The sequence below is a fragment of the Melospiza georgiana genome, chromosome 1 (genome assembly GCF_028018845.1).
Source record: "Melospiza georgiana isolate bMelGeo1 chromosome 1, bMelGeo1.pri, whole genome shotgun sequence".
NCBI classification, from domain to species: domain Eukaryota; kingdom Metazoa; phylum Chordata; class Aves; order Passeriformes; family Passerellidae; genus Melospiza; species Melospiza georgiana.
Genome location: NC_080430.1, coordinates 135122251 through 135266429, shown reverse-complemented (window position 1 = coordinate 135266429; position 144179 = coordinate 135122251). Strand labels below are relative to the sequence as shown.

The following is a 144179-nucleotide window of genomic DNA, read 5'->3' as shown; positions in this document are numbered from 1 at the left end:
ATTTAATCCCAGCCCTGCAGATGACCCTGCTCACATCAAGGTTATGCCTTTCCCCAAACCTCATGTGTCACTTCCTTCCTTCTCTCTCTTTTAAGTATTCTCGGTATGTCCAGTTTACTTTAAAATATCCAGACAGAAAACATGCATAGACCACTGGAAAGTTAAAGATGTGTACTTTTTCTTAAGTTCACTGTTGTTTAAAAATTAATGCTTTTAAAATTCATTGCTGAAATTGCTAGCAAGGGGAAATGTATTTTAAACTTAAAACAAGTGTAAAGTTTTCAAATAAGTGAGATTTCAAGGGAATGACAGCTTGGTCTGTGTAGGCAGAAAACTGTACTTTTTACATAACTTAAATTTGACTCAAAATAAGAAAAATTCTTGAACTCCTAGATTTGTATGCATCACTTTTTGGTGATCTAGTAGTTCATATTAGTGAGCTCATATTAGTAGCTCATATGAGTGAAAAACTGCGTATACACTATGCATTATTTGACTATGCCATAAAGCAGTAAATCAGGAGTAATAAACATAACCAAACTAAAATTAGCCAAAAAATCCAAGTTACTTAGCATAACTCAAGCATCTGGTTTCATCTCATTTCCTATCTATTATTTTAACACTGAAACCATCCACTTGGAAAGAAAATTATTTAGCCTGCAGAATATGGAGAATACAAACCACAATGATTTACAGCATCATTTTAATATTGAACTGGCCTGAATACTCTGCTGAATCGTATTTCCAACAGAAGGGTTATGCCAGGAAGGAAATAATTTTAACTTGGTAATTCTCTGGTGTGTTGTTTAGATCCAATACTACTCTATATCATCTGCTGACTACTGCTAGTGACTTCCCAAAGCTGTGAACAAGCAGAGCACAACAGCTCTCCCCACTTTAGGAGGGTCACAGCACAGCAGAACCTTCATCTGCACTTGGACCTTGGGCTCCAGGAGGGACTTTGCTCTCCCTGCTGGACAGGTCTAAGCCCCTTCAATAATACAGGTTAACAAATAAAATAGCAAAGGTTCAGCGGTTCAGTTTCTCATTCTTAACAAGAAAATGGTTAAAGGATTTCTTAAAAAGAAATTACAAGTTGCTACAGTTCTTATGGATAGAGATTACAGCTCTGGAGATGAATGCTCCATTCACACAGTTTTATATACAGCAATTTAAAATATTTGGTGTGGATGTTACAGCCCAAAACTGAATGGATTAAATTTTACTTAATAAACAAACTTGGTATTTGGTGACCTACTAATTGCAGCCAGATGATTCTGTCAAAATTAAGCAAATGCATTGGAAGGGTACAGGATCAGGACTGCAGACAGGGTGGGCTATAAGAAAGTGTCAGACCCAAACATGTGCTTAGATAGTCACTTGTATTAAAGAATATACAAATTACTGATAACATTTGAAGTATTTCACAATCCAGTTTGCTTTGTTTTGGCTTCGCCCAGTTAGCAGATACAACTGAGGCATAACACAGCCAAAACGAGATCCTTCAGACAAAGTACTCAGGAAGAAAGGAGGGTCTGAAATTGTCATCAGCACAATACTCAAACAAACCACCATATATGTTCTTTGCTTTTTTCCTTCAAGATGATCAGATACCAAATGAATGTACCAATCTGCACCTGAAAATAGAAAGAAAAGCAAGACTAACCCTCTTCCAGACTCAAGTTTAAACTAACTTTCAGTGCCACTCCATAATACAGTCCCTTTCCAGGTCTGAGGCTACATGCTGCTCTGCCCAAAACCTGCAACCTATCTTGTGTGCATGGACTTAACATCCTGTATGGATTTGCCAGATGCATGGTACAAACACCAACCACACCGAGAAAGAATTTTAATCTGTCTACTTCTTTTTTTCCAATATGATTACTTATATTAAGTAGTTTAGGAAGACCTGGCAAGAGTTTTCCTCAACTCTTGCTATGTTTTAAAGTTGATCACTTTAAAGCAGAAACACATCATGCCTGTTGAGTTCTCCACAGATTTTGCTATGCGGCACCTTGGTGATTCTAACACTAGGATACAGTTTTGAAGGACAAGAGAGCAACTCTTAACACAACGCCAATGAGCAAGGCACCTCAAAAATCTGCCTGTGTCCCTCTGCATGCACAGAAGAGCAGGCAGAGAGGGTTGTTTTTACTGTTGTTAAAAGAGAGAGAAACCACGGCTTGTTCCCAGGAAAGAAGGCAACCTCTACCAGCAGGAGCAGCCACTGTGCCCAAAGACATCCTTCCAGCACCTGTCTTCCTTCCACACAGCCCAGGCAGGGACTCACCGCGAAGACGGCGTTCTGCAGCCCGAAGGGGATCAGCGTCAGCCGCGACAGAAACACCACCTTGAGGCCGCTGCCGCCCTCCACGACACGGACGATGGCACTGAGCGTCCCGCTGCCCTGGATCCTGGCCCGTGCCCAGCGGGCCAACAGCCGCCTGCAGGCCACGTGGGCCACAAAGGTGCCGACGAGGACGCCGAACACCATCAGCCCCATGCCCAGCACGAAGCCGTAGAGGTAGCCGGCGGCCACGTTGAGCAGGATGTAGCCCCAGCCGCACGGGAAGGACACGACGATGAAGCCCACGGTGAAGAGCAGCACGCCGGCCAGGCTGTCCAGGCTCTCGGCCCAGAGCAGCAGGTCCCGCAGGTACTGGCGCACCAGGGCCAGCGAGGCGAAGCAGACGGCGGCCAGGACGCACAGGCTGAAGCAGCTCTTGCACCAGCAGGTGCCCAGGAGGCAGCAGGAGCAGCGCCAGCCGCGGGCCTCGGCCAGCCCATGCCCGCCGCCGCCCGGCTCGGGCAACTGGCAGAGCAGCAGCTCCGCGGGCGGCAGCCCGTCCTGGTCCGCGCAGGGCCCCAGCAGCAGCCCGCCGGCCCCCGCCGCCTCCGCCGGGACGAAGCCGATCGTGTCTCCGCTGCCGCCGCCTCCCGCTGCCGTCCCGGCGGCTCGGGACAGCCAGCGGCCCAGGTCCTGCCGGGCGCCCTGCGCCGCCGCCTGCTTCACGGCCCGGGAGAGGAGCTGCAGCGCCGCGGCCCCCGCGCCCAGCATCCCCCCGCCCCGCCGCCCGGCTCCAGCGCCGCCAAGCCGCGCAGCCCCTTTGCTCCCCGCCTCCCCACGCAGCCTGCGGGCAGGGGCGGCCGTTCCCTCATCGCCCCGCCATGGCCCGGCTGCCGAGCCCGGCCAAGGGCCGGGCGGGGGCGGGGAAGCGGCGGCGGGGAGGGCGGGGAGGAGGGGGCCGCGCTTCACCGCCGCCCGGCGGGCGGAGGGGCCGGAGAGGCCTCCGCGCCGCCTCCCGCCTCGGCCGCGCCGCCGGGGCTACGGCGTTAGACGGCGGCGGGGCCGCTCTCTCCGTCCCGGCAGCGGCAGCAGCGGCCCTGGCGGAGCGCGAGTCCCGGGGGGCGGCGGCGGCGGCAGCACCGCGGCTCCATCTCCCCGCGCTGGGCTCCCGCTCCGCTCCGGGAAGCGCCTTCTCGGAACGGCGGTGCCGATGTGGCAAGCCCGGGAGGGAGGAGGCCAGGCGAAGCTCCGGCGGCGGCAGCGCCCGGCCCCGCTGCGGGGCTCGGCCGCGGCGCCAAGGCTCCGCCTCCCGCCCCGCCCCGGGAGCGCCCCGCCGGCCGGGTGTGCCCCAGCGGGGCCCCGCCGCCCGCCTCGCCCGAGCCGCCCCGGGCCGCACACCCCCTCGGCCCCGGTGCCAGCCGCCCGCATTCCCGGCACAGCCGTGACCCGTGGGGTTTGGAGAGAGCTGTGCTGGAAAGCGGGCTGTTTTCCATCAGGGGAGCGCAAGGTTCAAGCATCACTGACTCTACTGGTACTCTTGCGCTCCCTTGACACGTCTCCCTCTCTTACGTGAGGGCTTTGTACCGCAAACACCCCGGCTTGCCCGTCTCTATCAGGGGAACGAGCCTTCCCCGACCAGCACCGGGCTTTGAGCCCGTGCGCCCGGGCTCCGCGGCACCTCCGCGCCAGGTCAGCGTGGCTCACACGCCCCAATGCTCGGACCCACTTTGGCACGGTTTGGGGTTGAGTTTTGAGGCATTGCCAGAAAGAAAGAAACAGCCTGGACATGGAGTGAGGGCTCCATTTAGAGGGGTGTTTTCTCGGGAGCCTCGCTGAGGCTCGATGGCTTCGTAGGTCGCTTTTGCTCTGGTGTTACTAATGGCAAGGTGCCGAAAGGGTTTGTTTTCTCTACAATGCTTATATATATACAACGTGTTCCAGGGGAGTTATACTCCCCTGCTGGGAAATTTGCAAGCGTGTATTAAATGAGAATACGTGTAGGTTGTAAGGTTAAAGGGTGAGTGGAAACAAACAAACATATCAAAATTAAGAACATATCTTTAAGTACTGCAATTATGCACTTGTAAAATGCAATGGTAGAAACAATATAATCTGGGCAAACCAGCAAATCAGCCTAAGAAAATGACAGATGTCTTTGAGAGCCAACAGCAGAATAAAACCTCTGTACAGCAGGGAAATTGCAGGTAAATGTCTCCAGCATAACCTGCTTTCTTTGCTGTTACCTGTATCTGAGTGAGAGCATTTGATTTTGTCTTCACTCTTTGCTTGCATGCAAACACAGGCAGGGCATACATCCGGAATTGTAATAATAAAATAATGTCAACAAAACCCTGCACTAGAGCTTGTAAAGGATGATGGGCGTGCTTGTACATTCAGTAAGGCATTTCAGCAAACAGGGCAGCCGGAAGGTCAGTAGAACAGGAAGACAAAATACTAATTTCTGGTTTTATACTAAGAGCACATATGTCTTTCATGTGGATTCAGCTTGTATATATTTTTGTTCAATATATTATACTTTCATAAAACAGGAAAAAGTCTATGTGGAAGTGTCTAACAGAGTTACAGCTTTTCACTGCCTTTCCCTTGCTGTATTTAAAGTGCCGAACCTTGTACTCTGAGCTGGAATGAATTTCTGGCTGTCACTCTAGAAGCTACAGGGTTCTGTATTTATAATTGTAGCAAATGTACTTGAAAAGTGACCACAAGAGAGTATGAAGAACATAATGGTCTATCTAAGTGACAGTTTTGATATTACACTCTAACCTATAAAAAAAAAGTTAACTGGTTAGTGGATATGCTTTTCCAGTCCCTAGGAATATACAGGCTGAATCTCCTTGACCTTATCCATCACCTGGGCTCCCAAAAATAGCTAATCCTGGCATCCTTCTGTTCCCTGGAGCAATAGCTCAGGAAGGAAAGGCAACAAACAGTCTGATTTTGAGTGACACAGACCATGGTCATGGAGCATCTTTGGATAAACATCCAAGTGAGGCCACAGGAATTCATCAAGACTTGGGTGGAGCTGGTAGCTGCTCCCGCATGCACAGAGGATACAGCTACAGAGATGAGAGGCAGTGTCAGCTGGCTCCTCTGAGCCTTCCCGGCACGCTCTTACCATCTGAAGAGAAAAGCAGCATCCTCACACACCCTTGAAAATGTGCCAAATTGGCACATTGCTAGACAAAATGCCGGACAAAATGGTCTGCCTTTCAGACTTACTAGTCAGTGAATCATAGGATATTCCTGTACCATGGATGATGCAGTTGCAATGATACAACAAGCAAGGCAAGATCTCTAGGGAAAAGCAGTTATCTTTCCAATCACTACACTTAAAAAACTAGGCAAGCTCTTGAGCACACAGTTCCTGGACAAACACTTTGTTCTCCAAAAAAAGATAGGGCTTTTTGTTTGTTTTTCCTTTTTCCCCAAGTAGATGGTTGATTTAGTGAATAATTTGCAGCAAATGCTGTCTAACCCGTTCTTCTAAAAAGCACAGCTGTTACTTTTGGAAATTATTTGAAGTAATCAGAATAAGAATTATAGGTTTAGTTCATATGCATTTAAATTATTGCATTACGTCAACTAATACTGCTCCTATACTTCCTTAGATGGATCTAATTACTTCGATTTTCATTATCTCATCTATCATGTGAGCTGTTTTCTTACCCATCTTAATATTTAATTTTGGTCTTTCTCAATGAATACATGAAAAACCTGAGAGGCACAGGGTAACAGCTGGAGTAGTGTTCTGCTTCAAGAAAAGGTGTTTCTGTAGAAAGATGCTCTCACAATTATATAGATGGTAGGGGATATTAAAGAATTTTTGCCATAGAAGAGTTTTTTCCAGGCCTGCAGTGTAGGCTGAGGATATTTCCTTGTCCTGGCACAAGCAACTGAGAAATGCTATTTTGTGTTTTGAAACGATGATTCTTCTGTCTCAATTTTATTTGAAGGGCTATTATCATGCAAACACACCCAACTAAACATGTGAGTCAATTTGAAAGGAAAGGCATGACTCATTTAGGTCCATGCAACTGGTCCACAGTGAATAGGGATGCTGAAGATCGGAAGTAGGATACAGTAAACCACAAATCAGGACCTAAATTAATTCTGAAGTTCCTGAAAACTTGCCATAGTTATTTCTGAATTGCTCTTTGGGAGGGAGAAGCAGGACTTTTTTGAGAAAATGATATTAAGAACCGTAATGCCAGTGTACTTCTAAATGTCTGTTAGTCTGCCAGCATTATTGTGAAGATCCTTTGGTGGGAAGTGCAGCCTTGACTAATCTATGTTTATCTATCTATGTCAGGACTAATGTTTCTTAGGCCGCAGCAGGCTCATTCATAGTGCCTCCATCTGGCCTGCAGTCTTCCTTGCTATAGATTCCTTTACATCCACTTGAAGGAAGGGGGATATAAACTCAGGCAGGGAATACACTTTTTGCTGTTAAACAGAGGATGAGTTGCAAAGATGTGAGGGACAGTATTAGCAAGGAGCAAGCAATGACCAGAGAAATTATTCTGGTAGACCAAGGTAGGTCTGCAAACCATAGCTTGGGCCCCACTGATTTGGATTGTTGTGTTTCAAATACATGTGCATTCACAGTTTTGTCAAAGTGAATGACAGTTGTGCTGAAGGAAAACAAGGTATCATGTAGCATTTTATGACTGCTTGAATTCCCTGTGAAAGGTGATAGCTCTGAAGTTACTGCATCAGAACAGGAGATGTAAGAAGAGAAAGGGCACTATTTGCAACTTGGGATCATCTAATAGTATAATTTTTTGGACCAATATCTATCAAGATAGATAAATTTTGTGTTACTTTCACCAGGAGCTACCTAGTTTAGAAAAAATCTTTATATAAAATATACAAACATAAAAAATTAAAGAGCATAAACCTTATTTATCCCTGAAAGAGATTTTAAGTCCTGGGGTGAGAATCCAGATTGTGTTATTTTGCAGCATGATATATTAGGTGTCTACAGAAACTTTATTACTTGATATATAATCCAAATTTCCCACCTAAGTGTCATATAATCATGTTAAAAACACTGAAGGATTTGTTATACTATCATAAACTCATATAATTCAGAAAATGAATCTGTTTATTTTCAGACATGCTTCTACTTAAGAAATATGGTTTATACAATGATTTTACAAGAAACATTTCAAGCCAATTTGATTTCAACTCTAAGGCATGAATAAAAATTAAATACAGTAAGCAATGTGCTGAAATATTTCATTGAAGAGAAAATTCTGAGGCATCACTGTAATATGACTTGCTATGTAAATAGTGACACATCAAAAACAAGTCCATTTCAGTGGAAGTGAGGATTTTTGATATTCATTAGAGTGTCCTAGACCAGAAAGAAGAAATGAGAAGCCTTTTCATATACATAAGGCAAAAACACAGCTGCATACTTGATCTATCTACAGTTGCCTTCACCTGTTGCAGCAATGGAAAAACTAAGCTAATTAATCTGAAAGACTCACAAGGAATTCTTCCTTGGACAAGGACGTCCTTTGGTTGGGAGAAAAAACTTCTGCCAGGTTTTCATTCCCTGAAATTACTGCTTTATTGCCCAAAAATTGCCTTAGTCAGGGGCTATTGGTGTAATGCAGAATAGTCTGAAGTTTGGAAGTTGCAAAATTCCTCTTGAGAATTAGACTAACATTGGTTGCCCTAGGAAATGGCATGCTATGGAAAAAGTCCAAGTATTAAATTAATTGTGTCCTCCTTAATTGCATAGTGCAATCATTAGATGCACCTCAAAATGTTAGCCAAGTAATTACTTACTTCTACCAGGACCACAAACTAGGAATCCTCATTTTCATGCAAGAGAATGCTTGAGGCAGTTCTTGAGAGCACTAAGATCTAGAAAGCGTATTTTCAAAAGGAATTTTGGGTATCATGAAACAAAATGCAGTGAGAAAAGCATATCTGAGAAACAGGAAATTCTCTTGGTCAAGTCGTTTATTGAGGCTGTTTACACCCAGATTCTCCTCCACTTTGAAGTGACTAAAAGAGGAACTGTAGCTAAATATATACCATGCTCAGGGCACTTTTAATGGGAGGGCTGTAAGTAAATGGAAATGCTAGCACATCCTTAATGTCATGTTTTCATCCGTTCCCACACATCTGTGTCTTTTAATATAGTTTGATATTCAACAAGTTATCATATTCCCTTTGATACATCTGCAATCCCATATGTAAAAGATATATCTATCTCTTTCATATATTTGCTTTTAAGGTATATTTCACTAAGTTGCAAAGCACAGAAAAGTAGCCTGCATTTTCACTTTTTCCTCAGCAAGGGTACCGTCCTAGCAGGTTATGGATTGGAGGTCAGTTTCACCTAATATTTTTGGTTCAGTGATTTTGCAAAAGTATTTAGCATGAAAGGATAACCCAAGGTGCAGAGACTGTTTTAATAACACGGTAACATTTGACTGAGTTTTATTACTAAGCTTTATTAAGCAGCTTTAAGGTTAGCTTCAAGTCAGCTCTGAAGCAGACAATCAAGTTTGTTGCTTGGAAAAACAAATGTATTTAAGTTTGAGGGTATAAATCAGGCTATCAGTTACAGCAGTCTTAGATCAGAAGAAAAAAAAAAAGCTTATGGATTAATTTCTTTGTGTTTTCTTGGTTTATAATTGGTTTTTACTGAGCAAAGCTTTATTTAAGAAACCACAGTATGGTACTGGCAGACATTGAACATAGCAGGGGTTTATGCCTTTGTAGAAGCATGAGGATTTAAAAAAAATCTCAGCTTCCAAAATCAAAGGCAGAGCTCATCTGAGTGTTTCTCTATATCAGGCACTGTTTATATCACTTTGCATGTTTATAATCCTTGTTGTAGCATATCTACTAAATTATTTATCATTCATAGTTTCAAGCTAGGCTAACTGATGAGTTACAAACATCCTCTGAGAGAGCATTCACATTTTTTATTAAACACTGGTGAAAACATGATTTTAAGCCTAATTTGCCTCCCATTCTGACTCTTATGACCCTAGCCCCAGGCAAAAGAGCATTTTAACTAGAAGCCCCCAAAATCAGAGTTCAGTAGACAGCCTGGCTCTTCTCTACTGTGTACTTTAAAGGAGATGTAGATTATGACTGGGCTTGGCAAAGTCTCTTCTTAGTGGTCTCACCTCCTGAACTGGAAGCTCCACTTCTTTTCTGTTTTTTCTTGGCTCTGGTGTCTGCACCCCTACTCCAGCAGCTGAGATTGGAGACACAATGTAGTTGCAATAACAGCCATCCATTAAATTTGCAGCAAAGATTTTGCCCAAGGCTTGGAGTGTCCTGTCTTTCTTTTGAAGCATTCAGTAGTCCTCAGCAGGCTTGGTGGGCACACAGGAATGTGTAAGAGGGGCTCAGTATCAAGCATCTGGGGAGAGAGATGTAGAATACAAATAAATGAATGATCAGATGAGATGGAGAGGGCTGAAAGGACTGAAAGGATGTTAGTCTTGATAGGGAATTACATGAAAAAGGGCTGTGTGTTCTTTTTGGTCCTGTTCCTCCTCTCCTCCAGTCACAAGAGATGCTGTAAACATAAAAATGCTTTCTAGTCATACTTGAGGGGAGTTATACAGAAGAAGGATGAGAAACAGGGTAGAGGAACTAGGTCTGTGCATGAAGGAGCCTGCTCCCTCTGACCCCAAATCTGTTCCATCCATGGAATCTGTGCACCCTTTCCTGCACTCGAGGGCAGCTTTTCCATAACAGGAAGAAGGAACCTGTGATGCTGGAAGAGACAGCCTTGCACACAGTAATTAAGATTAGGGTGTTTGCTAAATATAAGGCCTGTGTAGAGAGCAGATCTCTATTATAGGGCACACAGCTTAGGCAAGTAGGAGTCCAGGTGCATGGTATTTTGGACTTTTGAAAACAAATATTTCCAAATGGTACCTCTTAGTGGGTTCAACAGAGACAAAAATAGCTGTGTTGAAAAATATTTAGATGTGTTGAAACTATTTATTGACTTTGAGACTAAAAATGCTCATATATTGATACCCAAAAGCACGTGTTTAAACTGAAGTTATTTAGTAAACCTGGTTCAAATGATATCATTAGATAACATCAGAAGGAGGTTTCCAAACTTGATCTTTCAAAGACTTAGCAGCACACAGGTGTTAGTCATGTAAGTAGATATATTGGTCTGCCCTCTTTGATGGTACTGTCGTCAAAACTGTTCTCTCTACAGCCAATAAACTCCAAAGGAATGTTGTAAATAGTTGCATACAACATTATTAAACACAGAGGAAAGGTAGACATGTCACTGGTAGACATTTTCAGGCAAAGACATTCACAAAACCTGAAGGCATACAGATATTTCCATGGATAAGCTCTATAGCTCATCCCTTCTTCAGTTCTTTACCTGGATTTAGAGTTCGTTTCTGAATGTGTTTGTTTGGAGGTTTGAGCCACCTATACCATTGCTTCTTAATCTTTATTATAACAATTTCAAGTTTACCAGCTTTCACTGGGCACAATATTTTTTTTCAACTGTCTGGCTCTTGTGTACTTTCCATTCTCAAAACACTGTATAAGCATTTTATGTTGGATATATTGCCTCCAGCTGTCCCTTGAAGCACTTAAAATTTCCTTTATAAAATATGTGTACTGTAAATCAAGCATGTAGTCCCTCTGAATTAATCTGTTCTAGAGTGCTTTCCAAGTCATCAGGCAAAACAGACAGTCTGCAAACCCAGGTGTTGCTTTAGAAAATAAACACATCAGCAGCATATCAAAGCTCAGGAAGAAGTTCTCAGCCTCAAAATGGAGTCATTCCCCATTATTGCTCCCACAGTAACAGAAATGTTGATGTGAACCATTGTGTTGTGCTCCTCATTCCCTGATATGCAGCCCCAATTCACACACCAAGTTGAGGTATTTCAGTTTTTTATTCTGGTTTGCACAGTGTAGGGAGATAAACCAAAAAGGCTGGCTCCCTTATTATCAAGACTTTTATTTTTTATTTTTGCATTTTAACAAAGCAAGGCATCAGCACTCACTGGTTACAGAATACCTATTTATTTTACTAATTAGTACTCAAATTCCTATTAGTTGTATCTCTTGCTCCTCATGCTAATTAGTCTGCATGTGCAGTTCTCCCTCCAGTTGAGTCTGGGATCTGCTTTAAGTAGGTGGTCAATGAGTCAATGGTCACAATCTGTCACAGCCAGAATTGCCTTTCCCCCAGTTACTGCTGAGTTCTGCTGACTTCTCTCCTGGTGGCTCTCATCCAGACAGCCCATTCATCTTGGGATTGTCTTCCTTTTTTCTTAAAACAAAAGATTAGCCAAGCATACAACATTCGCAATGCAATTGCTTAATCATAACTGTCCAGCTAGAGCTACTGGGAAACAACCAAAAAACAAATTGCAAAGTTTGATTCAAATCTTGAGCCACTCAAATCTTGGGGGGCTTGATATCATTTGTAGAATGATATCTCTGACTTGACCAGAGAATTTCTTCTTCATTGAAAGAGCACAATAAAAGCTTTCTACAACATTGAATTAGTTTGTAAAACATCTGAACAATGTTTGCTTTCTTCACACTTCTTGTGATCACAAATAAAAGGGTTAAATACAGGAAACAAGTACCAAAACTGGGATAAAAAACAGATATTTCTTTTCCTATTATACATATTTCTACTTTTATGGGTACTTTTTTTTTTAATCTTAAAAGATGTAAAGATGATTTTTTAAAGTAAGTTTGTGCAACAGGAAGAGTTCCCAAAATTTTCTTCCTATTTTTCACAATGTTATTAGCATATTCTGAAATCACTCTTTCAATGTTGTTTGTGTTCCTTCATGAAACATTTTTTTATATATAAACACCTTATACTGCTCTATGTTTAGAAAGCTGTTAGATTTGTCATTCTGTATGATCCCAGTGGTAACACTTACCATTCTTTATTCTGTTTCCAGTCAATAACAGTGGGAGGTTCAGCCCTGTTTCCCTTCCTCCTCTGCCTTCTTCCTGGCATTCTGCCTATGGCCACGGAGTAGCAGGTGTGTATTTTCAAGCAGTTACACCAGTTGCTTCAGGCATGCAGATCTCTTCAAATTACCTTCTTCATGCCCCTCATCAGCTGTTGCTGCTTTATCACTTTACTGTCAGATGGGCAGCAAGCACCAGTACTAATCCAGGACCAGCTGAGAGGCTATTCTGTTCCTAGAGCAGCACCATCATGATATTTCTTACTGGAAACTGGATAACTGAATAAGATTTTTTTTTTTTAAATTTAGTTTAATTCTTCATTATGTGTGTTACTGATATTTGTCAAATAATAGAGGAATCATTTAAGAGCGAAGGAAATATTGAAGAGCTATTATGCACAATTTTTAATGAATTTTGAATCAAACTTCACATCACTCCAGCAAAAATTTGCCTTAATGTGAAGTATTCCTAATTTTCTTCTTTAGGCATCAAGATCTTCCAGATTAGTCTCACATCTATCAAGACATACAAAACTATTGAAAAGTTTTGCTATGAAATTCATGCATTTTAAAGTGTAAATTCTACCTCATCCCCTATACAGTGCACAAAAAATTCCATAAAATAATTATTTTACTAGAAATAAAAAGACAAAAATCATTTGGAGTTGACTGTATGTGATACTTAATAACTTGAGCAAGTAGTTACAGTGCATGATGCTAATGTTATCCTTCAGTACAGAAAGCAACCAAGTGCACCCAATATATGGACTTTGATGATAGTCTCTGACACACTATATGCTCTGTAGGAATTAACATGGCTGGAGTAAGACTCTGGCATGACCATGGCACCTCTGTATGACCCTTTCCATTCCACAATGACTTATTGCAATTGTAAGAAAAAGGATATAGTGCCTGTGAAGCTACAGACTTTTTCTGTATCACATACCTTGATCTAAGGTGCCAGAAGAGAACTGCTGGATTCTAGGAGAAGCCTTTATGGCCCCACAAAATCAGATGTTAGGAATTTCCTTCATCTAGATCTAGAAAGATCTCCTCAAAGGATAGACATGCACACCAGTAATGACAGAGGCATAAATTACCTCCAGTCTGAATCCATGGACAAACTGCCCCTGCTGTCCCTAAGGAGCACTGACATGCAATGTGCAGAGATCCCAAACTGTGAAGGCTTGGTTCAATATAGGTAACTGTCCTGATTTTAGCTGGGATGGAATTAATTTATTTTCAGAAGCTGTTACAGTGCTGTGTTTTGGATTTGGAATGAGAATGGTGTTGACAACACAGTTTTGATTCTTGCTAAATTATGTTTATCTAAGTCAAGGACTTTGATTTAGTTAATGGGGTTTTGGTTTGGGATTTCGTGGTTTGTTTGTTTAGTGGGGTGTTTGTTTGTTTGGTGGTTTTTTGGGGGCGAGGAGGTGTTTAGTGTTGGTTTGTGAGGGGTTTTTTTTGGTTGGTTGGGTTGGGATTTTTTGGGTTTTGGGTATTTTTTGTCTTATGCTCTGCCAGAGACAAGGTATACAAAAGAAAATGGGAAGGAGCATAGCCAGGTGACTTGAACTGACCAAAGGGATATTCCACACCAGAGAACATCATGCCCAGTATATGAACTGGGGGAGTTACACAGAAGGGGGGACCAGTCAGGGTTCAGGAAGGGGGATCTGACATCACTGAAGGGTGAGCAATTGTACTGTGCATCATTTGTTCTTCCCTTTTTATTGTCATGATTACTATAATTTACCACTATTACTGTGTTTTTCTTTGGTTTTGATTATTAAACTGTTTTTATTGCAACCTGCAAGCTTTACTTTGATTCTCCTCCCCATTCCACTGGGCTGACGGGAGAGAAGGGGCTTCAAGTGAGCGGCTGCGTGGTGCCTAATTTCCAGATGGGTTTAAACTATGAGCAATGTAATTTAATTGGCTAATTCCAGGGAAAACTGTGTTACAAATACAAACTACTTTCTCACTTATGCATGGTTATTATGCTAACAGAGGTTGACAAGTGTAAAAAAGAATCACATCTTTCTTATTTGAATCCATAGCATTAAAAAGTTATTTGGGGTTTTCATGTTTTTGTGGTTGATTTATTTTGCAGTAGCTATGTTCTCTTTCTTTCTTTTTCTTTCTTTTTCTCTTTCTTTCTTTCTTTCTTTCTTTCTTTCTTTCTTTCTTTCTTTCTTTCTTTCTTTCTTTCTTTCTTTCTTTCTTTCTTTCTTTCTTTCTTTCTTTCTTTCTTTCTTTCTTTCTTTCTTTCTTTCTTTCTTTCTTTCTTTCTTTCTTTCTTTCTTTCTTTCTTTCTTTCTTTCTTTCTTTCTTTCTTTCTTTCTTTCTTTCTTTCTCTCTTTCTCTCTTTCTCTCTTTCTCTCTTTCTCTCTTTCTCTCTTTCTCTCTTTCTCTCTCTCTCTCTCTCTCTTTCTCTCTCTCTCTCTCTCTCTTTCTCTTTCTCTCTCTCTTTCTCTCTTTCTCTCTCTCTCTCTCTTTCTCTCTTTCTTTCTTTCTTTCTTTCTTTCTTTCTTTCTTTCTTTCTTTCTTTCTTTCTTTCTTTCTTTCTTTCTTTCTTTCTTTCTTTCTTTCTTTCTTTCTTTCTTTCTTTCTTTCTTTCTCTTTCATCTCATTAAGAGTCTAATGAAGCAGTTCTTTAAAGAAATCAGAAAACTGGCAAGAAAACTGCATGTGAGGTGTTGAGTTTCTGTTGAGAGCAAAGATTGTGTATCTTGGGTCTCTGTAACAGCTTTAGTCTTTATGATTTCACCCTATTGTTTCCTAGTTTCCCCTTTCTTTAAAAGTTGTCATGCACTTTAAGTTTTCAGCCCTTCAGATGCCTCATGTTACTTCATTGGTCACTACTCCTCCACTCCTCCATTTGCTGGGCAGAAGGCAGATTACACTTCTTAGGCAATACCTTTGAAGATTGCTTCAGAATTAAGACATCTGATGAAAAAATTAGTTTGTTGTGATAAAGTCAATCCAGTAGGGACTGACCTTAACCCAGGACACTTCTCAAGAGATACGAGGAAGCTTTGTGTAAACTTACCCTTTAGAGACACACCAAATTGAGGAACAGTTAATTGCACTGACATTTGGAATCCACAAAGCATTTTTTTTATTGTCTTGATTTTTTAATACCACTTTACTTATTTAAGTTTAAGCAGCCCTTTCCCGTCTTTGTTGTTATTACTTTATTTCAGAAATTATAAATTGAGTCTATTCAAGGTAATGGAGTTGCTCAGGCAGGATTTTCCTTTGGCAAGTCCATGATGACTACTCCCATATATGTTCTTCATGTTCTCAGAAGACTTTACTTGCAATGTGTATCTTTCAGATAGCATACAGAAAATATTTAATCAGAATATATTTTTACTTTGAATACATTTCTTCCTCATTTCTCTGCTACAAATTTCTCAAAATATATTTTCTGGCTCAGTACATATACCATGATCATCATGTTTGTGGACAGCAAACACAAACAGGGCTGGATCCAACCCTTATCTAGATCTGGGGACTGTATTGTGTGTGGGGCTTCATACACTGTGTCTGAATCCATGTGCATGCTGGAAGAGCCTAAAGAAGGATGGACTAGGAGAAGGTTAAGGGCCATGTTACCTGTCTCCCCTCCCTGCCTCTTCTTCAGGTTATTGTCCCATCATTAGGAATTATTTCTCTAAACAGGTAACAAACTGGAGGAGGGAGATTAATAAAATTCTATACCACAAGTAGTTACATAGCTGAAAACTTGATCTGATTCAATAGGACATTACAGTAGCTGTAGAAGAAATTATCCTCTTTGGCATCAGAGATTTTGCATATGCAGAATAGGAGACACAGAAGCAGTCAGGCTTACTTAGCCTTCAGTGTAATAGAAGGCTGCTTCAACAGAGGTGATAAAGTAGTTGTAACTCTTCTGCATCCAATTACAAGGTTTCTAATTATGCAGAATTATTTAGGATTTCCTCAAGGAGTTCATTTTAGAGAGTACCAGACATTGTCTCTGAAGACCTCTTCTAACCTGTCGCACTTAAAAGCATTCCAGCTTCTCAGATGTGCTGCTCAAGGGAGCTCTTTCTATTTTATTGGTATTCACTAGAGAAAAATATGCAACAGCCAAGTCATAAAAAGGTTGGGGTTTATTACTTAACATTACAGCAATTTGCTGTTTCTAACCTCGTTGGGAAATTGCAGGGAGGTGAAGATGAGTGGATGAGCTGATTCACTGGGGAGTATGATTGATTGATGGTGGGAAATAATGACAAGTCCCAAGGAAGCACACAGGAGAGAGAAACTTCAGCAAAAGGAGAGCTTTAAAGAGAAGTGTTCTATTTTTCCTTTTTTTTTTTTTTTTTTTTTTTTTTTTTTTTAACAAAAGCCCCCAGTATGCTTTGATGTGCAAAATTTTGATGAGGTTATTTTCAGAGCACAGGAAGCTCTCCTTTCTTTGGGAATGTGAAAAGGCTGTGCTTGCCACCCCTGGAAACAGCTGTGGGATTCACAGCTCACCCAGAACTCCTAAGAAAGTAGATTCACATATTTAGCCTGTATTTCCTTTTGTTAACATAAAACCAGCTGGTTCGAAGTAGTTTGTTAAGATGAGTCTGGAGTAGGTCACCTGTGGCTGGTGGTGGATGTACAGCACATTTGAGTGGATGCTGAACTGGTCCTCTTCATCTCAGCATTTAGTTCAGAACAAAGTACATGTAAAAAGCCCCAGAATATTTCCCCATGTTTCCTGCCCTCCCACAGACTGTAACCATCTCTGTGGTCTGGAAACAAAGTTGAAGAGGGAAGCTGTGATTTCAAAGCAACACAACAGGAGGGAAATGATCAGTGTGGTCACAGGGTCTGCCGTGCCTGCTGTCCTGGGGGAGAGTGATGGAATTGCTCTGCTGGTGGCAAATACTTGCAGATGCAGCACAGGGATCTGCAAGAGATCTCCACTGTGTCTGCAACAGCATCTCTGCCCTTAGCATGAGGGCAAAAGAAGAGAAAATTGGTCAGCTGGGGGGAAAAACTACACAGCCAAGAGATTTCTTCTTTCTCAGAGCTCAAGCAAGAGGAAACCATAGCAAGAGAATAGGGGAAGAGAGAGGAGGGGAGGAGAACCACACTGAGGCAAGGCAAGCAGCCTGTCTCTAACACATCTTTGCTTTTAGGGGAACTCAGGACATGGGTAAATTTTTTGGCTCTTCCTCATTGTTGGCATATATGGCCACTACAGCATTAAGTCCTCTGCTTTAAGATACAGATTATCACATAAACATGATCCTCTGTTTTCAGATTTTTTGGAATTAAACTTAAACATACACTGTACTAGCATGGGTAATATTGCTACCACAGTGGTTATTTTTTATTTCCTATATTTCTGCAGCAGCATAATTCAAAATTAAAAGAATGAACATGACTTTAAGACAGAAGAAGCCCCTGTAAAGGAAATAATCTTATCAGGCTTCTGAACTGAAGCAGTTCTGTTTCTGCAGAACTGAAACAGTCCTGTTTAAGTGCAGAGGAGACCAAAACTAGTATGTGCAAGAGAGTCTGTACGGCTTATGCAGCTTCAGGAAAGGGGAGCTGCCACAAAGGGATTATTCCTGGTGCTTACTTCAGACATCACTTTTCAACCTAGGTAACCAAAAAAAACTATAAAAAAAAATTAAAGAAAATAAAGACTGTATCATTATTAAAATTTTAATTAAGGAATGAGAAAGGTTAAAAATAAAACAGAAAAATCTTCTTTTTTTACTTCCTGAGCATTTATTAGGCAGCCAACACAGGCCAGCTTCTGGAAAAACACTTGTTTAACAATTGAACAAAAATCAAAAGATATATTTGAAGGACATCTCTTTGGCAGCTCTCTTCAGCATGCAGTAAGGCTCCTTTAAAAATGTTACAAGCCAGTCAATCTAAAGATGCCACGTATCTTTTAAGAGAGATTCAAAGTGAAACTAATCTGCTTAGGGCCATAATGACTCCGTAATAATGTATATTGTCTGTCCTTGTCTCATGTTCAGAATACCAGCATGACAATCAGATTTTCCTAGAGAGCATATTATTAATCTTTGCCCTTTATAATAAACTATTGGTTTTATCTATATGATATACAAAATGAGCCCAGGATCCTGTCAAATACTCATCCTTTATGGAACTCTCACTGCCCAGCGACATGGGAGTGGGAGTCTCTTCTGAGACCACTGAAAATATGTCCATTGTGATTTCCCTTAGCTCAGGAAAAGGAAAATGCAAATAACTCCAGAGAAAGAAGTGCAAATTGCACAGACTACAGTAGCCTGCATGGGCCCAGCTCTGTGCTGGTTTCAGGCAGGCAGTTGGATGGATGCACACACTGCAGCAGGTGAGACTCCCTCCCACTTGGCTCTGCGGGTGCAGCTCCGTCAGTTCCTGAATTAGGCCAGGTTCCCTCTTGGGAAACTCTCAGGAATTAGCAACTCTAATTGCATTACCCAGAGAGATTTTGGCCAAGAGTGAGACCTTGATGAAAACTATCTATCTTTTGCCCATCTCCAGGTATTTCTTAGCAAGTTTATCCCCTTTAAGTGGATATAATTTAGCAAAATTATAGCTCTTTATAACCTGTATAGCTTTAAACAGCCAGCTTGAGGCCCAGGGACTCAAGGAAAAGGCAATAGGAATACTTAGAGCTGAAGAGCCTAAGAGAAAGAGCAGTGCAAATACAGCCATCCAATAAAATAAGTGCTTGTGTTTTATCTAGATTCTCTTGCCATTTATACTTAAAATAATCTGATTAGTTCAGGTTATTCAGCACTTGGAATGTTCCCTTTGCTGCTTGCCAAAAATAAATTACTAAGCTTTATTCTTTCTGCTAGAGGGCATTGGAAAGGGAAGCCATGGAGAAAAATACAAGAGAGTGGGCTTTTCTCTATTGAGAAATACTCAGAATACTCAGCATGTATTTATAATGTGTTTATAATTTCTAAGTACACCTGAAGCCTACAAGAGATCAGAATTTTGAGACCACAAACAGGAGAGAATTCAGGAGCTGCTTAGTCAGAAATGATGGGAAGAACGTGTCTCACAAGAGTGCCACAAGGTAAGGATTGCTGCACCCTGCTCATAACCTTAGCAAAGGAGAAAATGAATATTTCTGTAATTTTGCCCCTGATTAAGTATGAAGTCCTGAGGGAAACAGAGTGTCTTAATGCTGTTTCCCTGCTCACAGAGGATATTTCTATGCATAATTCTGTTCACATTCACTGCTATGCCAACAAATGTGCATCAAATTCCTTTCCACTGATGTTTTTTTTCAGAACCTCTGCCAAACCATCCAATCCATGGGGGTTTTTTTCAGCGCTGATGTACAGTTTGAGAGACTATAAACTTTAGTTCCTGCAAGATACACACAAAAGGGAAGTAAAGAGAGGAATAAAAATCTCTTGCCTGCTTTGATGGCAAAATTGTCTGTACAACAAGGAAGTATAAATTCTTTTGTTCTTTTCTTTTAAGTTTGTACAGCTGCCAACCTCATCCTCTGCTAAATTTCAGTATTTCAAAAATGCAGTGACTTAACTCCAAGGGGTTTTGCTGATGAATTGAAATCCCATCCCTCTAGTTTTGAAGCTAACTTTTCCAAACCAGCACATGCAGCCATTTTTGTAGCTGGGTGTAGAGGTTATCCCAGTTATTCCAACCTCAGACCCTTTCTTCTGTATGCAAAGATCTTTCTTCATACTCACTTCCTTACCCAATCAAGAACCACTTTCATCCTTCAAACTAAAGATGGAGCTGTTAATGAGTACTAGTTAGATTAATCTTCTTCTAGTATCTTCTAAGTAGACAAAGGACTTGTCAGTGGAACCTGGGGAAAGGAAGGGGGAAGGAAGAAGAGGAAAAGAGAAGAAAGAGTTTATTAGGGAAACCCACTTCATAAGTACCAAGGATACCTCTGATTCCTATTTCTAAAGTACAAAACCAAAGCAAAAACTTGCATTTAGACCTATAAGTTTGAAACCACTACAGCTACCAAACAATTTGGCTAGCTTGGGACAATTTCATAGGCAGCACTCTCCATTATGCTGTTGTTTCCTCATGTGAGTTACATTCTCAGTAAAGTGAGCAGAAGGAAAGGATCACTGAGTTAAAGAGAGAGACAATCTCCAATAAGAACTCAGTTCCCATTATTACTGTTAATTGATATATGGTGAAAATTAATAAACAGTTACCATCTTGATAATTAAAAGGTAATTGTCTAAACCTGTGGCTGTAGTGTAAATGGAGATGTGCTAACACAACTGAAATTTGTGCAAGTATCATCAGCAACTAATCACACCCTTCTTCTCTATAGGCTTGCTTGAATTTGCTTATTTTGGAAACAAAGCAAAGCTTTAACCTCATTTGTTAAAACTGTATAGGCAGCAGAACTAGCCAGTGTTTTACTCTGTCCCATGACCTGCTAGTAAAGTTCCCAGAATCAGCAGATTTCCAGGTGCAGAAGGTTTGACTGGTGGCAATATACCTGATGGCAGTGACTCATGGGATGTAAGATTAATAATGAAGTACCTAGCTCTGATGTGTGTCCCAGTAATGTATTCCAGTGGTACATATTTAGCATTTTACACCAGCATTTCTGTGAGGTGGCCTGAAGGTCACCAGCATTAAACATGGTGACACAGTCAGGTTCAATCAGCATTTACAATAATATAGGTCTACGCTGACATCAGTATTAAGACATCAGCAAGAGTAAGGGAGAGATCAAGAGCACTTGGCTTTTCTTCTGGAAAGACACAGAAGAAAAACATGGCACTACCTTTCCCACAAAATTTTACATGTGCAGAGGTGATGGGAGCACGTAGGTACTAATTCATAATCCTTGGAATTAATTTCTAAATTTTCCTATCATATCCACTGAGACTCTCAAATTACTTTTGTTATAACATCACTCCAGTTATAATATGTAGGGAAGTTCTGACTCCTTGAAAATTGTGCTCATTCTGAATGAGAAGAAAATCAACTTTTTATAGTTTCTTAAAAGACAGTTTCTAGAAGAGATGCTGTTTCAGGAAATTTGAAATGCATTACCCTAAGATAATTACCTAGTAAAGAGGTTTCAGTTTCAATCATGAAAAAATTTATTCTGAAAAGGATACAAATTAATCACACTGACATTGTTAAAATGCTTTTCAATTCTTTTCATCGTAGAAATTCATGAAAAGCAGTGCATTTTTCAGGTAGTTTAGTTTTTAATGAAGCTTCATTTCCCAAAGGAGAAATTAAAATAAATTTCTTACCTTTTTAAATTTCTTACCTTTTTAATTTTATCCTTTGTTTTCTATACTCTGTTCATCTGACACGATTGTACAAATGCTGGACAGACTCTTGCACCACTACCACTACCACTACCACTACCACTACCACTACCACTACCACTACCACAGTTTCCAGGCATGAGTCTCTTACTCCATCTGTCAGTACAAAAGTGAATTACAAGACAGGCATTACAGCTTAATGTATTTTACAGATGGAAAGTTGCCTAAGGGTTAAACATTGATATCAAACTATACTGGTAAGTGCTATAAACCTACAGCACACCCCAGCTTTAATCTAGTTTTTCATATTGGATGTGAGTGCTGGCTAAATGAGGCCCTTCTGCTTTTAAAGAGGTGATCAGAGTGAAATGGGTAGATTAAGAAAAGAAGCTTATCTAAAAAAATTGAGAGGGAGGAGTAAGGCCTGAAGTTGAAAAATACATAGACAGTATCTCAATTAACAAGAAAAAGCTTTCCAAAGAATGGATGTACTTGAAGCATGGTAAAAAAATTAATTGGTTCTCTTGAGGTTAATAGGGAATTAGAGGGAGGATGGAGTCGCATTGCAGACCTGTTGTGTAATTTCCCTGCCTGCTTTTACAATTGAAGTGGATGGAGATTTGCTTTAGCTGGAAGCCCATTTTCACGAACTCAAAGAAAAGAACTAAAAAATAATGCTCAGCTTGCAAGACAGGCAGGACACAGCAGGGCCAAAGGGAGCTGAAGCAAAAGATTTGGGTAGGAAACTGTCAGAGGTAACTACTGACAAATATTTGTCAGGCTGGTTTTGGTTGATTCTAAAAGCAACAAACGTTCTGAAGGACGGAAAAAAATGTAAAACAAATACCAATACGAGAATCAAGGCTTATTTGCCAGAGATTAGCACGCTTTTATTACTGAGCACACATATGAAAATCTGACCTTTGGCAAGGAGGTGTAATTAGACAGTGTGCACACTGCAGGCAGCGTGGCTTTCCCCCAAAGGACAGCACGAGAAGCAGCAGGGGCTGAGGTGCTCCGGGGTTATAATGAGGAGACCTGCACATTCTGGGCAGATGTCACCTGTGCAGCAAATATTGCCCATGTGGGAGGAGAAGAGGGTGCACACACTCTGTACAGCTCAGGAACCTCACCAGGTCAGTGAGACAAGATCTGACTACAACCTCTCTAGGTCCTCGGTCTTCTGCAGATGTACTTTTGCCCCTTCTCCAGATAGTACAGAGTTGGCTGAAGAGTTATTCCCAGGCTGCAGGAGGCTGTGGTAATGTTCCTTTACTAAGGGCTGCTTTAGTGTCTTTGACAAGTCTTACACATAACTTGCTTCCTTTTCAAGTGAGATCCATCTGATAAATACTTCTGTTTACTGTTTAACTGCCTTGGTTCCTCATTGTTGGCAACACAAAGCAAGTAAGGCTGGTAAATCTTAGCTGTTAATTAAGGCTATGCTGAGTCAAGGACTCTGTCATAAATACCCACTTTATTGCCACGTGCAAGAAGCTAGGAGAGAAGTGCAGACTGTTTGAGTGTGAGCTGCAAATCAGGGAGGGATAATTTACACAACTCATCCACCAGCTATCCTTAAATTCAGCACTGATTTTGCTCTAGTGCATGCCACCTCCCAGGACAGGCTCCCCATTTGTGTCTGCTGAGCAGGGAGGCAGGATAGCCAGGACCAGGACAGACCATCCAGTGCTTTGCAAGGTGCAAAGCAAGAAGGTTTGTGGGAAGGAAGCTGGCATGGGAATAACATGACTGTAGAGGCAACTGCAGAGAAAGACTACTCTGGACCAAGACCCTGGGGCTATGAAGATCTTGTCTCTTAGAGATAAAAGAGACCTCAGCTGGGTTCCTGTGAATATTTACAAAAATAATAATAGAAGGGGAAAATTACATCTGCTACACATCTCCATAAATGTTATTCTATCTACAAAGGTTTCAGACTTTAAATCCTCGCTCAGTCAAGAAACTGGAATTGCCTAAGAATAATCATATTGACAAATCAAAGACAAATGGGGAATTTATGGAATCTGCTGTATTTTTAATTTTTTATGCATTGTATCCACCACAGGATTTCATCTCAAACTCATCAAAATTAAAGCTACCTCCTTGTAATCTCTTCTGAAAATAAATCACTTTCTACCTTAAGAAACAGAATCAAGAGCTAACAGCTTTGAGTTGTTAAAGATGCTGCAGTTAAACACAGAGTGCTATTCAGCAGACAGGAGTGTTCAACAGACCGTGCCAGCTTCTGCAAACACTGCCCATGTCTCTCTCTCTCTCTCTAAGCACTTTCCCTGCTTTAATTTGTGGCTTGTAGGAATTGATAGCCCATTAGTAGGTATCTTTGGGCATCATCCTGTTAATAGCTTCCATGGTTTAATCAAATACACAACAAATGCTACTAACCCTTGTTAATTCCCAAATTCTCATCCATGAGAAAGGCTTAGTGTGGGCAATGCTCTTTGTGCAGATGGAGTTTGTACATGCATGCATTTTATTTCCACTGCTCTCATTTAACCTGTTCACCCCCTTTGAATTTTAGGAATTGAAATACAAAATGGAGGGAAAGAAGATAAGATGGGGGCCAGATGTGACTGGTAAACCTCTTTCCATGCACTGCAGCTTTCTAAATACTAGACAAAATTGCTGAATATCATGCAGACGGAAATAGGAGACTAGCTTTGCACAGCTTTAAATCTCTAGTTTTAATGACTTGTTAGGCAAATTTCAGAATTTCTGAAGTGTTCCATTTCAGAAACTCACTGGCAATGACAATGCAAATAAACCAAGGAAGAATGTTATTGAAGAATGTTATAAAAACCACCTTGATGCTGTTTCATCATATGACAATTTTGATTTTTATCTAAATGTGATACGCTCAAAGTGAGTTAAAATTAATATAAGCATCATGTTTATTCTCCAAAATATAAATAATATAAACTCTGTTTTCTAAAAAGAGTCACATATATTTTCTGTCCCTTTTACATGTTAAGGTAGAATATTTGTCAATGTCATTTTTATGTTTTAAAACTTCTGTCAAATCATTATTCACAAACATCTTTGATAATTTATTTTTTAGTTCTGAGCAAATACTTTAATGTGGAAAGTTGGAAAGATTATTCAAATATTATTACTCTATTCAACTAATTCTGGTTTAGAGCCATCAGAAGGCATGTTTGCTGAAAATATACTGTTCTAGCACTTTAATTCAGAGAGACTGGAGAAAATGGCCTAAAGCTTTTGGTTATATAGTATTAGGCTGTAGTGTAAAAAATAAAATCTAAAATGAAGGAGGAGTGTTTGTCTCCTGGCAGATCTGTGTTCAAAGGGGAAATCAGAGTGTGCTGGCAGCTTGGTTCATTTTGCTAAAAGGTGAAAACCGTTAGGATTTTGTGTGCTTTTTACAGCAAAATTGCACCAGATAAGAAGAGAAAAATAGCAGATCCATGAAAGTTAAGACAAGAGTCAGGTACTGAAAATTAAAACGTTAGAGCCCCATGCTGTTCTGACTCCATAGCAGGGCCCTTGGTGTGCAGAGCACTTGTCCCCATGGCCAGAGGACAGCCCATGGCTGTGCCCAAGCCACCCAGCTGGGCAGGGGAGAGCTCTAGGTCTGGACCCTTTGCAGGAGCTATTCCTGTCCTGACTTCTCCAGAGAAGCAGCATTTCTGAAGGCTGCAGCTTGTGCTGCACCTGATCTGTAGATTAATGAAGTTCAGCAATCTCAGCTGTTGATCTCCCGCTTTTCAGGAACATGATATGTATACTTATTTACACTTGCATTGCTACTCATGAATGTATAAGCAACTGTGAAGGGAACAAAAATAAAAATAAAAAATGAGACTCATGGGAACTCTGAATTCTGATTAGAAACACTGCACATCTCTTATAATTTTGGCTCACAGAAGTTAATAGAAAATGACATCAAAGGCAGTTTGTGTCTACCAATGGTAGATCACGCCAGACCAAGCTTCTTTGATGTGCTGAGAGATATGAATAGGAAATGCAGATCTCATCTATCTGAACTCCAGGAAAACATTTAATGTGCTGTCACTTGGGACCATATCTGCTAGATAAATGGTAAAGGAGCTCACAAAAAAAATGAAAAATGCATGAAGTTTGGAACAAGACAGATGACAAACTGATTCTATTGAAAATCTTCTGTATGCTGGAAGGAGGTTAGTAGTAGAGACTCTTGTGGGTTTGGGGTGGGTTAGTCATTTTCTGTACCAGCACTTATGCTGTTACTCCCCCCTGAACCCGATATGTTCCCGAGGGATTTTCCTGCCAGGTGCTCCAGGGCTGCACAGCAAATGAACACAGTGCTGCCCTGGAACCTGAGCTGCATTACCCAGCCAGTGTTACAAGGCAGTTCCCTTCCTCCTTCCAGGGCAAATCCTCTCCTGGGCTGCAGGTGTATGCCCCAGGGAGGGCTTCAGTACCAAGCAAGTGCAGGGAAGGGGATGCCTCCCACTTCCCTTCAGCACGGACACTTTCAGAAGAGTTTTCAGGGCTGAACAAACACCACAAAATCTTCTGGACTCAAGTCCAATTGAAAGCACTGCCAAGTCATCTGCGAACTCATTAAGAAGGCAAGTTCCTGTGCTGAGCAGAAACAGGCAATAAACACAGAAAGACAGTTTTCATCTACTTTGTTACTTTAATTGATATTGGCATGAGGTGACAAAGCAGAAGGCTGCAATATCATTCAGGAGGATCTAGGGAACTTTAGGGCATGGAATCAAAATAGTGTGGTGATCTTTCATCAAATATGTTGTAAGATCCTGCCCCTTGGACCTGCAATAAGATTTGTGTTGCAAACTGCAAGTGGACCATTTGAGGAGACGATGAACCAGGAATTTATTTTCAAATAAACAAAAATATTGTCTGAGCTCCTGGAGCAGGTCCAGCAGAGGATGAAGATGATGAGGGGATGGGAGCACCTCACTTATGAGGAAAAGCTGAGAGAGTTGGGCCTGTTCAGCCTTGAGAAGGGACAACTGAGAGGGGACCTCATCAATATCTATCAGTATCTAAAGGGAGGATGTCAAGAGGATGAAGCCAGGCTCTTCTCAGTGGGGCCAAGCCGGGGCACAAGAAGCAACAGGCCAAAAACAATGTACAGGAAGTTCCACCTGAGTATGAAGAAGAATTTCTATACTGTGCAGGTGACCTTTCTGGAACAGATTGCCCAGAGAGGTGGTGGAGTCTCCCTCACTCTCCAAGAACCATCTGGATGCCATCCAGTGTCATGTGCTCTGGGGTGGCCCTACTTGAGCAGGGAGGTTGGACCAGGTGACCAACTGTGGTCCCTTCCAACCTGACCCATTCTGTGATTCTGCACTAATTTTAGCAAAGAGGTCAGGACATATTAATGAAATTTTCCTGGTGAGCCCTTTCTGGAAGGTGGCATAAAAGCCTTGTCCCTTACTTTGAAAAAGAGAAGCAAATAAGTACCAGTGCACAGAAGCAGACATGATGCAGGGGCTAACTGCTTCTTTTAATGAGAGAAACATTAAAAAGTTTAACTTAATTAGCTCAGCAGAATCAAAGCTGAAAGAAGAAACAATTATTCTCTGTAAAGCTATCAAGACCAAACCTCAGGGAAAGAAAAGGACTTTTAGCTGATACAGCAAGACATGGAAATAAAGTGGCCATTAATATATTTAGTCTGGAAAATAGAGAGGAGAACACCTAGCAGGAAGCAGGGTTGTCTCTCAGTAAAGGGGAAAAAAAGCATATGCAATTTTAGAACAGCAGCTACTAAAAATATGGAAGGGCCACCTGGAGCACCACCATCCTGCAGCAGGAAAAAGAAAACATGAGCAGTCAAAAGGCACTTGTTGGTTGCAGCTGGACATACATAAGCCAAAGGGATACCAAATTGCATGGCAGTTGAATAAAACCACTTCATCTCTCAATGGAAGAGACTGCTCTCAAAGCAGTATTCTAATGCTGGGATTAAAAGGCCAGTCTTACATCAGAGCAAGCAATTCCTCAGCTCTGGGGTCATAAGTGAAACTGTAATCATATCTATCTGGCCCTTTTTGGACCCTCCTGCTCCTAAAAGCAAAGAAGGAAAAGACTGGCAAGAAGAGCAGCAAGCCCACAATAAGGAACTTCAGCCAACATTCAGATCCACAGCTGAAGCTGAATTGCAATGGCAGAGGTTGGTTATAAATCCTCTGCACTGGAAAACTAAGGATCTTATAGAAAATCTTATATATACTTTTTCTATGCGTTACTGAAACTCCAGGTAGGAAATAAACACAATTTGAAGATGAAAAGAGCTCTGGACATTACCACAATGACATCCCGGCATGCCTTGCTCTGTGCCTGCCAACCAGCAGCCTGCAGACCTGAAACAGTTTTGGGCATGTGTCTGTCTGTGAAGCATCCTGTCCTTAGCAGAGCAATTGGATCTCTGCTTAGAGGGGTGCCATTTGAGCCATCCTCCCCTTGGCTGTGGCTGAGGACGAGCTGTTGCACTTCTGATTAATTCCCAAAGTAAAAATCATTACAAGTTTTGTGAAGACCACAAGATGGCACAGATGCAGTAGTTATACAGAACTGCACAAGGCAGCCCAGCATGTACAGATTCGAAATAAAAATTAAGATAGAGTATAATATCAATTCAGAGATGGAGTGGAGTAAAAAATGTCCTATTTTGGTGAGAAAACTCTAATTTTTACATGAAGGACAGTGTTCTCTGAGCCAACAACAATGCTGAAATCTTTTATTTACAGTAAACAACTGCCTATATATTTAGACTGAAATAACTGAAAGCAGAATTTACTTTTGAACAAGATAATCACTTTTGTTTGAGATCTAACAGAATCTTGTGATTTTAGATTCTTTTCAGTCAAATAGTACAATCATGATAGAATGGCTTTTGATTATCTATTTTCTTAAGCTTTATTTTATTAAAATTCTTTAATACCAACAAAACCTGTCTGTCCTACAGACAATTCAATTTACAACCATTTTCAATTTTTGTATAGCAAAGGAGTTTGAGAAAAATCCCTAATTAGATGTCACATACAGATGACCTTTTGAAAACAGCCTTTTTATGACACAACCACAAGGCAAGGAATGCACTCCACGATACAATAAAGTAAGTGATATGGGTTTGTAGGTTTCAGATGCGCTGCTCTGAAGGCATGTCACAAGGGACTGGACAGTACAGGAGTACTGTCTGCAGGATGTTTGCTTTTATTGTCCCTTAACTACTGAGGACATTATTTGAGGTAAAGAGAAGCAGACGTGTATCAAAAACTATGCAGGGAGGAGGAATTTCATTACATCTCTGTAATGGATCTTCTAAACAAAAATTATGTGATTGATATTATTCACCAGTGAGTTTTGCCATTTGTCTTGCAGCTGTTAAGCATCCAGCATAGCAGACTGATATTCCTTGGTTAAGATTTCTAGAAACATCTGCAATAAAAATACTTACTTTCTGTCTATGTGCTGCCATGTTTGTCAATAATTTTCACAAATGGCAGGGATTTTGGGAGGGCCCTTTATGGTAGAATGATGGAAATGTAAACATAAAGTCATCTAAATAGTGATATGTATCTATAGATAGATATAGATGATATAGATATGCTCCAGAAATATCTAAATCTAGTCATCTAATCTATATACAAAGAGAAGAAAACTAATAATTTTATTATTCAGTTCTGTAGTAAATCAGAATTCCTGATTAGCATTCAAACGAAAAACTGGTCTTCCAAAATTTGCTACATTAAACTGTTCTCTGATTTGGACAGTGAGGAGACTCACAGAAGCCTGTGGGGTTTTTTTAAGTAAGATATGAAACTTTAATTAACATTTTTTTTATTTGGGTTGATGGCCTTCCTTATGTAAGTAACTAGGAAATGCCTATGACTGTTCTTGCTATGCCTGGAGTAATATTTATAAGAAATATCCTAGTAAGTAAGTGATTTGTAGAATCAGTCTCTGAAAGTTAAAAAAAAACCTCTCTCAGTGAAACACATAGAATGTCCCTGTCATTTATTGTATCCTTTGATGATTGTGTTTTGGCTTTGGTAGAGAATGCACATCCTAAAATCTTGTCTTTGAGTTGGGCTAGCACTGGGGCATTGAACCAGGCCCACAAGTCTGGCACCAGAATAATGGGATTAGTGGGATATGTCTGTCCAAATCACTTACTGTTATGCTCCATCTCAAATCCCATCTGTAAGTAGAAATTCTCTGGGAGTATTTTAAGTAGAATTTCTCCAAATAAGCACAATGTTGAGAAGCAAGCCGAAACTTCAACATTCATACCCAGAAATTATTTCAGTTTCTCATGCAGAGTTGCATTTGGATAGAAATGTCCCCAAAGTTATGCTCTGTTTGGATTAAGGCTTTTGCTTCTGTAAAATAGCAGAAGGGATTCCTTATTTCAAGTAGACAGTTATTAATTCTTATATTAAATATTTAGCTATTAATTATTGTTAAAATCAAGAACAGATAAAATCACATCTCTCCCTCCTGCTTTTACATTTATTTGCATTATTCTCCTTAGCCTAGGACTGAGCACAATAACAGCTGGAGAGCAGACAGTACTTGGCACTGAATTCTCTGGCAATATAAAATTGCTAGAGACTTTTTCTAAAATAGATGGTGACGTGTTTGCTCTTTCTGCAAGAATTCAGCTCCCCCCCAAAGATCCACTGAAAGCAAAACAGAGTCTCATCTACAGTTGTAGCAATATGATCAAAAAACATCAGTCCAAAAGGCCTTGAAGAGCCCTTTGCTTTCCCTGAGGTAGGAAGCAGCAGGAGATGTTCCACTAGGCTGTGAGCACTGCCAGGCTGGGGAGAGGGGCTTGCCTGCATGTTCTGAGCTGTCAGCATGGCTGCAAGAGGTGAAATCACTGAATTGCTGTAAGCCAGGAGGTCATTTCAGAAAGCAGAATTTCAACAATTAACAAGGATTTTCAAACTGAAAAGCAAAGAAAAGAGCTGGAATCGTCTCATGAGGTAGTGTTTCATGGGAGATATATATCTGAGGATTGGCCTGGGAAAGGTAGGGAGGTAGGGAGAAAATTCTTCAGTTCAAAAAACTATTGAAATAATACAGTTTTTCTTTTTAAAAAAATCTCAAATCCAGCTACAGAAACGAGTTTGAGATAATCTTATCAGATCCATGATCTTTTTATTGGATTCGTGTAATTAAAGCCAGTTGAACAGGAAGGACAATGGCCAACACGTAGTTAAATATTTGGGCACCTAAAGCAGAGCTCAGGCTCGGAGGTTTTGCCAAAGTGAAAACCACGACTCCATGTCACAGGTCTCAGACACTCTACCAGATTTCTGTACTGTCTGTTATCAGTGTGTATGTGCTCATTTCTGGCCCAGGAATGAGGCACAAGGCTTTTGGCATTTTTCTCAGTGACAGCCACAGTAACAAAACAAGTTACGTATAGGTTGCCATTTGGCAGGAGGGCACATACATATGGAAGAAACTGTAGTTATTTACACACTCCAACCAGCCTCAAGACTTTGAATAAATTAACCAGACTCCTAAAAGTACTCTGTAGTCAATGGCTCCTTCTCAGCTCTTAAAGACCATGACCCTCAAGACCGGAATTAACTCTTTGTGGGAACCTCATTCCCCATCTTCAGCTGTGTGGGAAACTGTTCTTCCAGGCCTGATGAACAATGAGTGACCAGCTTTGCAATACAAATAATCTTATGATTCTCCCTCTTAGGGGGAACAGAGCAGGGATGGATGGACTGCTCAGGACTATTGCTTATACCTGAGCATGGCAGGTACCCTGAACTGAACTTGTTTGGGTCTGGATTAATATCTGTCAGGTTTAGAAACAGTACTTCCAATTTACTGTCCCCTCCAAGGCTCTCCAAAACCACACACCCATTCCCCTTTGCCCTTCCTCCCTTCCCCTTCCCAATTCACTGGGGTGGCACTGAGAATTGGAAGCACAAAAGGCAAAGGTCATGGGTTAAGGTAAGAACAATTTACTGGAAAAAGAGATGAGATAAGAAAATCAGCAGAAACAGCAACAATACTAATGACAGAGATTATAAGAAAAGAAACTACTCACATGGGGGAAAAAAGCCCCAGTAATAGAATACACTATGTTTTCTCAATATGAAGGAATGCCCTCTCCCTGAAAAAGTGTCACTTTCCCCAGCAATGGCATGAGGTGGCTCAGAAAAACCTCAGTGCCCTAGCCATGCCTCCTCCCAGCTACTGCAAAAAATTAACCCTGTCCTGACCAGAACGAGGACATTATTAAATCATTTTGGCTGCAGACTAACAATAGCAGTTTTCTTCTACCTTTTTTTTTTTTTTTTTTGTGAGAATGTTGCAAATATAAAGAATAAAAGTAAACTGTGCTTTCACATTGTTTTGCTTCTGACCCTTATGCTTTGATCCTCTACTTAATTCTTTTTCTTAGATCTTATGAGTAAATATTTGCCTTATCTATCCAGTCTCACAGCAGGCTTTTTCTCAACATGAGCCACAGTTGCTGCTGGGTGCCCCTTTACCCTCCCTCCTCCCCTTGGCCAGGGGTGCAAACCCTGCCTCAGTAAAGCACCCTGCTGCCTCCACAAGTGGCTGATTGTTTTGAGTCATTCACCTCTAACATATCAGTTTCTGACAATGGCTTTACATTATATTTATTCTCCTGGTGGTTTAGGAAAGAGCTCCAATCCATGCTGCATTCAGGCTCACCTGCTGGTGCTCATGCCTGTTGTCTGCACTGGCTTGCCCCTGAACTGCCCTGTGGCTCCAGTACTGCCTGTGTCTGGTTTTCCTTTGCACCACCACGTGGACATGGGGCCAGAGGGAAAGGAGGAGGGCAGGAAAGCCATGGGAGCAGACTCAGGCCTTGTCCCAGGAGGGATCCCGATGAGGTTCCCAGAGCTGGGAACCCTGAGGTGATTTTCATCTGATGAGCTGTACCTAGCCACACCCTCCTGTAGAGGCGGCTGACCTAATGGTTTTCCAGGCACACCAACATTCCTTCTGAGATTTTGTAGATCCACCCTTGCTGTCACTGGCACAGTTGCCATATGTTATAGAAGAGGACTTACTTTTTAATCATCAGAGTCCTTCCTAGGAACACCGAGCTGCAGAAATACAGGATCCTCCCTTGGGTCAGATGAGTCCATGTGTGATACACAAAGGGAAGGAAAATAAAGGTGGCCTTTTGCTTCCTCTGTTTCTGCCCACAAGCCATGGCAACAAACATACTGAATCTGAATTTTCTCTATTTTTACTTTATGACGAAGAAAAGTTATGAGGGAGCAACGACAGGGGCAGCATTTGAGTACCCAAACCAGAGGCTGGTTTGGGGTTGGCCTACAGAGCACCAGACCAGATGGTTAAACCATGACAAAACAACAGGTTTTGAAAGCTGAGGGGGGACTCTGTATAATACTGACTCAGCCCTTTGGATACGTACCAGTCAGCTCCTGCAGCAAAGAAAAAAGACCATAAAGCAGATCCATTCCCTTAGCCAAGTGCAAATAGTGCTGTTCTTCTGCTGGAAAGGTTATATTTTGACACAAGCATTACAAAGTGTCTTTCCTGTCAGTTAGAGGCCACACACATAGAGAGTGGAATCATGGAGTGGCTCAGTAACTCAATTAGACACTTGGACAGCTTGCATTTCCTCAGTAAAAAGGAAGTTTTGCTGTTTATCTATCTCAGCGCTGATGGCTCTTGCACATCACAGTCCACTGCACAGTAAGTGGAAGGTAGCTCTTGCTGCCAGCTTTAATTTGTTTGTTTTTCCCAGATTAAAGGGCAAAATCATTACACTTTGGCTGACCAATTCATTTCACATGAGCTAGTAAAGTACCTGGTTTCTAAATAAAAGTTTAATGATTTGACACACAGCAAGAAAAAAACAGGCTCATTTAGGTTTTATCCTCAGACACACACAGAACAACTTTTATTTCTCGTAATAGGAGGCGAGCAGCACAGGTCAGTGGCTGCAGAGGGGAGCATGTCACTGAGTGCTGACCTTTGCTAACCTCACCTGGGCAGGTCACAAAGCCATTATCCTCCCAGTGAGGCAGTGCCTGTACTCCCACATCACAGGGCACCACAGCAGCACTCCCCTCTCCTCATGGCTTCTTGCTCAGAGACAGAGGGACATCATTGAATGAATATGAAACTGAGTAAAATTCAGAGCTCTGGTTCTGCTTGTGGTGTTAAAATTGAGGTATTGCTTCAGGTAATTTTAAAGCAGTACAAAAACTATCATCAGTAAGTTTCACATATACTCTACTCACAACTTTCTCATGTAATAAAAGTCCTATGAGACATTTTTGATTCTTATGTTTTCATTTTTACCCTAAAAATATCAAGATGGCACAATATTTTTTCTTACAATTTTGAAGGAAGGTTCCTCTAGACAAACAAAATATTCTTGGTGAATGTTAAAGCTAATCAAAAAGGAAAGATACTGGGTCTTCATCAAAGGTCTTTTTATAGATAGAAATTAGTCCAAAAAGTTAAATTTTTTTATAGATAGAATTCATTTTATATATAGAATTTTTTTATATATAGAATTTTTATAGATAGATTTTTTTTTATAGATAGATACTGGGTCTTCATCAAAGGTCTTTTTATAGATAGATATTAGTGAAAAAGTTAAATATGTAAATTATTAATGTTGTTGCTGTGAAAGTTAAAAAAACCAAGCCGCTCTATAGTCTAAAGAAACTTGCTCTTATTTCTACTCACCCCCCCTGGCTCTTTCTTCTTCTTCTTCTTTTTCTTTCCTCTCCCTGGAAAAAAATATATTCCCATATTACCATCAAAAAATCAGATTAAATAAAAGCTTTTCAGTATTATTAAAAAGCAAAAATAGCCTGAGATGATCTTTCCATCTCTTTTTTAAAGCCATCTTTATGAATTGAGATAAAAATTGCTCACCCTGTGAAATGCCTTGTCTTTCCAATTGGACAGTTCTCTCTTCCATCTCTCAGGTTTTCCTCTGAAATGTTGGAAGGGAGGTGAGAGAAGCAGAAACTTTCAAGTCACACCACGGCCGAGGCTTTTCATCCATGCAAATGTTTTAAAACCAAAACTTCACTCTAGTATTTGTTTAGAAGCATAGTATTGATATAGTAATCACTAGCAGCAGTATATAATCTATCCCACTGCTGTAACACATGATGTAAAATGGCAATGCCGTCTGCCCGTGGTGGGAGCACAGTCACAGCCGCTGTTACAGGATTTCCATGCGAGAACTCCTCCTTGGATTTCCATGCGAGAACTCCTCCTTGTCTCGGATGTGCGGGAGCTGGGGGATCTCCCCTCAGAGCTGCCTTCCCCCCCTGACCCCGGACCCTCCTCCTTGTCTCGGGTGTGCAGGAGCTGGGGGATCTCCCCTCAGAGCTGCCTTCCTTCCCCTGATCCCGGACCCTCCTCCTTGGCTCGGGTGTGCGGGAGCTGGGGGATCTCCCCTCAGAGCTGCCTTCCCCTCCCTGAGCCCGGACCCTCCTCCTCCTCTCTGCCCTGGCCCCGCCGGGCCCGCTCCTGCCCCATCCCCTGCTCCCCGCTTGCTTCCCCGCAGAGCACCGGCGCTACACGTCCCTGCAGCCCCTGGTTTTTGGCCGGGACACTTCGAGGGATATATTATATACAAGCATCATCTTATTATCAAGCCCGAGGCTTTTGTGGAGCGCAGCTGCTGGCGGTGCCCGCAGCGCGGTGTGGAACGCAGAGCCGCCCGTCACCCCTGCGCTGCCTCACCTTACACCTTATCTCTTATAGCCCATCTTCGGAACGGGCTCTCGTGGCTTTCCTGGGAAACATCTCCCCAAAGTGACTGTGCTGATGGGGGAGGCAGCCAAAACGACGGTGCAGACATGTCCTGACAGACCGCAAGTTTCCTTCATGGAGACAACGCAAGTGTCGCCAGAGCCCGCCCTAAGGATGCAACAGGGAGTGTGTGCCCCTCACGGCACGGCCGGCCCTGCTCCTGCTCCTGCCCTCGCTGGGGCGGGCTCCCGGGGCCGGGCGGGCGGCTCGGCCCCCGCAGGGACCCCGGCCCGGCCCCGCAGGGACCCCGGCCCGGCCCCGGGCGAGCTCTGAGGCGGCTGAGGCGGCTGAGGCGGGCGGATGGCGGCGGAGCGGGGAGCGGGCCTGCGCATCTTCCGCGACGTGAGTACGGGCACGGAACCCATCCTTCGCACCGGGCACCTGCGAGTGTTTGGGGAGGGGCACCTGGTTTGTTATGTATTGCCTTTTTCTCTTGCCTTTTTTCCTCTCCATACTTCCCCCCTCCCCGCTTTTATTTCTTATTTTCCTTTTTTTTTTCCCTTTTTTTTTTCCTGACCTGTTATCTTCTCCCTCGGTGGAAGGGGGTGAAGCCCAGTGAGGCTGTGAATCTTCCCCCTTTCCCTTTCCCTTTCCCTTTCCCTTTCCCTTTCCCTTTCCCTTTCCCTTTCCCTTTCCCTTTCCCCTTCCCCTTGTACTTCTAATGGCTGCATGTGTGAGGAGAGCAGGTTAGTCTTTGGGGGTGGCTAGAAGAGGCTCTGTCACCATTCTAAAGGGGTGAAAACAGTCTAAACAGTCACCTTTCTAAATAAGTTACTTCAAATTTTATTGTTTTTATTGGGGTGGGGGGATGGGGGTGCTTTTCACTAAAGTTTCTCACCCTATAAAAGTTTTTGGGTTTTTTTCCCTAACCATGCAGGTTCTTCCCATCCCTTCAGACCCTGATGAATTTGAGGAGCCCAAGGTCAATGTGCAGAGAATCCTGAGCCCCTCAGCCCTTTGAGATGAGCCCAGGGAGGTGTCCTGATGAACATCTGGCCACGCAGCCCCGCGAGGTGCTGTGCTAGGCTGTCACCAAGGGCGTCTTGCAAGGTGCAGCTGTAAAGTTTTCTTGTCCAAATTTGTACAGCACAGAGTATTTCTTTGTTCCAAGGCAAACCGTGGTAAAAGGCAAACTCCCACCCAAAGATCTTCAAAGTATCCCCTGACCTTGGTGAGACCTGCAAATCTTGAGACCAACTCAACCACCAACTCTGATCTGCTTCAGACCAGCTCTAGTATTGGCATTATTCCACAAATCAGCTGGAATGGCATAGCCTGTATTAAAGGACTCTTTATCTAGATGTTTTCTCTAATATGCCCACTTCAACTTCCCCAACCTTTCTCTAGTTTCAAGTGAATAAAATGATAATAATAATAAGTGATAAAATATCATGTCACAGATATTTTAGATTTTGGGGGTGTGTAGGTGTGTGATTACTCCTCAGTGAAGTAGCCCCACCTATATAAACACATTTAAATTAGATCAGGCAGCAAGAGGTTTGTTGTAAGGCTGCACAGAAAGGGCAGCACTGAGGTCCTGATCCCCCTGGGGAATAGAATTGTAGAATGATAAAATGGCATGGTTGGAAGGGATCTTAAAAATCATCCAGTTCTAAAGCCCTGCCATTGGCAGGGACAGCTTCCACTAGACCAGGTTGCTCAGAGCTTCATCCAGCCTGGCCTCAAACTCTGCCAGCCACAACCTCCCTGGGCCACCACTACCAGTGCCTTAGCACCCATACAGTAATGATTGTTTTCCTAACATCTAATCTAAACCTAATCTCTTACAGTTTGAAATCATTCCCCATTGTTCTGTCACTAAATGTTCTTATAAATAATCTCTCTCCAGAGAGAGAGACCTAATGAGAGTGATTTATGATTGCTAAAACAACCTCTTCTGTGGTCTTCTGTCAAACTCCCTCTCAAGTGTCTAAAGGATTTTAATACTTGCTTAAGGTTGGGGCAGGAGGGTTAATTAATTAAAACAAATTATATAAATTTAAAATAATAATTATAAAAATAATAAATACATGAATAATTGATTTAAAATCAATTTTTAAAATTACTTAAGCAGAAAATTTTACCACTCTTGACCTATGGTTATGGGACATTTCTATTTTATTGAAACTCCACTGCTACATCCCTTCAAAAGTCCAATCCTTATACTGAAAATTGAGTGTATCATTTATTTGTATAAAGAGGGAGAGAAAGTGTCAGCTTACTAAGTATATTTCATATTTTATGTGCTGTAAATTTGGTTCGATGCAAAGTTCACCATCAGGGAAGTCCTGGATGTGGGTCACAACTCTGTTGGTTTCCCTGCCAACACCACCCTCCACAAAACAATCATGAAGGTGCTCCAAGAGAGCTGGGCACTTGGATCCATCTTGTCTGGTTTCACTTCTAGGAGCAGAGCAGCCATGGCATGTGCTGGAGAAGCTGTTTAAATGCTACTAACATTTTAATAAACCAGAGAATGTTTCCATTGCTGTCAGCTCTCAAAAATATATGTGCAAAAACATATTTTGAAACACTTCAGTGATATTTGCTGCAGCAACAGAAACTAGGTTTGGAAGATTTGCTTTCTTGCTTTGTCCACACTTGTGGCAGCATTTCCTGGATGATTCTCCATTGCAGTGACACCGAGTCTGATCCCTTTGTGCCACCCTGATTTACCCTTTGCTTCCTCCACCCACACAAACCAGGAGTCTTTCTCACCACCTCAGATGCTCAGCACATCCTCCCAGCCATCATTCTTGCTCTGCTTCTTTAAGCCACTTCTCTCAAACCTGAATCCAGTACCATGCTAGCCATGTGGTACCAGGTTTTGTGCCTGAACATCATCCTTGTAATCCATAAACAAACCGGAAAATAAAGCTGGTTCTTGCTATGGTCTTGGTTGTCAGTGCACACAGCAATGGAGGAGTTAAAAAAAGCTCAGAGGGACGCGTGTTAATAACTTTAAAATTCTATGCAGCTTTGTGAAAATGTGATGTAGAGCCCAAACTATAAATCTGTACTAAGAAGTACATTGTTTGTTATTAACCTATACAAAAGAAAAAATTGACTCTGTTCTTTCTGTCTCTCTTTTTTTAAGATATTAAGAAGAGCAGACAAGAATGGTAAGATTTCTTGCATGTCTTGCCTCTTTCCTTTGGAAAAAAAGAATCCATCATTAATTTAGCATTTTAAGTCATGTTTTAAACATCCTAACAGAAAAAGCAGACATCCCTCATGTCATTTTATGTTTCCTGCAGATTCAGTGCCATGTATTATGTTGTGTTGTGATCTGATCTTTCCTTCTTTAAGGACAGATCTTATGCTTTCACAATTTGACATTTGTGTTTCATTTGCACTTTGGGTACATGTGGATGTTTTCTAGTCACACTGACTCAAGAAGGTCTGAAATACTTGTAAGAAGCTCCATCTTATCTTTTTTTAACCATCATAGGCTACATCCAGAAATCAGCTTGTTTTTTTGTTTTTGTATTTTTTCAGTGTGTCAGTTGGAAGAATAAACCCTTGAATCCAATGCACATATTTATACTACGAAGTCATAAGTTTTTTATTAACAAGAGAAGCATTGAACAGTGTCAAGACCACAGATCAGATAGGTTTAACCCTGACAAGTAATTCCCAGTCCAGTCAATCCTCAGAAAACAGATACTGGGTGCATTCAATAAAGAGAAGGCAAATGGATACCATTGAGAAAATCAGTGATAACTTACAAGGAAGAGTTCTTGGACAGCAAGTGGCTACTGTACAGTTTGGTGGTATAACTGAGCATGTGGAATAACTGTACTGTTGCTGAGAGAGAAATCTCACCTCCACAGCCCACTTCTGTTTGCTATTCCTGCCCCAGCTCATGTGCAGCAACTGGCACGTCCCACAAGACCATGGTAGGCTCCTTCAGAGGGCTCAGGAGCCACAGAATCCATCACTGTGGGAGTTTTTTGGTAGTGTTTTCTTTGTTATCTCCCTCAGTCAGCTAGCTTGCCAGTGGTTTGCATGGGCAGTGATTGTGTAAGGTGAATTCCAAGGTGAGGGCTGGCATGGGAAGAGGAGGAGGACTCCCTGCACCTGCAGTGTGCATCTCTAGCTTTGTTACCTGCCAACCACAGCACAGCTCTGGCATCTCCCTCAGACCTGCTGGTGGGGTTTGGAATAATGAGTGTGCATCTGCCCTGAAGATTGATGAGGGTCAGAGCACGTGGTACAGAGCAGAACTCATCAACACCCTGGAGACCAAAAGAGATCCTGGAGCTTTGTGTCCCTGCCCTGGATTTTGGGCTCGTGCTGTGCCAGCCCTGGTGGATCCACTTTGGTGCTTAGGAGCACTTCAGTCCTCATTTGGGTTTCCCCACAGCTCATAACCATACATTGCTGTGAAAACAGGGGGAACAGCTCCCAGTACTGGGGACAAACCAGAGCAATACAAAACCCAGAGATATTGGTCACTGGTATTCCTACCTGTATACGTTTTTTTACAACATATTACTGGCAGAAAAGTGGCTAAGTTCAGTCACTTCAGTTCTATTAATGTCCATGAACTTAAAATTATTTCAGCTTTTAGGCTTTAATTGTGTTTGCTCAACCATCAGTTGCCCATGGGACTTCCACTTTGTTTATCTAGCAATGCACAGGCTTGTGCCACATTGATAGGGAAATTTGTTTCAAGGCTGTGAAGTTAAGTTCATTTTCAGCAAGGTTATTGGATATGTGACTACTTACTGAAAATGCTCACACTGTTGTCACCATAAATTATTGGTTTTGGTTAATGACTGGTCTACTTACACTTTCAGTGTCTCCTTTCTGTGCTACAGGAAATCGACTATTGGCTTTCAGTAACAAATACTACATTACTGTCCATGACACAGCCTTGTTAAATTCTCTTGTATACTTTTAATAGAACCTCCTCTGCTGTATTCATTCATTTTGTGAGATTAAAATACCCTCAGAGAAAATAACATCAAAAACTTTACTAGATTCTTGTTAGACAGCAAGGAAAAAAATAAATAAAAAAAAAGTGGATGGAGCTGATAAGTAGGAGTATTGTATAAGCATTTTTACTATGAATTCGTGGACTGTGGGACTTCAGGTAAGCCTTCCACCACAAGGAAAGATAAATATTCTTGCAAAGGCAGTATAAAATGAAAGATCAAAAGAGCCAAGACATTCTACTGAACTGCTGGTACTCAAAATTGCTACAATAATTTATGGCATTTGTGGTCAATTAAGAAAGTCCTTTAGCAAACAGCCATGTGAATGAAGTCATACAAATGGCTTCTTTCTTTGCCAGCCCAGGTACATATATCACTCTGTTACTGTCCTATTTTTGGAAATATCAGCTATGCAGAGATTCCATGAGAGGATCAGCTTCATAAACTCTCTCTGTAGTTCTTATTTCATGGCTCTGCTTTTTGTGGAGCTGATCCACATATCTCCCATAAATGAAAAGGTCATATGATTTTTTTTGAAGGGAGAACAAGGCACAGGGAAGGATTTTAAAGAACTATATGGTTCATAATATTGACAGAAGCAACAGAAAATCCTGAGGGGGGAAAAAAGCAATTTCATAAAGGTGAGATGCTGCACATTGACCTTTTTGGAAAGGAGATGTTTCAGGTCTGTATGTTGAAATGAAATTTTGGTAAGGTTTACTTTATAGAACACCACAGACTCAAAGGAAAGCATGTGGATTTCACAGAGAACTAATTTGGGGGGAAAAAATCCAGCTAAAAGGAAAAATCTTCATTTGTTTAATTTCTTTTGCTATTTAAAAACAAAATCAAATTCATTAAATTCCTCACGAAAAATAAAATTTTGTCCCTAGCCTGCAATGGAGGGAGTGAAGAAAAACTGGGAAACTGGAACTGCCAAATGCAATCTTTTCTAATCCCCCCCCAAAAAATTCACTTCCCTCATCTCTCAAGAAACAGTGGTTGCCTCACACACATGTGAATGCAGCACCTGCATGTGCTTGTCTGCATGAGGTGTCTCTCTTATCCCCTGATATGCCAGGAGGGACGTGGGGCACCCCATCAGCCTTGCAGTGAAATGATATCAGTTGTTGGTGAATGTCACCCAGCGGCCTCTTGTGACCATGCAGCTGTGACATGTGCCCAATTAGAATTGCCTCCTGCCAGAATTCCCTCCTCTTAGCACAGGAATGGAATTTCAAATACATATTACATTGCAGAAGTCCAATCACAAACAGTCTGACTGTCAAATAGATGGGGGAAAAAAGGTAATATTGTACTGAGAATGCAACCCTTAATCTTGCAAGAGTAACAAGGGGAAGGCGCCTTGACACTGATGGTTCAACACTGATGGTTCAACACAGACCAAAGTCAAGGAGCACCACAAAATAACTAGAGAAAAGTGCCCTGCCTTTGCTGGCATCATGGTGGGGGTCATTTCTCTTCCCATCCCACTGGGGAAGAGGACCATTGCCTTTGCCTTTCACCAGAGTCTGTCTATCATCTCCAGCTCTGGATCTCCTCTCCTGCTCTGGAAACTTGGCATGCTCTGGCGTTTGAGACTTCTCTTGGCACTTTTCAGTGTCCATCCAGTCAAACCTGCAGGGAGTGACTCCTAGCCCTGTTCCCCAGGGGGAGTAGCTCTCAGCTGTCTCTCTCCTCCACAAAATTCAAATTGGTATTCGATTATGGCCTTAACAAAGGCCATAACTTAACAGCTCCTGCCCCTGAGCTCTTGGATGCCTCTAGGCCCTAAGGAGGGCAACTCTAATATGACAGGTTTGGAAAAGGTGGTTTGTATATAGATGTTTTCATTGATTTGCAGACACAAGTCAGCTGTTAAGAAAAAGCACTGAGTGAAACTATACCTCAAACACTCTTAAAGCTCCTAAGAGGAAGATATTTAAAAACATCATTGGTAATATCTGCCACAGAAGCAGACATTTTCGTAAAAAGCCAAAAAGCCTGAACCATAAGGAACACTGTAAACAGCTTGCTTCAGGCATGACTGTAAACAAATGAAGGAAAATTTTAAAAACTGACTAAACAAACGAAGACTAAAGCTCCATACATTGATGAACCTGAATATCAAACAACCAGCAGACTTGCAGCAGCATCTTATTGATGTCGGAATCACTGCATTTATGTCTGGTTTAATTTTTTTTCTCTGACATTTCAAACAAGCACTCACTGAAAGCTTTTTTCCCCCTAATATATATATATATCTTTTTTAATGTATTTGAACTAGGATCTATAAAATGAAAAATAGTCAGATGAGATAATCTTTGAATTCTGTCATATTCAGTACCCCTGATGTCCATGATACAAAGCAGGCACACCAGGCTTTTATATGTAGAATTCTGAAACTGTATAAAATACTGTGATTATATATGCAGCATATTGATTACAATAATCTGAGGATTTCAGCCCAGCTCTAAAACCATGCTAACATTGGTGTAACAAAAACTGTGGGTCATAAATGAAGGATTCCTTAAAATAAGGCGAGTGCAGCAGTAGCAACCCGTCCCTTTCACTGGTGTCAGTGACCAAAGGGTTTGATTCACAGATCATGGGCTTTTGAGCGACCAACAAGATTTCCAGAAAATAACCAGAACACCTCTGAAGTGCACCTGTATGATCATCAGGAGGAAATCTTGCAATGCCTACTCCAGAGTCAGCTTTGCAGAGACCAGAATAGATGTTTTCCTATTCATTATTTATTGACAGTGCCTTTTCAGAATAAACACTGACTTTTCAGGTGAGTCTTTTACTATCTGTGCTGGCTCATGTGTCTGCAGGTGAGCTCTGGCAAGGTGAAAGCTGCCTCACTGCAGCAGTCTTCAGACTGGGATTTCTCAGTGGCTCTAGCTAGTTTGCCAGAGTGCTGGTTCATACTGTGCCTGAGAATTAAGGGAATATGCCTCTGAGAGGCAGAGAAAGCACTTTGGGAAAGGGATCTCTGGAAGCTTCCCTAAAGTGAACCGCCAGAGGTTGGCCTGCAGGCTCTCAAGATTGCCACTTAGTGGGTTAAATTCTTTTCCTAAGAAAAATTTTGGAGTTATACCAAAGCAAAATTGCAAAGTCCTTGATTTCAACATTTTTTATCTAGGCCAGTATCTCCTAACCTGTGGCTATAACACTCTGTCATCTCATGAGGTCTTCAGCCACCCCAGAGACTGCCCCAGAAGCTCTGCACAGTGGCAGCTGCATGAGTGCACAGGCTCTCCCCTCCATATGGTCTGGCCAGAGAGGTCACAGCATGACAGGGTGACACAGCTCTTGTGTGACCTCCCTGGAGAAAAACAGCAATGTGCAGGAATCCCTTGGGGAAGCTCAATGCACCACGATACCCAGAGGAGTCAGGGCTGAGTGGCCCAAAGTGGCCATGTTTGAGCTAGAGATTTACTGAATGACTTTGCAGAGCACATTTTCTAAACAGAAGCCAGAGGACAGAAATTCTCTGAACTGTAGCATCCCTGATTTAAGATCCCAAGTTACTCAGTGAAGGGATTAGTAAGGCAAAACCCTTGCTGTACATCCCATGAACTGTCACCATGTTGCTGTTTGCTTCCTGACCGTCTGGATCCACTGCAGACGTGATCCTGCATCCTGTTCCAGAGCCCAGGCTCAGCCTGGGGTGGGATTCCCCGTCCACCCCCCGCATCCTTCAAGTGCTGCATGGCTGGAGTCTGTGCTACAGATCCCCAGAAACATTTCTGTAGAAATAACCTAAACCCTCTCCCTGTTAGCCTTGGAATCACTTGGTTACTTGTGTGAAGCTTTTCTAGCATGAAAGATGGAATAATGGCTCAAAATGCTTATTTCTGATTTTATCAACATACAATATAGATCAGAGTCAGTAAAAGCTTAGTGAACTTGCCCAGACTCTTTAAATTTTCCTGTGCTTTTTCTGATGCAGCCCCCTTATTTTTGGGACCTAGTGGATATTATTGGCATGCTCACCTTGGCACACTGAAATTTGTTATTTTGGCAGACCTTTCTTGGTCTGATTCCAGCTTGTGTGCCATATGTTAATAAACCACGTGGGTTTCATCTTTTTGCATCTGGCAATAGTACTCAATAGCAGTCTGTTCAAACCTTTTACAGCAGGTGGGGACTGTCAGTGCCTTCCAAAGGACAGGTCCCCCAGCAGGTCCCCAGGAGCAGGTGAGCTGGGAGGAGGACCCACGTTCAAACTGCCTTCCCAGTGTGTTTTCTTCAGCTACGCAGGCTCTGTGGCTCACGTGAAACACTTGAAGGGTTTAAGTTCTAAAAAGGCAGATGGATTCAAAAATCCATAAAGGGCTGTCACAACACCCACAAGAGAAACTGAGCTCCCATTGAGAATTGTGAGGGCCTGAATGGGTCTGTGTTTTGGCCCTTGCCTTTCCCATGGCAGAAGTGACTTTGAGTATTTTGAGTAATTCCTAGTCCCTGTTGTACCTTCCTGGTGAATAAATACTTTCTGCCACAGGGAGTTTTTCCATTTATTAATATCATTTGTTGTTATCTCTTCTTCCGTTCCTAATTGTTGGCCTACAGGAACAGAGATCTGTTCTTATTGATCTGTGCTTATAAACAACCTCAATGCCCTGGTAGTGTGCATGCTGCCAGTCTGGAGGCAGGTTTGGTGTGGCCACAGCTCTCTTCACAGAGAGCAGCAGGCACAACATCCCAAGGATTTTTCCTGGGAAGGCAGTGAGAAACACAGAACGAAGAAGAGAAAACGATTCTTATCTCTATTCACTGCTCCTGCTGTTGCACATGTGGAATGTGTTATGGAGATTGCTTACCTAAAGTGATTTGGTTATTGGACACCGGTGAAGGTTGTTTTGATTCCTTGGCCAGTTGGGTCAAAGCTGTGTCCTGGCTGTCTCTGACAGTCACAAATTTTTCTGTAGTATAGTATAGTATAGTATAGTATAGTATAGTATAGTATAGTATAGTATCTCTTTAGTATAGTTTTAATGTAGTATTAGTGTAATATACTATCATTTAATAAAGCAAATTTTTCAGCATTCTGAATCATGGAGTCAGAGCACATTATTCCCAGCATCAGGGACTCCCTACAACAATAGTTTGGCACTGTCTGATTGGGCCAAAACAGCTCTGAGGGCTCAATTATCCAAATCACATCCTTCTAAGGTAAACCCCAGGATGAGCTTCAGCCAAGAGTGGTTCTCTCCTCTGATTGCCAAAAACTCCTACATGTGGCTCTTCCAAGTTCCATAAGTGCTAGGGCTACCATTCAGCCATTTGAGCTCCATCTGATGTGGCTCCTGCTATGAAAAAACTCTTTTTAAACTACTTAGAAAGGCTCACAATCCTAACAGGATGCCCAAAATAGGGGAGAGTGGAAGTGGTTTAGTTGTCCTCCAGCATTTGCTGGCATCTCTGTGAGACATCCTTCTTCTCCACATCACTGTAACTTCCTTCATCAGCTATAGTCTTACCATTTGCCATTATCTTTGTGCACACAGTCTCCAAATACCTCTGTGCCCTTGTCCATTATTTGCTCGATACATTTTAGCTCGCTGAAATCACCTTTCAACTGAGACACTGTGTGTGATTTTCCTCTGTCAGATATGCTGTTCTCTACTGAAGGCATCAGCTATCTAAAGAATATCCTGGAGATTATATTAGCATTTCTGCAGCCAACTGGCAGGGGGATATCCCTTGGGCATATTTTACACAGAAAGACATCTACTCAATAGACAGGTGAATGTTACTGAAATAAACGTGAGAATGCAATTGTAACGTGGACGAAGGCTCCTGTAAACCACTGTGTGAATTTTTTTCTAAATTTGCAAGTGCAATGTGGGGAAATTTATTTTATTGCTTATATTTTCATTTTATTTACTTGTCTGCCAGTTGAGAGACAAAGGAGAACGGGTGACTGTGCCTGCTTGTGAAGAAGCCCTTCTTTTGAAAGATGTCAGAGAAGACAGACAAAAGCAAGCAGGTCTTGCAAAACAGCTTCTTAAATAACATTGCCAAGGCAAATACAGCTGAAGGTTGATTTCCCTGATGGATGCATAGCTTCAGAGAAGTTTATTTCATTACTCATCCTTCCCCTGTCACTTTGCCAGTGGCAAGGATTGAAGAATCTCTAATAGAGGTTTCTGCTCAGCACTTAAACCAGATAGCATTTATCTGGGCACTCCAATGGCACTGAGGTGTGCCCAGGGCAGTGGTGCTAAGGACACATGACACAGCCTTTAAAATAAAAGCTATTCTTGACAATAAAAGCTATTCTTGACAGTTGAGGGGGAAAAAAACTAAACTGTCTAGGCAAATGCATCTTCAGTTTAACAGCACAGGAAGCATTTGTTCAGTGTTGGGTCTGAGCTTCATGTGAGCGCTGAGGAAGCACAAGGATGGCCACTGGCAATGAAACTTGCCCCAGCTGCTCTGGCAAAACAGTTACACAAAATCAGAGAAATGCCCTGGATAATCAGAGCTGGTTTTTGGTAAAAGTAACTCTGTGAAGTCTGTAAGTACAAAATAGGTTCAAAAAGTCCTTGTGTTTTGCCAGAAACAATCTCAGTGATTTGTCACTCAATGTCAATAACATTCAGAATGTTATTAAGAATAAACAGCAATGAACCAAAAGGCAATGTCTGCTCTTGGATGACAAAAAAATAAAGAAAATAACTAAAGTACCCAGTCTGTTGGTGGATCAGTGATTTTCTGGATTGAGATAAAGCCAATGATCCTGAAGGACTGAAACAGACTTGTTTTGTATTTACCCCAGGCTGTTCTATGGGTAAACTCGTGTGTTTATCTCAGGAAAGTTGCCAGAAGTCACTGAGTATTCTCAGTCACAAGTATTCTTGAGTGTGTGTATAACTTGCATGCAAATCAGCCTTCCCAGCAAAGGATAAAGCTGCAGAGGTAGTTTGATTAAGCAATTGATTGTATCTGTAAGAGCCAAAGGAAGCTTATCTGTGAGAACACTCAGCTCAACACACTCAATATTTGATATTCCTTTTCTGTAACCAGAGCCAAATGGCAAATGTATTTAGATTCTCAGCTAGGTCATCATTGCAGTTTTGTGCCTTCTTGGTTTCTGGCTCTTAAAGATCTTGACATTTTATTTTGATTGTAACGATGATCATCTCCAGCTACACTCTATCTTTTCATATTAAACATTTCAAAATGGTTTTGTTGAAACAGACATTTAATTTGTACAATTTGAAACCTCTTCACGATATCTGAAGCCATATATTCCAGACAAATTATGAAATAATAGCAAGTAAAAGAAGGAGGAAACTTGTCAGCTCTACTCTTCAAATCTGCCTGCTGTAGTACAGCATGTAGTCACAGGAATTAGATACTGCCTTTATAATAGATTCTTCACACTATAAAATGAAGTCACAATGCACTGTAGATTAGTCTGATGCTTAGAACATCTTAGTCTTATCCTCTACAGTTTTTTTTTGTGCCCTGTGAGGGATTCAGTATGTTACTGAGGGAAAGAAAGAAACATGTGAACTTACATTTAGTGCTACCCAAAAAAGTTGTGAAGTGTTAGGCTATAAAAACATTCTTTATGCTTCATGCAAAGGCTCAATCAATTTAGATAAATCATTACTTAAGTACAATTTAATCTTTGATATTTCTTCTAAATTACAGGAAAAAGTTTATCTTTATTTGATTTTTGTTTGCTGATTATCATCCTTGCATTTAAAATATAAAATTTCTACATTTAAGCTAAAGACCTAGAGGCTTTTAATACTTTCCTCTTTTACTGCATGAAATAAACAAGAAAAAACGTGAATTAAATTAAGTCAATTTCCATTTCTTCATTGTTTCAGATGATGGAAAACTGTCCTTTGATGAATTCAAAGCTTATTTTGCTGATGGAGTTCTGAGTGAAGAAGAACTGCATGAGCTTTTTCACACCATTGATAAACACAATACTGAGTAAGTGCCCCCTTCTTACAATTCCAGTGCCACTTTCTGCACCTGCAAATGGAAAACAGACCTCAGGCTGATTTTAGGAAACAAGTTTATGTAGAAAGTTTCTTAAAGGAAGCCAGGCTGTGTCATATGACTATAAACTGTATAAGCGAAGAGTTTTGAAAACTCATTGAAATATTTGCATATTTCAATAGATGAGATTTGGGTACTGAGAACACAGGGTGGAAATTTGATGCTTTCTGCATTCCCCCACCATGGAAAGCAAAGGCCTCCTTCAGGCTTAACTGTGAATTCCTCAATTCTCAATTGCACTGAGTCATACTGAGATGAATACTTGGAGCAGATGTTGAGAAGGAAATAAAATAAATGAAGCAATTCTATATAGTAAAGAGTTGTGCTGGTGTGTCCTTGGGATATTCCCATTATGGTTGGGTTTAACAAGGCCAAGGGGAAATAAGCTGACAGGAACTTCATGAAGTTCAGCAAGGAGAAGTGCAAAGTCCTGCTTCTGAGGAGGAACAAGCTCCAGCTTTTGTGGGAAATGGAATCAAATTAAATGTAGTAGAGTTCACAAGATTTTAGAGTTTTTACCAAAATAATGTCCTGAAGTAAGCAGAAGAAATGGTAGTCAATCTGTTGGACTTGTGGGGAATAAAAAATACTACAGAATTTATGAGGTATTAAGGGATGGGGTGATGGAGACAAGGAGGAGGACTCAACACCCTGGAGGTATTTGGGGGATTTGGCAATGCTGGGTTAACAGTTGGACTCGATGGTTTTAGAGGTCTGTTCTAACCCAAACAATTCCATGATTCTGTGGTTCTATGCACCAATAAGTGCTGGGGACCACTCAGCTGCAAAACAGCTTGGCAGAAAAGGATATTGGGTGGACACCAAATTGAACATGAGCTAACAATGTGCCCTTATGGCCAAGAAGGTCAATGAATGACCCAGAGTCAAAAACTCATTTCAGAGCCAGACTCATTCCCACAGCTTTGGACTTCCTCATATGTACCACATATCTGTGTAAGTGGTTTTATTTTACCATAATTCCATTTGTCTGCAAGCATCCTGATAAAGGCAGAAATTCTTGATACTAAGCAAGATTTCTAAGAAAAAATACATCTATATTTCCTTCCTTTTTATTTGTAAAGCTTTTTAAATTAATGTATTATTATTGTTATTATTATTGTTGTTGTTGTTATTGTTATTACACCATTTTCTCTTTAACAGGGAATACATAAATCTAAACAATATGTAGAAAAATGAGGATAACATTATGCTTTTCCTGCTGGTAGATAGGCACACCTGAAGAATTGGTGCAATTGTTGAATGCTGCTGCTATTAATTGAAAATAGGTAATTAAACTGTCATGGCAGCCATCTGAGAGATAGATCATTTTCACTGTCCAGAAAAAGCCTGGCAAAAATCTGGGCACAAAAGTTTCAGAGTAAATGCTGTGAAGAGTTCAGTTTTCATGTATTTCGGGGAATGGAGCAGGTGGAAGATTAAGACAAGCTACTAAATTACCTTTTTGAACCAGAAGAAAGGGTGCTCTGTATTGATGGATTAACATTTGTTACAGGAGGAGGAGAATCTAGATATGGGTAAGAAAATGTACTTGAGACTTGGATTTAAAACAGCAACAAGAAGATTTTGAGTGTTTTTTTCATGGAGTCTTGAACTGATAAAAGGCTTTAGGGTGACTTTGCAGCTGAAAAGTATTATACCATACTTGATATATATATATATACTTGATATATAACAGAGGCAAATACATTTTAAAAGCTTTCCCCTACCCCTTTGTAAGCTTTTGAGGAAACCTGTCAGCAAGGTGTCACAGGCCAAATATCAGATGGATATAGCAAAGAGAGATAGCTTGGCCAGTATAATATAATTTCCTTGTTAAAATAACTTTCAAAAAGAAAAAAAATCACATGAAGCAGATGTGATGAAGCTAAAACTTTACTCACTGGCATTTCCTGAAAAGGGCAAGTTATGGTAACATGTCTCAAATTAATGAGCTAGCTGAGAAAAGTAGCAAAATGTTCATTGAACCTTGGAAAGTGTTTTAACGTAAGCATTAAGAGAATCATGTACATATCAAACAATCCCCAAACCACCTATTTTAAGACAGTTTCACTTCCGAATTATCCAGGGGAATGAAATGAAAATTATGCAACTCAGAAGTATTTTATGGCTAGTTTTCAGGAGGGGAGGGCAAAGAATTCTGCTCAATTTTGTACCTAGTGGGAGAAGATTTGCACAGATTATTTTGTCTCTCTTATCCAGTTAAAATGCAGACACTGTGAAACTCTGGGCAAATCTTTTATCTTCTCTCTGCTTCACTTCACCATTTACAAATTGCAGACTGTAGCTCCCCATCCCAGGAATACTTCATAAGCATTATGATTATGCAATGATTTACACTACACATAAATGCCTAGGACAGATGTCTAGGGAAGCATGTCATGATCCCTTTGTTCATTTCATGGAGTATCTCAAGATTTCATAACCATCTTGTCACAACAGCAGACTTTGGGTTGTTTCCACCTGCGTTAAATCCTTTAGCTCTGCCAACGTTCAAAACCTCACTGTCTGTGTGCACAAGTCTTTGTGCTTTAAAGCCTCAAGATGAAAGAGGAGATGTGGCCTTGGGGTGATAGCCATGGACCACAAACCCAGGCAATTTTAATTCCCTTCTCAGCTGTGCTGCAGCAATTTTCCAATAAAAGGTTCAAAGCATGAATGACTTACACTGGCTTAACACTTCTAAGGAAACTAAATTAAGCAGGTATTAAACCCCACTATTACACGGGCCCTAATGTCAGTCTGGTTGAAGTGAGATTTAGATTATTAACTTTTAAAAAGACCAATCCAAGCCAATGCAACATGCTTGCCACAAAGCAGATAGGCTGTGGAAGACTGCTGAAATGAGTAATTACCATTTCCAGTGTGATAGCAGGGAAAATAACAGAGGGTTTAACTTCCCAATAATTCAGGTTGTGTCTGCCTGACTGACTAGGATCTCTGCACCTTGGTATTTGAAGCAGTCAGGTGTTCTCTTTTTACAGAGTAAAAGGAGTCAATTAGTGCCTAATCAGCAGGAAAAACACAGATGAGTAAGAATTAGTTACTGCTGCACCGAGTTTCCAAGACATAGGTTGAATAGGAGTCTATTATGACAGGATGAATTTAAATGTACTTTTTTCCTAGACCCTAAAGTACAGGTTATTAATTCAGGGCAGATCATTGCTTGTACTAAAAATTTGCATTAGCTGAGGGTATTTCCTCAGTTTGGAATACATAATTTGGACATATATTTAGCAGTTTATGAAGGTACTTCCATGTATACTATTTTTCTTTCTATTTAAAAATATGTAGCTTACCTTTTTATGGCATTTGATATATTAAATAAATACTGTTAAAGACACAGTGTACAAATTGATTGCCTTAATTTTTTAGCTTCTTTTTTTCTTTGGACACAGCCAGAAACAAATGCATAAGACAACCAAATTAGGTGAAGTAGCAAATTGATGAAAAAAGGAAATTTTTTTTCCATCTTTTAGTACTGCCATGATATTTTACCTTTCTTGAAGGTAAGCTTTGATTAGGCAATACAGTGAGCATTGCTGACATGTAATTACAAGGTGGCTGTTCTAGGGGGGTAGCAGTTAACCATTCTTCTGTAAGTGTTGTTTCCAGTATTGTCATTACTTCAGAGTGAAGCTGAAAGCCAATTAAGCATTTGAGTGCCACTGAGAGTCACTTCTATTTGTGCTTTCCAGGATCTCATGAATCCTTTGGGCAATCATATACCATTAAATGGCATAAATCTGCAGCTGTGGAGGGTCCACACTCAGATGCCCTCACACTGCCAGTGGAAGGAAAGGCTTTACATTGATGCAGAATTGATGCTTTGCATTGATGCAGAAGGGATCAGGTCGAGGTTGTTACAGCCACATCTCCAGGTTCTTGTTTCCTAGCATGCATTTTTTCTACTGCAGTGTCCTGTACTTAAAGACCTGTAAAAAACCCCAACCAAACAAATATAGACAGGAAATCAAGAGTTTTGACTTAAGCTTCAGCCTGGAGTTTATACTGTAATTCTCCTCCCCTTTTCAAAATTATTTTGCAGCTAGCCCCAATATAAACACACTCTAAGCATCTGGGCAGCATCTTAGGCTCTTCTTAAGTTATCAGGAAGCCAAGGTAGATCCCCACAGTTTCTTGAGTAGGAGCCAGGCCCCCAGAGTAAGAGTTAGACCAACATGAGTGCATATCTGTGAGCAGGGAAGGGGCAAGAGGAAGAGTTTAACTTTCTGTCCTGATCTGACATATATTTGATATGCCATCCATGTTATACATCTGTAATGTCAGTTTGGGCCTTGGTCAGTGCTTGTCCTAACACTTCAAAACATCTCAATGCACTGTATTTGAAGTCCAAGTTAACATTTTTGGAGTTTGTCAGGGTGAAGGAAACGCAGTGTGGTTCCTCACCCCTCTCTCCTCCCCCAGTCTGAGCTCCAAGCTCCACATGCTCAGTGAGGCTCTGCAGGGCTGGTGGGAGCAATGGGAAGGCTGTTGGAGCAAATGTGAGTGCTGCAAAAGCACCAGAAGATTTTCTTTGTGCTGACATGGAGGGTCATGAGGAACATGGTCTGCAGGTTGTAGTCATTTTGGAGCTGAAGTAACTGTGGAGCTGAAGACCCACATACTCTGCTATCTCAGAGCATTCTGGTTATTAACTGAATGAAAAACATCCTTCATGTGAAACAGCGTTGAAGCACAGTTGAGGAAGCTCTGCAGAAACACTGCTGTTTTGTTTATATGTGTTATTGTATGAATAATTGTACTGAAAGTAGAGAAAGGTATCAGAAGCACAGGTCTTTTTGTACGTGGAGAGAGAAACATACAGGAAAAGTTTGAAATTAGTGGTTTAAGGGGTGAAGGCTGTTACCACTCATTTCTTTGGTAAATCATCTCCTACCTAATTTTAATGTGAACTCTGACAAGCTTGTGTTTCAGCAGAGCAAGAATCCTTGACATGGTTAATGGTTTAGAGAATAAGTCTTCACAAAAATCATTGCAAATGCAACCTTCCTCTTACCCTAATCCTCTACCCTCCCCCCACTCATGACTTCCATGGAAATTGTTTTAGCATAATGGCATCCTCTGGGAAAAGATGTCAGAAGATAATGAGAATATTTGGCAAAGTTACAAACTAGGAGATATACAGAAGGTCTCAGGGGGATTTAGTCTGCAGCACTGCCAGAGAGATAGTGCAATAAATGCTTCACTAATTACTGACTCACAGGAGTCTGTGGGGAATCAGACTTATTTTTCTCCCTTTACGCATTGGTAAAATGAAGTCCTTAGTCAGGACCCTAGTTACAAGGTGCTGGAGCTATTGAGGGCCTGGGGCACAGGCAGCCTCCCAAAGGTAGAGAGGCCCCATTAAACCTTTGTGTGTGGCCTAAGTTGAACTATGCACAAGCCACAGATGAGTTTGGTGGGGATCTGAGAGCCTTGGCCAGCTGCAGCACTGAGCTTAGGCTGGGCTTTTGGGGAGCGTGTCATGCTGCATGCACAGCAGATAGAGAGGGATGGCACTATGGAGACATCTACACTTGCATGCCTGTGTGTCAGCAGGGTGTCCAAGGCTCCCTCATGCTCAGGGAAGTCACTGGCACCTAAGATATGGTACTGTTCTCATGGGCTTCAGCTCAGTTGCCCAGGCTTTAGGCATTTGAGATGTTCACACTTGAAAATCAGCCCAAGGTGGAAAGGGTAACACAGTAGAAGTAGTTGGGACATGGATGATGGGAGAAATGCTGGAGCATTTGAAGCAATACTAGATGCCTGTGTTATATCAAATTACTTCTGAGTCTCCTCCTAGCTGGTCTGTTAAACCCTCTCACTCCACTGAATTCTCTGGGGCTCCTTTGCCTGGCAGGGGAGGTTGGACAGCTGGCACCCATATGGACATTTATATTTGGGACTAATTCCCAAAGTGAATAAACCTTCCTCCCACCTGCCCAGGTCTCCATTAGCAGAGCCCTAGTTCCTCTCTTGGGTCAAAAGAGAAATGCTGAGATCATCTGCCCTAGCAGCAAACTCCCAAAGGTGGCAACTGGATGTTGAGAGGCTGGTTAGCAATCCTTGCAGCCCTGGGAACCCATGAGCCTGGACCCCAGTGCTGGGCACTGGAACTAAAATAAAGGACATGTTTATATGGACCAGAGTGCTTCCTTCAAGGTTCTGCTTGTCAACTCAATTACAAGTCCTCAGCAATTTAAGGGTATTCTAAGTGTACTAATTATCTCTGCCTTGGATGGTTTCCTTTTGTTTTAGTTGGAAGGTATATTTCAGTCTCATGCTGTTGCTGATCTTTCACAGTTCAATACAAGAAAAGAATAATTAACTTTTAAGTAAAACAAGAAAAATAAAATATGTATTAAGAACAATATACATACAGACAGGATCTTTAATTAGGGGAATTGCAGGTGAGTTATTTTTTTAAAAGGAATGTTCGAATGCAAATTTGCAAGAGGAAAATAATATATTAGGGTTTGACCATTTTTAAAAACCTGGTTCTTTTAGATTTAATTAGAATTTCAGGCACATGGTGCAGCATTGGCATCAGAAAGGTGTGTTTGTTAATATTTAAGACATGTAATTGCAGCTATTGGCTTTAACACAGTTTTCTCATTACCATAGCTATAGAAATTAGTTTGTAAATGAAGCACAGAGACAAAGGCAAGATACTGGTCAGAGTGAGCTGATTATACATTTTAGTATTTCAAAACTGATCAAACAAGTTCACCAAGAATTATTTACAACATCCTGATGATAACAGATCTTCTGGTCAGACAGACAAGCTGCAAATAGAATTTTGCTTGGAAATTTTCCATGTGAGTGGTTATTTTTAATGTGAAATCCAGCTTTCTGCAGAAACAACTGGCAGTCTCTCTCAGTGAAAAAATCAAACAGTAATGACTATTTTCAGTTGCCTTTAACTAAATGGAGCTGACTTAAAGTGTTTCATTTCAGTTCTGCAATAGATAACATTGGCTTACCTGCAGTAAGCTGCCTGCTTAATGGTAGGTGTAGTTTGGAGGCCTGGTCCCTTCTATAACTGGGTTTCCCAGATAACCACAAGATTTTTAATACCACTCAAAAATCACCTAGAGAGGTTTTGCAATGACATCAGATAGCTCTGGGGATTCTTACATGAGTCCCACCAGGCCCCATAGATTCGTAGGGATCCAGCTGAAGCAGCAGATCCCACACAATTTCAGGGTCTACTGGGAGTCAAACATTCTCACAGCCATGGTCCTCCAGCTCAGGGCATTGAGACCCCCTTGGTCCATCATCTGTGTTGAAGGCAGAGACAAAGAATGCATTAAACACCTCTGCTTTGTCCATGTCCTTTTTGTGAGGTGCCCATCCACATCCTGTAACAGGTGATGTTATTTCTATGCTGCCTTTTGCCATTAATATATTGAAAATAATTTTTTCTTTTCTCACACATTTCTGGGCAGCTTCAGCTCCAGTTGATCTTTGGCTGTATGAATTTTCTCCTACACTGGCAAGCTGTGGTTCAGTATTCTTCCCATGTCACCTGACTTTGCTTACAGTGGGCACACACTTTCCTTTTCCAAAAGAAGATGCCTGTTCAGCAAAGCTGACCTTCTGCCTTGTTCGTTTGATTTCTGACAGTTTGGAATTGCCTGCTTTCCATTTTGAAATTGTGCATTTCCAAGGAGTGTAAGAAACCAAAGTAAACATTTTATTTTGTATAAGAATAAATAATTTAATCTCGGGGTTGTTTTTGTTTTTGGTTTTCTTTAAATCATTTTGTGACAAAACCAGAAATTGAAACATTATCCCCTCCTAGGGGGTGAAAATTCTGAAATTTGCTGTCTGTGGCAAAAGAGCCACCGTGGTGCTGCATTTCATTTCCTCATTTAGGTTTGTGTCATTCAGACTCTGTAAAAAAAAAAAAAATCATAGCTCTGCAGCCCTCATACAGTGTTCTACAAATTTTAGCACACACTACAAGTTTTAATAGCATTATTAAGTCTCTTTTAGCAACACAAAGGCTGTTACAGCTGGGATGATTAAGGTGACTTGTCAGCATCCCTGTGAGTCACTGCTGAATGTAAAGGACTAGAGGGTTGTTTTTTCAGATGAGTTCTTAGTCAGGAAAAAAAACCTTTATTCTTTCCTTCAGTCCTGCCACAGGCAGAGCAGTAAGTGATGATTCTGAAGTAATCACTTAGCCTGGAGCTAAGCAAACTAGGCTATTATTTAGTGAAGCAAAATGCGGGATAGTAAAAGAGCTGAGCCCACTGCCCATGTCAGAGCCCAGAGAGCCAAACTGGCTGCTGCCTTTGGGAGCCCAGAGGGTGCAGAGTCCACATGGATCTGGGACTGAAGAGCAGCAGTGTCCTCAGGCCAGCAGGAAATTTGTCTGCCCAGGGACAGAAGGTTTGTCCCACTTCTGCCCCCTTTTTCCTCTCCCTTTTCTGTGACCAGAGGCCAACACCTGAGCTGCTTATAGCATTGCATCCTACTGGAACCAGTTTTGCCTCCCCTGGTAAGGTACCTTGAACAAACCTGGACAAAAGGTGTTTTTTGCTGTTGCGAAGGAGCTGTGAGGCAGAAAATCCTTAAAATGGAAGTGCACACGTAAGACTCCTATGCAAAACACCCTCAGTAGTGTTGGAGCAGTTAACCTCATTTTGCTGACGAAGTGAGATGGTACAGAGGCTTTCTTGTTGCAAAGACCCTACAGCTTTTTGGGGGAGGTTGTCCATGGATTCCTATTCAGTTACCCTTGCACAGTTTATGTAGTGCTGAATTCCTTTCACTCACCAATTATATGCTTCTACTTAACAATAGGCGATACTACCTTCAAACTTTCATCCCTAAAACCAAATTTAGCAAAAAGACATGCAAATGGGACTGAAAAAATAGTTAGTTCAAGCTTTTGAGATAAATCCTTCTCATATCTGAGAATGAAGAGAGATCTCAAAAGAAATCTCCTCCTCCAGCTGCAATTCATGGCAATGGTTTTCCTAAATTAAGTTAGCTCATAAAGTCTTTCATAGAGTATTGGATTCTTCAACAAAATAACTGCTTTATATTTCAGACCCCATGCTCTGTAAGATATTGCCTTTTCTCATTGTCCAGGGAAAATACACAGATCTTCTGCTGGTTCCCCTGCCTGGAGGTGCCTTTTGTACCATAGAACAGTGTGTGTCAGGTCAGTGGATCCATGGACCCACGGCAGTGGATGAGTGGAATAGCTTTAACCTTCTCTCCTCCCTTTCTGCCCCCAGTCTACAGCTAACATAAGAGGGCAGAACAAAAGCACAGCTGCTTTGCAATTCTGCATTTTGGACCACTTCCAGAGGTACCACAAATAAGCCCTTCTGCCATAGTTCAGTCAAGTGAATTTGCTTATTTTTTCTGTCACTGACCAATATCTATGATCAACTTTTCAGTGATCAGGACTGCTCAGTATATTAGTCCTTTAAAAATAGCTCATATTTTTTAGATAGAGAATATTTTAGACATGGACAGGTAGAAGGACTGCATCTAGTAGTCAGAAAGAAAATTGAGAATTATCATTCTGATGTGATGTGAATGCATTTGCCTCACCCTATGCTTTGGTTGCTTATCATGAGTGGAGGGCTGATGCCTGGTTGTGAGTCATCAGCAAATATTGTTAATAACATGTTCAGCATTGCCAGATTATGGGTCTAGGCAGAAGCATCCTTGGTATATGTACCCACTGAAATGAGGAACATGTGCTGCTGTAAACCTGAGTACTGAGTTACAGAAACAGCCCTCTCGTGTGCACCTCACTCCTGTACTATTAAATACATTCTTTAATTATTTCTGTAACATCTTGCAGGGAGTTTAGAATTGTTTGTATGCAGCAAAAGAATTCTGACGTTTATTCACAACTGCTTTTGAAGCATCATGTCATTATTTCAGAGAAAATGAAATAATGACTGACAAAATTACAGCTTCCCTGCCTAGAACAGCATCCCCTTCAAACAGGATGCTGCGAACAATGAAGTCTCCAAGGGTATTTATAACAGAAGGAAATACTGAGTATGCTAGACAGAAATCCATGTTCTTTATGTCTTTTCTGTGCTTTTTCACAGGCTTGCTGCACAAAATGCTTTGGGTAATATTTTCTGGTTATTCATGTGTCCAGTTCTAACTGAAAATGAATTCAGCACCTGAATACTTTTCCATTTTCCCTGGTAGTCCATTTGCAGCTGTGCTACTGCTGTCAAGGACAAACAGCATGTTGAAAACAGGGATGCTGAAAGCCTCTGAGCCACTCACTATGTCACTGACGGAGGGCTGAGGATGTTGCAAAAGAACACGGACCAGAAGGGATTTAAATACAAAATTTGAAAAGAGTGCATGAATTTGACTGGCTGACAATGTGAAAGGCTGTTTTAAACACAGTTATCAAGCTGTGCATTAAGAAATGCACAAGTCTTTTGCATTAAATCATTAGGGCAGAGGTTGTGAAGGAGCAGAAAATGCAGGGATAATGAAAAAAGAGTAGGCATTATAACAGCAAACTCCTATCCTTTTACCTCATCATATCCTGTCAAGGCTCTTTGGCTCAGGAAATTTTCCAGCTTTCATGGTTTCAGTTTGCATTTAAGAGGTGAACATCTGCACTGTTCCAAAATCAACTGCTGAACTGCAGAAGAGTTGGCCAGACACATTTGATCATGGATACCATAGTGATCTGTGGTAAACAGCCTTTAGGGGTTGCAGACACTTCCCCATCACATGGTTTGTTTACCTGAGAGTTGAGTTGAGTTTCACAGCTTCAGCACCAGTTCTTGCAGACTGTGAATTCCTTTATACCTGCCACCAAGGTCATTGGAGAAATCAGGTGCAAGTCTCATTTGCAGCCATCTCACTTGGCCTGTTCGAATGCAGATAAGAATCACCTTCAATTAATAAATGTTGTGTGAAAAGCTCATTTACATTATCAATTAAAAGTGTTCAGAAGTTTGTATAGCCCTGAGTAGGCAAGTTTGTGATGATCCAGGATCCTGCAATTTCTATCAGTTTCTCTCCCTTGTGAAATAAAAGCCAGATGTATGGAAGTTAGCAATGGAGAAAGTGATTTTAAGATAGTACTGTGTCATCATTTTATTAAAAGGTCAATTAAAAATTCTATTAAAAAGATAAGCGAAAAAATTCTAAGTGCAATCAGCCGTTCAATATTCACCCCTCAGCAAGATTCAAAGAGGACATTCATGCTTTTAAGTTTCCTTAATAATCTGTTTCTTTTCATCCTTGGAAGAAAAGCAATATACTAACTTTCAGTAATGAGCTGTAAGTCAAATGTGTTTTTCTTTTAACTATCGAAGCCTTGCTTATGAGAGAAAATATCTCTTCAAAGTTGATCAAGATGAAATCTGCTTCTAGCAAACAGGTTTGAATTGAATAGAATACTTCCCTGCCTTTATGTATTTATATAACGATGGCGTGTGAGTAGGCAGTACATCTGTATTTTTCACATTATTAATTTTGCCAAAATTTCAGTAGCGGTGAAATGGTCTGGCATGGCCAGAAAGTCTTAGGAATTATGTGTGCTCATGGACTATGTCTGGTTTTATCCTCCTTCTGCAAGGCTCTCCCACAGAACACTATTGCACAGCAAGGATTGCAAACAGGAGAAAGTTATTGGATCTTTTCTTCTTTGGCATGGAAGGCCAATATCTATCTCTGAGCCGTGCTGTCCAGCATGACAGCCACAGAAGGGGAGTACAGGCAGAAAGGTGGAGGAAAAAACCCAACTCAAAAATTTCTGGTGTTTACACGTATTTCTGCAAGAACTTGGGCCAAATGTGTAAGGCCTGAGGAGCAGCAACTGCAGCATGATGCACAAAGGCTGAACTTGAGACCCCTTGCAGTGAGTAGGAAAGTGCCAGTGGGAATGGGCTCAGGAATGGAGGCTGAACCTGCAGCCAGCTTTAGTAAGACTGCAGCCTTCTGCCCTAACAAAAAAAAAAAAAAAAAAAAAAAAAACAAAAAACAAAAAAAAAAAAAAAAAAAAAAAAAAAAAAAAAAAAAAACAAAAAACCAAACCATTACCAACCTCACTAACCTTCTATACTCTTATCTTTCAGCAATCTTGACACAGAAGGGCTCTGTGGTAAGTTTTTTTGGGAAAGAACATAATCTATGCCCACAGCAGCCCTGTGCAAATAAACATGCCATGTGATTATTTTTTTCTGTTTAATCTTTGTAGCTCAAACACAAAATAATTTCCACTCAGAGAACTCCTGGGAAAATGCAGATGGCTTATAATCTTTTCAGACTCTGTCATCCCCTTTGTGCAGAATTTACTTTGAAAATATTTCTCCTAATCAGTATTTCACACTCTCTGAGACTCAAGATCTGTTCTGACATAAGGATAGATAGATAGATAGATAGATAGATAGATAGATAGATAGATAGATAGATAGATAGATAGATAGATAGATAGATAGATGACTTGTATTTTATTCCCCCTTAGTGTGAGATATCTTTTCTAGTTAGTTCCTCACTTTAAAACTTGTCATATACCCCCACTAAAAGAAAATTCACTCATATATCTCCACAAAAAGAAAATTCATTATTTTCCTCCTACTTGAGCCAGGGAGAACAGCAAGTTTGACAAGCTCTATCATCCTTTGTCACAATAAAACTCCTGCAAGGCCTAGATTTTGGCCCAATTACCCATTTCTGTACCTCATTCTGAGCTGTGAGTCACTTCCCCAACACCCTGTTTGCTCTCCAGCTTATCTAACAGCACCTGATTTAGGAGTGCTTCTTGCAGCAGAAAACAATTTATAAATGTTTTTGCAGGTTCTCCCACAATATGTCAGGAAAAAAAAATCCTACTTGTCAACACCAGACAGTTTCTGAGGGAAACATGGCAGCCTGATAAGTTTCCCAGTGGTCAGCAATGTTGAAGAGCTTTAAGAGATGAACACATAGTCAAGTTGAATACCAGCTCATTTACTCACCCACAGGGTGACATGGCCAAGAACCCCCTAAAAGCCACCTCACCCTGTGGCTTATAAATATGTGACAAGAGGCTTATCTGTAGTGAACTGGGCTGTGACAATTTCTGCTGGTTGAGCATCTGGCCAAAATTGTACAAACAATTTTGGCTGAGGAAGAGAGGTGGTTTTGTTCCACATGGGATTTACTGCAGCTGATGTCGCACAGGCTTGCTGGCCTGGGGGGGTCAGTCCAGCACTGACTCTGTTTATTGTCTGTTTTGATTAAATACAGGCTGCTTCAAATGCCTTTTTAAATCATTCAAATTTTGCCACTAGGGTGTTTCTCATCTGTAAATCTGGCACTGAATTTACTCAATCCATATTTAAGCTTGTGATTATACAGCTCTTTCTGAACTGTATGAGTTCATCTCAGAAATGAAGCTAAAAAACATCCAGGGTACTAATTAATAATACATTTTAATGCTAAATAATTCCATTCAAACTCTCAGCAACATGAGGTCACATCACAGTGTTCCTGGTAACTTGTGTTTTCATGATTCCCCTGAGAAGCTCATGCTGACCTCTTAAAAGCCCTGAAGGGTTGCTATTTATTATTTCAAAAAGCTCCTATCTAACCTTGTTCTTCCTGTCTGTCACTTAGATGTTGATTTTTGTGCTCTTCCAGGTGATCTGATGTCTAAATGCCTTGTCTAACACAGTATCTAAGCTTTAACATAATTTTATTTATTTATTTTTCACACTACTTCTTCCCTGTGCTTCCCTCTATTGTATTTCACCACATTAACCAAATGGGAATTCGGGTCATCATTTCCCAGGTTTGCTTCCTCCTCTTGCTGTAATCCCTCTGATTTTACTTCAGCTCTTTCTGTTAAGAAGTCCTTTGCTTTGAGAAGCTACACAGGGACATCCTGAAACTTGTTATTTCCATGATTTTCATTAAAATTAACTTTGCATGCATTGTATTTGTTTGAAAATGTCACAGCACCTGGGACTAGAAGCTTATCTGGCCAACTCATGGTCTCTTCATTTCTCAGAGAAACAGCTGCTCTCAACCAACTCTGCCTCACAACCGCCGCCCTTTGATATTATCTCCTCTAAGGGCTCTACCAGAATTACTCATTTTCATATCAATATAATCAAATTCACCACATACATATGAAAACTTCATTTGCTGCTAGTAATTGAAGACTATTAGACTGAAATTTCAATTTACAAAGAAGATGTAGATATTTTGAAAATAAGTTTGTTTCATCTGTCAAAATGATATTTACATTTTTTGTGATTTTGACAGATCATTTATTGAAAGAAAAAGTTTTGAAATACTGTTTTTGGTATTTTAAGTATGCCAGGAATGATTTTACAGAGAGAGAATACAAAATTTAAAAAGAAAATTATCATTTTCATTGTAACTCCTTCTCATTTTGCATTTAGATATTCAATAATGCTGTAACTTAATTCAGATTTGATAAAGCTGATATTGAATGAGACACTGATTTTTGAGGACATTTGTAGGTGATGTGAGGTTTTTTCTTCTTTTAGATTATTTTTCAAAGCACTTAGGAGAGTATGAAAATGTTCTATCTGTCTTGGAAGACTTAAACATAACCATACTGAAGGCAATGGACAAAACAAAGAAAGTAAGTAAAGATTGTGAAATTTTCCTTACACTGTATGTTTTGTTTGTTTGGAGTATTTCTTGTAGTTTTCTTATCAGAATTTACTAATTCATATTTAAGTTCTTCCAAATATGCATGTTTCTAGCAAAATCCAGTCAGAAAAGCTTGTCAAAATGGTTGTATACAAAATCATTTAAGTCCTGTCTGCAAACTGTTGCAGTTTGGATACAGCCAAAATCTTTGTGAATGGTCCGAAGAATGGTCTTTGCATTGTTGTGTGAAGAGGTTCTATGTCCCCTGCCAAACGTGGGTAAGTATCAACACCAACATTTGGAAATAGACCAAAGTTGAAAAAATAACCTGGGGGTGGGTTGAGGGAAAGCTCCTGGCCAAGAACAAGCTTTCATTTCCATCTGAGGTCTTTTAAACAAAAGCAGTGGTCACAGAGCCTGCCGAGAGGAGGTGCTAGGGCTGGTGCCCACCAGCACAGCAAGGGAGCCTTTACCCTGGAGGGAGGAGCTGTTTCCCAGGGGAAGAAGGTTGGTTTGTCCACCTGCACATCTCACCAGGGATGTGGCAGGGCTGCAGGACATGCCAGGCAGCCAATCCAGCTGGCACTCAGTTCATTGTGGCTGTACCTGCTCCTGTGTTCACACCACATCCCAGCTGTGTGGCTGACCAAAAGTGCATCAGTACATTGGGTAATTCCCTCCTCTTCCCTGACTGAACAGTTAAATGTTCTGTGCAAGGTGGAACAGCTTCAAAAGGTGAGGGAAGTGAACCCAGATCCTCCAAACCCAGCCACAGACCCACACCAGGCTAGTCATCAAAACCAGAAATTTCAGCCAAAGTTATTGTGTGAGATCCCCTGGGCTTTTTTTTCAGTCAATCAGTGGAGAGATGAATGTGGAGAAAGCTGCGCTTCTTCAGTGAAGCTGTTATCTTTGGTATTCGGGTGTTTGCAGGAGTAAAGTACTCATACATTTTACATAACCTGCCAAAATAAAAACCCAAAAGTGTACCTTATTTATTTAGAGCTTGAGCCATGAAGCTGAATGTCTGTTCATTCATGCTGTGCATCTTCCACTCATAATGAACGGGCACTGACTCACTGTCTTGTTGAGCTGAATATTAAAAAGCAAAAGATTGGTTCATTTTAGCTATGCATAATTGTTAAAAAATAACCATGTGTATCAAATACTGCGGCTAAAGGGCAGGATGTCATCTCATTGCAACTGGAAGTAAATAAAAGACTGCATTTAAGAATTACTTCAGAAAGTTAATTACGAGGAGAAGTCCCAGCAGAGTAATGAGATTATAAAAGATATGTACTGGCCTGACTAGAAATATGGATAAGTGTCACAGACATCTTTTCATTAAAATCCTTTCATTAGGATTTTTCCTGCTGAAGCTGAGAAGTTTCAGCAACAAATGTAAACAATGTTTATCTGCTGCTGTGGAATGCAACAGGTGGATCCATGATTGGTCTCCTGTGGATGTTTGGGTCTACTGGCTACTCAGGGCAGAGCTGTTCTCGCTTTCTGCCGGGACACAGAACTTTGTTATTAATTCCTTTTCTAATCTTACCTTAGCTAGCTTTCTGAGAACTTCTTCTTCTATTCTTTTTAGTGTAGTTATAATGTAATATATATAATAAAATAATACATCAAGCCTTCTGAACATGAGGTCAACATTCTCGCCTCTCTCTTCATCCTGCAACACTTACAAGCCCTCTAACAGATAAGAAAATCTGGAATATTAATAAGTGTTTCATATGTCTACTTGAAGAACCCATCTAAAATATAACCAAACAACAATTTCTTTGAATTTTATTTTCTTAACTGAAGATTCAAGCCTAATGGGTTTTCTGTCTTTCAGGAATACTTCAGCTATTTGTTAGAGGTGGCAGAAATAGAGCAAGGCTAAAATTGGAAAAACACTTTTAATTCCATTTAGTAGAAACTCTGTGTGAACCCAGTCAAACAAAAAAGGTGTTCTCAAATATGCTAAAATAGAGCTTTCTGCCAAGGATATGCTCCAACACTGCATCTTTGTTTGGAAATTAAATTTTCAATTCAAAGTTTGGATTGTTTTCAATAGGAACTCAGTTCTCAGGAAACAGATAGGTTATGGTCCTCATTGCCTGCTAAATCATTGGAGTGCAAATATTAAAATTTCTGTCTTAAATAGTTCAAGTTTTACTTAAGTTCGTGGTCTAAAATCTGGACTTCAGCCATCTGAAATCAGAGCTGGATGTGCAGCAAAAGTTAGTTAGCACATTGAGATAGCATAATAAATGATGTTCATCACCAGTGACACACAAGATGTGAGGCAGCTCATAGCTCGAGCTGACTCCCTGCTTTTAAATGGCCATGGACATGCATCCCAGGCAAGACTTGGGTTTTCTCTCCTAGTGCAGCATAAAACTTTGTCACCAGTCTGCCACTGCAGCCACTGAGTCTCTTGAACAGTCACTGAGTACTAGCAGCATTGGAAAATTCATATATAGAAAAGAATTCTGGAATTGAAGGCCTGCACTGTGGGAGCCACCTGCACACAGTGTATCTACAGTGGCTCAGTCAGTTTCCAATGACCCAGAGCAGCATGATTTCTGCGTACTTTATTGCCCTCTGTAGTCTGAAAGAGCTGTCAGCACAGCTTTTTTGAACTGAGTTTTCTCCAGCCTTCCAGTCCTCTGCTATCTGAAAGTGAACCATCATCATCTGTGGCAGAAAACATTCCAGTGTGTTAGCAGGTTCAGGAAGCTTTGACTTCTTGAATTCTGAGGAGTCATGCAAGGATATTCCAGACATTCATGCCTTTCCTCTTCTAGCTCCTTATCAGAGTAATGAAAACTCTTGGGAACTTCTTTGATCTTCTTTCACTGTTCTGGGGCCAGATGCCTCCTGCCAAACCAAACTGAACTGCACCTGGGAAGCTCTCAGGAGTGTAGGAACTGTTCATGCTCCATTGTTTGATGGGAGGTCTGAAGCTAAAAATGGAGAGGGTTTGATTTCTCCAGGAACATCTTTCAGCAGGGAAAAGACTGAGTTGCATTTGGAAGCAATATACTTCAATACAAACCCCATCTAACTGGAAGATGACTTTCTGTTTCAGTACTGTTTCCTTGTGCTGTATCCTCACAGCAGGAAGCAAAGGGATGATCTCTGAGTGCACACCCCTCCTGTAAATGCTGAGGTACAGCTCTTCTTTTGGAGACAAAAGCAAAGCAGGCTTGCATGGAAAGGAATGGCAGACAGCACAGGAAAAGAGGGATGGAACATTGCAAATTTTCCTTTTTTCAGACTCTGCAAAAGTCTGATTCTTTGCTTTGGAGGGACTTTCTTCCCTCCTTTGCAGCTCTTTTATGAAAGACACCTAACAATCTGTCTGTGACAGCAAAGGACCAGACTAGCAAAATGCATTTGAGCAGTAGTGATCAAAACTGATTTATTTAAGACTGGTTTTGTGTACTTACATACACAAAACATAAACATTAATCTTAAGATGAAAACAAGACAATTCTTCAGTGGAGCTACAAAGTTCTCAAATAGCCCTCCAAGTCTTTTGGGGGGGAAAAACCCTAACTGCTTTTTACATGTTGCTTGTAGAAACATAGAAAGGGAGGTGTGTGGTGTGCAACAGCAAGGATTCAATGACAAACACAGCATGTCTAATTATCTGCTTCTATGAAATCATTAATTTTTCTGCTCTGCTCAGAAAAACCCAAAGCTAAAAGTCAGGGCAGCCTTATCATTACTTGAAAATTTCTTGATTAGTCTAAAAATAGGAGCCAGTAATGTAAAAGAGAAGATTATAGGAGCTGAGAGAGTAACACAGGGCTTGAAATTTAGTTTCTGATAGTGCATTGATGGTAATTATGTAAATTACTGCAATCTTGAGGGTTGATACCCATTATAAACCAGGATGCCTAGATTTTGGTTTTTTACTTGCATATTTGACTAATAGTAACAGTAGCATTTATGTAAATTTTATCTCAAAAAAATTATCTGGGAAGAAAGTTAGATAAGTCTTTGTTGACAATGGTGTTCCACAACTAACATTATATTTGAGCAAAAATGAAATTTTAAATTGCTTTTTTGTTTTCATAAAAACTGTGTTAAATTGGCTGGCACCCATTTTTCCATGAGGTTAGAATTTATTTACATTTTTCACAGAATAGAGTCTTGTTCTCTTTGAAATTACACTTTTTACAAATGCACCTTTCACAGAATTAATGCAATGAATAGCTGCTGCACAAGAAAAACAGGTATTGCTCTGTTTATCCTGAGTATTAATTTTCATGCATTGACTTGGAAAACAGTTCACTTGTTCCTTTAGATTTATAGCTTTTTTTAAATGTCAATCAAAAATCATGGCATCATTAAGGTTCAGAATCATTCAAGTTGGAAAAAATCCTTAAATTCATCAAGTCCAACCATTAACCTCTTGACACTGCCAAATCCACCACTCAGCCATGTCCCCAAGTGCCACATCTGCACATCTTTTAAATACCTCCAAGGATGATGACTCCACCAATTCCCAGAGAAGTGTTCCAGCCATTAACTGAACTGACTGTGTCCCAGCTGAAGAGAGAAATGCTGGTGATAGTGCTCAATATATCACCAGGTCCACCCTGATACAAGGCAGAGAGGACCCTACAGATAAATGCTGTTTTTATCTGGGAACATTATTAAAATATGTTTTGGACTTTTTATTTTGTTTATTTTTAAGATTGTGACTGTTAGTGCGAGTCACAATCTTAAAAAGATAAGATAAATGCAAAATGCAAGCAATTCTGAGGAGTCGTGCAAGGATATTCCAGACATTCATGCCTTTCCTCTTCTAGCTCCTTATCAGAGTAATGAAAACTCTTGGGAACTTCTTTGATCTTTTTTTGGGGAAGTTTTTTACCTACTGGGTCAGAAAGAGACAATACTCAATTTTTTGCTAGCAGCAGAGATGTGTTTAGTCAAAAATAAAGATAAAAACAAAACAAAATCCCCTTTAATTTAATATTCATACCTGTAAATAGAATTTTTTTCACAGCAGAAAAATAAACCTTTAACTAGCCATTCTCCTCTTGATACCTATCAAAACCACCAGAGGCTTTGATGTTTTATGTGTAGCAGTGCAACCTTCTCCCTGGAGCAAGGGTGTTACCCATTTCCCTGCCACCTGCTAATATCAACTACAGCCAAAACAGTTCCTCATCTCTAAGCTACCTGATGCACCTAATAGCACTTAAATAGGAGTTACTTTTTATCCATGCAGGGATTTTGTACCCCCTATTATTGAGTGTTCTGAGAGGTGCTCTTACAAATGTGTGACAATCTTCTTTCTAATCAGCCATGGCTGCCTATTTAATTTCATTGCTACTATGTCAGCACTGCAGATGGTTGGTAGAAATAGTCACTGTTCCAAAGAATTTAAACACATAATTTATGCTAAACATAATATTTGGATAAACTTGTAAAGCTTGTGCCATATTCAAAGTTGAATCTAATAACTGGGCACATCTTGCCTTTGATCACTTTTACAGTGAGGATGCTGTAAAAGTTACATTTGTGTGACATCAATACATTGAGCATCTCTCAATATGACTTCTAGTGAAAATTATGATTTTATCCTGATGCTCTTTTGATTTCTTCCTGAAGAAATCAAGTCTGAAGAATTAGATCTTAGTGATTTCATTTTAGTGAAGTTATTCTGACTAATTTTATATCCTCAATTTAAAGTTGTAACCCAGGGCATTGCCCCTCTAATTTGGGATCTAAATATAGCAGGGCAGGAGACATTCCAAGATAAAGGGAAATTTAAATAGATCATTTCTTACTGAGTTCTACTCAGTGATAACTGCTTTTCAGTTGACTTGAGGGTATTTTCTGTAAAGATAAGCATAAATATTTTTGGAAATTATGTTTAATATGACATCTAGATAGGAAACAGAAAATTGCTAAGTGATATATCAGTAAGAAATGTCCCACTCCATCGCAAGGAGCTGCTCTTCTGATAATGGAGCAGCAGGGTCAAGGGGAGAGGGGTGAGGCTGGCACCAAAGACTGAGAGGATCAAGAGTTGCTGAACCTTGGTAACTCTGACATGGGAACTGCACTAGGAGATTCCTAAACCCTGCCTCCTCTGCCTTTGTAAAAGGAGAACCTCTTTTGCACTCTTCAAGATGGTCTGTAGACACTTTTAAAGACCACAGTCACCTTTTCCACAGTGAAATCACTAATTATGTGCATTTTCTGTTTCATTAAACAAATCTTTGCTGCTTGCAAAGGTCACAGTTGCCTCTTGATGAGGAAAATGTGGAAAATTACCCTCATTCATTCACAGTCAGTAAAACTAACAAGCAGAACAATATGTTAACACAGACTTATTTCATCTGGACTGCCCAGACTGTGGTGCAGTGTAATGTGTATGCTAGTGAACAGTAACTTACAGCTAATGAAATTCAAGAAACGGGACATTTTCCTGATTTATGTTCAGACACCATCCATGGTGTCCCATTACTGATTGATGGCACAATGCACTGGCAGCAAAAATGCTGGGCATGCCAGTTGAGCTGATTTTACCTTAAGATAAACTTAATAAATTGATACAAAAATGTTGTACCTGTGTGCCTCTAGTAAAACACAAAATAAGGTAATTTTCAAAGGAAATAGAGTGGTGAAATTATTCCAAAGCATAGCTACTAATTCTTCAGCGCTGAGAGCTGGACTTGAGGTTTAAATTGAATTGTAATGGACAATCTTTTACCCTCCATGACTTAAATTACAATTATTCAGATAATTTATATATCCTGAATACCTTCTTCTGTGATCTTTGAAGAACTTTAGAAAGACAGGTAGTAGCTATTTTTCACTGGGCAGGAGTTGAAGCTGCCCAACATTGCTGTGAGCTCAGAATTCTCAGAACTTCTTGACTCATAAATTCTTCAAAGAAAACAGTAAATAATTTGTAATTATTTGCTCAAATATGTGCATTAAGAGAGTTAAGTAATTCCACATAAAATAGTTGTAAGCACTAATATTTGGGTAAAATATACATAAGGAAAGGGTCTTTGATAATTCTAGGTTGCCAAAGATGATGTTAGCATCCTGCCTACCTTTCCCATCTTCAAAAATAGCTCTGTAAATCTGATAAGGTAACTCTAACACATATCTGAAGATCACAAGGACCTTTTTCATAGGGAAGCCTTAAATATAGAAGTTATGGGACAGGAATATAAAGAAAAAAAAGACTAAATCCTATAGTAGAAACAGACAACCCCCCAGCCGGGGAATAATGTGCTCTGACTCCATGAATCAGAAGGCTGAACAATTGCTTTATTAAGCTATACTAAATTCCACTAATACTGTACTAAATTACATATTAAAGAGATATTATACTAAGGAATACTATACTAAAATACTGCAGATATTATACTAAAAATATATTAAAGAAAAACCTGACTCTCTGCAGACAGCCAGGACACAGCTTTGACCCAACTGGCCAAGGAATCAAAACAACCTTCAGCAGTGTCCAATAACCAAATCACTTTGGGTAAACAATCTCCATAACATATTCCACATGTGCAAAACAAGAGGAGCAGCAAGTAGAGATAATAATGGTTTTCTCTTCTTCTCTGAGCTTCTCACTGCCTTCTCTAGGAAAAATCCTATGGGAAAGTTGTGCCTGCTGCTCTCTGTGAAGAGAGTTGCAGCCACAAAATCCCAGTGCAATGCACAACCTTGGAGTAGTTCTAATGAAAAAAAAAAAATCTTACTTACTTTAAGATGCAGGAAAACTTTTCTAGGTAATTTTTTTCTCAAGGAGTTAGAAAGCAGAAGCCTCAGACAGCAGCAAGTATTACACAGCTAATGTTTATATGATCCCCAAATCTGTGAGAGCCCACCTGAACTGTTTGGAAAATGAAACAATACTGATGTTACATTTAGGTTGTAATTCAGCATGCCTATATCAGACTTACTATGAGTTTCACCAGGAAGCAATATTGACATATTTGCAACATTTACTTTCTGAATGCCCAGAATTTTAAAACACAATTCAAAAACTTACAAGAAACAGTCAGTTCCGGGATGATTTCTTCACTTATTTCCAAGAGCAATGGCAAAAGCTGAAAAAGAAATGAAAGTGTACCTTGGATTTCCACTGAAAGGTTTCAGTTATCTGTCCATGCTGCACAGATTCACACATGTTGTTCTAACATGCCAGAAAATCACAAGTTTTGGAAATGAAATGATCTCTCAGGTTCACTGAAGTTTTAAATCAGTTACAATGGAGACAGTTTAGAAGAAGAATAAAATAACAGCTTTCCTATTGCACAAAAAGATTAATCATAGAAAGGTTGCCATAAACATATTTATAGACTGGTGTGAGTCCTTCAGGTAGACTGACAATCTCTCATGAGCATCTATTTTAAAATTGTATCAATGAAAAGTTATTTGTTGGAAAGGGACCCACGGCTGATTAGTCTGGAGACAGAATAAGTAAATGTAGAAGACCGTGAAGCTTCTGGCTACATAAGTAACTTCTGATAATTCATGGGTGGTTTAACATCTGAGATTTCTGTAGCAGAAGTATTCCAACAAGAACTAACTTACTAACAGATATTGCGGAAAGATTGCTCTCATTTGAGAGCAAAATGCTTTTAAAGCTATTATCTGACAATCTTTCATTTTACATTCAAATTTCTAAACATCTTCTATTTGTGTTCTGATTGCAAACACATCCATGGAAAGATTCTAAGAGAAGCCTAAAAATCAGAAAGGCATTTCAGCTGTAATTCACATTGGAAAGAACATGGAATACCTTAAGAATACCAAAAATACTCAAATGGGTTCTCAGATAGTGTAGGAGTCCACACCATTGAAGTGACAGGTCTTCTTTAAAGCTTGGAGGTGGGGGACCAGCATCTCTCTTCAGATGTGGTGACTAAGGAAATTTCTCATATTTTATGAAACTGTTTTAGATGAAATTGTGCCCAAAGGTTTTCAAGATCAGCTGAGTGAGGAGCCAACAAATTCATTCAGAGCACAAGAGATGTAAATCTATTTCCTATCTCTGTTCCTGATGTGACCTCAACACAGTAAGCAGAGGCTCTAGGGGTCTCTTCTATCCTCTCTGTTACATTTATTAATGAGAAAAAAAATTAAGAGGGTGTTCATATTATTGTAAAGGTGGCCCCCTCACAAAGCATTACCTACATATTACTGCAGAACTGCCAAATCAGAGAATCACATAATGGGCATGGTTGGAAGGGAGCAGGGTGTTTTTGCAGATTTGGGCTTACCAGAAACATCAAATTTGACCCCAGCCATGGAAATATGATTTATTAGGCCAGGGAGACAACAGGCATAAAAATTGATTTCTGAAATGATCTGCAATAAAAAAAAAAAAAGCATAAAGTTTTTTTAGACATACAATAAATTTGAAATGTCATTATTCAAAGAACCACTACAAATTGCTAAGCATAGGTGCAAACTTTTATAATAACCAAACTCTAGTTTAAATTACATTTCGAAACATTTTTTGAACTTGTGAAATATACAGATTTATGGTTTCAAAAGTAATTAAACAAATTAAAGGAACAAAAATCAGTCAAAGAGTGTTAAATTCAGAAGGCAACCTCTCTCACACAGCCCTTCAGCCAACTGCTGGTGGGATTTTTCAGGGAAGTATCTTAACCATGTGCTCTGCTCAAAGACTATTCCCATGATCAATGTCTGAGACAGGCCAGTGGGCTTGAGAAACATCTTTTCACAAGAATGGATCTGAATTAAAACTTTAAATTCAGTTCTGCAGCTGTCAGTCTTACTTTGGCTTTTCCACACTTCAGAAGTAATGTGGTGCTGCCATCAACTGGAGTTAAGGATTTAAAGAAATGGGTCTTTTTGAGTAGAAACTGTGTTGTGCCACTGTGTACTTGAGCCTCTCAGTTTGCTTGGGAGCTGTGCCTACACCTGGAAATTCAGAGGGCATTTTGTCCATCAGCAAAGGTTGTTTGTGTGGTTTACATTTATAAACATGGAAACATCCAACCCGCTTGCTTCCCTCCTGAATGAAGTCTGAACCTTCCCTCGTGTATTTCTAACTTAGCAAACAAAGCCTGACTTTTTGGTTTTTTGTTTTTTGTTTTTTTTTCATTTAATCCTTAGGACTATCAGGAGGCTTCCATTTTGGAGCAGTTTGAGACTCGCTGTCTTTTGAAGGAGACCCTGACCCAGCTGCAGTCCCTGCAGAGCTGCCTGCAGTGCGCCGCGGAAAGCGCAGGAGAGGGGAGCAAAGCCCTCTGCAGCTGCAGGGAGGGGGCCGGGAGGGAGGGCACAGCGAACCCCCACAGCTGCTGTACATTTCACCTGGAAATCTGACAGAGGGAATAACAGGAGAAACAGGGATACACTTCTGATTCCCTATAGGAACCTGCTAACGGGAGTTTTCCTGAAATTGAATGCGTGATGTGGGGCTGCCTGTAGGACAATAATTTAGGCAGCTGCTAGGTTCTGCTGACTTATTTTTAAATCCCTGGACAGTTTAATATCAAATGTAGAAATCAAACCACTGCAATACAAAGAGCTCTGAAATTACAAAGCTGACTGACTGTTTTGTTTGTTTTTTCCAGCTTTATAATTTATCTTTTTTGGATACACAATGCAAAAATGTTAAAGGAAGAAAATAGCCAGGCTTTTGCTTGTCACATCTTCTTCTTAGAATACATGGCCATATTCTTGGTTAACTTCTAGCTCTATAAACTCTCAATCACCTGGGTAGCCTTCATCCCTCCAAGGGTTTTAGATTGATCTCCGTAATGAGGGTTTGTAGAATCAAGAGTCAAAATATTTTTGAATAGTTACTTGGTTATAAGGAATTATTTCCTTAGTATGATATTGTTAAAGACAATAGGGAAAGCAAAATACAAACTGTTGTATTTTATGGACAAAGAAGATCTTAAGACCTTTCTGTTGGAAATGTAATTTTTTTCCTGTTGGAAATGTAATTTTCTTTTTTGTTTTGCTGTTGGGTTTGAGATCCCCTGAAGTACAGGAGTAATACCTGATTTTTATGCCAGCGTCTTGACTGTAGGAATCAACCAGGTTTTGAAAGTCTGAGGGTGCACCAAGCATGCACAGTGTCTGTGCACCTCAATTCATGCCAGTTCCTCTGCAGTGATGCTACACAACTCCTGTGAATGAAGAAACTGTGAATGACTACTTAGGTCAGGTCAGAACCACTGCATGCACACATACTGACCTTGAAATTTGTCTCCCTCAAAGATTTAGGTTTATGCCAGCTTAACCCTCTTCTTTTTTTTTTTTCTTTTAACTTCTTTAATGACCTAATCAAAACTAATGAGTTATAGTGAAAATCCAGAAAATAATTCAGTCCTCTCAACAGGTATTTCTTTTTATTTAATTCAAAAGGGAAGACAGAAGCACACTTTTTGAGAACAGAGAGAGAAGAGCTCTCCCTTATTTTTTCTTAAGAAGTCTCCTGTGTTTCTGTGCAGAAAAGATCCAAGAAAACCAGAAGTGCTCTCAGTCCAGTGGCCAGGAAAATGCTCAGCTCAAAGGCTTCAGAGGAACAACAGCCTGTCATCAAATAACCCTTATTCCAGCACAGGTATGGTATTTCACATTTTAAATACATAGACATATATACAGAAAAATACACACAAATCTTCCTCTCAAGAATTTAATTTAGATATGTAACTAAGATACTTTACTGACAGAAGACAATTTCAATTTAATACAGAAGATACTAAATGAAACCTGAGGAAAATTAATGCACGTCCATAGATCTGAAATTATAAAAGATAAAAATTTAATTGTGGGCCAAAGTGTGTATTTTGGATTGATTCAACATTTTTTAGGTAATCTGTACTGCCTGCAGATATGAATGAAAATGTGAAGGCATGACTTACATGCAACCAAGTTCTCTGCCATGACTCATATCTCAGCTGAGGGGAATAAATAATAAACAGAAAAGGAAAACACAAAACCAGAAAGAAAAGAATATTTCATTTAAGATAACGCAGGCAAAAAAAAAAAACGTCTGCAGCAGCATTTCTGCTTTGGAGAATGATGGAGTACTTTGGTAAATGGAATTCTTTGGAAGCAGTGACATTAAGCATGAAGCTGCAGCGAAGACATCTTCGTGCTTAGTTACATGTCCCAGAATCAAGGCATGAAGATGACTGAAAAAACAAAATATCTAGTGGGTCTGTCTCACTTCTTGACCATGTGCTGGCCTCTTCCTTTTAAAGCCTCTGCTGAGGACCTTTCTGTCCCTCACATTCATGACTCACTCCCTGCCACTCCCAAATGATGCTGTTCTTTGAGAGCAGTGATGCAGGAAGATGTTTGGTCTCTTGTGAGTTGGTGTTCCTAACAGGGAAGGTCACAGAGCCTTGTAGCTGCACTCCTGACTCAGAAGGAGCCCAAACAAATGCAACTCTACCAAATCCACTTACTGTATTTGTGTAATCTTAAAGAGCTAACATTTTCCTCCACAGCTCTACTAATAGCTGACAGCTGTCTACTTTCCTACACAAGGTTTGTGTTTGTCTTGGCACTTTCCTGCTTACTGCCAGCTGCCCACAGTAACACTGCGGTGTGTGTATGCACCCAAGGCTCAGGCCAACATTCCTCCAGCCTATGTACCTGCTCAGGTAAAGCCATACCCTGCCTCCTCTACAGACCACAGCTGTGGTATGTTCTCAGCATTAGGATTTCTTTCTTTGGTCAATATATAGGCAAGTGACACAAGAACTCTCAGCTGGGAAATGAGAAGGTTGACAAATGATAACAAGAAATCTTCCATTTCTGACAAATAACCTTCCTCTCTCCTTAAAGCAACCAGCAACCACTCATTTACACATTTACATGATGGGTGATGTCAGAAACTTCCTTATTAATGCAAATACTTGTTTCCTTGAGTGTTGTTGTTTTCATTTGGCAGGCAATTTTCAGGATACTTTAGCAAAGCAAAACTTTCCAGAGACATTAGAGGGACTCACAGAATCACAGAATATCCTGAATGGGAAGGGACTCATAAGGATCATCAAAGTCCAACTCTTGTCCTGTGTAGTGTCATCCCCAAGAATCCATGTGCCTGAGAGCATTGTCCAAATGCTTCTTGAACTCTTGATGTTGTGACCACCTCCCTGTGCAGCCTGATCCAGTGCCCAGCCACCCTCTGGCTGAAGAACCTTTTCCTGATATCCAGCTTAATTCTCCCCTGACACAGCTGGATGGCATTCCCTGTCACTTGTCACTCTCACCAGAGAGAAGAGATGGGTACCTGTCTCTCCTCTTCCCCTCACAAGGAAGTTGCAGACTGTGATGAGGTCTCACCTCAGTCTCCTCCAAACTGAACGAGCCAGGCGACCTCAGCTGCTCCTTTTGTGCTTCCCCTCAAGACCCTTCATCACCTTTATAGCCCAGATGCTTGTGCCTGTCTAGAACAGCATTGTCTAGATCTAGCCTTGCTGTATGACATCAGATTGGGTTGGATGGGGCCCTGAGCAATCTGATCTCGTGGAAGGTTCCCTGCCTGTGGCACGGGAGTTGAAATTTGATGATCTTTGTAGTCCCTTCCAACACAAACCATTCTATGATTCTATGATCAGGTCACTACACAGACAGGAATATACCTGCAGTGGAGATGGAGAACTTTCTTCTGTTACCAGCATTATTTCAAAAGCACTGGCATTAAGCTATAATGTAGTTTTCATTCTGTCTTGGATTTCTATTTAATCTTAAAAAGAAAGAAAATAATCCATTGAGTCAAATCATGTTTTCCTTTAGTTCCACCTAAATGAACATTGAACTAGTTGCAGCACAATCTTTGAAAAGACAAAAAATTTGCAGGGTAATTTTTTTTTAAGACAGGAATACACTATCTACCAGCAACTTAGCAACATTTTATAAATGTTTATCTTTTCTTTTTTTCAAAGGTTGGATTGAGGAAGACAGCCAATGGGTGATCCAGACAAACAGACTCCAGAGGCTAATTGATAGACTGGAAAAGAAGGTGTGTGTGATTTGTCATCTTTTTCTTCTTTCACTTTCAGTAAATTAGTCCTTAAACCACAAATGTTTTCAATGCCCCAGTCACAACATTACCTAAGAGAGCTAACACTCATTAAATACCTACATTTTTCTTCCACCTTCATCTTTCCTATTCATGACATTGTTTTTCAGTGCTTCCCTTTCCTCCTACCATCACCACAGATTGTACTTTTCATAAAGATGTGAAAAATTGTATTATTCTATGACTTGAGAATGTGAATGCATTCAGTAGTGTTTGTTTGGGGGAGCATGTTAGAATCTTCCTCTTTTAGGGTCTGATATTTTCCTCTTCCTCTCTAAACTTTTTCATGAAAGCTTGATAGAAAGTTTTGTTTCCTCCTTTCCCATCAGAGAATCTTCATTTATAAAGATTAAACTGCTTTCCTTGTCAGTACAGTTCAACCAAAGTCTGATGCAAATCTTTTTGGGAGCTGGCTGCAGCTGCCCCCAGAGCCCAGAAACCACCTGTGGTTCCCACACCAAAGCAGAGCCTTCCAGGACTCTGACAAATCACCCATCTGATCAACAATGCCAGGGCTTCCCTGTGCTTGTAAAATCCTGAGCCACATCTGTCAGTACAGAAAATATCTATTCTTCATTATTATTCTGACTTGATTGCTAATTGTTACTCTGGTGTTCAAAAGTTGTATTAAAATCTGTGTGTGATGATATCTTTTTTTCTTTTTTTTTTTTTTTTTTTTTTTAAGAAAGAACAGCAGATGAAAAAGTAAGGTTATAAATTCTTGAGTTTTTCTCTGCATTAAATTTCCCTGTTGAAGGACAGACAGACAATTTCAGATACGCCCTAGGGGAGTGGCTGAATTCAGTGGATTTTGGGACCCAGGGTGTTTCTTCCTCCTTCTCCACTAGAGGTGAGGTTTTGAGTTGTGCTCTCAGAGCCAGGAGTAGCTCCAGTCCCAGTGCAGCTGGTGCTGTTCCTCCCCACGGGTCAGTGCTCACCAGCAGTGACACTGCCTGCACTCCAAAGACATTGGCATGGGTCTCTTCACCAGCCCACACAGGCAGCACTCAACTCACAGGGACATAAACAGCATGATCCTGTTCTTTCTTTCTAGCTGACTGGGATATTCCCCTGTGAATATTGTCATCTAGTATTTGTGGCTGGACCCATGCCCCTTACCCAGGCACTGGCTCAGACCTTGGGTCAAGGCAGAAAAACATCTCCTGTTACTCAACCACCAGTCCAGCTTGAGTTCAGTAGCAAGTTACACACAGAAAATAGTTAAGTAAGGGTTTTAACAAAAAACCCCAATAAATGGTGGTGACTTGGCACAGGCCTCAGCAAGAGAAGCACACTGACCTTTCTCTGCCATTCCTCCCTCCCAAATTAATAAAATGCCCCTAATTACCTTTCCCCTTTGGTCCCAGTTTGGTGTTTCTGTTATCTCAGCCTAATTACTGATCAGCTGCATGTGGCCACCCCCAGCACTGCTGGCCTTGCTCCAAAAGGAGCCCAGTATTCCCTTTGGTTGTCCCTGCAGTGTGACAGTCTCTCGCATCGCTTCTCCCTAACCAGCTGTGAAATGTGGCCATTCCTTCTGCCAGCCTCTCCCTCTGCTCTTGCTGTGCTCTGCAGCTCCTCGTGGTGTGCTCAGTGCAGTCAGCATTCCCTGCTCTGGCCAGGGATACCCGTGAGCCTCTGCCCAAACACTTCCTCCCGGAGGCCATTTCTGCATGGGAAAGGCAATTACACAGCAGCTGCCACATTAATGACATTTTAGTGGCAACTTGATCTTTTTCTGAATAGATATAAATTGGATTTTGAAATGTCAAAGTCCACCATGAAAGATAAGTCTGGCTTTACTCCCCACTCAGCTTTGGAAACAGCAGCTCACTGCCCTGTCACAATTGCCACCTGACATGGACTGATGCCAAAAAAAAAAGCATTTAAAAGAATGTTACTTTAAAAATAAATAAACGTGGCATTCAGCAATAAAGCCGTTCAAATGTTACAGAAAGCAGCCAAACATTTTGTGGTAAATAAACTTATAACAAGGGTGTTATAAAATGATCACATTTCCTACAGACAGATGACAGAGAACCTGAGTCTGAAAAGGAGCTTGGTGTCAAAGGGAAGCAGTGGCAGGGCATAAACCTCCCATAATTACCTCCTTGTCAATATAAAACCTGATTAATAAAACACAGCAATTACATAAGTCTAATTTTTCCAGTAGACAACCTCTCTATATTCACGTTTGTCTAACTTTGCATCTACTTGAATTTGTATCTCACAGCCATGTCTGATTGGGAGAGGCATTAAATATCAGCTGCCTATCAGACTAAAACCCCTCTTTTTGACTTTGCCCTGAAAAAGATAAGAAAGGCTCAATCATTCTAAAAGGCAATTTCAGAAGCCACTACTTCTCAGCTGAGGTGAGGTAGGATTGAAAAGGCATTTTAAAGCCTCTGAGCTGCATCCATTTTTATTTCCAGGCTTTATTTACATATACTGGCAAAGAAAACAATTATTTTCTTGCTACATTTAGAGAAACTTTGCAGTACTTCCTGGAGTCATTCCTTTCCTCTCTTTTTCCATATGTTTCCTGACCAAAAAAAAAAGGCAGTGAAAGTGAACTTTCACTTCAGGAATACACATTTTTTCCCTCATTTTTTTTATCCGAAGTGTCTGCACTGACAATAAAGCCGGCTGTCTTTCCCTTCCCACACACATTTCATGACTTAACTTCACAGCAGCTTCTGAACACTTCACTCCAGCCTTGCTCTGCCACCTGCTGCTGGTGGAGGTGCTCTGCTCATTCGGATTCTACCTGCGCGTCTCTTGCTGGCTTTCAGCGAGTACAGCATCTGTGCTGGCAGAACAGCTGCTGCCTGAGGTTAATCAATCCTCACCCACGCTGGGAGTGGAAGGAGATTTTTCTCTTTGTTGCACAAGAACTGTGTTCAGTGAGACGTGAAGCGCCACTAACAGAGCGTGTTTTGCTCCAGCTGCTTGTTGCAAATCAATCTGCTTTCTTTTCTCAGGCACATGGGTAGTTTTCAGAATATCATAATGGCACTGGGTTAGGAGGTACTGCATGTGCCTGGCAAGTAAAGAACAATTTTGTGTGTGTTACAGGTTGGTGTTTGTGTGAATCACTGATTGCTGAAGTGCACATCCAGTTTGGGCACCAGGTGCACTCACAGACACATCTTTGCTGCTGCCCAGCCCATTCTTACAGCAAGGGCTGAGCACAGGTTCAGAGACCTGACTCGGACCATCATGCACATCTCTTCCAATGCTAGAAAACAGCTCCTTGCAACCACAGAGTCCCTGCAGGGAAGTTTCTTCTGTGTAGAGTTTTATGATTGCACAACAGTAGCTGACAGTTCATTTCAAATTGCCATTCTTGCTCATCTCCACAGTCCATGAGACAATTTGAGAGGATGTCTGTCTTTTCTCAATTAAGTCCAACATACATTTGGGAACAAGCAGATTTGTTCAAATGAAAAATCACCTGCTAAGCACTATATATAAAACTTTACAAGACAGCCTGGGCTGGAATTAACCACTGAGGCACACAGGATCAGGTAAAACTTGTGTTTGACTTACAACTAATAAAGAAGGGATTTAACTTCTTGGCGTAGAACAGAATCTAGTTATTGGAATAGTTTGTAAAAAATGTAAGAACAGAATACATCTATATTATTGACTCTTCTTACAATTTCTATTTTCTTTTCAATTGCCTCAAAGGACATCAAGCTTGAGCCACTTGAAGAGGAAGTTTTGGAAGAAAATGCAAGATCTGTAAGTACTGTTCAAGATAATGATTTTGACATTTTATTTTAAGCACCAGGCATTGAGACCACACCAGGTCTCTTTTGCTAAAAGTAATTTAAAAAATCTTTATCCTCACTTTTTCCAGTGATAAGAATCCATTTTAGTTGGCAGAATACACTGTGCAAAAGGCAACAACAAAATTTAGAATATGTGAGTAAAAGTTTTATATTAACTTTTTACATTGTTTTTAAAGGACAGAGTGAGCCAAAACCTTAATACACATAAGGAGAAAAATTAATAAGATTTATCAAATTTAGCAGCAGTGTTTATGGGGTGGTAGCTTCTCTGCTCCAAATGCTGGATGCATGCTTTAACCATTGTTGTACAGCCTCCCTCCCTCCCAAAACTGCCATAGGAAATCTTATGAGGTAAAATGGAAGAGTATCTTGTGCTCATTACAATCTACAAAACCAAAATTGTGACCAGAAATAAACTTACTGTTAAACAAGCTTGATATACTAGCATTCCTAAATTCATAAACCTAACATTCATTCACTTGAACCTAAGAAAATGCAAATCAAATATACATGAAAAAATTATTTAATCACAGGAGTTGCATTAGATTTTTTTAAAAATGAGATTATGCAGTATTGCTACACAAACTGCTTATAATCCATGATTTAACAGTATTCATTATCAAGGCAGAAACAAGTCAAAAACCTGCATGTAGTGATTAATAAGCACATAGTGTTGCTTTAAATGTTCCATTAGTAAAGTTGACAAGCTTCAATAGGTTAATCAGTAAATAAACAACTTGAAAGAGCTAAATGATGATTATTTTAATTCAGGATAGATAGGTCTTCTGCACTGCTGACTGTTTCCATAGTCCTGTTTATAAAGACTGTTCATTTTCCTGCCGGGTTATGGAGGGAAGACCCCCTCTCTCTTCATCACTTAATGTGGGCTATCTTAGGCCTCTCAGTCAGGTGAGGGGCAAGGCTCTGAAAGGTAAAAACTCTGAAAGCACCTTTACAAAAGCAACAATGCATCCAGTGCAGGTTGTGGGGATATTCTCTTACCCCAAAACTCACTGCTGGCATACAGATTCATCCAAGGAAACACACTGACTTTATTACTGAGCATCTCAAAGTCCAGCCTGTGCTTTGCCCTCTTCTGAAAAGACTCAGAAGAGGGCAAAGCACAGAGTTAGGACAACAGGCTGAAGGGGACACTCATGCCCAGACACAAAAGCCAAGCTTGAGCTTTTCTACTTCTCCACTCCAGATCACTAAAACAGGGACTGCAAACTTCAAGGGAACTTTTGTGGGTTTTCTTCTATGATTGGGGTTTTATTGTTTCATGATAGACTTTTCTATGTTTAAAGTACAAGGAATTCAGAGGAAGCTGTGGCAGCAATATTGTCATGGTTTTGTATCAGCAGATAATGATTGTTCAGCACCAAATGTCTGTGAAAGAAGAAAAAGTGGAAGAATTCCATCTTGCCCTGAAGCAGTACCTGGAATCTGCTTCTGCTCAAGGTGGCTGCTTGCAGTAAGTACAGGGTTATTGTCCTTGGGCTGAAGGAAGAAATGTAGTCTTTTTTCTTTAGTAACTCGGATTATTCATGAAGAGAGAGCCTATGATACCTTTCTTGGTGGGTTGTGTGTGTGTGTAAGACAAAGCTTCCTAAAGACACCTAGAACTAGAAAGAGATGTGAGAATGTGCAGATTTTAGGTACTGTCACAAAATGACTGTACATCCCAAAGATGCTAAACAGTCTTTTCAGGCTTGTTAGTTCTGCAGGTCATCAATTCATGACTTCTGGAAGCTTCTAGGCTGACATTCTTTATTGGAAAACTCATTTGCCATCCTTCACTTATGCTTACCTGGAGAAGGAGCAACTTATCAATTGTTCACCAGTTATTTGCTTGGAAGTTTTCAGAATCTTCCCTTTAGGCTGTCATTGTTAAATTTTAATTCATAATAAATAATTGGAAAAATTAAAAAGCAAACTTTTCAATGAAATTGAAAATGAAATTGTGTTTCAATGAAATTGTGTTTCTGCCTTGCTCCTTTTAGAATTAATAAAACATTAGAGCTGAGTTAAGATAAATTTTAGTGGCTTACCAGTGTACTTAATTTTTGAATTTAACATACTAGAGAGATCTACTATCATACATACCACAGACCATTATGGAAAAGATATTTTGGTAATGTGTACACGACACAGAATCTTCCCATTTAGTCAAGAGCTTCAAATACTGCCTATCACACCCCTAATTTATGAGTCTTGTTGCTATGAGATTATCAGAATTAGGATTTTATCAGTAGTGTTCACATAGACCAGAAAAATTAGGCTGGAAGAGTGATCTTTCTGCAGTGGTTCACTTGTAAAGGCAGACTGATGAGGAAAATAAAATTCTCTAGTTGGCCAAGGGATGAAAAATAGCCCAATAAGAAGTTCTCCCAGCCTCCTCCCAGAAATGAACAACCAGCAAAGCACTGTAGTGACTGCAGGTTGGTTGGGGAAGACAGGTGACATGACTTCAGAATGCAAGTTAGCAAATGGTGGCAGAAAGTTCCTTTCTTTCCCAAGTGTACAGGCATTTGTTAAGTCTGTAATGCCACCTAATGGATGGGTTTTGCTGTAGCTCTAATTGACAGGGACTTGTTTTTTCCAACAGCTTTTGATATTTTGGCCATTTTACCATGCACTTTCACATGCAGCAGGAAAAAAACAATAAATCACAAAACACTGCTGACTACAATATGAAGCAAAAGCTGAGACCAGTTTTCAAGTACATCATTAGTGAGGTCAGCAACCTCACACTTGGACACATGGAAAAATCTGTATATATATTTTCTCTGCTATTTATCTAAACATCAGTTTGATTACCCAAGTGAATAAATACCCTACACACTATAAAGCTTTTATGCTCAGGATAATAAGCAGAATGATTCTGTGTAGAAGATCAACAGATATCCTGTGGGTCATTTTTCACTCCTGAGAAACTGTTACTTGAATAACTTAAGAACAAGTAACTAGTAGGCAAAATATTATTTTAAAAGTGTATCTGCAGCAGATGTCAGCCTATATGGCTTTTTACTCCATAATGTGTGCATTATTTCATTTACTCCATTTGCTTTCAAAGCACTTAAATTCTATGACACTTGGATGCATCTCTCATACAAAAGGATAACTTCTACTCATTAGATTATCTTCCCTGAGCAGCTGTTTGATTAATTTTCTGTTTAGCATTTTTTTTAGATAAATAACACTATTGGAGCAATATGAAAAATTATTTTCATAAAAATATTACATAATAAAAATAAATATACAAGGGGTTTTATTTTTAAAAGCTCAGATAATTTGAAGTATGTGATCACTATGATCAATCATTTGTTAAGTTTATTAATTGGGTTGGTATTGGGTTTGATTTTCTGTGGGGGTTTTTTAAAAATCACTGCATTTATTCCTACTGATAAGCAGTTAGGAATAAAATGTATATGTCCAATAATTTTGTTTTGTTTCAATAAATTAGTTCTATTGTGAAATTCTTAGTGTTTCCATACAGAAGATTCCGAGTAATTTCCACTTCATTGTTTATGAGTTCTGGGAAAACAGCAATGCCTGGAATAGGTAAGTGTCAGGACTTTGGTGGCTTTCATTTTTTTTATTTTTTTTGGTAATACATAAAATTTGAAGGTTAGAAATCAATTGTGTGGAAAGACCGAGTACAAATTACTTTAAATACTGCTAACTGATCTTTTGCTAAATACATCACAATTAATATTTCAGAACAATACTTTGGTTGCTAAAGACTTGAATATACTGAAACAAAAATAAAAATCCCAGAAAGACAACGGTGATTATTTATAGCAGAAAGAGTCTGAAAGTGAGTACATAAGGATATAGCATCAGGTGGATGGTAGTTCATCAGAGACAGAAAACCAGGAAGACAGCAATAGCACCAGTTTTATAAGGAAGAAAAACAAAAAGACACAATTATTGAAACAGATGATGTGCCAGCCTGCAGCACACATCAGTAGTTATGGCAAACTCCCAAAACTTCCTAATCCACATCACAGGAACTCATCCAACAGACTCCCAGAGTGTCTCTTTTGGGCCCAAAACAGAAATTATTAAACATCCTACCAGCTGAATTCTAGCCTCCGGCAGGCAGATGACAAAAGGATTGTGCTTACCTATATTAAGTTACAGCACTCAAATACACCAACCCTGTGATCCTAAATCTGTAGAGAGAGCCTGTTCTTCAGGAGATGGAGAAGTCTCTTGCAGCTTTGTTGCTTTCCTGTCAAACAAAACCCCAGTTTTACTGGGTTTCCTATCACAAAGACTCAGGAACACTGGTAACACGTGTCAACACTGTACTGGTCACAGCCAGGAGATGAGCATCAGACTGACAGCGAGCTGCACAGAAGAAAACCTGGGTTTCATATATCTGCAGGCCCTTCATAGCTTATCTGATCTCCTCTCCCACTATCACTGTAAGTTTTTAAGCACAGAATCTCTGTACAGCATTAATTGTGAAATTTCTTATGCTCATTTAAAAAATTGAGCCCCTTTAAAAAACATGTCACATTTTTATTTTTTACAATTATTTAGCCACCTTCAAATGAATTACAGCAAGACATTCCAGAGAAGTAATGTGGATTTCTTGGAAACTCCAGAGCTCATCACACCAATGCTAGTCCCTGGTAAATATCAAATTTTCACTTTTTTTTTTTTTTTTTTTTCTTTTTAATATGTGTATGGTTCTATTAGTGTGTTGCATCTGCAAGACCACTGCATAATATCACCCTTATTCAGATCTTCTTTGGTAAAGTATAGAAGAGAAAAGGACTCCAAATATTTCTGTTTTAACCACATAAACATAAAATGCATCAGCAAGGAGAAGACCCACAGTGCTTTATTTTACATAGTGTGAAGTAACACTGACATACACTATTTAAGAAAATATTTAGAATAAACAATACTATTTGTGAATGGTAAAATAGACGCCATTTAAGATTTTCAAGGGAAAAAATGCTTTCTGATTAGGACTTCAATTTATTCCTACTTACATTGACTGAAGGGAGCCTTATTTACCAGTAATTGATATTCACTAACCAGCTTGTTGTACACACTTCCTGCTATGTTAAAAAAATAAAAAACAGGCTGGTAAAGATTCCAAATTTTTATTCTTCATACAAACCATTGAGCATGTAACGTCTTTCTCCTAGAAATAAGAGTTAAAAGATACAGTGCAGGTGCAGGATGAAGCAAAGAAAGCGTCAGTCTCATATTTACAGAGAGAGGACATTAATTTATTTTTTTTATTTTAGGGAACACAATCTATTACACTGGAGCCCTAATTTCCTATGTGTCTGAGTACCGACTAAATTTAAAATAATAAAACCCCACTTAGTACAAAAATAAATGTAGTCTTGTACCTAGGGTTTGTTCTTAAAATAAACCAGCCAAGACATCTTCAGATCTCATGAACCTGATGTGGACACAAAATTATATGCCAGGGACTCCTGCAGAATTCAGAGATTTTAGTTAATGAACCAAGCATCTCTGTAAAATCTTGTATCTACTGGGATGTTGCTGGATTTAAGAGAAACTTGATTTGGAAACAATGGAGCCTTTTTCCAAAATTCTTTCTGTCCAAGAGACTGCACATGATCCAGCAGTGTTCCAGGGTAGTTTACATATGAGTAAAGTGCAATTTACATAAAATAAAATGTAAACATAATTTTTAAGTGCCTAAATATGGAAGTGTCTGAAATTGGATTCCAAGTACTCATTACAGCATTTACTCTGCCTGCTAAGAAGGATTTCAGTCTGCAGCACTCTGTCCTGGCAGACAGTTACCATAGAAACAGCATTTCTCACTGTGCACTCCTTGCTGGGGCAGGGGCAATGGGAATTAATGCATTCACACTTCTTTGTACAATATTATACATTACCTGTAATTTAGAAATCTGTGCAATGATTTGAACTCTGTTTCATGGAAAGAGCTTCCTGCAATTTATCTATACAAATTGTATTTGTGTTTGAAAGACAGAAAATGATCTTGAAGTAAAAAATGATGGCTGCAATCCCACCAGTACACTTTACAAAAGAATTTTAGACATATTTTATCACGTAAAGTGATATCGCTATAAAATCAGAAGGAAAAAACCCTAAACCTGTCTGCAGTTAGAACACAGATAGGCTCTATTCTAAAAAAAATTTACCCTAGCTGAGAAACTTCCAAACTTCTTTTACACATCTGGGTAGATAAGAACTGAATCAATTGCAAACTGTAACCTGAATCTGATTAATTCAAAGTTTACAACCTGTAAGTCTTTACCAATTAACTAAAATTAGTAAGGATGCACTTAGTAGCCAAGAATGATTCAGGAAGACAAGTTTTCAAGACTGTTTGATCCAGTATTATCCCAAAGAAAATTAATTTACCATCAGTTAAGAGGAACCACAAGCTATTATAATCACTCATACACCTGTTAACTCACCCAGTTTTTCACCCAATCTACCAGGGTGGCATGAATCATTCAGTTCACATTCAGTGAATGTCTCATTTTTACACAAGATCTGGACTTAAGGACTCTAGAGAACCTTTGGGTGAAGAAAACAAGATAAAGGGAAACCACTGAACACTTATAACACTATAACACATGAAATAAATTGTTAAATTGGCATTTTGGGGGGTTGAAACATCCACTGATGTTTCAAAGACTACTAGGCTCATAGCCTGAATTCAGGTAGGACTCTTGAGTATTTTCTCATCATGTTTCTTCATGAATAATAATTTTCATTAAAGTACCATTAATGGAAGCATTTATGGATACATATATAAGAAATAAGTTCTGTTAATGAATTTGTGTAGTGTGACACCTATGTAGCCTAGTACACTCCTTTACTAAGGGCACTTGGCATCTCACATACAGTCCCAATTCCTTTCCTTCCTTCCCATCTCTCTCCATAAATCTTGTGGTTCCTCTCTGCATAAAGTTCCATTTCAAAAGGCCAAAGGCTAGAGATTGTGGGGAAGAAATACAAATTGGTTTCACCCCAGCACTGCCTATAATCTGGTGATTACAGAACTTTTTATGGGAATGACATTTTGCAAGCCCATCAATTCTCCTACTTTTGAGGACAAAAAGTTATTAATTCCTAGACTTGTATAAAAAACCCACCAGATTTGAATAATGTCACTAGGAAAGCAAGTCATTAAAGCTAACACAACCACCCAGGGAACACAGAGCTTGGGTTAAAAACTGACACACACAGCAGCACAGGACTGAGGATTTATTTGATTTGCTCTCAGGGCGCTTAATTCTATGCAGCTGCACCTACGACACATAAATGTTTCTTTGGATGTTATCAAAAAGGGATATAATTATTGTGATAAAGCCCTCCCACCACTTAGACTCAGCTCTCCCAGTATCCTGAGTATTTTTTCTCACCAGTATTAGCTGCATATATAAACAAGCATTTAATTATATATATTATGGGTATTTTATTTAGAATTTTTACCAGAGGTCAAAAAAGAAATGAAATTTATGCTAAAAATAAATAAACTCTGTTCTCTTTCAGCATCGTGGTGTGTCCTCAATAACAACTAGAAGTTGTGGTTCCAAGTAATGTTAATGTTGTATTGCCTTTCATTACACTAACATTCATATTGCAGTGTACAAGTGAAATTATGATAACATTTGTTATTATGGATGGAATCTGTTCCACTTTATCCATTCTAAAATCTGGAAAACTGCATTTATTACCTTTTCTTCTTGTGACTAGTTCAGTGAAATGATGCATTCTAAAAACTGAAATAAGACAATTATGATAAACTATTTATTTCTGTGACAGTCCAAACTGTCACAGAAAAGTGTGTCTTGAATGTATGACTAAATATTTGTGAAAAGTTTTATTACTGCATTAATAAACAGCCATTACTTAATGCTGCTGTGTTCTCCTTTTACAAAAGAAAGAAGTATGAACCGGAACACACATGTTCATACATGTCTGCAGAGAAGCTGTAAGTCATTAATGAAAAGAATAAACATAGGGAAAACTCTTTGTGCTAATGCAGAACTTCCCCCAGCATATTTTCTGCTCATGACAAAACAAGGCAACAATATCTCCTCTTACAGACTCTTAGCCCTTACCCTCCCAAGAGGAAACATATCTGCCTATCTCTCATCACTGTAGATCCCCACACTGAACACTGCACAACCTCTATGTTCTGACCACTCAGGAAGTATTTTCTTTGGATCTCTGGCAGGTCACTGCAAAATCATTAGAGAAACTGCAGTTACAATATAAATAACCATAAACCTTGAGCTTGTTTAGAGGCTGGTTCTAGCAGGGGGCAGGGCTGCTGTATACCCTTGACCAATGAACAGCACCATCTCCATGGGGAAGATCACCCTCTTCAACCAGGGTGCAGCTTTGGTAGGGATGCACATGGAGCATTGAGGGGGAAGTGGACACCCCCTGGGCCAGCTGGGTCAGCTCAATCAACCTGGTCATCAGTGGGTGACAGGGGTGGAGCCAGACTGCCCTCACATCCAGGGGTCTGGGGTCCTGGTTGATCGAATGTGAGCCAGCAGTGCCCTGGCAGCCAGGAGGAACAACCCTGTCCTGGGGGGCATCAGGCACAGCATTGCCAGCAGGGCAAGGGAGGGATTGTCCCGCTCTGCTCTGAGCTGGGGCAGCCTCACCTCAAGTGCTGGGGGCAGTTTTGGGCACAAAATATAAAAGAGATATAAAGCTATCTAAGAATATCCAAAGGAGGGCCATGTAAAGCTATTTAAAAGTGGCCAAAGGAGGGCCATGAGGATCATGAAGGGCCTACAGGCATAGCCATAACAAGGAGTGGCTGAGGTCACTTGGTTCAGCCTGGAGGAGACTGAGGGGAGACCTCATTGCAGTCTGCAACTCCCTCACGAGGAGAAGAGAAGCAGGCACTGATTCCTTCTCTCTGGTGACCTGTGAAAGGACCCAAGGAAATGGCATCAAGTTGTATGAGGGGAAACTGAGGTTCGGCAATAAGAAAAGGTCCTTTACCCAGAGGGTAGAGGAACACTGGACCAGGGCAGTGGTCACAGCACCAAGCCTGACAGAGTTCAAGCAGCCTTTGGACAATGCTCACAGTCACATGGTTTGAGTCTAAGTGTACTGAGTCTAAGGGCCAGGAGCTGGACTCAATGATCCTGTTGAGTCTCTTCTAGCTGAGGATATTCTGTGATGCTGTAAGACCTGGAAGTAGCAATACTTGATTCCCTAGCAAGTCATGTCTCCTGCATCTGAGGTGTGCTCTCCTGCCCGAGAATGGGCAAGCAACCACTGTAACCTCACACCTCCACAGCAGGCTGACAAACTCTACATGCTACATGACCACTCTCTCCATCCATTTAGCAGTCTAAGCTTACAAACAGTACCCAAAAAGAAACTTAAATGCCATGTTCAATAAAATACCATCTTGTTTAGTTTTATTTCTTCTCAGCAAAAAGTTATCATATGTAATTGAAAAGGGGGAACTCCAACTACAAAGTCTTCATTGCAGTAAGGTCCTGTGTTCCAGAAATCACAAGGTCTAAGCTCAATAGGTTCCTATTTTATCAGCAGAGTTCTGAGGTGAGTTATTTGTCTGAACAAAGGCAAATGTAGTGCATGTGAGTTACAGTAGAGGAGCCCAGCTGGTCTCCAGCTCCCAGCTGAGGATGACGCGTGTTAGCTGTAGTTTGTCTGTCATTCATGGCAGGCCCATGCAGCATGTGGGCTGGAATTCCAGGTGACTCTCAGATGACACCAGATGCCTACCTTTAAGCAACTGAATCAAGCCCTTTGCCAATAAAGTTCATGAGGTCTTGGTTCTCCACACAAATGTGGATGTCAGAGAGGGTTACACGCACATCTGAATTTATGTGCCCGTATTACAGAAAAATTTCACCCTTATCTCTCTCACAGTAACTCAGTGAAAGTGAATGCTTTTAACACCAAAGTCCAAGGCTTTCCTTTATTGACATGATCCAGATCCTACAGATCTGTCAATTTATAAAAGGGCACTGAAACTATCCTCACAAATGACATCAGTATAAGTTTAAAGGTTTGTTGTCTTAATCAAAGTAAATCTACACATACTTCTGAACAACAGGCTGCTGTTTTTAGTATGCCAAGATGTTAAGCTACTGTATAGCATGGGGTTTTTCTATCACTACTGACCTACCAACAAAGGAAATAGTGGCATATGACACAGAATCAGGGAAAACCCCTAAAAATTACATACTACACGAAGGTTTGTGACATTTTTTCTTTTCACTGTGAAAAATGTATTAAAATCATTCTTACAATCACCTGCTTTAGAACTTCATGTCAATTAGGTGCTGGAAGGGTGAAAAAAGTTGTAGCGGGTCCTATATCCTTATAAGAGTTACTCCGCTTTGTAGATATACTAGTAAAAAAACACTTTGATGAATCATACACAAGAAGTTTGAGAAGTTTCACTTAGGAGTTTTGAGAGCTACACACAGAAACTGTCTGAAAATATGTTTCCCCAACATATTGGGAAAATAGGTCCATATGACTCACTCTAAGAAACTCCCGGAGATTAAAAACTAACCAACAAAAAGATTTATTTGTATCATTCAGGAAAAGAAAGCTAGTGCCAATCCAGTGCAACTTGACAGTTTTTGCATTACTGCAATTGCCATTTAACACATCCTCATTTAGCTTTCATTATCATTTGTGACAGAGGGTAAAAAAATTGCCTGCAGTACCCAAATGATATTATTGTGGGTCAAAATAGACATTTATAAGCTAATTATATTCATACAAAATATTTGTTATTGATGCCTGTCAACTGATGGATGCTTTCAGGAAGTACTTGAACTACTGCTTTCCACTTCAGTATTGGATACCAGACTCATTGAAGGGAAAAAGAGAGAATTAACTCTACATTGGTACACCCATTTACCCATATAAGACATAGGATTAAAATCTGTCTTGTTCCTCAGTTTTTCCTTGACTTTCACTTTTCAAAGTCAAGAACACAGGACAATTATTTACAAAGAACTTTAAGGAATATAATGCACATGCAGGTCTCCTGTTCTGACGCAGGATGAGAGAAAATGTCCCTTATTAGCGAAATTACTACTAATAAGAGACTTCATACCTTGAAAAAAGGTATGGGTATCCACAAGATATTAAAGAATATCTTGTGTCAAGATGAAGATTTCAAATTAAGAAGAAACAAGTCAAGTTTTGTCAAAAAAAAAGCCTAAAAAAAAAACTCTACTACTAGAGGAGTAGATACCCTAAGACATCTGAGAATTGACACAGCCAGTACTTGTTCCATCTTTACTTGAGGAAGGGAGTTAGGAGCAATCCAAAGGTCCAAGTCAAGTATTTATTTAGAATTTATGGTCAGGCAGCACATCTGGCTACATAACAGAAACAATTCAATGACAAAATTCTGCCACACCAATATGCAAAATTATTTATTTTCACTTTAATCATATTGCCATTTCAGGCATTACAAATTAAAGGCTTGTCTCTTAAAGCATTCAGGCAATTACAGGAAGAAACAGGCATTTTCATAGGTTTCACAGGGTCGTACTTCCATCTGCAGGCACCCAAGTACCTTCAAAAATCTTGAAGACCTACATCAAATGTAGCTCCCTCAGTGACGGACTCTGGATCTTCCAAACAACATGTCACTTCTTGCAGATGTCAATGAAAGGTTTGTTCTTTACCTGTGAGACAAACCAACCCTCAAATTACTTCCGTTATAAGAGATCACTCAGAGTTTTCATTTCAGTCTGCTTGTAACTCTTTTTTACTCCACATCCATTTCACAATTTGGAACTTTTTTTATTATAGCAAACAGTTCTATTTTCATTAATCATAGGGACTTCCTCTAAAAGTTTCCTATTGTGTGTCAAGCACTAACAGTACTAACATCTGTTTGAATGCTGAGCCCTGATCCCCACATCTGAAAAAACCTCCAGTGTCCTTTGGGACAAATGCAGTCCACAGTCCACCAACCGTAACTGTATCTTCCTTCTAACAAGTCATTCTAGGAAGTTTTCTTCATCTGACAATACAACTTTTACTCATAAATGGGCACACACTTCAGCAGTGGCTTCAAAAATTCAGAACTAGTAAAGTCTTAGATAGGCATGAACTGTCTGAATACTCAGTTCAGCAACAAACTGTTGAAAAGCCCCTGCTCTAAAATACAAGCTCACTGACACTGTAGGATTGTCTGTCATAAGAAATTCATTTGTAGGCCACCTTCTGCCACTTTTAAGCATCAATTATTTGATTTACACATGATCTCATCAATTCCTCTGGTTTCTGTGCAGAAAAACAGATGACATGATCAATCAATAGCCCAGAATTTTGGCTGAACTAGGTGATCTCAGTGATTTCTGTATAGGGACCTGCCTTTTTCCTAGGAATGTAAACATCTGAAAGCACACAGATTATCAAAATTTGCCACTTTTAGAAACCCAGGTGGTGGGAGAGGGGAGAAAGTTAGGAAATTAAAGAGCTGAGACTTCCCAATCTGAAAGCAGATTTTCAAACAAAGAAAGCTTTCATCTTGAGGGCAAACAGAAAGATATAAAAAGATCAGGGAAAGGTGATTATGATCATATATTAGTTAATTTTTGTTTTTTCAAAGGACAGAATTTCTAAAGTTTAAAAATGCCTCCAAATGTGGCCAACAAAGTAACCATGTGGACATACTATTCCATAATAGGAATCCTATTTCTAGCAGAACTACATCCCAATGATCTCAAAAGCAGCCAACTTATGTAGCCTAATTTGATATGATGTTTACACAGAAGCTTTTCCCACACTTGGGGTCCAGAATATGATCCAGTAGATGTTTTTTCCTAGCATATGAAGTTTTTGAGGATTATTTCATCACAAACATTAAGGTAGCACACATGGATATCCTTCACCTTCATTTCTATTAATTTCTTCCCAAAACCAAAGACCAAAGATAATGATAATACAAACTGCAATGAGCTCATTAATGGTTTTGTGGTGGACACTGATGCATGAACACCTCAAACAGTGGATTAAGATTTTTACCAAGCTGGAAATGTATCAAGATTGTTCTCTTCTATTTTGAAAACATGAAAACATACCTGATTTTTTCCTGAAAACAAATTTAAAACTCTTTACCCTTTATAGGGTAATACTCAGGGTAAGATGTCAAATATCAACTGGAGAAGTTACATACAAAAGTTGTGTTGAATTGCTCAATCTGTCCTTTGAAGGTTTTACCAATTTGACAGGCCATTTTGAAGGTAAATGTTTCCTGTCAAATGGTTTATCAAAACTTCCATGAATGATTTGGTAACTTCATTTACCACAAAAGAATGCACTTACTGGCTTTTCAAGTACAATTGGATGATCAGGAAGAAACTCTGGTTTCTTCTGAGAGAGAGAAACATTTGAAAGCTTCAGAAGGAAATCTCTGCTGTATTGGATCCTTTCTGTGAATATAGAAAATCACTAAGTTTAACATTCTTGTTTAAGGAATTAAGATTGGAAATTCAGAAAAATTATTTTGTAACTTATAGAAGAAATGCTACACATAGAATATAAAAATCAATTTTAAAAACAGAAGTAATTTAGGTCATATCTTGCATCAGGAAATTCTGAAGTAAATTACAGAGCATTTCACTTTACCTGTATCAAACTGACACAGTAAATCAACACAAAAGACGAAAAAAGCTGAATCCAACCTTACAACAGACAGACTCCCTGTATCTTGTTCTAATTAGCAGAGACACCATAAACTGGTCTTGAAACCCACAAGAAAATCTGTTTATAACTCACTCCAAAGTGGCACCTATTTTTAAGTGACAGATAACAAAAACAGGGTGTCTCTTTTCTTGGAGCTAATAAGTTAAATGTCTTTCAACACCTAAAAGTAATGACAAGATCTGCTGTATGCAAAATGGCAAACAGATTAATAGCAGTGAAATACTTTTGAGGGATTATGTTGGATCAACAAGTGTCAGAGCCTTTGCTCAGAACATGTAGGTTTCTCATTCAAGTTGATAGCACTATGTCTACCATGGCATAGCTTTGGATACAGTATATCTAGCAATATCTGGTTTTAAACCGATATTCTCAAGCAAGAAACAAGAGGAAAGGAATTAGGCGAACAAAGAACAAACCTTATCTCTGGTCCTTGATGACAAAGAAGCATATTGCTTTAGCAATAATGGGCTTCCTGCAAGATTGTTACACTGTCACCCGATGGACAACAGTTTTTGCTTCTCAGACTGTGGGATGTTGAAAAGAGAGAAGCTGATATCGACGATGACACAGATTTTTTCCTGCCTTTGAACACAAATGATGCAGTGACTGGTGAACCTAAGGGAGGGCATGTGGGTAACTTTGAAAAAGAAACAGTTTAAAGAATACAAGCATACTTGAAAACTTATGTCTTCTTTTTACCTCCCTTTGATTAAAAACCTATGAAGATGATTTTTGTAAGGCCTTGAACACAATCCCCCACAACACCCTTCTCTCTAAATTGGGGAGATGTGGATTAGATTGGGGGATTGTTCACTGGATGAGGAACTGGCTGGACAGCTGCATCTGATCTCATGTTGGAACAAGTGCAGAGGAGAGTGCCTAAGCTGATCACAGGGTTGGAACACCCCCCCTAAGAAGACAGGCTTAGATAGTTGAAGATGTTCAGCCTGGAAAAGTCTCTTGGGATACTTTGGGACAGCCTTCCAGTACCTGATGGGGGCCTACAAGAAGCTACAGAGGGACTTTTCAGAGGCATGTAGTGATAGGAAAAGGGGAATGGCCTTAAGCTGAGGGACAGTGGGTTTAGGCTAGACAGGAGAACAAAATTCTTTACTCTGAGGATGGTGAGGCACTGGAAAAGGCTGCACAGAGAAGTTATGGATGCCCCATCCCTGGAAGTGTTCATCATCAGGCTGGATGGGGCTTTGAGTACCATGGTCTCCTGGCAGGTGTCCCCACTCATAGCAGGGGGTTAGAACTTGAAATTTTAGTCCCCTACAACCCAAACCATCCTATGATCCAAAGAGTAGTGATCATGTCTGGATGCAGATCAGTGAATGATGAATGAGATCCCTCAGGGGTCCATATCTGGACCAATTCTATTGAGCATCTTCAGCAATGGCAGACAGTGGGATCAACGGCACCCTCAGCAAATTTGCAGGTAACACCAAACTGAGCGGTGCAGTTGGCACACCTGAGGGACAGGATACCATCCAGAGAGCCCTGGAAAAGCTCAAGAAGGGCCCATGAAAACCCCATGTTGCACTTAAGAACTGCTGAGACAGATAATTGAAACCACAGTACCGCTGAAGAGATATTAAATAGAAATTATTATCTGGAACTTAAAGTACAGCTGAATATAAACAGAGCTCTAGAAGAAATGTTACTGTGCAAGAAAAAAAAAAAAAAGAAGAAAACAAAAGACTTATTTATAAGAAGTAGCTGAATAGTAGGACCTCTAAAGTTGTGCAACTCGGAAGGAAAAGATTACAACTATCAGCAAACAAACAAAAGCCCTTTGAAAACAAGTGTGAGAAAAAGTTTGACAATGGGGAGAATTGTGGAGCAGACTCAGAGAGGCATCACAGAGCAAGTAACCACTGAAAATGATCCAAAGGGTTGGATTATACAAGAGACCAGGATCTGATGAGAAGCTGTTTAAGATCTTGTAGAACAAAACAATCTCTACTCACCACAAGCAGAATCGATGACAAAGAGCAGAAAGAAACCACTAAATGGACAGAACTTGACAAGTCTGTCATCTAACTAGATCAAAAGAACAGAACTCTCTTCTATTTATCAAGATCAAAACTAGAAGAAATGAGCCTAAATGAGCCTGAGCTTTAAAGAAGATACATGGAAGACTTAAATAAGTCAGTAACACACAACAGAACCAAACCAATGCCCAATAACCTGTGAGATGGTAACCTCAGACTGACAAAAATATGAAAGCCTCATTAAAACCTAACAGAATTCTTTCAAATTTTGAGTACAAATAGCAAAAGGACAAACTACATCTTCAGAGATTACTTAAGGATTGGAAATTACAGATGGATGCCTGATTACAGGCAGACACAGACAAATGAAATTGTCTCAATAAACTGGTGACCTAACCTGGGTAACTGATGCAGTTTCTGTGACATGTTTAAAAATGAAGAATTAGGTAGGAAGCAGGACAGGGAAGTATTGTGAGAATGCATTTGAACTCTGAGATTATCCTTTAGTGAAAAAAAAGAGCATAAATTTGACTTGGTTAAACTACCATTTCTCTATGAGTACAGTGGCAGGCAGTACAGAGAGAAAAGCACAAGGAGCAAACCTTAAGGACAGTACTGACACAGAAACAAATAGTGCAGGATTAATCATAAAAAAAGTTAATTCATATCTAACCACCCAAATACTATTATTTCAGAACCACCGTAGTAAGAGCAGGACAAGGAAGCCAAAATGCTGAGTTCTTAACTTGTTTACATTCAATAGTCTGTGTGCCACAACTGAGCCCTGCAGCAGGCTAAAGGATGCAACTCAAATGTGCACTTCTACACACACAAACAATCCATACAAACCCAGGATTTAGTGTGAAGAATTTTTTTTATGTTTGGGGTCTGTTTTTTTCAGGGAGTTGGCTGCGGCTTTTTGTTTGTTTGTTTTGTTGGGTTTATTTGGGTTTTTTCAAGTTATATCCCCATATGCAAGCAGCTCTACCAGTGGAAGTTTTCTACCTCACTTATGGTGAATTTTTACACTTTCTCTAGAGTGTTATGTGAAAAGCAGGAAAGTTTCATACTGCTCTCCAAACTATCAATGCACTGGCTGATCAGAAAAAATAAAGTGCAGCCCACATCACTTCAAAGTTCAGTTGTCCTTCATCCAGAAAATAAAATCCTGACACAGCTCCACATGCAGTATTTTACCTTTTTTTTCTCCTGATTCATGTTGCTTTGGTTGACAGAGCATCATAGTTTGAGTTAAGATCTTCACTTCAGTCATTTCAGATGACTAAGATAGGAAGGAAAGTTAGGAAGCTTATTTCCTTAAAGCATATTAAAACAAGGATACATGTTTCTTAGGTAAAAGTAACAGTTGTAGTACAGTTTAATTTGAACCAGTAGAATGTTACTCTTGATTACATACAATAAAGAAATAAGACAATACAGATGAACATATTTGAGAGATATTTTTATACAGAACTTTACAGTTCTACTGTTAGTCTTTAAAAAGAACACAATTATCCCTTTCTTTTCTATTATCCCACCTAAAATACAGCCACAAGCTGCTACATTTGGGAATAATAAAAGCAGGAAGGACTTTTCTTAAAGACAAAAGGATGGACTTGGATTCTTTCGTTTAGCAGAACGGAGATGGTCAAGTCTTATTGAAAAAGTCTTTTCCATATGCTACATTAAACAAAAAGTTAAAAAAAATATAAAAAATCCAGCTATACCTATATCAAACAAAGGCAAAGTGCAGCTACATGTAGCTAAATACTGATGAAACTGAATTTTACAGCACTGATGACCAGAGGCTTATTTAAAAGTGAGTAGTTTGTTCTCTTCAGTAATTACTGCTCAAGAGACAAGGGTGTTAATTTCCCTGTGTTGGATCAAAGATAGGCTCCCAAGACCTTAACTTTTTTTTTTTTTTAATGTTAAAGTCAAAGGCAGCTTGCAGAAGCTTAATGCAATAAAGAACGCTTACTGGTTTACTGAAACTCTTCTAAAATAATAAAAAAATAAAGTAAAAATTAAGGAACAGGTATTTGTTCTCAAAAAAAAAAAAAAAAACATTTATCAACACTCTGAAAAAGCATTCAAATCAGAATCAACAGAAATTTCAGGCTATGAAACATGAAGCAGGCTATGAAACAGGAAGCATTCCATTTGGAAGACTTCAAACTTCATCTTCCAGCAAACAGCTACAACCAATTTCAAGTCTGAAAAACATATTTGTACCATGTCCAAAGTCAAGCACTCCTAGCAATAAAGCATAAAGTTTTATGATGTTTGCTGTCTCAAATGAATTTGTACATGTGCTAACAACAAAAAAAATTTCTAATTTTATTGTTTACACATAATAAGTGAAGACAGAATACATGTACTCTAAGTTTAAAAGAGCTGACTTAAATTCAGGAAGACTAAAGAAATGCCACACAGATTTTTTGTAAGAATCTTAAATTCCTAAGCTGCATTTTTCAGCTATTAGTGCATGCAAATACCAGGGAAAGGCATTCCTGAAACTCAAAATTCTCTTCAACAGTTCGGACACTGCTGGTTTAAAACATTCAGAGTCAAGGACACTCCGAGCTGGAAACAGTTTTCATTTAGTTACTCAACAGATCTGCTGACCTCCAATTTATAAAAAATTATATATTTCCTCAATACTCACCCAGTTAACCTTACTCTGCAAACATACTTCAGTGCTGCTGGGTAATTCAGTCCGAATGTTTAATGCAATGGGTGATGCTGGTGAGCATAAAACATTAAGAAAAAATAATTTCAATAGACACCACAGTATTATTTTGTGATACTTGCCCCAAGAACATTCCTTGCTGCACAGAGATTTTACAGGCATTTATTCACAACTTAGAAGCTCCACATCACCACAGGACCCCTTTTCCATTTATTCCATAAATTTCATACAAAGTAAAAGTTTATGATGTCACTTAGCTTCAGTCCACATCAGCACAGCTGATGACTTTCTTCTGGAACAAAAATTTCTAACTTAACAATAGCAACTGTAGTACTGCAATAGCTAGGCTTTAATCTATAGAAATTTAAAAATTAAAGCAAAATATTCACACCTGACATAAATACTGCATGATTTTTTTTCTTGAAGTTTTTTGGGTTTTTTGTTTTGAATTTGTGTGAAAGCTAGATAAGAACAATGCAGTGCAGTGTACTGTACCTGAGGCATCAGCACTTGCAATAAAACCCAAATAATCTGTTAAATTATGTGTATTTTATGTTTTCAGTAGTAGGATCAGTCACCCTAAGAAATCCAAATTTAACAGAGAAGCCTGATCCAGCTTTCTGAAGCTACATTTCAGATGCCAAGCTAGAGGAGCAGCACCAAAGAGCTCTGCATAAATCTAATACAGTTTAAATTCAGATTTTATCACAGAAATGATGTGCTAAGATCACCACACAGCAAGGTGTTTTCTCACTGTAGTTTAATGAAGTAATTTAAAAACAAAGTAAAACAAGACACCTTACACATCCTTGTTACTTCCCAAAACATATCCCAAACTTTGGTAAAGTGAACTGCACCTTAGCCGTGCTACTCACCTTGTTTAGAAGACAGTTGATGCACAGGTCGTGCTGGCTGAAGGGATTTACCAATAAACTTTTTTGCTTCTGTAACATTTTGAAACATCGCACTTCAAAAAAGCAGCTGAAATCATTAGCATTCAGTTTCACATATGGATGTTAAACAAGAAGAGCAATCTACCTACTCCCTGTTAGTTGCATTTGACAAGGCAGTATTATATCTGGGCAGGAAAAAGCAGAAAGGTCTGATTCATCAGTTTTTTTAGATGATTGAACATGCTGGATAAAATTTGCATGAAGACAGAATCAGACACTCCTCTCATTTTTCCTTCCAACTGAGCTACCCTAGCTTCTTCTTAAGATTCTTTCCCTGTATGTCTATGTACACATTTGGAGAAAGGAGATGGGGACATGATGGAAATAAGGGAGTTTCTAACATAGTTCAACAGGTTTTTAATTAATTAGCATCAGCATACCCCTTCTCAATCTGTTGTCTGCACAGGAGTTCCTTACATATCTATACAAACTTAGAGGACTGTTTTTTAATAGCTACTTTAGTTAAATTAAAACAGTTTTGTATCTTCCCACTCAGTTCAGCTACTATAGAAGCATCAAAAACTGTGAAAGTGGTGCTGGGCTGAAAAATCTCACACTTTAAGAAAGCAATCAGTTGGAAAATGTTCATTTGTAGTACCTGTATCTTAATGTATCTCCATCTCATACCCATCTCTTTTTTCAACAGATTTTATGATTTGAAGGAATTTCAGCATTTTTAGAGAAAAAGAATACCAGAAAGAACAACTGCCACAATATAAATGATACTGATTTTTTTTTCTCTAAGAAAGTTTACAAGGCAAGGGAATAACTGTTATAACAAAAAAAATTCAAAGGTTACAACTACATTGTCCATTTCCTGTACAAAATAGGAAAAGAGAAGCTAGGCTGTTAGACCCAGCATCATACACAACTTTAGTTGGTCTTTGTGTTGTAGGAAGAAAACTAAATATCATCTTAGAATTTTCTACACTATAATTTTTGAACACTTCTAACACAGTCAAATAACAATTTTCCAACATACGAAGTTGGAAACAGGTCTAGAAACCAACTGTTTCATGGTTACTGTCTGAATTAGAACAACTTAACTAAAGCTAGGAAAAAAAATCTGGTTTGATTCTCTGATTTTCCTACCCGCTCATCTTAAAAAAACAAAGACTTGAAAGCTGTAGTCAAAAGAAGCAATAAAAATTCCTGCAAGTGAATTAACTAAGACTACACATAGGGATGACATATTTCATTTAACCCAAATTATGAATGCTTGTATAAAACACATTTATCCTACATAGTGAATTTCCACAGAAAGCAATGCAGTAATTATACACATTTGCATCAGAAGAGTGAAAAAAACCCCAACAAACAGGCAAGTTTTCCTTCATGCCCTGATGACAAATTATATGCACGCTTTTTAAAAACAGGAAAACCTGTTAAAGAGACTGCCTAGCTTCTGGAATGGAGCATACTTCTATTTTATCATAGTGTTCTGACAATAAAAACAAGTTGTGTGGTGGCAGCAAAACACATTTTGCCGCTCTTCCCTCACCCTCCTCCAGGAAGCCTCCAGAAAATACCAAGTTATCTAGCCCAACCTCAATTAATAGCGTTCTTTCTGACCAGTGTCAAGGAAAATGGAGAAGAAGTTGTTTTAATAGCAGAGGAATAAACTGCTTTCATGAGAGACTATTGCAGTAGGGGTGGCATCCCAAGAATTGTCCCTTCCAAGGCCACACTGCTTCTCTGGGGACATTCCCATGGGAGACCTGCCCAGCAGAAGGGAAGCCTTGTGGCACCAGCAAGCGGGCCTAAAAGCAGTTCTGTAGAACCCAGGAATTATTTTTTTTAGTATATTAATAAGCTGGACATTGACAGCAGCCATTTCCCAAGAGCCCATCTCAAGTGTTAGGAAGGCTCTTTCCTAAATGCGTGAAGGGGATTTGATGCTATTTTCGTGAAAAATCCCCACGAGCAACCGGAAACTGACCGTCCCGAAATGGCACCGCACCGGGAGCCCCACAAAGAAACAAAACCCGCCACCGCCGCCCGGCGCCTCGCCCGCAGCCCAGCCCCCGTGCCCTGCCGTGGGCCGGAGGATGCCCAGCCCACCTCCAGCCGCCGGCAGCGCCCCTGCCCCGCGATGCCGCTGGCCGTGGTCCCGCTGAGCCCGCTCCGTCCCTCAGCGCGGCCGGGCGGGGCGGCCTTCGCGCGGCGCCTCGGCCGCGGCCGCGTGCCGGGCGGGGCCGTTCAACGTCGCGCCGCGGGCCGGGCACGGCCGGGGCTCCGCGGGGCTGCGGCGCCGCTTCCCGCTCCCCCGGGGATTCAGGGCAGCGGGGCACACCTGAGAGCCGCCCTACGAGGCCCTGCCAAGGAGCAGGAGAGGCGAGCTGAGGTGCTGCTGGCCAGCTCCCTCTGGGGTTAGAGCTGAGAGGAGCTGGAGATGGATAAAGGTGTCTCCACCTCTGTCCCACAGACGGAGTCATGTCCCGTCAGGGCCTTACAGTGGAAATTGGGAGAAATAAGTGACTTTTGAACACAACTGTGGGGTCTCTACAGCTAACTCCATCGAGAAAGAAAAGGGCAATTTGCAGGCCTTGGAAAGCTGCCCTCATGGCATGGGGCAGGAGGGATGAGAGAACGGCCTCTGGCTTCTCAGTTACAGAAGTGATGGCATGCTGTATGGTTTGGAAATTCAGAGTTTTTCTCATTTTTTGCTCACAACATGTAATCAACAGTAGCAATGAACGCACCTTGCTAACTCCCAGAGAAGCACATTAAAGCTCCTTGATGTTAGTTTGCTAGACTTCACCTTACTTAAGTTTGCAATATTAATTAAAAATTCTTGAGTTTTTGCTGATTTTTTTCTAACATATGCATTTCATATCACCTACTAAGAACTCCAGAAGTACAGAATAGGAAGGTAATGCCCAGTACATAATCACACAAATAACAAGCAACTAATTATTAATATCCAATGTTAAGATTTACCTAGCTAGTTTATAAAGACTGTTTTGTTGTTTCCATCAACCATATTGGCTCTGCTTTGCTGCAGTCTCTGAATTTTATTAACTCAGATATTCAGAGATTAAGCTGTCCTCAAAATAGTGGCTATTATATACAGATATCATGCTCCTACAGTCTTCTCTCCTAACACATCGTCTTCCAGTTGGTTTCCTGAGCTGTTCATGCATGATGTGCTATCAACCCTCTCTTTACAGACACTGGTGCAGGAATCTGCATACTCACTAACCCATTTGCTGCTGTTTAAGGTCTGATTTAAAGTAATTTCTCCCAAGTGAATTAGTTTATACTCAGACATGTCCTGTTTCTTCTGACCCGCCATCCATTCTCACAAGATCATCATGTAAAACAGTTGCTCTCCTATTCTTATCAACCATTCCCTTAGCTACATAAGAACTAATTATAAATTATTAATATGTAAGTGCCCATAAATATTAAATGTGTCTGGCTGTTACTCCAGAACTGTTACTGATGGGAAAGCCAATGGGGCAACTAAAATAAAGGTATGGTTTTTTATGGAGCTGTTGTGCTTTTTGAAAGAAGCGTGTCAGGTGCTGCAAACCAGATTTACACAAGAGCGACGTTACCCTTCTTGGCATACTGAAATGGTATCACCTACAGATGTAGCAATAGGAATTCTTCCAGTGTTTTTGCATATTTAAATATCCTAAGAATGAACTAAACAGTAAAAACCTCACATGTGTTTTTCATAGGGGCTGTAAACTGAGTTGCTGCTGGGTTGTAAGGCAAGAAGAAAGGGCAGGAACAAAAATAAGGGGGGAAAAAAGGAGTGTGCCAGGTATTTTGAAACCTTGCTGGGAAGATGGGAATATTGGGGCTGGCAATGGCTGTTTGTGAGGCTGCCCATGCCAGCAGGAGCAGTTATCACCCCGCACGCTGCAGTGAGAGCTGGCACTGCCCGCACGGGCTGCAGCCATGGCCAGATCCCGGCAGCCTGCTCTGCCCGCCAGCCTCGCCTGTGCCCGGAGAGAATCCTGCCCCCCACCGCGGGAAGGGCAAAATACAGTCGCTTATCACTTGTCTCCCTGGTGCTGGCAATTGCACTGCTGAAAATTTCTATTTCGATTGGTTGGTATTGTTTATGTTCTTAAATGATGATAATCTAGTGTTCTCTCAAACACCTGATATATACAGAAATTAACTTGAAGGGCTAATGGCAGGTCTAGCCAAGAGAGACTTACTATATGTTGCAAAATATAAATATTAAAGGTTTTTGTAGCTGTGTGAACAAAATGCTTATATGTAAGGAAAAAAAAATCCCAAAACTATCTGTTTTTTCTATTTGATGAACTAATAATAATAATTATTAGTTTTAATAATTACTTTTTATTTGATATAATAATAATAATAATAATCATTCCCAGAATAATTAAGGAAATTATTTTTTTTAACATACTGATTGTGCTCCTAAAGGCTGTAGATTGCAGGAAGTGACACAGTCATTCTTGTTCCCTGTACTAGATATGATTCAGGAAAGCAGAAAACATTTATTAAAGACAGTATCAATATTGCACATGTAAAAATGAGCAATTGCACATCTAAATGAGCGTGTAATTGTAATTGTATGTGATCTTAGCTTTGTAATGGATGGCACTTAGCAGCAAAATAATGGCTTTGTGCTGAAATGAAAGGACTCTTGGGTCAGCCTGAGGGCACGCTTGTAGTTGCAAGTTTAAAAAGCCATTTTCAGTGTAATTGGATACTCAGTCCTGCAGCCAAATGTAATCATATTTGCATATGTAATTGTAATTTATTTAGCAGTACTTTTTTGGGAGATTTTTTTTTCTTAAAGCCACTTTCAAAATAATTTCATCGCAAAGCAAAAAAGAAAAAAGAAACCAAACCAACCCTCACCCCAAGCCATTATTTCCAACACTGTATGCTTCATTAAGTCAGTCAACAGAACAAACACCAAGAGACAAGAATGTGTATGTAAATATATATATACACACACACACAATGTTTTGGTTGTAGTTTTGTGAAGTGGCTACTTTCAGCTAAACTAGCAATTTGCCCTGTAGAGGTAGCCCAGGGAAAGAACACAAAAACTTTTCTACCCCTGACTGTTCCTGAAATTGAGCTACTTAATATATTGATGTTCATCTTTCCATAGAGTTGAGAATTCAGAATATTAATCACAAGTATTAATCTTGTTCTTTTTAACTACAGAAACTGTTGAATTAAAAGTGGGGAAGCTATTGCTGTATTTAGTGCTCTACTATGTGCAACTAGAGGAATGTTTATGATCAGCACATAGTACTATATAAAATTATATATCAAATATATTTTCTTCATATACAAAAATTCTCTCAAGTGTGTGAACTGTCACACTTCTTAAATTAGGATTCTGTATCTTCCTTTAAAATTAATTTTCTGGTAACATTAATTGTAACAGATTCTCAATATTTTTCTTTCAATTTCTGATTCCTTTAAATGTGGAGAAAAAAAATCTCAACAATGTGGGTCAAAAGCACTGTGTAAGTAGTGAAGAATCCCTACATGACAGACAAAATTATTTTGTAAATACGTATCAAAACTAAACATTCATTATTTTGGGGGAGGTCTGCCTTGTTCATCGCTATCACTGAGGAAAACTGCGGAGGTAAATTCCTGCACCTGAACTGAAGGTGCATTCAGGATGCACTGAATATTCTCAGTAACTGCAGTTCAGGATGCACTGAATATTCTCAGTATTGCAGACACTCAACATCAGCATTTCAACTGACCTTACTTTGTAGGCTCTGAAACACCAGCTGCATGTCCTGCTTCTTGACAGGGATCCCAGAGGCCACAGGCAGGAGGATTCAAGGGCAGAAAGGCCCATGCAGGCTCTGCTGTGTCACAGAGGAGCTGGGCAGCAGGCTGTGTGCTTACTGCCTGGACCAGCGCTGGCACTGCACCTTTACCAGAGTTGCCCTTTTGGTTTGATACACAGAATGATGTCTCTGTTGAAGAATTAGCCTGTGGAGAGCAAAACTCAGATGCAGAGCTTGAGTTTGCTATGTGATTGCATTGGTCAGTGGAAAAAGACGCCATGGGGCAGTTGATGCGGAGAGAAGGAAAACTGATAGACTGCAGCTAATAGCTTGACAAACTTACTTTGTATATAAAGGAGTTTATTAGCAAGTATCAAGGTATCTGCTGTTTACTTTTTTTTTTTGCCTTTTTTTGTTTCTTTTTTTTTTCCCCCAGTAACAACATAATAAGGTAAAGAAGTTAGGAAAGATTTGTCGTTCTGCTTAGGATCAATCAATAAAAATTAATCTATCATTATTTATGACAAAGTTTTACCATCTATGTCTGTAAGTCTACAACATATGCTAACATTATGCTAACATAATCTACTACGTATGCTTAGTAGTAGACAGATGAAACAAAAAAAACAAAACAAAAAAAAAACCCTACACATACAGTTCTCTTGTGTGGTTTTAGATATTCACAGGGAAAGAGACTCACACCTTTAATAACTAATAATATTACTATCAGGGTTCACTTTGCTTTGGGAGAACTGAAATTCTGAAATCACAGCTTAATAAATTTAGTGAAAGTTTTGCACATTTTTCCTGGGCTAGAATTTCACCTGTTATTTGTATAGATTCCTTTACTCTGAATTCTTACACCTGATGTATCTGTCATAGCTGAATTACAACACCTTTATATATGTTGGACTTAGTCTCTGAATCTGAAAAAAAATCTTCAAGAGAAATCAGCTCATGCTTCCATGCAGTGAAGAATTCTGCTTTCCAGTATTTCAGTCATGGGAGTTGGGTTTAGTTTTTAGGCTGATTGAGATTGTTGTTACAGCTTTTAAAACCATGAGTATATATATAGAGTTTTATTACTAAGACATTGCTACCTTTAGCTTCAGACTCAATCAGCATGATTCAGCAAATGGCACCAAAACCTGTACTGATAAATAAAGATGCAGTAGAATGTGGGCAGAATAGTCACGACCAAGAGCATAACAGGAAAAAAATAAGAAGACCAAAGTTTGGAATGTGATACAAGGAAACTTGTTAACGGTGCAAAGAATACACACAATAAAACTATGGATTCATGCTTCTTTTGATTGAGATAATTGTTTGTGTCATAGCTGCGACATGGTCATCAAAATCATTGACAATTTTAGTTTACCTGCCAAATAGGAAATATAATTTCAAGTTAATACAACTATTGTGTGTTCAGATGTATGTATATACATGAGATTAAGAATGACCTGATTGAAAATCAGTCCTTCGCAAATTAATCCACTTTTATACACTTTTGTGCACAATCTGAGAAATAAGATTTGCTTTTCCACCATGAAATACAGTGTAAAATGGCTAAATGCATATTGCTAACTATTGGAGTGAAATAATTATGACCTCATTTATCTTTTGCTAGATGTGAGGTATGGCTGATTTACAAGGAATCAGAATAAAGTTACTTTCTTATATTATTATTTAAATTATTTATTTGCGTGAGAAAGATTAATATTTCTATAGCTTTTAAGTTAGTACCTGCCTTACATCAGTTCCCTGTTCTTCTGTGCAGTGAATATCCAGTAGCCTCCAAAGATGAACTGACAAGACAGCAGCCAGTGTAACTTGTGTGCGTATTTGATCTTTCTGCATTATGGAATACATTGTCTCCATTTCAGAAGAGCCAGGGGATGAGCATTAGTCTTGTCCTAAAACAGAGTTTGGGGCTTACACCTACCCTCTGCACAGAGATAATCTGGCTGCTGCGTGTGCTGTTGAAGACTGAGAATGTAAGAAAGAACAAAATGTTGTGCTTCACTTCACTGTGTGGATCTGTGATCTCTTGCCATGTGAACCTGCATGAGAGAACCAAGACAGTGCACAGAAGCAATCTGAGAACTAGCAGTTCAGAGGAGTGCAGAACAAAGTCTAGCAAGCTTTGTCTGCTTAGCAGCTGCTCTTTCTCTACCAGAAACAGCAGTTACACAGACTCGGGGAAATAACTCCTGCCTGTGCAGGGGCTCCTTGTGATCGAAACTAATCGCCAGAAGCAGGAGAGCTCTGGCAAGAGAACACTTGCACTGGTGTGCACTAAGGGAAAATGAGTGCATTGTGTGCCTTGGCTTGGCATTGCCTGCTGCAGATCATCCTGCTAAAAGAGGCCAGAAACTGCACACTTCGTGCTCCAATGCACCCATCCTGTACTTACTCTCAGCTATCTAAGCTTGCCACTTCATTGTGGCAGTGGACCCATCAAATTTTGGCTGTTTGGCGTCTCCAGAACAGCAGGGTGTTCTGGCCAAGAAGGAACTTTTTCTCACCCAAATGCTCTTGATTGTTTACTGTGTGTCTCTTAAACATAAAGGCAGGGACAAAGCAGAGGTCACCAAAAAGCAAATGAGAAAAAGCAACAACGTCAAGTCAGAAACAAAAGAATTGTTGCTGCCAGTAACCAAACAGAAATAATTAGAAAAACCCAAGCACCCAAACAAAAACACACACAAAAAAGCAAAATTACTACCTAAAAATTCTATTTTGGAACTGAAGCCCTGTAACTACCCCAGGAATTAAATTAATGTGATTTTCAGAATATGCAAAAGTTTCTTTTTCTGTATAAGAACTGAAAAAAAAAAATCTCTGCTTGTAAAATGAACAGTTGAAGTCTTTGATGTTTGTGCGAGTAAGCACACCTACTAGCCCCCAGCTGGCAAAAACTAAAGGATTTTAACTTCATCTTATTGAAAATTAAAAAGAAATGTCAAAAAAATCAGATCAAGTTCTCATTTTTGTGTAGGACATACTGTTTGTTGATTAGTCTGTGAGCACAAGCTTGCAGAGACATTTGGCCCCATAAGGCAGTTACAGGTGTTCCCTTGTTTTAATTAATAAGTCTTACTTTCTAGAACTTTAGAAGTATTACATTAATAATATGTCTTGATCTGAAACAAATTCATACCAGAACATCATATCTATCTATTTTTTATTATTCTACCACAGTTTGTACTAGAACTTTTTTAAAATACATTTTTATGTAGCTTTAATCTGGATTTGGTGCTTATCATATGAGCCTAGTGAAAGAAATGTGCAAAAAAATTGTCTGCTTATATAAACTGTGTAAACAAAAATACATTTTCCCTCCAAATTTGTAAATATAAAAAACTATTTTTAAACAACTACTTCAATTTTCATGCTTTTGACTGCCACTACCAATCAAACCCAGCCTTTACGAAAAATATTGTACATTTCTGAAGTAATCTTTCAAATAATATTTGCAATTTAATCAACAAATTTAACCCAAATTTAATCAACAAATTTAACCCAATTTATTAAGTCGTTAATCCAAAGGTTTTAATTAAGCACAAGAGCATTTAGGAAGTTGAGATTTTGAAGGAGTCTTCTCAGCCATTCTTCAGAGAAGTCTATAACTAGGTATCAGTTTCCATGAGGAATCATCATGTGAGCTGCTGTGACCCTCTCCACCTATCCCAAGTCCTCCGCCCAGGAAAGTTAAACAGGGCTGTCAGAATCCCACTGAACATTAGGCATGTGCCGCCATGGATCAGGAATTTGTTCAGCCTTACCTCGCCTCTGGAAAGTGACTTCAGGGACTCCGCTGTGCTATCAGTCTCTCTATCAGCAATGCCATATTTTGCAGGAGAAGTGATCCAAACTTGATGTCCTGAATCCAAGCAGTTAGCATTGTTGAAACTACATTCTATAGTTATACTAAACAGAAAGTGTTCTATCACTCTAGTCAGTGTCAGAAAAAGAAATGGTTATATTCAGTGTAGCATATTTTCTTCATCAATTCAGAAAATATTGAAGACTTAAAGAATGGCAGAGATTCCATAAATAATAATTGAATAGGAAACTTATGGTTCAGTCAACTCACATAAATATCTCATTAAATCAACTCACGTCAAGGCTTTCCTTCAAGCCAAGATTAGGATCTGCTGTTACTTGAAAATTCCACTCAAGTTTTCCAGCTCAGCCAGCCTCTATGCTTACAAGTGTGAGACCAAAAGCAGCTAATCCTAGTAGAGAAGTAAATGAAGGTTGGTCTCTTTCACCAGACAGCAACTAACAGAACCAGAGGACACAGTCTCCAACTGCAACAGGGGAAATATAGGTTGGATATTAGGAAAAAGTTTTTTACAGAAAGGGTGATAAAGTTCTGGAATGGCCTGCCCAGGGTGGTGGTGGAGTCAGCATCCCTGGATGTGTTTAAGAAAAGACTGGATGTGGCACTCAGTGCCATGGCTTAGTTGAAGTATTTGGGCTGGATTGGACTCCATGATCTTTAAGGTCTCTTCCAACCCAGTGATTCTGTGAATTTCTGTGAATTCTGTGGAATCTCACAAATACAAACAGTGGAATTGTAAAAAAAAAAAAAAAAAAAATCTTCTTTCTCTGCTTACTGTCAGGAATCAGATTGGTATTAGCAACACTTGATGCTGTATTCAAATACATGAGCTGCTGTAAATAAAGATTAGGATAAAGAATAAAGATTCTGCACTGTGTGATGGAAGCAGTGTCCTGCTCCTGTCACTGTAGCAAGGGCTGCTGCTATGACAGCCAGGCTGCTTCTCTGCCATAGAGAAGGACAGCGTCCCACCCCGGCAGTGCCTCACTGCCTGTGTGTCCCCACATGCAGCCATGCAGCAGAGTGAGCTCTCCACACTCCTGACCTGCTCTGTTTTCCTATGCTAAAGCACGGGAAGAATCAATAGTTTTCAAGCTTTCACTTTGGAGTTTTAAAAACAAACAAATAATTTTTTTTTCCCAATCCAATTGCACTATATTTTTAGTCTTAAATTCAATCGAAATAGAAGGGCTACAGAGTGGTGTTGTTCTGTACTAATGACATTAGCTTAAAATCACTATATTTAACAGATTTTGTTTTCTGCTTTCTTTAAAACTTTAAAATAAAGATGAATAAAAAAGGTTTGTTCTCACACACAGGTGAAATTTTTCCTGAGTCTTAGAACGTAGGCATATTTCAGATCACTTTGCAGGACAGTTAAAATCACCAACAGGTCCTACCAAACTGCTCCAAAGCAGCGTGCAGGGGTAGCTGGAGTCGTATAGAGCTATGTGGTTTTATTTAAGCATAAACAGCTTTTCCCTGTTCTCATTCCTGGCAAAACAGTACTATTTGAACTGAAACTGCATACAAAAATATACATGAAACTTTTGGGATGGAAATTTTTTTATCTAAAAGATTAATATTTGACATTATAAACATCAAAGCAAAATAAGAGAAAGCTGTTGCTCAGGTTTTAAAGCATGCTTCATAGTTCATTGACCTATCCATCAAAATAAGAATAGTGTGCATTTATGCTAAAATAATGCAAAGTATTGTTTTCTTACTCCTAAATAAGAAAGGTGCACTACAAATAAAACTATAGACTTTTTTAGCCCTCTTCCACACTGATTAGAGTGAGCTCAGTAATTTTTGATGGGGGGAAAAACCCAAAAACCAGAGAATGCCAATTTGTCAGACTCAGATTTCTGAAAGGAAGACTCTTTGTGTGCTTGCATTTTCAATGAAATACAGCCAGAGAACTCCTGTGAAAATTTCTTCTTTCTGCTGGTTCATGTGGTTGGTGGCTGTTTGGGGCTCATTGCCATACAGCCTGCTCAGGGCATAGGGCTCCAAGCCTGCAGAGCTTCTTGGAAGTTGTGTTATACCTTTCAAATTACTGTTGAACAGAAATTCTGTATTAAAGATTCACGTCTTCAAGGTACTCTGTTTTATCTCTCTGATATAGTTGGAAATTATATTCAGTATGTTGTTAAAGCATTCCTTAAACAGGCAAGAATTTGGTACACTCCGTAAGTTTAACTTGAGAAACTGGCAGATAAAACACACAGTGGTATCAGTTACAGACAGAAAATTTTAAAATATGCAAAGAAAAATATCATCATCCCATTTACAAAATTAAAAAAGACCCAATATACTGCAGTAACACTACACAAATAATATAAAATTCTCTACATATTTCCTATCTAGTCAAGTTTTCTAATTTTCTTAACAAATTGAAAGCATGGCAAGAAAGATATTATGCATGGGTAAGAGACTTCATTAATAAACAATGAAAATTTAAAGATTGCTTTGGAAATACTAAAAATCGACACTTGATCTTTCTGTGAGCATAATATGCTGTATGTCATTTGGCCTGTCAGCAAATTCTTTCTCATACAATTTAACACAAATTTCTCTTGAAATTTCATCAGCCAAATCATTTTTCTTAGGAAATATTGCAAAAAAACAACAACAACAACAAAAAAGGCAGCATGCCCTCAGAAGTGTTTTCTAACCTCAGTCTCAGACTCTAATTCCCTTCTCCAATTGTTTGGGGTGGTTTTAGACATTAAGCAATGCATGTAAATCTAAGGAAGCTGGAACTTATTATAACCATGTCATTATAAATTAATATAAATTCATGCAAAAGAGCTCCTATTAAATTTACTTTGAAATAAATGGTGGTTTCTCCATTGCACAATATGCTGTTACTGGATAAAATGCTAATATGCAACTGTCTTTATGACCCTACGCACCTCATCCAGCTTTATCTTTTAGCCATAAGTGTTCCCTGACCCACTTGATAATCATTTCACTAAGTCACTGCAATGACACACAGCTTTTCATCTGGATTAATTTCCAATCCATAGTCATACCTACTGCTTTTGCTCACAAGATTTAACTGAACACACTTCTTTCAAATGAACTGTTCAAAAGAACCATAAAATCCACTACACAGGTCCAGATCCAAAGTCTGTTACTGTCATGTCCTTTTTTTCCCCAAAAGCAGCCAACATGAACGCCTGCAAATGAATACTAAAGCAGAGGAGATGATACAGGGATACCTCCCTGGTAGACTCCCCAAGATTCCACTGAAGTGTAACATGACAAGTTGCTGGCTTATCAAGCTAACAAGCAGCTTTATCATTCTAAAATAAAACCCCTTTTGTGGCTAAAGCTGTAGGAAACTGAGCCTAGATATTGTTTTCTTGTTGGCTCAAATATCCATAACAAAAATCTTGCAAATAACTTTAATCTGATTAAGTTTCTCTCTCTCCTCTCCTTCAAGACCTCCACCCAGCCTTTTGCTCCTTCACCTTCATGCAATGTGCTGCAGGTCGACAGCATCAGTGAAATCACAGAAGGAAATCTGAATTAAGGAGGCACTTTCAGAGTTATTTTCAAGCAGGATATTGTCCTACACCTATGATGTGTGTACAGTGCAGTTGCTCATACTCCTCCAGTACAACTCTGCTGCTAAATCCTGGCATTGGGATGGGCACAGCTGGAAGGTTAAGGATTGGGGACAATTTAATCTGGCAACTGAAACAAGCATTGTAACTCCCCTGTAAAGAGACTAATTTTAGGTATGAAGGGGGATTTAATACAATGAGAGTCCAGCTTTCAAATACTATACATTCTATGAAATATTATGGTTAGAATTTTTTATTTCAAGTCATTTAGTGATACTCATTTCTCCAACCCTGCTCTATTTTCCCACAACAGGTTTTTTGAAAGGGGAAGTTCAGTCCCTGGCACTGTTAATCCAAATCACACAAGGAATTAAGTAGGAAACCAGGATGAATTAATATAATGCAGTCACTCAACTTGCTCTCAGTTTCTAACAGCTGGAATTATAAGCAGCATACAAACTTGACTAAGTATTAAGTATTTCCAAAAAGCTGGTATGCATGGCTTGCCATATCTTCACAGCTTGATAATCCCTTTATTTGAATAATTTTACTGATGGGTTTCTCAAGCTTGCTTAGAAGAACATTTCCAAGATATTTTTAGAGTGCATACTTCATTCAGTGTGGAATTTCTGCTGGTGGAAAAAGCAGTGAGATAGATCTAACATGACAAATCATCTTGCTGCTACTCACCTATTTATTATTCAAGGCCTTAAAGTTAGTTACAAAGATTTTCTAGAACTTCATATGAAGCTGCTGCCCTGGCATTCCCTCTGTTTATAAAGGCATACACTGAAAGACCATTTCTCAGCAATAACCACTCATGACTCCACAGCTGCTCCAGCATCTTCTCTAAGCACTTCATGCTGAATTTCTTACCAGACTAGTCTGAAAGATTTAGCTGCTTTCAACATGCTACTTGTGACACAGATCTCCTAATTTTCAGAAATACTACCCTCTTGGTAGTGTTTCTGTAAGACAACATATCAACATGTATGGTGGGTATAAATAAAATCAGTCAAAGACTTATTAATCAGTAGGTTTATCATTTAAAAATTAAACACATTTTAAGATCTGAAGTGCTTCCTAGCCAAGGACACACAGTTTGTATAAACGCTCTGGTGGAAAGGAGTGGAAGGAGAACAGGGAAGGGGGGGAACTAAAACCTCAAAGACATAAGTCCTTAATCCTGAATTTGAATAAGACATTCCCATACCTAACACAAAAATCCTTGATCCTGAATTTGAGTAAGACATTCCCATATCTAACACAAAAATAATGCCTTCAGGAAAAGACTGTTGAAAATGAACAAAAACAATGAGTGATTATAAAACCTGAAAGTTATTCTAGTGGTCTGTTTGCACAGGACAGGATGTTAATTTTATTTCTAAAGTTCAGAGAAGTTTCTTGGATTGATGTGTAGTTCAGCACAGAACATCACAACGGTCTACAAACAAATCTGCTTCCCAAGCAGCCATATCCATTGGAGTCCCTCAAAGTCCCATCAGATTCTACCATTACACTTCTTAGCTGGTAAAAATATCACAATTCTATGTACATTCTATCTTGACATGTAATGACACTTGATAGGAATAACTATCATGTTGTACTTTGCAAAAGGAAGTAGCAGCAAACATTGTGCTAGTACCCTGATCCTGACAGAAGTAAGTTGCTTTGTCCATCCCTTCTGCTGAAAAAGGTTGAGAAGAAAAAGAAGAAACACAAGACAGGAAATAAAGTATAGCTTAACACAGGGGAGAAAAGTACAAATTCCTTTGATTCATTAAAATAACATCATACCCAGCCCCCTCCCACTCCCAATGCCACCCTCACTGAAGTTACAAAAGCAGTGGATGATTTTCTGTACAGCCCTAACCTACTTTATGTCACAATGTGGAGTGCAGGCAGTATTTTGAAACACCAAGTACCAGGAAAGAGTATTCAGAGATTCAAAGGCAAGTGAATACAGCAAATCTCAACAGGGAAGGGATGTAAAAAGCACTAGGAAAAGAAGGGAGTATATTAGTCCATCAATAAGCCATTGACTCAAGAAAAGAGAATCACAACACTGGTTTCATCCATTATTTACATCCTCATTCTTCCTAAAACATCAAGATAATTGCAATTTATTATTGCTATCTTATATTCCTGAGGCTGCCATTTGGCAAAAATGCAGAGGTCACCTTTGGTGTGCCATACCTTTGTGGTTCCTGTATCACATCAGCAAATTCGTCCACTTACACATTCTTATACACATATAAATAACAAAATACATTTAAGTTTGAATAATAATCTTTATTTCTTTATTAGTTTATTTGTAAAAGGTACATTGTAATCCTGAGCTACTGCTTTTATACATTTAGCGTCATACAAAGACAGATCATTTACAGTTCGATCATTTACATTTATTGTGCTCCAAAATCCTTATCCGAGTATCATTTTGACTTAGCAGGAACATAGATAATTTAAATTACATGTATCCCTGAAACATCCATATTAATTTACCCATCTGACCCCATTAGCTAAATTACTAGTTGTCTAAATCACTCAGGACATTCCTTCTGAATTTAGCAAAAACTTGTTTAAAATTATAAAGATGGGCAGTGCAAGAACTGGTCCCTCAATCCTTTGTGAATACATCATTAGAAAAAACTTTCTGTTTCCGTATTCTCTTGGCAAGTCAGTGCTAAATTGATTAGATGTACTTTGATGGAATGGTCCAAGAAATAGCTTACTAATTTCCTTATTACAGCAGTTAATGAGAATTTACAGTGTCTCCCTTTGCAGTGACCAGTGTCATAACTCTCCCAAGCAGGGAAAATCTGATGTGATCAGAGGAAAGTAAGAGGCAACCCATCACCGTCTTATTGTCATCTACATGACACTGAAGTATTACAAACCAAGTCATATGAAATGCTTCCCTTAGACCCTGTAAAGGAACTTGTACGAATAACCAGAGTTAAGTTCCATAATCCGAGCATGGCTTTTAGGATTTGCCAGTTAAAAAAAAAAAAAAAAAAAAAAAGAAAAAGAAAAGGAAAAAAAAAAACAACCAACCAACCAGAACAAACCAAAAACCAAGACCTCAGTCCCAGGATCCTTGAGGAAAAAGCATTTATCCTAACTGAAATCCAACCCTGGATAAATGGAAATTTAATTGGACTACCAAAGTAGCATCTCTCTACCTGAAAAATCTCCAAGCATACAGTGTTTACAAATGTCTCTCTAGCAACAGTGTCAGTCTTAAATACTCACAAGTTTCATTTCCTGAATAAGGTCACTATGATCTCAGGCAAAAGATGCAGTAAAGCAGTTCAAGCAAAATGCTTATTGCTTAGGTTTTAAAGCAAGCCACTTGAATATAATTTTAGTTAAAATGTTAAGTACAAATGTGAAGCTACTGTAGAAACACTTATAAACACTCTTGCTTTTGAATTCTTACTGATAATCTAGAAAAATGGCAGACGGATTTGAACATAACAAAGGAAATGTAAAACTTAATACTGTTCGAAATACAATTCAACGCCTATAAAGACAGAGTTATGAACATGTAAACATAGCTTTAGTATTCAGAGCTAGGGAATCTAGCAGCAAAACAAACTATTTGCATATTATGTAGTGCAATGAACATTTGTTCTTAGAGACCCCCAGTCTTTAAACTACTTTGAACAGAATGGAATCCTTACAGGAAAGGTTTTAAAAGTGTCCAAAATGTAATATCCAGAACGACTAGATGTTCACCTATAACCTAACAATTTCTCTATGCAAAACTGTGTTCTGGATAGCTGACTTTAATGGCCCCCCAGTAGCAGGCTCGAATGAGGCAGATTAAACCTAAGAGATAAGCAACAGCCCAAGAAACATATGTTGCGTGAAATCGCCTGGCGAAATCTTGTGTTCCAACCTAAAAAGAGAAAACAGTAGTGTCAAACATACAGCACTGTCTGTTCTTCAGAGAAGAGCAAGTTATATTAAGGAGAAGCATTTCAGCACCTTTCAACTCTGATAAGGGTAAATTAGGTATTTTATTAGCTTGATTTTACATAACCATAGGATAATTGAGCGTGAAAGGGAGATCAGGAGACCTCTAGTGCCAACTCCCCAGTCAAAGTAGGGTCAACCCCAAGGTCACACCAACTTGTTCATGGTTTTAACCCAGCTAGGTCCCAAATAACTCCAAGGATGGAGGCTACACAAGCCTCTAGACAAACTTGATAGAAAAATGTTTTCACATAATTTTCCAATTCAGTAAGGTCATGAAAAAAAGGAAAAGAAATTTGTCTCTCACTGTTTTTATTTCTGGCTTTGTTTCTATTAGGGAACCTGGAAAATCCTTCATAAATCATTTAAGATCACACATAATTAATTATTCAAGTTAAAACACAAGTTAGAGGCATAATGAGAATTACACATATGAATTCACTGGAGGTATTTCCTCACATGAAATTTTCTGGGATTCCCAGGTATAAAGTTGGCTCTAGTAACCTGTATGAGACACTGGTAAGCCAGATACCACTGGTTCCACTTCACAGAATAACAACAGACTGAGCCTTCTCATTTGTAAATAGCTTATGAGCTGGTTTTACACTTTACAGCTTTTATAAATTACAAAGACTCATACATATTTCTAGTGCTTGGAATCCCATTCACCTCTACTGCAGTGGAACTTATACAGCAATATGTATTTCTGGAAACATGGAAGTTTTGAGAGCTCTAGCAAGAGCAAGATGTTCCAGTATTTCTACAGTGAAGTGAGCCATTTTCATAAAACTCAAGTTTTTAGAGATAAAGAGTCAAATTTAACATCAGAAAAAAAGAGACTATCAAAGTGCCAGAATACCTTTTTTGAAAAAAATTCCTTTTTTTGGCCTACTCAGATGATTAAGTTCACAATTTGAATGGAGATGACAAAAACCACACTAATTTAAGAAGTTTTACTCAAATGCTGGGAAAAGAAGAGCTGGTCAACTAAGAGAACTCCTTTGAACACACACACCCCTGCACACAGCTGCAAATTTATCATGGGACATCACTCACAGTTAATCCAACACCAATGAAGATGCATATCATCCCAATTGTGATATATGCACAGCAGCGCCTCCGTGGCAGTGCACTTCCAACAGAAGAACTGTTAGAAAATAAATGGAATTGTAAATTAAAAGCAAACAAAAAATCCCAAACCCAACCAACCAAATAACAACCATCACAAAAGCCACCCCTATCATCAACAGTAACTGTTCAGTCTCAATGGGGAATGGAAAGAGAATGGCAATACACCATCTTCAGTTTATAGAGTTGCAAGCAAAGTCTACAGTTATACTACAAAGTACAGGACAGAGTCCTCATTTGTATTGTAAAGAACTGCCAGTGATTATCTAGTACCTAAAAATCTAGGTGCTTACAAGAAAGGAAATGGTGCCACACCCAGAGTTTGAGTGTGTCTACCTTCTGCACCCACAGTACATCCCAGTAACTGCCTTGGATAGCCTTTGGATGGCAAAACTCAAGTTTGCTTTTCAGCTTCCATGCAAGACACCCTTCAGACTTTTAGTACGTCAGCACATGGCTTCAATACTTCACCGCATCTAAGTAAGTGAAAATAACTTCTACCACCCCTACATGTCTTTAATAGAATAAAAACCTTCAGTATCCATTTCTTGGATACTCAATACCATTCAGTGACTAAACTGCTCTGAAGATAAATACAAATCATTTTAGTCACAGACATGTAATTTTTTTCCATGTTCAACATCTCCAAATACTGAAATTCTTTAAGCTATTAAGTGAACTTGAAGAACACGACAAGTTCTTCTTACTTTGCAATTTCTTTCAGAGTTCTATCACAATTTATATGAGCTGCACAAATAACTTCTGACAACCAAGGTAAATAAATCCCCTGGAAGTTCTGTCACTCATCATCAAGACTATGAACTCCAGGACAGACAGCTCTGTCTCTACCTGCTGCATCAAGACAGTGCTTCACTCTAACAGACTATAAATGCAAATAAACCATAACATTATCTACTACAAGTTAGAAAAATTATTCTAGAAGCTCAGCGTTGTTTAGCAAATACATCTTGAGTCACACATTTGCAATCACATACAGCTTAGTAATGAGGAAAATAGGAATGTGATTTAAACTGAAACACAGTTAAAAGGACTAGAGAGGCAGAAGTGGTTTTATAAAGCATGCATTATCTATCTTAGAGGTGATTTGAAGCATGCTATCATTAGTTAAGTACTTCATCCCATTCTGGGAGATCAACACACCTTAGGAAATGTGTAATGCTTTTGCACATCTCATGATAGCTCAATTTATTCAAGATAAATGCGTAACAGAAAAAAGCCCTGCTGAACAATTGAAGCAGTACATGCATCATATGACTGACCAAATTTCTGGCTCCAGTTAATTAACCACATAGCAAGGCCTCATATGCTTAGCATGTGACTAAATTTTTTTAAGTATTTGTCTTAGAAAGCCTTCAAATAGATTGCTTTAAGCAGCTTTACTTCAACGTTATTTCTTTACAAGGAATTTCTGAAATGCTCCAAGAGAAAAAACAAACAAACAAACACCACCACAGTCCTCAAGCTAACACAATGAGCTTCATCTTTCAGGGCAAGATTTGAATAAAGTGGCTACTCACAAGCCATTTTCAGAAGAGCTAGAAAGTCCCTAAACAGTACTGCTCATTAGCTTCCATGGGGAAATTACTTCCTTAGCAAAACCTCACAACACATAGTGAAATAGGACACTGGAGGGTGCCTGGGGTTAGATTAGGGTAAGAGAATTCCCAGTTGGGCAAATAATGGTATCTTACCCTCTCACACACACACCTCCACACACTCCCCCAAAAGCCACTCTACAGCCATTCTAGAAAAGGGATATGCTGTTCAATTGAAAGTTACATGAGTTAAAAATAATAAAACCAAACTGTAGTTTTATAAAAGGGAACTAGGGAAGAGACTGAGCTTGCCAAACTGACCTTAGGTTCCCTCCGTTACAGGATTTTGTGGCTATGTATTCAGAGTTAATGCTATTATAGAGCTGGATACCATAGGATAAGCTGGTAAAAATGTCATGTTCAACACAGCTAAAACATACATGATACTTATTGTACCGTGTATTGCATGCAGAGTCAAAGTTCATTCTGGAAAAGAGACTTTCACTTTCAGAGCTGACTTACAGTCTTATTTTTGTAATCATAATATTGCAGGTGCTGTGTGTATTTTCCATCCATATTTCTCATGTGTTTCCTCCTATCCAGTAAGAAAGGCTGGGGGAGAAACCATCAACTCAAATACAACAAAATGGAAATGCAAAGAATGTCTCAATTTAGCGGCTTTTCTCTTTCCACAGAAAGCAATGATTAAATAAAGATATTAAAGTTTCTACAGTCATGTAACAGACCTAAGAGTCCAAATAAATCATTATTCATTTGTCACCTCCCAACAGTGATGTTAGCCACTGGCCTCCTCTAGATAGTGAGGCTTCCTCTACCCACCCCAAATTACACATAAACCCCCCAAATTAACTTAGAATAAAGAAAGTTGAAACTGTCCCAAAAACCTACCAACTGTGAAAACTCTGACAAGCACATCTGGCAATATTAAAATGGGATCAAAAGAACTTTCTTCCTATCACAGAAGCACCCAATTAGTTCCATTGTGGGAATATGAGGGAACTCTCTAGAAAGCAGCAGTTCCTTCTTTCTGAGCTGCTGCTGAGGAAGCAAAGGCACCTGCCAGAACTCTGGGCAGCAGCAGCAGATACAGAAGATGCCAAATCCAATACCTCATCATGGAGTAATTAGAAGAGGGGAAAACTGCCACATGGGACAAAGGCTATAAAAGAAGTACCACAGGAAGCAATGTTGGGCCTCTTGTGCTCCAAGTAATAGGAATTATGACCAGGATTTCAAACATGTTTTTAAGAAGAAAATTAAAATGCCAATATTTTGAAGGTGAATAGCACTGCTGAAATTAGCATTCACAGCAGTGATGGGCTTCCAACATCTCTCTCTTTACTCAAAGTCCTTATGGGGCAAAGGCGCTATAAATTCATTAGGGTTCATAGTTTTGGCAGACCTTAAAAAGTAAAAGAGATAGATTCTAAAGGAAAAAAAATAGATTTGACATTCTGTAATAATAACCTGTACCACTCAATTCCCTTTCTAGTAACTGAATTAACGAACTGAATTTTCTAGATGATTTAACATACATCTTGAGAAAGAGAACAGCAAACAAAAAACCAGCTCCTGCTTCTTCATCATTAAACAAGAAAAATACCAGAAGCCTTCCCTGAATCTCTCACTTTTGGAAAACAAGCTGATAAACATCTGGTATTTAAAAATGCAGAAGAACACTAAATCAGCAAAAAGAAACCATTTCTCCCCCACTCCCAGGTGTCACTATAAAATACAACTGTATAATGATCATTTCCTCATTAGCTACATTTATTTTCCCTATGCAAGTAAGGGCCTGTGTCAGGCAGCCACTACACATCAGTAAGCCTTCTGCAAACACTTCACCTAGACTAACATGATAGGTTTACAGTCCACTTCCAAAGAGATTTGGTCATTTACCAAATAAGATTTTATTCTCTACAGCACAATTAATTTCCTACATTTCCCAAGTTATTTTTCAAGACAAAACAAGTGCATCACAAAACAAAGTCGTATCACAATGGTAGGACATAGATGGGATTAAAAACAGACAAGAAGATCCTATTTGCCTCTACACTCAGATATGAGAGGTTCCTTTGTTTAGGTACTATGATGCATGATGGCTTTATTTCTCCCTGAACACTGTTTCATTTTTAACTTTTTCAAGTAATAACTACTGATCTTCCCTTGCAGTTTTAGAAGACATTCGTAATATAAAGTTCTAATATCCATCAACCAAATGGAAGGTCACAAACAAACTACCTGCAGAGATTCACTGCACTTCTAAAAGCATTTGAAACAAAATTATTAATCTAAAAAGTGTCAGCTGATGTCTCCTTGGAAAACTTACTGTTGCAGTGATTCAAGATTCCTTTTGCCTTAGTCTACACTATCCTTTTCTCAGTGACAATTATCAACTTAATCAACAGAAGGAATGAACAGTTCTACATCTGACTACTCAGCTACTAATGAAAGAAGTTTTGCATTAATAAGATGAAACCCTACATTCCCTTTTAACTCCTTGGCTATGCTGACCTTTGACAAAGACCTGATAGAAAGCAGGTCACTGCAGTTATTTATTCCATCATCATGACTCAAAGCTGTGTCTCACCTATGCTGTGCCCTAAATCCATGTATCAGAAATGTTTATGCTGCTGGAAATGCACAACTCCCAACCATCACATCCCAAATGCGGGAAAACACCGAGCAACTCATTCAAAGCTAAATTACAATATTCCACAGTTTGCATCCTCAGCCCAAGGACAGATGTGCCCACTTGTTAAAATTTGTTTTGCATTCTGCAATACAGTTGCCATGCAAGCTGTAATTATCACAAATTGCACTGCAGAGAGGCTCCCACTTTCCTACATATGTATGGCATGCTTTGCACTTTATGGAGGAGAACACTCAAAAAACTTTGAGTTTGGCTGGAATTTAAAACAGAAGCAACATTAATCAACAGAGGACAGACCAAAAGATCACATGCTGTGACTTCTGACTGTTGTTTGGAGCATAGTTTATATTGCTGCTGTTATTGTTAGGGTTGGGTTTTTTGTTTGGTTGTTTTCTGTCTTTAAGGTTAAACAACAAATAACACTGACCTAAGGAGAGTCAAGAAAAAAGCCAAGGTCAGCTAACAAGGGTGACATAAAACATAATTGCAATTAGTTTTAAAACAAACCAAACAGCAAAACTCCAATGCCTGCTCAAGGACTGAACAGACTTAATGTGTCAGTACACACACCCCTGCAAAGCAGCATCTCATCAAGACTGAGTTTATTTAATCTAAGCAAATTAGAACACGTCCACAACTCCACACTGGATTAGCTACACCCCTGAGGTTAAACACAGCACTAGACTGACTTCTCTATCAAATACTCCAAAATAAGACTTCAGTCAGTGTTGAAGGCCAGGCCATGCCCACACCTACAGTGCATTTATCCTACACTTTCTCCTTCCTAAGGGACCTGCTAGTTTTTCTACAACATGTAACACAGCTGAGGTTCTCCATTCCCAGTGGAAAATATGTTTGTTCCTTTAACTGGAAGTCCCACTAGCCTGTCAAAGGAAGACAAATATTTAAATAAATCAGCAGGACATGAAGGTCTCTGAAGTAATATTTATATCTTATTTCACACCATGTGGCTGAAAGTATTAAAGTATGTTACTAGTGCAACAATTCAAATTAAGAATTCCCGAGCTCAGATAAGAAGGGCCAAACAAACATTCAAAAAGAGAGGCCCAAAAAAAACCCAAACCAAAAAGCTTACAGCTCTTGTATTCTAATTTTTCTTGTTCTCCTTTAAGTAATAGCAAATGAGTACCCACGTTATTCCACACAAGTTATACCCAAGTCATTCATAAACGTTAACCAAGATAATGCATTAAGATGCTTAACACAAGTTGGGCGTTGAGTTTATAGTATCAGTAAACCTTCTCTCAAATTAAGACAAGATTATTTCCTGTCCTTCCCTTACAATAAAGTGATTCAAGTTCTACCTTTAAAGATGATATCTGATTACTACTATGAAGAGGTAAAATTTCAAGGACATAAAAAGTTAATTTTAGCAACCTATTCCTGTCTATTGTTAGCAGCTTATTTCTGCCTCTATCAATTCAATCAGAGCATTTTCATAAATGCAGGTGGATATGCCAAAGCTACTGATTTCTGCATAAAGAATGGAGAATTCACATGCACACAATATCTGCTTTAGCCTTGAAGTTCAGGTGAGCACAGCAAAATAATCAGCACAGCCAACACATTTTACTCCAAAGACTTACAGAAGAAACACTGGCTACTTCACAATAATTTACATAACCTTGCTTTCAGAGAACTTACATTTTTTTGCAGTGTGGGCATTTTGCTAGTGTGTTAAACCTCAGTTCCATCCACTGTAAAGAGAAAAAAATAAAAAGGTTGAAAAGCAGACCTGGGAAAATGGTTGTTGCACTTAATGTTAAATGCCACTAGGAAAACATTTTGCTTCTCAGACTCTTTGATTTGTTTTTTGTTTTCTTCTATAAATGGGATGCCCTTTTGTCAGTGGCAACATTGGATTGGGATTTCCATGTGAACATTTCCCATGACTTGCCTTAGTATTACAAAATTTGCTTGACGTAATGTACTTGCATCAACAGGCGTAGTATGCGCAACATTATAACACAATATTAATAGGTTTTCTTCTCTTACTTAAAGACTATGAATATACCCTGAATCAAAATAAGTGTGTTTTCTTTGGCACAATTACAGCCAGAATTATTTTCCAATCTTTTCCCAACCTTTGCATCATTTATGAAAGCTAACTTTTGGTTATACAAAAAAATGTGGTAAAGAATATTTTAGAAAGTAGACATCAGGTTTTACATCAATGAAATAGAGAACACTTCTGACTACTTTACATGACTGAAAAAGATGATATGTAAAACTGTACATGTCACCACCTTCCATGCTCAGACTGAAACCTATGTGGGAAACAGCCTTAGTGAAAGCAATGCCTAGAACTAACTCAACCAGGGGATACACCATTATATACTCACTTAAAAACAGCAGGTTCTGTTCTATTTCATTCTGTGATAACAGTATTAAGCAAACATTTTAAACATGTTTGCCTTGATCAAGGGAATAAGGCTCTTTTTCTTCTCCCTGTAAGCAGTTATTTTGTAACTGCAGCTCTCTCTCTTCCCCTGCCTCTCTCAAGTGGACGGTAGTTGGAAGTTTTCTGGGTGATGCAAAAAGTCACACTGCAAGTTAAAAGCAGGAGAAGAAGCCACAGTGCAGATCCCCAGTGCCTCCATGAGGCCCTTCCTTATCTCCATGAGAAATCTGAAGCTGTCCTACTGAAGTGAAAGTAACTCCTAGAGCCACAAATCAAAATCAGAGCCCATCCTCATATGGAAAACACCACCAACCTACAGCTGACACCATTTAAATGCTGAGAAGAAATTTATGATTTTTATGAGCAAAGAAAGATGTGTTTTCTCATGCCTTGTCAGTATGAAGAGATTTTGCTGTGAGCAAAGTTTTGAACTGGGGTATTTATTGAGCATTTTCCTACCTCTTGACTATCTTCCTCAGTTTTGTTTTTTTTTTTTCCTTAGGGATAAATCTCCTCTAAAAAGAAATCTATCTTTTCTTTTCTTGTTCTGAAGTACCCATTTACACATTTACAGGACAACTATGTAACTGGTATTACTTGTTTACAATACTTGACCAAACTGATTTAGCAAGTTTACAAAACTTGACCAAACTGATTTAGTTTTATTTTAGTCCTTAATAAAACTTCTGTAATGATCCCCACCCAAGCAAAGTTTTTTAAGAGCATTAATTCTACTTCCATATTCCTGGCAGAGGAGCAAGTTAAGTATTTTTCTGCGTCCCTTTCAAAAACCTACTCAATTTCCCTGAACTCTACGCATCGAAAGTGGGATAAAATGCAATTGTCAGTATCAGGGATGGAGAGAGGCCTCACCAGAGCAGTTATTTCAGCTTTTTTACCTGCAATTCCAGAAATAAAGGGAAGTCTAATTCCAGGATTTATATTTTACCTAATAGTAATTCAACTTCACTTCTATAGACCAGTTTCAATTCTATATCACACTGTAGGCAACTCCATTTCCTTGGTTACTCATTAATGATCTTTCCAGAGTTTTAAAACTTCTAATTATTAGCCCAAATTATTAATGGCTACAAACTCAAGTGCATTTGGGCTCCAATTATTGATGGAAAAAGGAGTCAGCAATAATCTGTTTTCATTGAGAGTTACCTGGAAATAACAGAAGCAGTAGCTGCTATGATGACTTTTACACAGACCAGAAGTATTTGTAGAAAAAGAGCAAAATTGTGACAAGACTTTCAAAGTACAAGACCTCAAATCATATTAGCACAGTGGGGAAAGGTTATGTTTGTGTACATTCTAAATCATGCTTAAGCTAGCATTTTTTACTCATACTCCAGAGTGCTTTAAAGTACCTAATATTGATTCATGTTGTTAAGAAGTTACACTTACATGAAATTTAGCTCTGCTGAGAATACAATGATGTTTTTTTAATTGGAGCAATACAATATACAGCCCAAATCCCTTGTTAGAACTACTGAAACACAGATGAAGAGACGAGGAATACAGAACTCGTCAATATGTCAACTGTGGACAAAACCAGACATCCATCAAAGGAATCACTAGAAGAACAGTCAAACATTTTCCTTCTAAGCCTATAATAGTTCTCAGTGCATTCAACACAAGATAGTGGAAAAAAAAAAAGGCCCAAAACAAAACGACATAGGTACATAAATACATACACAGTCCTACATACAGCTGCTGCTGCAAAAGAAGCTTCTTTATTCCCCTCTGGTTCTTTGGGAAGGCAAAATACTTTCACAAACTAAAATGTATCTTATTTTTCTGAAAAGTTTAATGGGTTTTCTATTCAATTATTTCAGAAGCAAGTATTTTCATATTTGATTACTTTAAAAAAATAAAATTGACAAAGCACAGCTGACAAAGCAGAGTGCTTAGCCAGCAGCTTGTGGCTTCCATAGCTTGCTCCTGGCTTCTTGTCCCTGAGGTCCCTCCAAAACCAGGACAGTAGCAGGAAGAAGGCAGAGAGGGAGAGGGCACAGGGACAGCCCTCCCTTGTCCCCCATTTCCAAAGGCAACTCAGCCTCTGACAGCCACAGAGCACTGCAGGCAGAGGTCCCTCAGACGAGGAGCAGGGAATGATTTACTGCTGGCAGAAACAGCAACTGCACAGCCCAAGTACAAAAGCTCCCAAAACAGCCCAAACCAGATCAAACTGACATTTAGCAACACAGTTAAACCCTCGTCCTGCCCTCCTTTTCTATTTTATCCCTTTTTCCATTTGTCAAGTCCAAACCTGCCAGAAACAGTAGAAACCTTAACACAGAAAGAACTTATATCAGTTTACCACGTGAAAAAAAAAAATCTGATTAACAAGATGTGAAGTATCGATAGCTTGGCTACAATTTCACTTCAGTACTAAGACATTCTTCCAGCCAAGACAGAGAAACTTTAAGGCACACCACAGCAAGCAGTGTGGTTTTCATAATTTGTAAAAAACACCCCCTTCACATGCAGAGGCAGGCAAAATACAGTCATGTTTTCAAATGGAAAATAAAATTTTGGAAACGTGGTGAACAAGCTGATACTCTTAAAAGAACACAGAACATGACAATTTGACTTTTCCATCTCAGGGATGGGATAAATAAATAAATAGACTAGCTTTGCTTGTCTATTTTATTTATTTTTTAACTGTCAAGTAAAGTAAAAGGGATAGCCTAGTGAGTTGCTGAGAGATGCCTCTAGCACTACATATTATCTTCACAACATGGAGATATCAAAAGGCAGAAATATTAACTCAGAAACTGAGCTTCCAGGCTGGCTAAAATACTTTTTTGTTGCTTCTCTGCTCATTCTGAAATCCAAACAATTTCCTGATTTTTCTAAACTAGAAATTTTATTTTCAGAATCTCAAACTTAATTACAGAAAAAAATGGAAGCAAAAGACTGATGGGAATGCTGTGTAACATGAGGCAAAAAAGGGCTTATTTCTTGATAACTCAGCATAAAAAAATAGCAAGCTTCCAATTTCTAATGGTTCAGAGAGTGTCTTTTCAACATATCATGAAGTGACAAACTGGTCTTATGCTGGCAGACAGGACTGAAGTTCAAAGTGTTGCAGTTCCCAAAAGCAGCCAGATGATAGGAACTCGCATGCACAAATCTCAAACTAGAAAACTTAACCTTTTAAGGCATAATCCAGTAGTTATGGGCAAAACCAGACTTAATGGATTTGTTTTTTTCCCCTTATGTTCACCTGAATAGTTCACAGTGCAAACTGCAAAGTTAATCTGGAATGTACTTGTATAAAGTAAACAGGAGATCAAGACAGGTAAAATTCCTATGCCTGTGAAAGTCCCTAAATATAGGCTGAAAAAAAAAGGCAAACAGAAAACCCACTTCAGCTATCTTCAGTTTCACACTACTGTTCTTTAGCAAGGGTTATAAGAAATTATGTATTTTTAGTACATAGGCTGAATTAGTAGACAGAATATTTCTCCAGCATCTCTCCAATTGCTTCCCAGTTAGCAGATTACTTGTAAATTCCTCATCATATTCCTATTTCTTTTCAGAAAAAAAAAAAAAAAAAAAAAAAAGAAGAAAGAAGCATAAGGGCCATCTCCAGCTCCCTGCACTCATCACTTACTATAATAGTTAAAACATTACAGCACACCTGTCCTGGATTCAGCTGGGACTATTAATTTACTTCTTAATATCTGGTACAGTGCTCTCTTTTGGATTCAGTAACAATGCTGGTAACAAGCTAAGATTTTAGTTGTTGCTAAGTAGTGCTTACCCTAAGTCAAGGACTTCTCAGTTTCCCATGCTCTGTCAGCAAAGAGGAGCACAAGAAGCTGAGAGAGAGCACAACCAAGACAGCTGAGCTGAGCTGGCCAAAGGCATATTACATAGCACAGAACATCATGTTTGGGGCACAAACTGGGGGAAGCTGGCTGGGAGATGCTGATCACTGCTGGGGCACTGGCTGTGTCAGCAAGTGGTGAGGAATTGTATTAAGCATCACTTATTTCTCTTGGGTTTTATTTCTCTCTCTCTTTTCATTACTATTATTATTGTTATTTCTATCATTATTAGTATTCTTTTCCATTTCAATCATTAAATTGTTTTTACCTCAACCCTCAAGTTTTACCTCTTCCCCAGTTCTCCCCACCACCAGGGCAGGGGGCTGGGTGGTGTTAAGCCACAAAAGCACCTCACTGATCCATAAACCTGAAGTGAAGACTCAAAGGCATAAGCCATTATAGAGCCTGCCACAAAAGCCAGCCCTTCTCTCTCTGCTGGTACAAGCTGACATGGAGTGGCATCCCCTAAGCTGCCTTTTTCCTTGCACAAGGAAATGCACTTGAGTATCCTCTGATCTTTATGTATCTTACAATCCTTTGTTTCAGGAATGCACCACCTCTCTCGTGACTGTTTTCTTTAACCGTACCCCTAATCTAGCCATTTCCTACAACCCCCAAACCTGAAAGAGATTCAGTCACTGCTGGATGATGAAGCCAAAGCTAGCTTGCTTGTGTATGGCAATCAAAATTCAAATGTAGCAACACCGTCCATTTAGAAGGCTACAGAGAGTTCAACTGGCACTCACATATAAACCAAAACCTCCAGTTCTCCAACAACTTACAGATATGCCAGTGGCAAGTGCCATAACCAACAGCTTTCCAGGGCTCATACAGCAATGACAGAACTGCTCCCTTGGCCTCTGCAGAACACAGCCACCACTGCAAGCCCCAACAGAACCTGGAAAACCAATTTCCTCTTCCAGCACTGCCCACTCTCACATCATGAAACAATAAGACATGGGCTTTATCTATCCACGTACAGAAAGACCGTTAAAAGTTTTCTTGAAACACATATAAATAACCAAAACCAGACCATACACTATATTAATGAGTAAAGAAGTTTTAGTTCCTCAATGATGGCAGAGAGTGAGGCAATATGCTCTAAAAACTGCTTACAACAAACAGCTTGAGGGATAGCATGGTGAGGCAAGAAGGAGAATGTGATGCTTTACTTACAAGGAATGTATTTCCACAGTGCCCACACACCACTCTAGTTCCATCTGGTTGAACTGGCAAGGCAGGTTGAGCTGGCTGCTCCTCTGGAATCAGCATCACTGGACCAAGAGTAATGATGCGCCTACTGCGTTAAGAACATTGGATACACATGTAATTAAGCTAGCAAAAGAGAAGGATGATGTGTTCAAGCAATTAACTCAGTCACTACCAAATGTTTTTACACATTTAAACTATAATCTACTTGTTAAACAGCTGATGCACCCAGTTTTGGTCACTCTCTGAAGTATTTTCAGTTTTAAAAATATTCTCTTTCCCTGTAAGATCAGCCATACAAGCCTAAACCCTGTATCAGACTTGCAAGCATATGACAGAGGTGTTCCTCAGAAAAATGAAAACTTAATACCCAGGCTGAGCAAGCCTGAGAATTGAAATGTACATACCCACGTGAAACATGTAGAAAGAGTATGGATCTTCCATAATCTAGCTCTCCTTCCCACACTACTGACAACCATGTCAATATAAGAAGCATATCCATATTTGTACAGTAAAAATTCCATTCACATTGAGTAAACTAAAAATGAAAACCACCCTAGGTTGACTAAATGAAATCAATTTACTTTAAACTAATTATTTACTTTTATGTTGAACGTGTTTCCAGTTTAGTTACACAATTTGTCAGTCCAAAATGACAGAATCCAAATTAACCAACTCAGAATGAGGAGGAGATTTCTTAGAATGAAAAAAGTGAAGGGGAAAATTATAGCAATATTTAATTTGCATTGCATCTCTTCCATCTACAACCAAAATTTTATTCTGAATGCCTTTCCTTCAATCTGGAGTCTTCCATTTAGGTCACACTCCCAGCTCCCTACTTCAAAGTACACTATACCCATTTTGCTCAGTTTCTAGCAAGACAAATACATAAGCTATCTTACTGCTTACATGTATGCTTTTGAGATTATTTTAATAAAATTAAGGAATTTCTAATTTAGTTTAGTTACCAACCATGTGATATATTATAACTAAACTATCCCATGAACATTTTTCACTCTGAGAAAATGTTGGGAATGTTCTGAAGTCCTACCCAACCAAGCGTTAGTAAAAGGAGTCAATTCCCACAAGTCCCAAACTATGTTTGAAAACCAGAACAGCCAATAGACTGGTGACTAACTTGGGCACTTGGTGGGGTAGAACTCCCCTCCACACATCTGCAGACTCAGCCTTCCTCTCCCTTTCTCCTGTTAGAGCTGCACCACTTCCAATCAAACTCCTCCTACCTCGGTGGAATCTTTAACACCTTAAGCCCAACAGTAAGAGCAATCACTATGGCAATCACAATTGCTTCTTTTACAGCAAGTGTGTACATTTAAGTTGAGAGCTGAGAGGAGAATGAAAACTCAGCATAACTAAGGAAACTGAAGTCAAGCTACTACTCCATCTCCCATCTCACTCCCAATCCCTACTCTGAGCTTAGCAAAGTGAGTATTCTGTGTGGTTACAATAACTAAGTCTCCAAGAAATTATGAATATTAAGTCCCAGAAATGAGAAGTGGATTTTCTTCTATTTCTCTTTACATTATTTTTGACTTACAAAGTAGTTATATAACGGGACACACACATCTGAGACTTAAAGAAAAGGAAGAAACTTTTTTTCTTCTTTATTTAAAAAAAACACATATACAACATGGACACTAGCAGTACCTGTGTCTGCAGTGAAAGTGTTAAGTCCTAGAGCCACAAATCAAAATCAGAGCCCATCCTCATATGGAAAACACCACCAACCTACAGCTGACACCATTTAAATGCTGAGAAGAAATTTATGATTTTTATGAGCAAAGAAAGATGTGTCTTCTCATGCCTTGTCAGTATGAAGAGATTTTGCTGTGAGCAAAGTTTTGAACTGGGGTATTTATTGAGCATTTTACTGCCTCTTGAATATCTCCCTCAGATTTTTTTTTTCCTTAGGGATAAATCTTCTCTAAAAAGAAATCCATCTTTTATTTTCTTGTTCCGAAGTATCCATTTACACATTTACAGGACAACTAGGTAACCAGTATTACTTGTTTACAAAACTTGACCAAACTGATTTAGCAGTGTTTTATTTTAGTCCTGTAAGTGCCCATGTAAAGAGACCAAGGCTTTGAACCTCTTTTAGTTTTAAATACTCAACACAAAGACAACAGTTGCTTTAAAGAAAACCATCTCAAGGCACTGGAAGTGTTTTATTCTTACCAGTTTGGTCTTGGGCAGCCTATTTTCCGAGATGTATCCTTACAGATAAGGAGACAGTTACATTGACATCTAACATACTTCTTCCCTGAAGGAGGGTTTTTGATCGGCTAAAAAAAAACCACAACCACCAGAGAACACACATCAGAAGTCACAGCAATTCACTTTTTTCCACATAACAGGAACACAAAGGAGAACAACTCCAGTGAAAAGTTCTTGTTAACAGAAATGCACTTCCTCTTACAGAAGAAACTTCAGAGTCAACACAAAATTAGAAATTTTTTCTTTCTTAAGAAATGAAAATTTCCTCACTAGAACAAGCAAATTCTGCTCACTCATGGAAAAAAACACTCATACTTTAGCAATGTCAACTCAAGGCTTCAGTGCAGTTATTATTATTTTATGTGAGTTTAAATAGTGATGCATTAATAAAAAGCAATGACTCAAAACCAGTCAAAACATCAAGCAACCCTTCTTGCCTGGTACAATGGCTTTATTCAACAGTGAAAGGACCACAGTCTGTTTCTTGGTCACTAAGAGACTATGAAGACATCACCGAACTGTAATCTTATTTTAAACTGTACAGAAATTATCTTTCTCCAACCTGGGAGTCAAGTTTCAATGTCCCTTTCATGCAGCAAATCAAAAGGTGCACAATACTTTGTTTGGCTTGAAACATTATATATTGGACAGGAAAGTGACTATCAGCAGCAGGTTCTCTACTCTCTCTTCTAAGTGGAAAAAATATCCTGCAGTTTTAAGGCTTTCTGTTTTCAGGACATACTTTAATGTTCTTTTTATATAACATATATATAATAAATCCATGTAATAAATCTAATCCAGTGTTTTTCACACAAATGCTTGCAGAAGCTGTGAAGCACTGCAGTATGACATCCCAAAACTAAAACTGGCAGGAGGAAAAAACATAAAAGCAGGAGGAAAAATAAAAGCAAGAGGCCAAATAGTGAAGACTTGAATTAAGAGGAGAAGAAAAAAATGTGTTTGGACAAGCTGGGCTGGCTCGCCCTCTTCCTCAGGGGTGGCAGGAAGGGACCCACCTGTCCAGGTGAGGACATGAGTGCTACCCCCAGTGCCCCCCAAAAAACACCAAAAATCCATTTTACCGTGGCTTCATTGCAGACTGTGCATTTAACCACGTGTTGGTGCAGCTTGCCATCCAAATTGATTAGTGACTGGCACACACGGCAGTTTATCACAGGAACTCCACTGGCATCTGGGCTGGCGATGGCAGTGTATGGAGGGGGAAGCTCTGCTGCAAGAGACAAGGAAATCTCAGCTGAAAAAACAGAGCATCCTAAAACGCTTCCAGCAAGTACCATTTCCAGCAGGCACAGGCTCAAAGAAGAAAAAAACCCTTACACCTCAAACTCAGTGTTTAGTATAAACACAGAACAAAACTAAGTTTGTTTTCCCCTTCTCCACAACTTCTGTGTACACAAACATGCTTACTTGTAGGTAAAGCAAACCAGCAAAACAAACACACAGTAAATCACCCCAGAAATCTGGATCCAACAGAACTTATCTATGAAAATTTATTTCAAATCAACTTTTTGTAGTCCATAGAAAACACATGGAGAAAAAAACACTTAAAAACCCCAAACCTACTACAGATTAGTAGAGACTGGCTTCTGAAGAAAAAGACCCAGAAAATAAAACACAGGTAGGAAGAGTCAAAAACAGCGTCCACAAAGATCTAAAAAGACTGAAATACAGACAAGTGTTTATCACATATTAAAAGATAATACAGGTAAAAACACAAAAAAGTCCTGTGAAGAAAACAGGTCTTAGGATAGGAAGTGGCATTTAATGCTTCTTTTTTGAGTACAACAGCAAATATACGCTTTCTTGAAGAAAAAACCCTGAAGTCTCAGAGTTTCTGCTTTTAAGGGTTCCAGATACTTTTCTTGTGCAGGAGCCAAAGTACCAATGCACAGGAAGGTCTTCAGTCACTCTGGAGAGGCTGACACTGGGAAGGCTTTAATGGCCTCAGGCCTCCTGGGAAGAGCAGACCTCAAACTCCAGCTTTGTCAGTCTTGAGCCCACAACAAAACAGGGAGGAAACACTGAAGATTATCTGAGGCTTAAGAATCCATGGAATGAAAATAATTCAACACAGTGATCTCTCACAAGCTTATCATCACCACTCTTTGGCATATATTAGCACTGACTTTTATTTCGTCAAGAAGTTCAGGGCTTTTCAGGTAAGCAAATTCAGACCAGGCATATTCAGTAGTTCATATTTAGCTTTCTTGAATGCTAGTAGTTCAAAATGCTCTGCAGCCTTGGGCTTCAATAAGTTTTTCAAAAATTACATCCAAGCAGCTAACCAAATCTTCAGAGAAGCAATGAGAGATCAGCCTACTTCCCATTTACCAACAGCATTGAACAGAGCAGTATCTGCTGGAGGGTGGTGAGTGAAATCACAGGCTGCTATCAAAGCTGACAAGCCTGAGTATTAAATTTAAGCCTGTGAGAATGCACTCATCACTCCTTTGCTGTCTTGGAGTGAATGCCATAAGCTGGAGGGATATAAGAAACCCTGTCTGCCCTTCAGATCCAAAAGTCACCACACATCTTTGAAGTGCATGCTGAACAGCCATGTTGCTATCTCTCTTTGCTACTTGGTCTATATATGACCCAGACCTATGCTTGATTTTAACTCGCAGAGGCAGCAGGAAAAAGATGGATACCTTTAGAGTCTCAGAATCACATCCAATATATGTGAATTATTTCAGATGAGAACAAAATTAACTTATATGCAGCAATACAACTCTGAATTCATGACACTAACTGATGTTGTATTTCTTGAGGAAGTGAACTTCACACATTCAGCTCTGATACACTGGTTACAGAAAACAACATCCTTAAGAAATATCAGGTAACAGTACTGTTATTTCTTCTGTTTGTGAGGAAATACATTCTGAAAAAATGCAGCATAGAGAAAAATAAATATTAAATATCAATATTTTGCAATGCTGTGATACCCTATTTTAAGCAAGGCTGCCACACTCAGGACATGAGACATTACAAGACATTAAAAAACAAACACACACAAGACAAAACCCCAACCCACACACTTTGGCAAGTAGAGACAAGCTCAAGCCTACCAGAGCACTCCAGAAATCAGGTTAGAGTAACCATCGTGGCTAAGTCAAGGCTGCTCCAGTGGGTTCTGGCAGTCAGCAGACTGCTTAACTGCTCCTGCAGTGAGCAGCTGACACTTTCTGGCTAGGGGAACAGGCAGCCAGAAAACAAAGGGCATGTTCCAAAGACTAAACACCAGACTCTCTGTCAAGACACCTTTACAGCTCACTCCCAGCTTTAAGGTTGCCTTTTTGAAAAGCAACAGTTGTTTTACAAAAGTTCTTAACTTTGTCCTCTCCATTTTGAGTGTGGCAGCTCAATTCTGTCAGCTGGGAACAGGGTGGCTGTACTAAGGTAAGCAGGATCTTTAAGGGTACCAGAAAGTGAAGAGACACACAGCCACCAACATTTCAGCTTTCAACACTTCAGCTTTCCACAATCCTGGAATACTTGAAAATTTGACAACCATACCTTCTAGACATTTATAATTTTCTATACCCATTTCCAAGTGATAACTCTTATGAATCTGGTAAACTGAGGTGTGTGAGCCCCTACACAGAGCACCAGCCACTTCTTCAGCCTCAGACTGGAGCTGCCTGGCTTCCAGGTAAGCAGCCTCGCTGCTCCTGTCCTGCTGCCTCAGCAAATATCAGATAGCAAGTGAATAATGGCTGCTTTTCAGAGCCCTGCTGCAGCAAATAACATTTGCTATGGAGCAGAAAGCATGAGCTATCTTGGCACTGCAACCTTCATGCTCAAAGAAAATGTGCATTTTGAAAGGTCCAAAAAACAAGCCAGCAGAAGCCACCAAAAAAGTTAAATATAAAGAGTATATCTGGGGGGGTATATCTGGGGGGGGTAAGGGGGTGGGGGATGGTGTAAAGGAAAATAAAGACATTGTCTCAGTTAGCTGCTCCTTACCCCTTAATAAAAAGGCTTGAAAGCACATCAGCTTACTTCAGTATGACCTTTTTTTTTCCTTGACATCTTGAATTTCAGGCTAACTAGAATATCTAAAACCAGTTTATAAAGGTCTGTCAGTCTGTCATACTGGAAGGTAGGCAAGCTTCACATACACACCAGGAGAATGTAATTAGATAGTGAATTCCCTGCTGCTAACACACCAGTTTACAGCTATATTATCTATTTCTCTTAAAAAAAAAAAGAACACAAACAAAAAACACACACACACAAAAAAAAAAAAACCAAACAAAAAATCCCCCAAAAAACAAATCAAACAAAAAAAAGTCCAACAGTAATTAGTTCAGGAAGATTAGCAAAGTGTCCTACCACGCAGTACCTCTGACTCCCTCTTCACCCTACAGAACAGCAATGCAATGGAAGATATCCCATTTGCAACCTGAGAAACTCCTTGTGGACCTTGTGTACTTTCCTCCCCTGGTAGCTGAAGGGTGGAAACAACAGAGAACCACTAGAAGCCTACCAGGGTCAAACATAAATTAATTTTATTTGATTTTAAAAAAATAAAATAGTTCTTTATCATGACCTGTGAGGGGGTGGGTAAGGGAAAAAGTTTAATGATTGATGTCAGAGATACGTTGTTAAAAACTAAGAAATCCTGGACAGGGCTCAAAAACCCTAAACAAAAAACCACTGACTAACCATCCTACTCCAGGGAAAAGAACTGATAGTTTCACCCTTCGTCAATGTTGTGAAAAATTTCTTAAATACTGTGGCCTGCATCCACACTGAAAAGCTTTTTCTTGCTTGCATCATTAAGAACACTGAGCCATTACCAGGATTCAACCATTTTACACAGGGAAGGGTCAGCTGGGTCTCAGCTGCAGCTCAGCAAGGGAAGAGAAGGGTACCTTCAAAATATGATCTCTAATTTAAAGTTGAGGATGATATATTTGGCACAGTAGATAATTACAGGGATAAACCTATTAATGTACATTCAGGTGGTAGTTTTGATACAAAGGGCTTCTTCCTCCTTCCTCTGCCACCCCACACTATCCAGATGATGCTAATCAAGGAAGCTCAGCAGAAGGAGTTTGCTTTGGAAGCAAAGCCAATTCTTCCACAGGAATGATTCTTCCCCCTAAGCCTAGCCTTGTGCTAGGGAGAGAGATGAAGCCTGCCAGTCAGCTGGAAAGGCAGCTCAGCTTGCAGGGATCCTTTCACTAAGGAAAGCCGACAGAGACGGGAAGTAGAGCCACGGGCCTGAGCCACAGCCCTGCACAATTCTGTTCCACAGCTGTCTGAGAGCTCTGCAGAGCAGCTCTCAAGTGCTGCCTAGCTGCTCATGGACTGATCAAACAAGAGATATGCGACATTCAAGAAAGCTCTGTGTTGGTTCCTCCTCATTTTTGGGAAGAAACCACTTATCTCAAGCACCACATCCCACCACAGGTGCCCAGCCAGATATCTCAAGTAACAGATGCCACTGAAGGCACAGGAGGACACGGCTACCAACTGAAACGAGTATTTCAAATCCAGCTCATTTCCAGGTCATGAGTTTTACCCTGGGGTCAAACAAGAGTCACTAATCTAATGCATTTTCATTACTTTTTAAATTTATAAAGACTTAAAAAAAAAAGAGAAAAACCCAAAAAACAGATTGAAATGTATGCAAAAATGGTTACAGGATAAGGAACACTAAGAATAAAAATATCAAACCCCAGAATGTAAACTAAGGTAGATAAATGGATTTTTTTGTTTGTTTGTTTACTCGGGGGATTCTGCCAACACTAAAAAATTGATGGCAAATAAACCCCAACTAAAAAGCCAAAGCATCCAACCTCTGCTGTTTTTTAAGCCAATACTCCTTTGTCCACTTCAAATCAAAGTAAACACTCAACACCAGCTACAGCCCTAACTGAAATACATTTCTGTATCAAGACAAGAGGACTACCTTTCCACAAGATTAAATAGAATTCAAAACAGACAGATGCTCACTCATTCTAGTTGCATGCATATCATGAATCTATACAGTTAATAAAAATCATTAAGAAAGGGCCAACACACTGGACCTACTGAGATGAGAATTGTAGTCTTACATTTAAAAGGGTACTGCTAGCAAAGCTACTCTAATCTTATTCCATCTTTATTCCTTCAGCTTTCTCCACACCTCAATTTCTGCTCCAAAACGTTTAACTGAAAAAAAAGCCTACTAATGTATTTTGATAACATCCTGATTCACATTTTCTAAGTGATTTTTTCCACCTACTAATTAAATAGTCAGTATTGATGAACAAGACGATTTTTCCTAAGTCTATGCAAGAGAGATAATACCATATAATTATGCCACGGCTACAGATCTGTAACCGCAGTATCGGACTTGCTTTAAAAATAAAGCCATAACCAGCTATGGCCTTGAAACGTGCTTGCAAGGGCATCCTGGCGGTTTTGGACTCCAGCTGCCACACTGCACCGAGTCCCCTCGTTATTCCGATGGGATTGCCAGGCCGGGGACGGGCTGCCCACACCTGGGCAGGGCTGAGGCCGCGGTGCTGCCCGGCCATGGCGACCTGCGCGCTCGGCCCCGCGCTGCGCCCCTCCCGCCGCCGCTGTGCCCAGCCGAGCTGCTCAGCTCCGGATCTTCCACTTAATCCTGCTCCTAATTAATGGGGAAACCCAAGTCCAACAATTACCACGCAAGCTGCGGCATGCGAGCGAGTTATAATAAGCAGACCGGTTCGGGCTTGTTCTGCCCCTGCAAACAATTATTTTAATTTCTTTTATTTTTCCTGCTGAGCCGCCCAGGCCGGAGCGCGGCGGGGAGCAGGGCCTGCGCCGGGCACGGAGCGGCGTTACCTGTTGTTCCCCACCGGCCAGGGCGGGGCGGGGGCTACCCCGCCGGCCGCCCCCGGCCCGGCCCCGCTGCCGCGGCCAGGGCGGGGGGAGCCCCTCACCGCCGCACCCGGGCGGAGGCGCCGCGTCCCCCGCCACACACAGCCACAGTCACAGAGCCAGGGCCGCCCCCCGCCCCGCACAGCGCCTTACCTCGGGGACTGCTGTCCGGCAGATAGGGCGGCGCGGTCGGGGTGACATTGCCGGAGCCGGGCGCGGAGAGCAGCGGGGAGCGCTCGTCCACCCCCTCGGCGGCCATGGCTGCGGCGCGGAGGGCCCTGCCCGCTGCCGGGCGCGGGGCGGGGAGGCGGCCGGGCCGGCGGCGCCGGGGAAGGGGAAGGAGCGCAGAGGAAGGGGCTGGGAATGAATGAGAGCGGGGCGGGGAGGAGGGACGGCGGGGCGGGGAGGAGGGACGGCCGGCCCCCGGCACGGGTAATGAGCGGGGCAGGCCGGGGGTGGTGTCTAGACAAACATAACAACCTTCGGTCGTAAATAAATTTTTCCCGAAAAAGAGTGCATTTGTTGAGATGTGTGGGTTTTTTTCTAGTTTTGTTTGTTTGTTTAATTGTTTGTTTTGTTAAGGTTGTTTTAAGCTCTGTGTTTGGATGTTGACATGACTACCAGGGAAGTGCTATAGTCGATTTAGCTGGGAGCAGTCGCCTTTTCCAGGGCTCTGGGGATGCAGACGGATGGAGGAGGAACTCTCCGAGGTGACAGCGGTGGCAACAGCTCTAAACGTGAGGAGATAAATCGACGCGTTATCAAATCTGCTGCTCAGCGGGGATGTCTGTCCCCTGGTGCCATTGAGCTCTCAGGACGGAAGGACTAAATTTCCTTCTGCCGCTCGGGCACCATCTGGAAGTCTCTGGCAAAGAGGGAAAATAGCCCCCCCGATTAATTTTTCAGACCATACTGAGATAAAACTGATGTTTGTCCCCCTTGTGCCGTGTCCTGCTGTCCGTCGGTCAGGCTGCCAGGCGGCCCCGGCACCCGCGCGGTGCCATCAGAACCAAGCGCTCCCTGAACGACTCGCATGGAAGGCAGATGTTTCTGGGTAAAGGTGAGATCGTGGCCTGGGAGTTCACAAGCTGGCCATATTCCTTCTATAATAATACAATTTATAAAATAAAATAGGATTTCTTGCGTGGTGTATAAAATTTTGTACAGGACCTTTTTTCATATTTGAATCTAGAAAATGAAACTGTTGTACAAAAACAGATTAATGTATATGAGAGTCTATGAGAAATAATCAAAACATTAAATTAAATGAGGGCTGATATGGTTTATTTTTCGAAGATTTCAATCATTATTACTTTAAGAACTGTAATAAAGAATTAATTAATTAATCATTTGGTGCAAAATTGTGGTTTTGAACATTTTTTATCCTGCAGAGATAAACTCTGAATATGAGTAAGCTCTGATGTAAGGGACAACATGCTACGAGGCAGCTGGTTGTGTTATTCCAGCTGTCTTCATCATGCATGAAATGCAGTAATGCTATGGCAAACCACTTTTCTATCAGAAAATGTAGTAACTAACTTGCAAGATGCCTTTTTTAGTATTAATTATGTTGAACTTTCAGTGGTCAGTCAGCTTCAAAATAACTCTGAAGCTCAAATCAATGCTTAACAGCTTTTTTTGTGAGGATTTCTAAGGCTGATGGTGTTTTGTGCCCCAAACTCTTTCTTGATCAGGTACTATGAGACCAACCTTGGCAGGTCAAATGTAGGTCATAAAAATCACCAGTCAGGTTGTATCTTTAGCACATAATTTTGCTATCACATGCCCAGTTTTCAACAAGAACAGAGGTGAAGGCTTTCTTTTGGAGTCATATTGCAGGAACTGGCAGTAGCAACCAGATGCTTTACTCTTTTTCTTTGTATGGGAAAAGACAGAAAAGATTTCATACACTTAAAGCTGCCAACTAGGTTGCACTGAGTTCCACCAGTGCCTGGTCCATCCTGCAGCAATTACAGCAAATTGCCTGTGTGGGACCTTCTCCTCCTCTGAACTGCTCTTCTGACTTAGAAACTTCAAATTCCCTCCCAGGGACCTGCAGGGAAAGCTATGCCACAACTCAGTCTCTGACTGCTCAAGCCTGCACATACAGCTGAGAATTATTAAGCATCCCAGCATGCTGACCTTTTCTTAGAAATATGACTGTCATCTAAATAAGGACCCATTTAGGATTTAAAAAAAAGCAAAACCAGCATTCCTATAGCTCCTTGACTTGACTTTTCAGAGCTCTTAAAACCATAGTCACCTGAGCTGCTGTAGTCTCAATAGCAGAAATTAGGTAATAGTTCAGTCACCTGCCTCTGCTGTTCAGTATTTCATGCCCATGTATTTAAAGGTAGTCAAAGGTCTACAGGACTCTCCAACCCAAATGTTGCAGCCTGATGTGTAGACCTGCTATCATTGCCTGCTCTATCCATGGGAAGCTAGATGGTGCCTAAATGTGTACCAGGAAACTAGGGGATGCACTTGGCTGTTAACAAGCCTTCCCTGGATGCTAGTCAGGCTCTAAAGGAAGAATTCAAGCATCAGATAATGCCAGGCTGCAGACAGCTTAGGCAGTGAGAACTTGCTGCTTTCTTCCTGCGCTTCTTCCTCTGGACACAACTGCCGTGCTTACATGTTTAATTAAACTGCTGTGCAGTTTTCCTTCTATGAAAATCCTGCCTCCTCTGGTGGGTGGGATGCTCTGCTCTGAGAAGCTCTGCTTGTGCCTGAGCCACCCAGAAGGCACATCATGACTCGAGCTCAGTGTTGTAGCACAAGCACAGGTGCTTTTCTGCACTACTTGCCCCTGAGCTTCTTCGACTGGCGAGTCCCAGCACAGCCTGCACACGCCCCAGCCTTCGCGGTGGGACCTGGTTGTGCTGCCAAGGCATCTCGTGGGTTGCCAGCACTGAAGGCTGAATGATACAGACTACAAACCCAAGCACGTGCCTCCATGGGAAATGCCTCCTACCGAAAACACGCTACTATGCAGCTTCGAACGTGACCCAGGCAAATGAGCCAACTGCACCTCTGAAAGCAGCCCTACAGAAGGTTCCTCAGGGTGTCTTCACCTGTGTCACAGAACAGAATCACACATGTACCTCTGTCCTGCCCCAGTCCTGTTGTTTCATATACACTTCTGTACCCAATAAATGAGGGCTGAGCAAGGCAGCACATTGGTTACTGACAAGGCTTACATTTAGCAGAGATAAAATGAAAAGGGTAAAACATATTTTCTTCCTCTATTCTTATTAATGTCCCATGCTTAGAGAGACATTTTGAGAAGCTTGGTAATGCTCAAGTTTAATTTTTCTTCATTCTAAAATCATCATTCTCATAGATTTTTTAAAATTTTCCCTAGATAAAAGAATCTTAACTTTTGCATAAGACCAACCACTGAAAATGTCGAAGGTCATTGTCGAGTGCAGAAGTATTTGTGTATCAATATTATAAACAACTACAACTCTTTGTTAATCTTGCCTCTTTACTAAGTAGTAAGTGTGAGAATATATCTACAGGGAATCTGTATTGTGCAGACTTTTTCAGGTACCATTGTAATTTTCTGTGTTACATTTAAAAACAAATAACCTCCAATAATAATTTTTTATCTGTCTGTTATTTTTAGTTTCATAATAATGCTTAGAGTCTGCAAGCCTAAACCCACTGCAATAGGAGCTGTTCAAAGACACAGAGAAATACCCTGATCGCTTAAAAGACAAAAAAGATAAAAATAAAAATTCAGACATAATACAGGTTATGCAAATTCCCATAACTTCTCAGTGTAAGAACTGGAATATGGTCAAGGGACTGTGTTGCTATACCATGTTTCTTCCTCATGGCAAGTATATGGAATAAAAATAGCAGGAAAATAGCTTATTTTACATTTTCCCAGATTCATTACATTGGGAGAGGCACTAAGCTAACACAAGACCTGGCTTATTTTTCTTTTTTAAAGCTGTAATATTATTATATTTAATTATTATTGAAGTATAATAATATTACAGTTTTTTAAAACTGTAGTATTATTTCTAAAACTGTAATACAGAGAGGTGCAGAGGAGCAGCATATACAATGCACACCAAATTCTTTCAAGATTTCCATTCACAAAGCTATCCTGTGCTGCAGGATCAAGTCTATGACAAGATAAAATTTCATACTATGCATAGTCTGAGAAATGTAATTACATTTCTGTGTACAGCATGAGAAGCAGGATATAATAATCCTGTACCAGTTATAAAAATAAATAACTATAGATTTGAATATGTGGTTTCAGGCAAGGTAATGCAATGTAAACCAAAATAATAACTGTGATACAGCATCCAGAATAGTATTTCAGAGCATATTTTGAAAGATAGGCAAGGCTTTTGAAAATACTTCTCAGTTCTGTCCTTTGCACCATGCTACAACCTAGTGAAGGCTTCCAACTCCAGATAGGGTTGGGACATGGCATTGATATGCACAACAATGTGATAATCTCTGGAACAGTTAGTATGCTGAAATGTTTAATTTCTTTTCTTTATTTTCTTTTAATGTACGTGTCTGTAATTTATTCACATGAAAGAGTGTACAAGCACCATGAAAATGGGAACATTGTACAATTCCATATTTATTTTTTACTTGGAAAAGGGCTTTTTTCTCTGCAGAAATTAGACAGCAGATCTACAGAGCACAGGAATTAATTACGAACCTCTTATCTGCAGAAGAATTTTACCTTTAGTCCCATCAACACTGCTCATCCCGTTGCAGTTGTGTGATAAGTCACCCTCCCACTGGCGACACACAGACAAGGAACATTGTGTTACTCAGGGATGACTTGGGAGGCTGACAGCACCTAATGCTGCAGAAAGTGATTGTTCCTCCAACTCACTCCTTCCC

At 39.8% G+C, this 144179-nt stretch overlaps 4 protein-coding genes across 4 annotated transcripts in view; 1 reads left to right on the top strand and 3 right to left on the bottom strand.

Annotated features, from left to right (window-relative positions):
* TMEM64 (transmembrane protein 64) overlaps positions 1–3780 on the bottom strand; it is a 12574-nt gene extending 8794 nt beyond the window's left edge. Inside the window, 4 exon segments of the mRNA XM_058026150.1 lie at positions 2291–3192; positions 3195–3250; positions 3289–3476; positions 3478–3780. Of these exon segments, the coding sequence (XP_057882133.1) occupies positions 2291–3192; positions 3195–3250; positions 3289–3476; positions 3478–3780 (1449 nt within the window).
* A 31889-nt stretch (positions 3781–35669) lies between these two features.
* Positions 35670–88605, top strand: NECAB1 (N-terminal EF-hand calcium binding protein 1). Its single transcript, XM_058026027.1, has 13 exons — positions 35670–35777; positions 38467–38491; positions 48166–48274; positions 60454–60479; positions 62875–62972; positions 73118–73259; positions 74472–74579; positions 76915–76991; positions 80742–80795; positions 82207–82319; positions 84332–84409; positions 85397–85488; positions 88376–88605. Exons 1-13 carry the CDS (start codon positions 35670–35672, stop codon positions 88402–88404), a joined length of 1059 nt encoding a protein of 352 aa, XP_057882010.1. The 3' UTR covers positions 88405–88605.
* A 3856-nt stretch (positions 88606–92461) lies between these two features.
* On the bottom strand, positions 92462–100216 carry C1H8orf88 (chromosome 1 C8orf88 homolog). Its single transcript, XM_058040809.1, has 5 exons — positions 100129–100216; positions 99230–99306; positions 97759–97843; positions 94184–94290; positions 92462–92535 (listed from the first exon to the last, which is right to left on the bottom strand). Exons 1-5 carry the CDS (start codon positions 100214–100216, stop codon positions 92497–92499), a joined length of 396 nt encoding a protein of 131 aa, XP_057896792.1. The 3' UTR covers positions 92462–92496.
* A 15439-nt stretch (positions 100217–115655) lies between these two features.
* PIP4P2 (phosphatidylinositol-4,5-bisphosphate 4-phosphatase 2) lies at positions 115656–139593 on the bottom strand. Its single transcript, XM_058032582.1, has 7 exons — positions 139455–139593; positions 133508–133656; positions 132387–132493; positions 130155–130278; positions 124380–124432; positions 118413–118503; positions 115656–117279 (listed from the first exon to the last, which is right to left on the bottom strand). Exons 1-7 carry the CDS (start codon positions 139558–139560, stop codon positions 117136–117138), a joined length of 774 nt encoding a protein of 257 aa, XP_057888565.1. The 5' UTR covers positions 139561–139593; the 3' UTR covers positions 115656–117135.
* Between the last annotated feature and the right edge of the window lie 4586 nt (positions 139594–144179).

Bases quoted from the DNA above. Each gene is read 5' to 3' on its own strand.
- NECAB1 (XM_058026027.1), top strand. From the start codon at position 35,670: ATGGCGGCGGAGCGGGGAGCGGGCCTGCGCATCTTCCGCGACGTGAGT. The intron at 60,480-62,874 runs GTAAGTTTTTTT...TTCTTCTTTTAG, and splicing joins TGACACAGAAGGGCTCTGTG to ATTATTTTTCAAAGCACTTA. The intron at 85,489-88,375 runs GTAAATATCAAA...GTTCTCTTTCAG, and splicing joins CACACCAATGCTAGTCCCTG to CATCGTGGTGTGTCCTCAAT.
- C1H8orf88 (XM_058040809.1), bottom strand. From the start codon at position 100,216: ATGTTTCAAAATGTTACAGAAGCAAAAAAGTTTATTGGTAAATCCCTT. The intron at 99,307-100,128 runs GTGAGTAGCACG...TATGCTCACCAG, and splicing joins TCAACTGTCTTCTAAACAAG to CATCACCCATTGCATTAAAC. The intron at 94,291-97,758 runs GTAAAATACTGC...CTATATTCACAG, and splicing joins TGAATCAGGAGAAAAAAAAG to AAAGGATCCAATACAGCAGA.
- PIP4P2 (XM_058032582.1), bottom strand. From the start codon at position 139,560: ATGGCCGCCGAGGGGGTGGACGAGCGCTCCCCGCTGCTCTCCGCGCCC. The intron at 130,279-132,386 runs GTAAGAATAAAA...TTCTTAACGCAG, and splicing joins GGCTGCCCAAGACCAAACTG to TAGGCGCATCATTACTCTTG. The intron at 118,504-124,379 runs GTAAGTTCTCTG...ATTTTCTAACAG, and splicing joins TGCCCACACTGCAAAAAAAT to TTCTTCTGTTGGAAGTGCAC.